Source organism: Pseudophryne corroboree, chromosome 6, assembly GCF_028390025.1.
Source record: "Pseudophryne corroboree isolate aPseCor3 chromosome 6, aPseCor3.hap2, whole genome shotgun sequence".
In the NCBI taxonomy this organism is placed as follows: Eukaryota; Metazoa; Chordata; class Amphibia; order Anura; family Myobatrachidae; genus Pseudophryne; species Pseudophryne corroboree.
Window position 1 is genome coordinate 121905122 of NC_086449.1, and position 144179 is coordinate 122049300.

The window sequence follows — 144179 nt, forward strand, 5'->3', positions numbered from 1 at the left end:
ATTGCTGGGTTAGTGACGTCAATGCCGAGCCGTCCAGCGGAAGTGCATGGAGATGAGATAATCTCCAAGTGCCGCCTCCTCCTATTCAGTGAACTGGTTACGGGTCGCATCAACCCAGGTTACCTGTTCACACTACACCGCGAGCCGGGTAGAACACGTGTTCCACCCTGCTCACTACCAGAGGTGAAATACTGAGTCTCTGGACCAGGTTTATTTCAAACTTGCAAATTAAACTGTAATTATATATATATATATATATATATATATATATATATAGTGCGCTCTCTTGGTATTCACTTATTCTAATACTGTATGGTCTTATTTCAACTGGCCCCTTTCAGCCTCCGCCGCAACCCCAGGTTGCTGTGCGTTCACATGCAATAACCCGGGTTATTTCTGGCGGTCTGAAAGGGGTATTAGTACATGTAGTCTTTAATCTGGTTGGATTCATTCCAGACATCCCCTTGTTACTAGAAAGATGAATATCAGGATTTTGGTACTTACCGATAAATCCCTTTCTCCGATTCCACAGGGGCCACTGGAGCGTAGTTACAATGGGAAATAGTAGGCAGTAATTGGGAGCTGGCACTTTAAAATTCTCACACTGTGGCTAGCTCCTCCCCTACTATCTCCCCTCCAAGCCAGTCTACGTAAAACTGTGCCCGAGGAGAGCTGGAATAAACAAACCTTAAGGTAGAGGAGGTTAATGACGCCCTGTAAACCAGGATAACCCAAACCAAACCTGGAACAGAACCTGACGAAAAACAGGCTAGCCCGAACATAACAAGCAGTCACATGGTGATCTGCAAACCGTTAAGCAAAAAACAAGGAGGAACAGCGTTGGGCGGGCGTCCAGTGGCCCCTGTGGAATCGGAGAAAGGGATTTATCGGTAAGTACCAAAATCCTGATTTCTCCTTCATCCACTAGGGGCCACTGGAGCGTAGTTACAATGGGGACGTCCCAGAGCTCCCAAAACGGGTGGGAGAGCGCTGAGAGTCCTGGAAAACCGCTTGGCCAAACTGTGATGCAGAGGCCGCGAAAGTGTCAGACGTGTAGAATTTGACAAAACGAATGTCGGTCCGACCAAGTAGCCGCCCGACAAAGTATTCATGGCGACCCCACGGGCAGCCGCCCACGAAGGTCCCACAACGCGCGTAAAGAGCGCTGAAATGGAAAACGGAGGCTCCCGAGCAACCGCCAAGAAGACTATCTGATGGTCAGATGTATCCAACGGCCCAGCGTATGCTGGGACCCCGGCTATTTAGTACGGGAGCATCGTACAGAACAAAGAAGAAAACACGTCGTCGAATAGCCTAAGCCCTCTGTAGAGAGAGTCGGCGAGCCCTGACAACATTCAAAGAGGACTGAAAAACACTAGTGTCAGATTTATATGAAAAACGGACATCCCCTCTGGAAGAAACGACCGCTGAGGCCGAAACTCAGCCGGGGGAGTTGCCAATAGAGTACTCCTTGAAAGAGAGTCCGAAGCGCAGCCGAGCAAAACCTCTTAGAGAAACCAAAGATGACGGCTGAATGGTAACTGAAAGAAGGGGAAAACCCCTTTTATCCTCACTATTCCAAAAGTGGCAAAAGCGAGAAGAGGTAACAGACTTCTGAAATCGGGGCCCAGTAGGCATAACCGAACTAGGAAACTCCTCCCTTCTGAGGTCTCGTGAACAGTCACACGGTTAAACGAAACCAGTTTAAGATGAACAAAGAAAAGGACCCTGTTGAAGTAGACAGTCTAGTCGAGGTAGGAGCCAAGGCTCCTGTACTGACAACAGGTGTAGATGTATCCTCAAGCCATGCGCGGCCCAACCGGAGCCACCGAGAGGACTAGCGCGCATATTCCCGTCCTGTGTTACCGAAAGTGAGGTAGGAATAAAAAAGGAGGCAGTATAGAAAAACCCAAAACTCCCAGGAGCCCTTAGGGCCTCCTCGGCTACTGCCGCCAGAGCTCACGTCCGAGAGTAGTAAAGGGTTAAAGAGTCAGACAGAACGCCCTCAGGTCGATCCAAAATCTCCGCCAACAGCGGACCAGCTGACAAAACTCCGGGAAATGTCCCCTCACCCGGGAGTCTGACCTGGCAGCTTGACCTGGAAAGAAGATTGTTGTCCTTCGCTCAGAGGGGAATGTAGGCGACCATTCATTGCATCACAACCTGACTTAAGAAATAAAGTACCTGGTGCCGAGGAAGGAAAAATCCTCTGATGGACCGTGTTGAGAAAAGACTACGAGGAACATAAATTGGATCCGTGTCGAACCAGAAGCTCCTGGATCCTCCGGATATTCAGAAGCCACCTAATGTACAGAGTGGGATTGTAGCAGTAGATTGTCCCATTAGGGAACAAACGTTACTTCCTGCCCTTGAAAAAGAGTTATTCTGTGATCTTCCTGAACCCTGTGGGAGCGGAAGAGAGATGTAATGCGAAACTGAGAAAAGCCCGATGAGGAAATACCAAACGGAAATGAGTAAACAGACATCCCTGAAGACAAGGGACGCGTAAAACCCCCTTTTTTGTTTAAAACTAGCAATCACAGACTGAAAGGATTCTAAGGCCAATAATAGGCCTGGCCGAGCCAACTGCTTCGGAACGAAAAGAAAAACAAAGGCCTGATAACTGTCCCGATTCAAATGATATGTGAAAAACCGGGATCAACGCCCTTTGCGGTTAGAAGCATATGGAGCGCCGCCTGCATTATGACTCTCTTGTCATTGTACTCGGCCGACCCATGCCGAAGGACTCCTGAGACGGCTGTACTCCAAAATCTAGTCTGTAACCGCCCAAGCCTTCTCCGTTCTCCCCGTAGGACCACCGACCTGCGCCTAGCCTGGGACCCTCCAGGTTGTAGGAAGGTCTAACCTGTAGTGGGTGTATAGGATGACCTAAAATCAGACTGGACCGAGGATGCTGAACCTCTGCTTCAGCCTGTTACCCTGAGATCCCCTGGCGACGGAGATATCGCCCGTCTGGAGTCGGAAACCTGAAAGGGCACGGAAAGATGTAAAGGAAAGACCGGTAAAGGTCCGTCTTGGAGCTGGGGCAGTAGTAGGAGAAAGAAAAGTGGACTTACCTCCAATGGTTCAAGAAATCCCGCAGAAAGATCCTTCCCCTGAACCATCTGCCCCGTAGGATTTCATGTTCACCTGTCACTGTCGCAGCCCCAGAGGTCGTCTGGTTAAGACAGCCCCAGCGAAAATGCCGGTTCCAAGTCTGCAGACGTGGAGACTTCAAAAGAACATAAAAGCAGAATCCTGATTCTGATCTGTCCCAAAGCATCAATTGATCCTGATGCGAAATATTCTGTAACCTAGAGGACAATTGTTCCACAACCTACCTGCTCCGGACAAGGTAGAACCCCGCTGCCGTAAATATGTTTCGATGGATACCTGAGCAATGTTGCCTCAGGAAAACAGCAGCCTGTTGGACCGGTGATACATTGAGGGGTATACCTGGAGAGGTTCTGATGCCATTTTCTTCCGTCTGCGGGGAAAGGCTAGGAAAACCAACATTGTTTGATACCTGAAATTGTGTATTCGGGTGTCTGCAAGCCGCCTACCGGAGCCTGCTCAGCCCATCCGAAACTGGACCATTTTGTCATCGGCGTCGAACCTGATGGACCTGACGTGTCCGCCTTCCTTATTTGCAGTATCAGACGAACTGCTGTATAATGCACCTGGATATTCTGAGACACAGGTTCAGACTACACCGAAACCAGACATCCTCCGTATCCTGGACATTTCTCGCCTCCTCCCCGAGAGGCCTTTCCACCGCCGAGTCGTGTAACATGGAAGATTATCAAGGTTCATTTAGAAACCTAGAGAGGGGAAATGACGTACAAGGTCTCTGGTTAACAGTGACATTACCTGTATAATCTGAGCCGTTCAAACAGGAGTGTCCTGCAGGTGCGTGGAGGGCTAAGCAGATGGCTCCACAGCATACTTCGCACCTAAGAGGGAATTCTTTTTGACTATCCCAGGTGAGACAAACGAAAGGAGAAAAGGTTGGTTAAATAAACCGAGCCCTATGTAAGGTCTGCAATATAATGTGTAGTGACCGACACGATTCAAATAAACTTTCTGGAGCAGCGGAGACTTGAATCAGTAGCGCTGCGCTGTGGGACAGGAGCCTTAGCCACTAGGCTATAGGAGCTACCTTTAAAGTTGTTTTTTTTCTTTTTGAATTCCAACCCTGGTCCCCCTGTTCAGATACCCGCTACTAGCGTACTGAGCCGCAGCGCTATTTGTCTGATGCCTTAAAGTATCTGTGGAGGTACTTGGACCCAGGCCTCTGTGGTTGGGTGTTTTGGGGATTAGTGTGCTGAGCCACACTGTCTGATATATACACATTCCCCGAATAACCAATATCATTAGTACCCAGTGACACCAAGGAATAATAAAGGGAAGGTAACACCCCGCCTGTATATAGTGCACCGCTATTTTAGGTGCACCAGATGTTTTCGGTATTTTGTTATTATAAAACATTGCGGAAGATGGTTTTACCCCTACATATGGTATTGTATGCATACATACATATATATATATATATATATATATATATATATTAGATACACACACACATATAGATATATGTATACATACATATATATATACACATATATCCACACCCTCACACAGTGAACCCAACAGGGTAGATAAATACTGTCTATGTGAAATACTGTAGGGTAAATAAATATTGCATACTAGATTTTAATCATTAATGTCCGTTATAGAGCAGGTTTCCTGATCTACAGCCTTTATGAAATGTCTGGCAGAGGACTCCCCCGCCGGGAGGAATGTAGCCAAGGTGAGACAAAATAAACATGTCAGCACTGAACAGAAAAAAACTAAAATCCCCCTGAGACAGGCTCTGCTGTCTGACAATGAGCGCTGGGAGCCGCCGCCGGGAGCCCGCTGAGCAAAGCGGGAACAAGCTTCACCCCCACCGTTACCTTCATTGCAGCGGCCAGGGAGCGGAGGCCCGTAATCTGCGCTGTAGCGGCTGGGGTACTGCTAGAGCGGGCCGGAGAGCGTAGGTGCTGGGAGGACCTGGAAGCGCTGCTGTAGCGGCTGGGGAGCGGAGGATGTAAGCGCTGCTGTAGCGGCCGTGCTGGAGCGGCCGGAGAGCGGAGGATTGAGCCCGCCGTACAGCACGGGAGTTAGCTCCGCCCCCCCGCTTCGGCGCCAAATTTAAACTGAAAAAACCCGCTATGATCACTAAGCGGGAAGCGCCCTGTATCTCCCCGGCCGCCTGTATGCTGCGGCCGGGGAGCGAAGAGCGCCTAGCCCGCCGTACGGAGCGGGAGTTAGCTCCGCCCCCTTTTCAATTTTTGTGTGAAAAATAAGCGGGATGTATCACCCGGCTGCCTGTCTGCTGCAGCCGGGGAGTAGAGAGCGCTGAGCCCGCTTACAGAGCGGGGTGAAGCTCTGTAAAAATACCAAGTGCACATCTGATACCCTCCAGCCTGTCTATGACTGGGGAGTACAGGGGAGCCAACCAACCACCACATAATGTCACTAAAAACTGACAGTATAAAATAATAAATCAGTCTGGAGGAGGGGGGAGATTGTACTCACCGCTGTCCTGTAGTTCCGTCAGGCGTCGTTATACTGCTCGACAGAACGGCCCGACACGCGCCGCACGCAGCGGTGTCCGGCCCCTTTTTAGACTTACCGCTCTGGTGGAGCGGCCCCGACACGCGCCGCACGCAGCGGTGTCCTCACTTATACTCACCGCTGCCATGCTGCCGGAATCTTCTGCTGGAGGAGTGGCCCCGACACGCGCCGCACGCAGCGGTGTCCGGCCAACTCAGGAGAGCTCAGTGTCTCCCTCAGCCGGGGCCCATCCCGAGCCGCACGCAGCTGCGATGGGACCCTCGCCGGCAGCTCCCGCGGTGCAGACTGGCAGTGGCAGAGCTGCCAGTCTGTGTGTGGAAGAAAGAAAAATAAAATAATAAAGAAAAAAGAAAAATTTCTTCAGCTAAACCCAAGTGAACCAGCTCACCTCGGGCACTAAACTAAGACTGGCTTGGAGGGGAGATAGTAGGGGAGGAGCTAGCCTCAGTGTTAGAATTTTAAAGTGCCAGCTCCCAATTACTGCCTACTATTTCCCCATTGTAACTACGCTCCAGTGGCCCCTAGTGGATGAAGGATAAAATCTGTAATTAAATCTGCGGGTGAACATACCATGTGTAACATGCCACAGTACCTGCACATACATACATACATACATACATACATACACACACACACACACACACACAATCCCAGGCAATATCACACTGTAACAGGCCACACACAGACAGTGCCACGGTACCTACACACACACACAATCCGAGGCTACATCACAGTGTAACATGCCACACACAGACAGTGCCACAGTACCCACACACACAATCCCAGGCTATAAGACACTGTAACATGTAACGCACAGACAGTGCCACAGTACCTGCACACACACATACAATCCCACACTGTAATACATGCCACAGTACCTGCACATACATACACACACACACACACACACAATCCCAGGCTATAACACACTGTAACATGTAACGCACAGATAGTGCCACAGTACCTGCACACACACATACAATCCCACACTAACACATGCCACAGTACCTGTACATACATACACACACACACACACACACACACACACACACACACACACTGTCCCAGGCTATAACACACTGTAACATGCCACGCACAGACAGTACCTGCACATACATACACACAATCCCAGGCTATAACACAATGTAGCATGCCACGCACAAACAGTGCCACACTACCTGTACATACATACTTACACACACAATCTCCCAGTCTATAGCACACTGTAACATGCCACGCACACACAATCTCCCAGTCTATAGCACACTGTAACATGCCACGCACACACAATCTCCCAGTCTATAGCACACTGTAACATGCCACGCACACACAATCTCCCAGTCTATAGCACACTGTAACATGCCACGCACACACAATCTCCCAGTCTATAGCACACTGTAACATGCCACGCACACACAATCTCCCAGTCTATAGCACACTGTAACATGCCACGCACACACAATCTCCCAGTCTATAGCACACTGTAACATGCCACGCACACACAATCTCCCAGTCTATAGCACACTGTAACATGCCACGCACACACAATCTCCCAGTCTATAGCACACTGTAACATGCCACGCACACACAATCTCCCAGTCTATAGCACACTGTAACATGCCACGCACACACAATCTCCCAGTCTATAGCACACTGTAACATGCCACGCACACACAATCTCCCAGTCTATAGCACACTGTAACATGCCACGCACACACAATCTCCCAGTCTATAGCACACTGTAACATGCCACGCACACACAATCTCCCAGTCTATAGCACACTGTAACATGCCACGCACACACAATCTCCCAGTCTATAGCACACTGTAACATGCCACGCACACACAATCTCCCAGTCTATAGCACACTGTAACATGCCACGCACACACAATCCCGGGCGCTCACAGCCGGCAGTAACAAAAAACCTCACACCTTAGTTATCTATTTTGAAGTTTAATCTGAACAATTTTTTTCCTCCCAATTTCTTGTGAAAAAAATCAGCATGTACTTTTAAAAACACTTTCCTCCTTTTTTTTTTTTTTTAATACAAGACAACTCAGCAAATAATAAAGTTAATGAAGAAAAGAATGAAGTGGGAGAGAGAGAGAAAGCGGCACATCTCCGCACTCCCCCGATGCTGCCATCAAAAGAACTCTTCAACATGGATGCAGAGGAAGGGTCGTTCCTTGTGCTACTTCTCACAGGAGAGGCACCACAGAAGATGGGAACCCCACTTCTTGGTGAGGTTCCCTGGTGTCTTTGCAGGAGATTTATGGATGAGATTTTCTGAAGGTAATCCAGCTCCTGGGTGCCTTATTGCCATGGCAGTACTAGTCCCTGGTCTTTACAGGATGGGTAACTCAGTATCTAAGTGCCATAATAAAGTTTTTGTCACCTCCAGCCCTTGTACAAAGGTTTCCTGTGTAGATAGCCCTAAACGCACTCCCCTAGTACAAGGGATATGCCCTGCCGTAGAGATGGAGAAGCGATTAGGAGTGTGGGCAGCATTACCCCTCCAGAAAGAAAATGTCAATGGGATCTCTCTCCGTTATAACATTAGTGCTTGAGAGGGACCAGTAATGAGCCTGCAGAGCCACCCCTCACAGTCCATTCTGTGCATGCAGTGCCGTTCATCAGAGGAATTGGCATGTCGCAGGGCGCTCAGTGCAGAACCAGCCGGTGGCAGTATTATCACTTGTGCAGTACAATGTGTGTGCACACCGCAGCGGCATCGTGTGCTGTGTTCATGCCAGGGATGCCTTTGTATGTGTAAATTGTCTGTAGAAAGCCGAGGATCGGCTGCTGGGATTCATTTACAGAACTGGGACAAAAATCAGTTTCCACGTCTCAGAGAAAGGCCACAGAACCTTGTGAGATCCTTACAGCATGCAGAAGTGCAGTCCATATGCCCTCAATGCTTCTGTGATACACACTCAGCCTTGCTTAGCACCAGAATACTGAAGTAGACCCCACGGGTTGGGCATTATTGATGGCATTTATTGTGCAGGGAAGTGGTGCAGGTGGCTCTGCAGGAGTGGGAGTGCAGGGGGAGGGGGAGCTGCGGGCTGGGACCTGACCCTGATAATATTATACAAGACTGCAGCTGCCGCCGCTTAACAAATCCTACATTAAAAAACAGGGTATTTATATTACACATGTATAAATATATATATATTTAGAACGCAAATGACATTTACAAAGAGAATACAAACTGCAGGACAGACCAGCTCAGTGTGTGCTCACAACTCGTGTTTTACAAACTGTGTGTGTGTGTGTGTGTGTGTGTGTGTGTGTGTGTGTGTGTGTGTGTGTGTGTGTGTGTGTGTGTGTGTGTCTGTCAATGTGTACATCCATGGTCCCCACTTCTGTAAGTCCATGTCTGGATTTGTGTGCAGACCCCTGTTGAGTCATGTGATTTCTTGTTGGACTCTACAGTCATACACACACCGGTTTAAGGGGTGTGTGTGTGTGTGTGTGTGTGTGTGTGTGTAGAGCAGCGGGGTAGCATGTGTTGTAAGGTTGGGATGTCAGCCTGGTTTGAGAGTCCTGCCCTCGAGCACGGATTGTTGCTGGATGTGATGGGAGTGTGGTGTACAGGCAGGAGTAGCGGCAGTGTCACTGTTGGCTCTTGTTGGTACTGTTCTTGTCAGTGGAGTTGAGGTTGGGGTCTTGGGGTGAAGAAGAGCGGCGCGGAGGCATGCGCTCATTGATTCGGTCTAACCCTCGGGCTTCTTCAAAACTGCGAATCTTGTGCTGCGGAGAGAAACCTCGTACAGCTGTGGGGAGAAGACACGCGGTTACAGACGGCGCTGCCAGGTGGAAGAAAATGGAACTTGAGTAATGCTGGGTACACACAGATAGGTATATGGATCGTCATATCGATCAGCGAGTGTGTACACCCGACATAGCAGTGAACGACATACAGTAGTTTAAAGATGCATCTGACCGGCCCTGTGGCACAGCGGAATCAGACATTCCTGTATATGTGCATGAGTTTATGGGCGACCCGACGAGCGCTTGAACACTACTGGCTGTAGGGACCACAGACACTGACATCACACCCGCCCACTTGTAACGTCTGTCCCAACACACTGAAGGTGTGTACACACGGTGAGATTTCTAGTCAAAATCGCAAGGAAAGTTAGTGGAAATCACAAGGTGTTAGGCAGCTTGCGATACAGATTAGATCCCGATGCGCGCTCCCGTGGGGTTGGTATCGCAAGGCTAGATAGACTGTAAATCTTGGCTATGTAGTGTACTATCTAGTACATAGTGTAGTCAAAATTGGCACTTAGTCAAAATCGTAGAGAGACAAAATCTCAAGTACAGATAGTCCAAATCTGTGCTATCTGGGCTCTGGGGGAGTTCAAGGGAAGTCGCATAGTCAAAATCGGGCATAGCAAGGATCTCGCCGTGTATACACACATTGAGCTTACCTAATCGCCCGCTATGTGGCACGGCAGTGGGCCGGCGGACAAGTCGGCCAAGTGTGTAACCAGCCTAAGAGGCAAAGCTGGCAAATAGCTGAATTAATGAAAATCACAAGATTCAACTATTACTCTTAAATGGATAGAGGACTAATAAATGAATAAATGAGGACACAAATTTAGTGTCAGGCTCGGGGTCCATAATGTGATTTTTGGAGTAATGTTTTTTTCTTTGAATATATTATTGACATCATGAAAAATATAGTTTCATGCACAGTTATTAGCTTATTAGTTTTTAATACACATAACAAGATACTGTGACCCACTATTACCATTCCGAACTGTGCCCTGATCCATAAGTCAAGAGCACCCATCATACACCTTGTGTGTTGCCAATACTAACACATCGCCCCCAAGTGTCCGTTCTGCTAACTGTTAGCAAAGCAGCCAATACAATGTGTGTAACCAAACATATTGCTGTGGACAAACGTTTCTCTCTTACCTTCCTGAGCCTCAACTGCTTCTACTGTGGCTGTATGGGAAACACAATGAGACAGCGCGTCACTGGGACATCTGACTGTCCTTACAATGCACATTACAATAATAATTCAGACTAGTTATTCACGTCTTTAATGCAGAAAGTCCCAACACAATCAGCTCACACAAGGCTCTCGCCAGAGTTATAGGAGGATAAAGGAGAATGGAAAACCATCACTGGCTTCCACAGACATAATCATAGATTTAATGGTAGACACTGTAGAGTAACCTTTCCTGTATTCCTAATCCCCACTACGCTGTACACACATCCACACACATTATATATATATATATATATATATATATATATATATATATAAATCTTTAATGTCACTAACCAGTAACTGGAATAAAGTACATGAATGCAGTAAGCCAGAGGTTCTCAAGCTTTTTTGACCCCTAGGCCAACTGTCTCTTATTGAGAAATGTAGAAGGGGTGGTATTCAGTATGCCGGCTGTTGGGATTCCGACGCTCAGTATACCCGCACAGGAATCCCGACACACCGACAACTATTCTCCATCTTGGGGGTCCACGATCCCCCTGGAGGGAGAATAAATAGCGTGGCGCTCATTTGCGCTCGCCCAGCTGCCGGCGGTCGGGATCCCGGCCGCCTGCATAACATACTACACCCATTTAGAAGAAATATTAAATTAAGTACATTGTATTCATGTCATCCTTAGGTTCAACTGTGTGTGGTGAGGGACAAGATTTTCTTGAATTTCTCCACATATTTTATGACTCAGAGCCACCAGCACTGGTAGTGCCTATTACATTGACCATAAGTTATTTGAATTGGTCCTGCACCACCACCATGAGGCACCCCTGCACACAGTGTAAGAACCACTGCAGTAAGCAATGATGTTAATGTTCATATTGAATATTGAGGTTATATAACAGTTCACTGATTAGCTTTACCCCAACACCGTACTCTCCCTGAGTGTACAAAGAATCACTATACTGCCATAACCTGACAATGCAGGAGCCCACTATGAAAGCATGGTGATCTCCATCACTCGTTGTCCTGACTCTCGCTACGTCACTCCTGTATATGTATAGAGATATAGCGCTATGAAGCTGGAGGACAGCAGCACTCGCACCCCCACAGTATGTCTTACCGCTCTCCAGAGTTTGTCTCCCACCGGACAGGACACCCTGGGGCAGTGTTCCTGTGGGTGTCAGGCCCTTCAGTGTCAGCACACTCTCACTCTCCTCCCTGTGGCAGAGACAGCAAGAGGTCAGGCTACAGGATTACATAGTGCTGCAGTGTTACATGAGAAAGTCCTGCTGAACAGCCTGTGTTCTACGTTATAAGTGAGGGACATCAGGCATAGTGTGACAGCACACAGGATGCCCCTACCATCGAGGCTGCACTGGTCGCGTGTGGTAGCTCAGCACCCTAATGTGACTTCTACTGGTGTCTCCCTACACATTTATACTCCCTATAGAAACACAAATGGATATTTACTGGTAGAGCCATCTACCTCCATTGGTGCAGCCATTGTGTGGCTGAGACAATATTCTTGTGGACGCCACCTATGAATTCACTAGTGACATTACTGCTGTATAAAGGGCCTCACCAATGTCACAGGTTTCTAATGAATGGATAGGCTGCATTGTCCACCAACAAGCACAACTGTAACATTGTATTCCAATTTATTGTCAAAATGTTCATGACCGACGGCTATGTCAGGTTCCTCATTACATGTCTTGCTGTTACATAACCAGTATAAGTAAAGTTAGTAGGTATTCCTCCGGGGCCGAAGCACTCATCCAGGGTGAGCTGTGAATTGGCAGCTGTGTCTCCTTTCATGGTGATGAATTACGTTAGCTGGGTTTATGTGAGTTTACTCTGGTGTATGTAGTAAGAAATAGGGCCTGACTCAGAGGAGTACACAATGCTGATGTACTCTGGGGTGTGTAGTAAGACACTGGGTTTGACTCAGAGGAGTACACAATGCTGATGTACTCTGGGGTGTGTAGTAAGAAATAGGGCCTGACTCAGAGGAGTACACAATGCTGATGTACTATGGGGTGTGTAGTAAGAAATAGGGCCTGACTCAGAGGAGTACACAATGCTGATGTACTCTGGGGTGTGTAGTAAGAAATAGGGCCTGACTCAGAGGAGTACACAATGCTGATGTACTCTGGGGTGTGTAGTAAGACACTGGGCCTGACTCAGAGGAGTACACAATGCTGATGTACTCTGGGGTGTGTAGTAAGAAATAGGGCCTGACTCAGAGGAGTACACAATGCTGATGCACTCTGGGGTGTGTAGTAAGAAATAGGGCCTGACTCAGAGGAGTACACAATGCTGATGTACTCTGGGGTGTGTAGTAATACATAGGACCTGACTCAGAGGAGTACACAATGCTGATGTACTCTGGGGTGTGTAGTAAGACACTGGGCCTGACTCAGAGGAGTACACAATGCTGATGTACTCTGGAGTGTGTAGTAAGACATAGGACCTGACTCAGAGGAGTACACAATGCTGATGTACTCTGGGGTGTGTAGTAAGACACTGGGCCTGACTCAGAGGAGTACACAATGCTGATGTACTCTGGGGTGTGTAGTAAGACACTGGGTCTGACTCAGAGGTGTACACAATGCTGATGTACTCTGGGGTGTGTAGTAAGACACTGGGCCTGACTCAGAGGAGTACACAATGCTGATGTACTCTGGGGTGTGTAGTAAGACACTGGGCCTGACTCAGAGGAGTACACAATGCTGATGTACTCTGGGGTGTGTAGTAAGACACTGGGCCTGACTCAGAGGAGTACACAATGCTGCTGTACTCTGGGGTGTGTAGTAAGACATAGGACCTGACTCAGAGGAGTACACAATGCTGATGTACTCTGGGGTGTGTAGTAAGACACTGGGCCTGACTCAGAGGAGTACACAATGCTGATGTACTCTGGGGTGTGTAGTAAGACATAGGACCTGACTCAGAGGAGTACACAATTCTGATGTAATGTGGGGTGTGTAGTAAGACACTGGGTCTGACTCAGAGGTGTACACAATGCTGATGTACTCTGGGGTGTGTAGTAAGACATAGGACCTGACTCAGAGGAGTACACAATTCTGATGTAATGTGGGGTGTGTAGTAAGACACTGGGTCTGACTCAGAGGTGTACACAATGCTGATGTACTCTGGGGTGTGTAGTAAGACATAGGACCTGACTCAGAGGAGTACACAATGCTGATGTACTCTGGGGTGTGTAGTAAAACACTGGGCCTGACTCAGATGTGTACACAATGCTGATGTACTCTGGGGTGTGTAGTAAGACACTGGGCCTGACTCAGAGGAGTACACAATGCTGATGTACTCTGGGGTGTGTAGTAAGACACTGGGTCTGACTCAGAGGTGTACACAATGCTGATGTACTCTGGGGTGTGTAGTAAGACACTGGGTCTGACTCAGAGGAGTACACAATGCTGATGTACTCTGGGGTGTGTAGTAAGACACTGGGCCTGACTCAGAGGAGTACAAAATGCTGATGTACTCTGGGGTGTGTAGTAAGACACTGGGCCTGACTCAGAGGAGTACACAATGCTGATGTAATGTGGGGTGTGTAGTAAGTCATAGGACCTGACTCAGAGGAGTACACAATGCTGCTGTACTCTGGGGTGTGTAGTAAGACATAGGACCTGACTCAGAGGAGTACACAATGCTGATGTACTCTGGGGTGTGTAGTAAGACATAGGACCTGACTCAGAGGAGTACACAATGCTGATGTACTCTGGGGTGTGTAGTAAGACATAGGACCTGACTCAGAAGAGTACACAATTCTGATGTAATGTGGGGTGTGTAGTAAGACACTGGGTCTGACTCAGAGGTGTACACAATGCTGATGTACTCTGGGGTGTGTAGTAAGACATAGGACCTGACTCAGAGGAGTACACAATTCTGATGTAATGTGGGGTGTGTAGTAAGACACTGGGTCTGACTCAGAGGTGTACACAATGCTGATGTACTCTGGGGTGTGTAGTAAGACATAGGACCTGACTCAGAGGAGTACACAATGCTGATGTACTCTGGGGTGTGTAGTAAAACACTGGGCCTGACTCAGAGGAGTACACAATGCTGATGTACTCTGGGGTGTGTAGTAAGACACTGGGTCTGACTCAGAGGTGTACACAATGCTGATGTACTCTGGGGTGTGTAGTAAGACATAGGACCTGACTCAGAGGAGTACACAATGCTGATGTACTCTGGGGTGTGTAGTAAAACACTGGGTCTGACTCAGAGGTGTACACAATGCTGATGTACTCTGGGGTGTGTAGTAAGACATAGGACCTGACTCAGAGGAGTACACAATTCTGATGTAATGTGGGGTGTGTAGTAAGACACTGGGTCTGACTCAGAGGTGTACACAATGCTGATGTACTCTGGGGTGTGTAGTAAGACATAGGACCTGACTCAGAGGAGTACACAATGCTGATGTACTCTGGGGTGTGTAGTAAAACACTGGGCCTGACTCAGAGGAGTACACAATGCTGATGTACTCTGGGGTGTGTAGTAAGACACTGGGTCTGACTCAGAGGTGTACACAATGCTGATGTACTCTGGGGTGTGTAGTAAGACACTGGGCCTGACTCAGAGGAGTACACAATGCTGATGTACTCTGGGGTGTGTAGTAAGACACTGGGTCTGACTCAGAGGTGTACACAATGCTGCTGTACTCTGGGGTGTGTAGTAAGACATAGGACCTGACTCAGAGGAGTACACAATGCTGATGTACTCTGGGGTGTGTAGTAAGACACTGGGTCTGACTCAGAGGTGTACACAATGCTGATGTACTCTGGGGTGTGTAGTAAGACACTGGGTCTGACTCAGAGGAGTACACAATGCTGATGTAATGTGGGGTGTGTAGTAAGTCATAGGACCTGACTCAGAGGAGTACACAATGCTGCTGTACTCTGGGGTGTGTAGTAAGACATAGGACCTGACTCAGAGGAGTACACAATGCTGATGTACTCTGGGGTGTGTAGTAAGACACTGGGCCTGACTCAGAGGAGTACACAATGCTGATGTACTCTGGGGTGTGTAGTAAGACATAGGACCTGACTCAGAGGAGTACACAATGCTGATGTACTCTGGGGTGTGTAGTAAGACACTGGGCCTGACTCAGAGGAGTACACAATGCTGATGTACTCTGGGGTGTGTAGTAAGACACTGGGCCTGACTCAGAGGAGTACACAATGCTGATGTACTCTGGGGTGTGTAGTAAGACACTGGGCCTGACTCAGAGGAGTACACAATGCTGATGTAATGTGGGGTGTGTAGTAAGTCATAGGACCTGACTCAGAGGAGTACACAATGCTGCTGTACTCTGGGGTGTGTAGTAAGACACTGGGCCTGACTCAGAGGAGTACACAATGCTGATGTACTCTGGGGTGTGTAGTAAGACACTGGGCCTGACTCAGAGGAGTACACAATGCTGATGTACTCTGGGGTGTGTAGTAAGACACTGGGTCTGACTCAGAGGAGTACACAATGCTGATGTACTCTGGGGTGTGTAGTAAGTCATAGGACCTGACTCAGAGGAGTACACAATGCTGCTGTACTCTGGGGTGTGTAGTAAGACATAGGACCTGACTCAGAGGAGTACACAATGCTGATGTACTCTGGGGTGTGTAGTAAGACATAGGACCTGACTCAGAGGAGTACACAATGCTGATGTACTCTGGGGTGTGTAGTAAGACATAGGACCTGACTCAGAGGAGTACACAATGCTGATGTACTCTGGGGTGTGTAGTAAGACATAGGACCTGACTCAGAGGAGTACACAATGCTGATGTACTCTGGGGTGTGTAGTAAGACATAGGACCTGACTCAGAGGAGTACACAATGCTGATGTACTCTGGGGTGTGTAGTAAGACATAGGACCTGACTCAGAGGAGTACACAATGCTGATGTACTCTGGGGTGTGTAGTAAGACACTGGGCCTGACTCAGAGGAGTACACAATGCTGATGTACTCTGGGGTGTGTAGTAAGACACTGGGTCTGACTCTGCGGTGTACGAATAGTTCCGACAGTCATTGACCGATGTTGCTGATGATGCGTCTTTTGTACATAAGCGGTAGATTAGAGACGCCGTCTGGCACAGACTCCGTACCAGCCTATTTTCACAGAACTGCTACGTACGGAATTGCGTTCACAACAGAATTTGCGACAGTTTTGAATCAAGCGCACTGTGTGTAAGAAGCCGATGTACTATGTTTTGCAACATCACCTGAGTACGGAGAAGACTCGGGCCATCTTCCCGATCGCTCGGATCTTGTTCCGAATAATCTCTTTGCGCACAGTAGCGCCACCTTAAAGGGAACAGAAGGCGATGTTACCAATTACATGAAGAAAGAAAGAAAACGGACAGGCGATACAGAAAGTGCAACTTAACTACAAAAACAGGATGCGCAGCACATACATGTGTGTCTAACGCAGGTATGTGACCGCCTTGTGCTTCATAGCTGGACATGCATAGTAATCAGGAGCAACCATTCACAGGATTACACGCACAGCCGGGTGCACATGCTGGAATCATACAAATGATGGTACTAATAATCACTGCAGGACCCAGCCCTCCATATAACACATGTAACTCTGACAGGGAAGGTGGGCTCCTCTCAGCTCTGGGCCCCATAGCAGCTGCACTGCCTGCACTTATGGTAGCTACACCCTTGTATATAACACATGTAACTGTGACAGGGAAGGTGGCTCCTCTCAGCTCTGGGCCCCAGAGCAGCTGCACTGCCTGCACTTATGGTAGCTACACCCTTGTATATAACACATGTAACTGTGACAGGGAAGGTGGCTCCTCTCAGCTCTGGGCCCCAGAGCAGCTGCACTGCCTGCACTTATGGTAGCTACACCCTTGTATATAACACATGTAACTGTGACAGGGAAGGTGGCTCCTCTCAGCTCTGGGCCCCAGAGCAGCTGCACTGCCTGCACTTATGGTAGCTACACCCTTGTATATAACACATGTAACTGTGACAGGGAAGGTGGCTCCTCTCGGCTCTGGGCCCCATAGAAGCTGCTCTGCCTGCACCTCTGGCTGCTACGCCCTTGCTCCATTACATTTGTTTCCTTAATATATTGCTTGTGTGAATCTTGAAGGCTAACGCCACTCTATAATAATAATGTATGTAACTGGGGAAACACAAGTGGCAGCAGCAGGCCATTTCTCTATTGTCAGACATTTGCCAATATTAAGTACTTTGTACAGTAGGTGGTTGTTCTAACATAAAGATTCTAAACAGGCAAAACTCACTTTTCAGTACCTCTACCCTTTAGATAGAACACTGGGCTGTTGGTAGGATTGTGTCTATAAATCTGTGTTTCCACATAAATGCTCCTGGATGTGTCCACGGTTTGCCACAGAAAGTATAAGGTGATGCCTGATAGCACCTCCAAGAACGTGTTTCAATTATTCAATTTTCATTCTTGAACCTAATCTGTATTTATCAACAGATGCCAGAATCATACCACCACCTCCTATCAGAATGAGAGTACCCCTGTATGCCACCTTCGTGTGCTACCCCATGCTCTTACAGCATAAATGGGCTCTGACATTTGTCCTGCTGTCAGCACTCTGCAGCAGAACAAGGTTTATGACCCCTGTAGAGGATAAGGGGAACCCAGACTGGTGAATCTGTGTTACTTATCACCATGAGGCTGAGAAACTCTTGTCTTTGATTCTTTTGGCAGATACAGGTGGCCAATTTCCAACCACAATAATAAAGACAGCTTATAGGAAGGTTCTGTACAGTCTTAATTATAAGATGTCAAAATGGGAAAAGGATAACTCACTTTCCAGTGTGTCCTCTCCATCTGTGATCAGCTCATCATCCGAGCATATACTGAGAATATTAACCAGCATCTCTGTAACTGGAGAGAGAGACGGCAAGGTCACACATACATACATACATACATACATACATACATACATACATACACACACACACACACACACATAGGTGTATCTATAATAATTTAAAATTATCATAATATTCAGGAAAACTGGTACAATCTATATATTAGGGAGAGATGGATAGATTAACATGATATTTAAGGTCTGTCCACTAGAAGCAGTTAGCCTGCGTCCTTGTACGTTAATGTACAAGTTACTGCTACGAGACTTCTAATATAGCTATTACATGTCTGAATCACACACGCTCGGGGTATCCTTGTAATGTAATGAGCTAGTGATGGTCATGTGACCCACTTCAGCAGAAGCGCCATAGTTTAGACCTTAGTGAGCACACAGCACAATATACAGTACGTAGCAGGCCAGTTTATGATTTCACTGTACTCGCTTTGTTACATCATCATCCGGTCACAGTGTTGTAACAGGTTAGGAAGGAATTGGGTGGTGATGTCACACTGAGCACCATACAGTCACAGTGTCCATGTAGCAGGTAAGATTCACTGGTGATGTCACAGACATGGCACAGTGCAGACGCAGTAATTGGGTGGTGATGTCACAGTGAGCACAGTGCAGTCACAGGATCTAATTCAGAGATGGACACAGATCCCTGCATACGCAGCCCGATCTGCCGCCATCTCCTCACATGCTGGGGGCCACCCAGCACAGAGCAAGGCCACCCAGCATGCGTGACAGGCTGCCTCCCGATGCGCATCGAATTAAGGTTGACCCCGGCGCACTGTCAGGTGGTCCGCCCCCATTTTTGGTGTGTGCCACGCAGCCGCCTCGAAAACACTCCCGGTATTCCCCCGTTCGGCCCGCTACGCCCCTCCAGCACTGTGTCTCCGCCCCGTGAACACTCCGCTGTGTCAATCACATAGCAGCCGCATCCTTCCGGGATGCAGCCGCAACATGTAAGGTCATGCACGCGCACTGCAGCAAGTGCACAGACCACCCAAATCTCTGAATGAATCCTACAGTGTCTATGTCACAGGTTAGGAAGTAATTGGGTGGTGATGTCACAGTGAGCACAGTGCAGACACAGTGTCTATGTCACAGGTTAGGAGGTAATAGGGTGGTGATGTCACAGTGAGCACAGTGCAGACACAGTGTCTATGTCACAAGTTAGGAAGTAATTGGGTGGTGATGTCACAGACTTAGCACAGTGCAGTCACAGTGTCTATGTCACAGGTTAGGAAGTAATTGGGTGGTGATGTCACAGTGAGCACAGTGCAGACACAGTGTCTATGTCACAGGTTAGGAGGTAATTGGGTGGTGATGTCACAGACTTAGCACAGTGCAGTCACATTGTCTATGTCACAGGTTAGGAGGTAATTGGGTGGTGATATCACAGTGAGCACAGTGCAGACACAGTGTCTATGTCACAGGTTAGGAAGTAATTGGGTGGTGATGTCACAGTGAGCACAGTGCAGTCATAGTGTCTATGTCACAGGTTAGGAGGTAATTGGGTGGTGATGTCACAGTGAGCACAGTGCAGACACAGTGTCTATGTCACAGGTTAGGAAGTAATTGGGTGGTGATGTCACAGTGAGCACAGTGCAGTCACAGTGTCTATGTCACAGGTTAGGAAGTAATTGGGTGGTGATGTCACAGTGAGCACAGTGCAGTCACAGTGTCTATGTCACAGGTTAGGAAGTAATTGGGTGGTGATGTCACAGTGAGCACAGTGCAGTCACAGTGTATGTCACAGGTTAGGAGGTAATTGGGTGGTGATGTCACAGACTTAGCACAGTGCAGTCACATTGTCTATGTCACAGGTTAGGAGGTAATTGGGTGGTGATGTCACAGTGAGCACAGTGCAGACACAGTGTCTATGTCACAGGTTAGGAAGTAATTGGGTGGTGATGTCACAGTGAGCACAGTGCAGTCACAGTGTCTATGTCACAGGTTAGGAAGTAATTGGGTGGTGATGTCACAGTGAGCACAGTGCAGTCACAGTGTATGTCACAGGTTAGGAGGTAATTGGGTGGTGATGTCACAGACTTAGCACAGTGCAGTCACAGTGTCTATGTCACAGGTTAGGAGGTCATTGGGTGGTGATGTCACAGACTTAGCACAGTGCAGTCACATTGTCTATGTCACAGGTTAGGAGGTAATTGGGTGGTGATGTCACAGTGAGCACAGTGCAGACACAGTGTCTATGTCACAGGTTAGGAAGTAATTGGGTGGTGATGTCACAGTGAGCACAGTGCAGTCACAGTGTCTATGTCACAGGTTAGGAAGTAATTGGGTGGTGATGTCACAGTGAGCACAGTGCAGTCACAGTGTATGTCACAGGTTAGGAGGTAATTGGGTGGTGATGTCACAGACTTAGCACAGTGCAGTCACAGTGTCTATGTCACAGGTTAGGAGGTCATTGGGTGGTGATGTCACAGACTTCGCACAGTGCAGTCACAGTGTCTATGTCACAGGTTAGGAAGTAATTGGGTGGTGATGTCACAGTGAGCACAGTGCAGTCACAGTGTCTATGTCACAGGTTAGGAAGTAATTGGGTGGTGATGTCACAGTGAGCACAGTGCAGTCACAGTGTCTATGTCACAGGTTAGGAAGTAATTGGGTGGTGATGTCACAGTGAGCACAGTGCAGTCACAGTGTCTATGTCACAGGTTAGGAAGTAATTGGGTGGTGATGTCACAGTGAGCACAGTGCAGTCACAGTGTCTATGTCACAGGTTAGGAAGTAATTGGGTGGTGATGTCACAGTGAGCACAGTGCAGTCACAGTGTCTATGTCACAGGTTAGGAAGTAATTGGGTGGTGATGTCACAGTGAGCACAGTGCAGTCACAGTGTCTATGTCACAGGTTAGGAAGTAATTGGGTGGTGATATCACAGTGAACACAGTGCAGTCACAGTGTCTATGTCACAGGTTAGGAGGTAATTGGGTGGTGAGGTCACAAACTTAGCACAGTGCAGTCACAGTGTCTATGTCACAGGTTAGAAGGTAATTGGGTGGTGATGTCACAGTGAGCACAGTGCAGTCACAGTGTCTATGTCACAGGTTAGGAAGTAATTGGGTGGTGATGTCACAGACTTAGCACAGTGCAGTCACAGTGTCTATGTCACAGGTTAGGAGGTAATTGGGTGGTGATGTCACAATGAGCACAGTGCAGTCACAGTGTCTATGTCACAGGTTAGGAGGTAATTGGGTGGTGATATCACAGTGAACACAGTGCAGTCACAGTGTCTATGTCACAGGTTAGGAGGTAATTGGGTGGTGAGGTCACAAACTTAGCACAGAGCAGTCACAGTGTCTATGTCACAGGTTAGGAGGTAATTGGGTGGTGATGTCACAGTGAGCACAGTGCAGTCACAGTGTCTATGTCACAGGTTAGGAGGTAATTGGGTGGTGATGTCACAGACTTAGCACAGTGCAGTCACAGTGTCTATGTCACAGGTTAGGAGGTAATTGGGTGGTGATATCACAGTGAGCACAGTGCAGTCACAGTGTCTATGTCACAGGTTAGGAGGTAATTGGGTGGTGATGTCACAGTGAGCACAGTGCAGTCACAGTGTCTATGTCACAGGTTAGGAAGTAATTGGGTGGTGATGTCATAGACTTAGCACAGTGCAGTCACAGTGTCTATGTCACAGGTTAGGAAGTAATTGGGTGGTGATGTCACAGTGAGCACAGTGCAGTCACAGTGTCTATGTCACAGGTTAGGAGGTAATTGGGTGGTGATGTCACAGTGAGCACAGTGCAGTCACAGTGTCTATGTCACAGGTTAGGAAGTAATTGGGTGGTGATGTCATAGACTTAGCACAGTGCAGTCACAGTGTCTATGTCACAGGTTAGGAAGTAATTGGGTGGTGATGTCACAGTGAGCACAGTGCAGTCACAGTGTCTATGTCACAGGTTAGGAGGTAATTGGGTGGTGATGTCTGCACTGTGGTCACTGTGAACGTTTCTTTGGAGTGCCCGGAAAAAAGCAGGCGTGCCCAGCCATTTGGAGGGAGGATTCCTGACGTCAGCTCCAGGCCGGATCATCGCAGCGGCTGAGTAAGTCCTGAGCTGTGCAGCTCTCTACACAAGCGATCGCACCCCTGCACAACAACTACCCCCTTCTCCTGTAAGAAGCAACTACCTGATCGCAGCACTGCAAAAAAAACGCCTGCGTGCGAACAGGTCTGAATCACCCCCTTTGTCTGTTTGTTAGTACCCAGTCTTGCTTTGTCACATGTACCCAAAAGTTATTTATAAGTATACTGAAAACATGTTGCTCATCACTGTAACGTGGTGATAATACATACATAACATTTTATTACCAAGCTCATTTGATGTTTGTTACTTACTATTTTCTAGGAATAAAGACCAACATATATTTTTTGAGACACTATTATAGTTTTCGGTCTTCTACAATTGTATATGTATACCTAGAGCATCCTGCACAATGGAGCGTTATGGACCAAGTTACATACACTGTATCATACACATACACATACCTTTCTCCCCTACAAAGGGCAGGGACCAGGTGAATACATCCATGAAGTTTGGCAGCCAGTAAGGGTGAGGAGAGCAATTAAACTGACGAATGTTCATCACATTATTTTCATACTTCAGCACTGCGGCTGTAAGGAGAATAGAGGAAGCAATAAGTACGGTAGTTTCACATACAGAGCAGAAGTCTGCAGTACTGACTGCCACACACACAGCACTAGGAGCTGCTCCCACATACTGTAGATATATAGAGGCAGAACCAGACACACACGCAACACACAGGACAAGCTTAATACATGCACACACAGAGTACCATCTTCATAGACAGACAGTACTGAGTATGTACACACACACACACACACACACACACACACACACACACACACACACACACCCCAGTCTTCAGGCAGAGGCAGTACAGTCTCCTATCTTCACTATAAAGGTAGAGGTAGCAAAGTCTCATGTACAGTATACACATAATCTGCAATATGTACACACTACAGCCAGAGACAATCTCCTTTACACACAGTACATGCAGAGGCAGCCCAGTCTCCTATATACACAGTACAGGCAGAGGCAGCCCAGTCTCCTATATACACAGTACAGGCAGAGGCAGCCCAGTCTCCTATATACACAGTACAGGCAGAGGCAGCCCAGTCTCCTGTATACACAGTACAGGCAGAGGCAGCCCAGTCTCCTATATACACAGTACAGGCAGAGGCAGCCCAGTCTCCTATATACACAGTACAGGCAGAGGCAGCCCAGCCTCCTATATATAAAAGTACAGGCAGAAGAGTCTCCTTTATACACAGTCCTGGTAGAGGCAGCCCAATATCCTATACACACAGTACCATGCAGAGGCAGTATAGTCTCCTATATACACAGTACAGGCAGAGGCAGTATAGTCTCCTATATACACAGTACAGGCAGAGGCAGTCCAGTCTCCTCTATACACAGTACAGGCAGAGGCAGTCCAGTCTCCTCTATACACAGTACAGGCAGAGGCAGTCCAGTCTCCTATATACACAGTACAGGCAGAGGCAGTCCAGTCTCCTATATACACAGTACAGGCAGAGGCAGCCCAGTCTCCTATATACACAGTACAGGCAGAGGCAGCCCAGTCTCCTATATACACAGTACAGGCAGAGGCAGCCCAGTCTCCTATATACACAGTACAGGCAGTGGTAGCCCAGTCTCCTATATACACAGTACAGGCAGTGGCAGCCCAGTCTCCTATATACACAGTACAGGCAGTGGCAGCCCAGTCTCCTATATACACAGTACAGGCAGAGGCAGCCCAGTCTCCTATATACACAGTACAGGCAGAGGCTGCCCAGTCTCCTATATACACAGTACAGGGGCAGAGGCAGCCCAGTCTCCTATATACACAGTACAGGCAGAGGCAGCCCAGTCTCCTATATACACAGTACAGGCAGAGGCAGCCCAGTCTCCTATATACACAGTACAGGCAGAGGCAGCCCAGTCTCCTGTATACAAAGTACAGGCAGAGGCAGCCCAGTCTCCTATATACACAGTACAGGCAGAGGCAGCCCAGTCTCCTATATACACAGTACAGGCAGAGGCAGCCCAGTCTCCTATATACACAGTACAGGCAGAGGCAGCCCAGTCTCCTATATACACAGTACAGGCAGAGGCAGCCCAGTCTCCTATATACACAGTACAGGCAGAGGCAGCCCAGTCTCCTATATACACAGTACAGGCAGAGGCAGCCCAGTCTCCTGTATACACAGTACAGGCAGAGGCAGCCCAGTCTCCTGTATACAAAGTACAGGCAGAGGCAGCCCAGTCTCCTATATACACAGTACAGGCAGAGGCAGCCCAGTCTCCTGTATATAAAGTACAGGCAGAGGCAGCCCAGTCTCCTATATACACAGTACAGGCAGAGGCAGCCCAGTCTCCTGTATACAAAGTACAGGCAGAGGCAGCCCAGTCTCCTATATACACAGTACAGGCAGTGGCAGCCCAGTCTCCTATATACACAGTACAGGCAGAGGCAGCCCAGTCTCCTATATACACAGTACAGGCAGTGGCAGCCCAGTCTCCTATATACACAGTACAGGCAGTGGCAGCCCAGTCTCCTATATACACAGTACAGGCAGAGGCAGCCCAGTCTCCTATATACACAGTACAGGCAGAGGCAGCCCAGTCTCCTATATACACAGTACAGGCAGAGGCAGCCCAGTCTTTTATATACACAGTACAGGCAGAGGCAGCCCAGTCTCCTATATACACAGTACAGGCAGAGGCAGCCCAGTCTCCTATATACACAGTACAGGCAGAGGCAGCCGAGTCTCCTATATACACAGTACAGGCAGAGGCAGCCCAGTCTCCTATATACACAGTACAGGCAGAGGCAGCCCAGTCTCCTATATACACAGTACAGGCAGAGGCAGCCCAGTCTCCTATATACACAGTCCAGGTAGAGGCAGCCCAATATCCTATACACACAGTACCATGCAGAGGCAGTATAGTCTCCTATATACACAGTACAGGCAGAGGCAGCCCAGTCTCCTATATACACAGTACAGGCAGAGGCAGCCCAGTCTCCTATATACACAGTACAGGCAGAGGCAGCCCAGTCTCCTATATACACAGTACAGGCAGAGGCAGCCCAGTCTCCTGTATACAAAGTACAGGCAGAGGCAGCCCAGTCTCCTATATACACAGTACAAGCAGAGGCAGCCCAGTCTCCTATATACACAGTACAGGCAGAGGCAGCCCAGTCTCCTATATACACAGTACAGGCAGTGGCAGTCCAGTCTCCTATATACACAGTACAGGCAGAGGTAGTCCAGTCTCCTATATACACAGTACAGGCAGAAGAGTCTCCTATATAGACAGTCCAGGTAGAGGCAGCCCAATATCCTATACACACAGTACAGGCAGAGGCAGCCCAGTCTCCTATATACACAGTACAGGCAGAGGCAGCCCAGTCTCCTATATACACAGTACAGGCAGAGGCAGCCCAGTCTCCTATATACACAGTACAGGCAGAGGCAGCCCAGTCTCCTGTATACAAAGTACAGGCAGAGGCAGCCCAGTCTCCTATATAGACAGTACAGGCAGAGGCAGCCCAGTCTCCTATATACACAGTACAGGCAGAGGCAGCCCAGTCTCCTATATACACAGTACAGGCAGTGGCAGTCCAGTCTCCTATATACACAGTACAGGCAGAGGCAGTATAGTCTCCTATAAACACAGTACAGGCAGAGGCAGCCGTCTCCTCTATAAACATACAAAGAAGGGCAGACACAATGTAGTAATGCTGAAATAGCCCCCTAACCTTTGTTATTGTATACATCAAGGTAATTTGGTGCAGAAAAAATGGTGATGAGGGAGGGGAAACCAGTTGTCTGACTTTTCCGGTACATTCGGTATCTGGAGGTTGAAAATGAAACATTAAAAAGCAAAGAATAACAAATGAGCATTATCCAGTTACTCCACATGGCCCTTTACCTCTACATATTAACTGCATAATGAGTGTTAAAATTACACAAAAACCAAAGGCTATACAGCTGAATAATTATCTTCCTAGAGATCGTTTCCCTGAGTAATTGCTCATCTTAATGTCCATCCCATCCCTATGTACTCAGAATCATCCAGAAATAAATGGGACATTTTCCTCTACAATGGCCAGGGGAAACATATTACCCAGCATCCTGTGCTTCATGGGCTCGGATCACAGACAGGAGGTTATTACTCTGCAGGAACTCGCAGACAGCAGGGTAACTGGAATACATAGACAATGTACTAGTAACGTACAATGAAGCACACAGCACTCAGTACGTGGAGTAGCAGGATTGTTACCTGTAGAAATAGGAGCATCCTCGCACTGTGTTGTGAGTGAAGTGTTCTAATGTCTTTTCATTACCGTAGTCCTCAGCAGGGTCAGACCAGAGCAGATCACACATAGGACCGAATGCCGGAGGTTCCTTGAATCTATCTAACTGATGAAGCAGGGAGAAAGGGGAGAAAGTGAATTTGCATATAAGTGAGACCAATGAGAAAGGGATAAAAAGCAGAAGCCACCGGGGGTGGTCAGAAACCTGTCCAAATGATTATGTGAAAAGGAGAAAAGACGGTGAAATGCGTGTACCTAAGGGGCTGTATGAATCTTCCCGAGGAAACGGAGAGAATGGAAAGCAGGAACCATGAGGGTTCTAAGAATCCATCTAAATGATGATATGAAAAGTGGTGGAGATAGCGAAATGAGTGTACCTCAGGAGTTCTATGAATCTGTCTGAGGAGGCAAGGCGAGAATAAATGCAGAGACTATCTCAATGACGATGTGGAAAGTAGAGGAGACAGTGAAATGCATGTACCCCAGGGGCTGTATGAGTCTTCCTGAGGAGGTGAGGCGAGAATTAAATGTAGGAACTAAAGGATGATGTGGAAAGTGGAGGAGTCAGTACAATGAATATAACTCAGGGCCTCTAAGAATACATATAACTTAGGATTTGGAGAGAATGAAAAGTGGGAACCACAAGGCTTGTAGGAAACTAACTGATGATGTGGAAAGTGGAGAAAACAGTGAAATGCGTTTATCCCAGGGCTCTAAGAAGTCAAGAATCATGTGAGGCTCTCCCTACAAGCCTAATAATGTGAATACAGTGATAATAGCTTACCACATGGAGACTGATCAGCTAAGTGAGAGGGCACTATGATTATCCTCATACATTACTTTCAATCTTGTTATTTATGACATTATAGCTTTATATAAAAATCTTAATACTGAATATAACTGATCTATTAAACCAATACATATCTAAAAATGTAAATCTCTGTCATGTTACGGAAGAGAGGACTGGAAATCACCTTTCTGATGTCATCCAGGCAAGTGATTTCAGGGGAGAGACCCCCGTGCACACACAGGAACTGCTGGTTAAGCAGAGCTGCTAGCGGGAGGCAGTCAAAGGCATCCATACAGGAGTCATATACTCGCTCTGAATACTTAATTTTACCTGTGGGCGCAGGGCAGGACATAGATTAGAACACAGGGAGGGTAAGGAAACCCCAAAGCATAAACAGAGAAAAGCATCATTAGGTTTCTAGCTTACGTCACTATTTTGTGATAACACAATTGTACAAAAAGATATCAACAAACGTTTATACCTTCTCAACATCATAGTCTATGCAGGGTTTCTCCTGCCCTACCTTCTAAACAGACCAAGCTTTCTGACACTTCCTGCCTCTTACAGTAATATCGGAGCCAAAGGGCTTCTATCAATAGAAAAGGTAATATGACATTAACAAGAGGGTAGCACAAGTTCATTAAAAGTTGTTCTTCATACTCTATGGATACACAAAGCTTGAAAATGAAGATCGGAACAAAAAAGGATGAAACTGAATACAGAAGAGCACTACATGAGGTGAAGACAGGGGGCTGTGTGTGGGCTGGGGAAGGGGGGATATGATGGGAAGGTATGACATGATAACAGACACAGTGTTCATGAGGTGGGTCAGATACAGTGGCCATAAGATGAAAATGAATGCTGGAGGCACGAGGTAAAAATGGAGAGTAGGACGGCAACAGGGGGTTAAGACAAAGACAGGCTTGTGTGTGTGTGTGGGTGATGGGTTTGTCATGTAGTAAAATTCAGGCACGAGGCGGGGGGGGGGGGGGTGGAAGGGGTGTTGGGCATGAGGTGAAGGTCAGGTAGTGGTGGGGCCACGAGATCAAGGTCAGGCACATGAGGGGGGGGATGAGGTCAAGGTCAGGCACACGAGGGGGGGGATGAGGTCAAGGTCAGGCACACGAGGGGGGGATGAGGTCAAGGTCAGGCACACGAGGGGGGGATGAGGTCAAGGTCAGGCACACGAGGGGGGATGAGGTCAAGGTCAGGCACACGAGGGGGGGATGAGGTCAAGGTCAGGCACACGAGGGGGGGGATGAGGTCAAGGTCAGGCACACGAGGGGGGGGATGAGGTCAAGGTCAGGCACACAAGGGGGGGATGAGGTCAAGGTCAGGCACACGAGGGGGGGATGAGGCCATGAGGTGAAGCGCAGGCACGGGGAGGCCATGAGGTGAAGCGCAGGCACGGGGAGGCCATGAGGTGAAGCGCAGGCACGTGGAGGCCATGAGGTGAAGCGCAGGCACGTGGAGGCCATGAGGTGAAGCGCAGGCACGGGGAGGCCATGAGGTGAAGCGCAGGCACGGGGAGGCCATGGGGTGAAGCGCAGGCACGGGGAGGCCATGGGGTGAAGCGCAGGCACGGGGAGGCCAAGAGGTGAAGCGCAGGCACGGGGAGGCCATGAGGTGAAGCGCAGGCACGGGGAGGCCATGAGGTGAAGCTCAGGCACGGGGAGGCCATGAGGTGAAGCGCAGGCACGGGGAGGCCATGAGGTGAAGCTCAGGCACGGGGAGGCCATGAGGTGAAGCTCAGGCACGGGGAGGCCATAATGGTGAAGATTAAGAGGTCAAATATGAGTGGCAATAAGGTTAGGATCAGAATGAGGGCCATAAGATGAAGGTCAGACACAGGGGAGATGGGTACTGAGATAATTATGATTCTGGAAACATGTGGTGAAGAGTATGAGGTGAAGAAAAACAAAGGTGGTCATTCAAAAATTCACAATATGCTGTGGTAAAATGCATTGATATATGTAAAAATATACTAAATTCTCCATTCAAATAACTATACCCATAGGAAGCCTTCAGTCTAGGTTTTGGAACTGCCCAATCATTACTGTATCAGGCAGAAGTGAATGGTGGAAAAGGTAAATAAAAAAATAAAAAAAGACGCTCTAAAGCCCACCGACCGTCCCCTCCTTCCATTACTGCTACTGAGCCTTATTTATGCCTTACATGGAGCATGTGCGTGAGGGGACACCAGCAATGTCTTTATGTCACTTTGTGTGTTGGACAGTCTGTGGATGGAATATGCTCAGAAATGTATATTCCTGTATAAAGTGGATATTAAAGGTCCTAGCGTTATCGGTGTATAGGCTGTAAGGGGTCTGTTCTCCAAGAATACCCAAGGATTGCTCCTCCCAAGAATACCCAGGGATTGCTCCTCCCAAATCCTAATTCCTCACTCCTTGAATAAAGAGACATATCCCACACAATGACATCTCAGATTTACCAGCCCTGCAGATTCTTCCAAAATAGGAGGTGCAGATGGAGCCATCACGGTTACTGAACGGTGCAGTACAATGATAATGACTTGCTATGCAATGTCAAACATTTATACAAAAGGTGCAGAGACCACGGACACTATTTAATGGTAAGACTCATCTGCTTTGAAACAGAGCCAGATGGCAAACTACATACAAAGTCTCAGAAATAGGATGTACTGTAGTGTGCAGAGGAACTGCCTGGATGGGGAACGTAGCAGGACGGATGCAGCAGAACAGATGGACACACTGATGTGTGTACAGTACTGAAGGCAGCTGGATGTCACGATTACAGATTGACACAGTGTTGCCAGACAGGATTCATGGAGCAGCAGTAAGTACACAGCAAGCAGCAGAGCTTACATATATGCTGGCCTTACATGGAATGGTCTTGCCACAAGACACCTGGAGCAGGAGGATATGAAGTAGAGGGGTAAAGTGTTCCATAAGATATCAGAAGCAGCAGCAGAGGAAGAAGAATGCATAAGAACAGGACACTGTGTAGTGGTGCACAGGCGCAGCAGGATGCAGCATGGCAGAGTGTACAGAGGCACAGGACACTGTGTAGTTGTGCACAGGCGCAGAAGGATGCAGCATGGCAAAGTGTACAGAGGATCAGGACACAGCAAGGTCCAGTGTACGGAGGAACAGGGCACAGCATGGTCTAGTCTAGTGTATAGAGTAACTTGACATTGTGTAGTAGTGCGCTAAGGCAGCAGGACACAGCATGGCAGAGTGTATACATGAATAGGACGCAACATGGCAGAGTGTATACATGAATAGGACGCAGCATGGCAGAGTGTATAGAGGAACTTGATATTGTATAGTAGTGTGCCGAGGCAGCAGGATGCAGCATGGCAGAGTGTATACATGAATAGGACGCAGCATGGCAGAGTGTATACATGAATAGGACGCTGCAAGGCAGAGTGTATAGAGGAACTTGATATTGTGTAGTAGTGTGCCGAGGCAGCAGGATGCAGCATGGCAGAGTGTATACATGAATAGGACGCAGCATGGCAGAGTGTATACATGAATAGGACGCTGCATGGCAGAGTGTATAGAGGAACTTGATATTGTGTAGTAGTGCGCAAGGGACACTGTAGTAGTTTGCAGGTGCTGCAGGACACCATATGGTACAGTGTAGAGAGGAACAGGACACAGTAGTTGTGCAGGGGCAGCAGGACACAGCATGGCAGAGTGTATACATGAATAGGACACAACATGGCAGAGTGTAGAGAGGAATAGGACACAGAATGGCAGAGTGTAGAGAGGAACAGAATACAGCATGGCAGAGTGTATACATGAATAGGACACAGCATGGCAGAGTGTAGAGAGGAATAGGACACAGCATGGCAGGGTGTAGAGAGGAATAGGACGCAGCATGGCAGAGTGTAGAGAGGAACAGAATACAGCATGGCAGAGTGTATAAATGAATAGGACACAGCATGGCAGAGTGTAGAGAGGAATAGGACACAGCATGGCAGTGTATACATGAATAGGACACAGCAAGGCAGAGTGTAGAGAGGAACAGAATACAGCATGGCAGAGTGTATACATGAATAGGACACAGCATGGCAGAGTATAGAGAGGAATAGGACACAGTATGGCAGAGTGTATACATGAATAGGACACAGCATGGCAGAGTATAGAGAGGAATAGGACACAGTATGGCAGAGTGTATACATGAATAGGACACAGCATGGCAGAGTGTAGAGAGGAATAGGACACAGCATGGCAGAGTGTATACATGAATAGGACACAGCAAGGCAGAGTGTAGAGAGGAACAGAATACAGCATGGCAGAGTGTATACATGAATAGGACACAGCATGGCAGAGTATAGAGAGGAATAGGACACAGTATGGCAGAGTGTATACATGAATAGGACACAGCATGGCAGAGTGTAGAGAGGAATAGGACACAGCATGGCAGAGTGTAGAGAGGAACAGAATACAGCATGGCAGAGTGTATACATGAATAGGACACAGCAAGGCAGAGTGTAGAGAGGAATAGGACACAGCATGGCAGAGTGTATACATGAATAGGACACAGCAAGGCAGAGTGTAGAGAGGAACAGAATACAGCATGGCAGAGTGTATACATGAATAGGACACAGCATGGCAGAGTATAGAGAGGAATAGGACACAGTATGGCAGAGTGTATACATGAATAGGACACAGCATGGCAGAGTATAGAGAGGAATAGGACACAGTATGGCAGAGTGTATACATGAATAGGACACAGCAAGGCAGAGTGTAGAGAGGAACAGCATACAGCATGGCAGAGTGCAGGACACTGTAGTAGTTAGCAGGTGCTGCAGGACACCATATGGTACAGTGTAGAGAGGAACATGACACTGTAGTATTGTGCAGGGGCAGCAGGACACAGCATAAACAGAACAGAACAGTGTATAAAAGAACAGGACACAGCAGGACAGAGCAGAAGGGTAGTAGTAGTATACACATACCAGCGTTTACAATGTAGATAACCTTCAAAAATATAGGATAGCATCAACACTAAATGAAAGCATGTATACATTATTTGACTACTATTTCCATACAGTAGTATTTTCTAGCATTAATGCCAATTCAAAGTTTTTGTATTTACAGTATACACCATGCATATTAAATACAATCACAAACAAAAGCACAGTATAGTTATCTTGCCATTAAGTGCTTAGAACATGCTACAAGATTCAAGTAAGTACATAATGGTTAAATGGTTGGGGTATGTAACTCCCTGTTGGCCACAAGTGGCACTGCAGGACCTTAACTGCCAAAACTGGATTTTAGTTATTACATTTACATTATTTTCTTGGAATCCATGGGGGACACTGGAAACTGTGGGTATAGGTAGAGATGGTGGAGCCAAATTGTTAATGTCTAAAACAGCACAGGTTCCTCGTCTCCTATACCCAAACCTCTGCCTGCACAGCCAGTTAATACTAAGTAAGACCAAGTACAGGGAGATGGAGAAGAGGAGCAAAAGCACAGACAAATGGCACACACTAAAACGAGGAAGAAAAACCTGCAGTGCTGTGTGTCTAGGAAAGAAAACCCCTACTAAGCTAGGGACCAAAGGACGTGCATCCCAAAACGGTCCCCTTAAGGTAGGAAACGCTCCTGTACCGAGAGGAAGATCAGTCATCCAAAACTAGCATCACTAGAGGCGAAGGTGTCAAATCTGTTGAACTTGATGACAGTACGCACAAAAGACCATGTTGCAGCCTGGCATGAGTTGCCCGGCTGTCCAGGAAGTGCCCACCGTCCGGGTCGAGTGGGTTCTAACCAATGTAAGAATAGGTTTGTTTGACAAAGAGTAAGCTTGCTGGATAAACAACTTAATCCAACTGAATGGGCCAAAGTCTGTTTGGTAGCCAGCCATCACAGAGGACAAAAGAGAATCTGACCTCCGGAAATCCTTGGCCATGTCGACATAAATTTGAATCTAAAGACCCAGATTCTGAAGGAGATGGAACCACAATCTCCTCGCTGAAATGAAATTTAGGGATCACCTTAGGGAGATAATAACTGGCACAGAGGGCTGCTTGGTCTTGGTAATAAATGACAAATGGGAATTTGTGAGATAACTGAAATCCGACACTCTCCAAGCAGAGAAAATAGTAAAGGGCCCTACACATTGGCCGATCCGCCGCCGAGCTGCCCGACGGCGGATACGGCCGAAGGGCGACCTGGCGGCGGAGGGCCAGTGACGGGGAAGTGAAGTTTCTTCACTCCCCCCGTCACCCGGCTGCACTGAAGTGCAGGCAAATGTGGACGAGATCATCCATATTGGCCTGCATGTACAGCCGACGGGGGACCAGCTATGAAGGAGCGCGGGGCCGCGCATCATTCATCACTGAAGCCTCCACACTCAAAGATATGAACGGTATCTCGTTCATTTATGAACGAGATCATTCATATCTTTGACTGATGTCGGCCAGTGTGTAGGGCCTATTAGGAGGAAAACGGTTTTCCAGGTGAAGCGGCTGGATGCGACTGAAGATCCCTCAACACCAAAACCAAATCCCACGGAGCCACCGGGGAAAAAAGGTGCTTAATATGAAGCAGCCCTAAAAAGAAAATAATAACGAACTGCCGGCAGCGGTGCAATCTTACATTGGACCAGAACATAAAGGCACACAAATTCAAACCAGCCTCAACAAAAGATAAGACTACAGACAGTTGGAAGACTATGGGATCCATTCTCCGTACCGAACACGAGTCAAAAAACATGCCTTCCACACTCGATAATAAACTCTAATGTACACTGATTTTCTGTTGCAAAGCATAATGCGTACCAGTATCCAAACAAATCCCTAGCTTTCAAGAGGGCTGTTGCAACAGCCACCCCATCAAAGCTAGCTGATTGAGATCTGGGTGTAAGCTAGGGCCCTGGGACAGGAGGTCCAGTCTGAGAGGAAGACGCCAAGGCGAGGCTACAGATAGACACTGAAGATCTTGTACCAAGCCCTGCAGGGCCAGTCTTTAGCAACAAGAATGGCTAAGACGCCCTCCAGCTTAGCTTGTGGAGCATGCAAGGAAGCGTAGAAATGGGAGGAAACAGGTAAATGAGAAGAAATGTTAATGGGGTCGACAAGGCAGCCACCAGAAAGGCTCCTGGGTCCGAGTGGCAAGGTTGTTACTGTTGCGGGAGGCTATTACGTCTACAGCTGGATGACCCCATTGGGCCACTAACATCCTGAACACGTCAGGGGAGAAAGAAATGGCTTTGTCTTGCAAATAGCTCAGTAGACTGCCAGCAGCTCCAGAATGTTGATTGGCAGTTGGAACTCCCACGCTGTTAAACGACCTTGGGAGGAGTGTTGAGAAGTTATAAAGCCCAATCTCCTGAGGCTCACAACCGTTGTGAGTAGGATCCAATCCGGGACCCGTCCAGATGGGAGGGCTGTAGCCACTACAGGAGGATGGAAGTGTAATCAAGCAGTCCCCCTACATGAAGCATCCACTATGGTTGTGACAGACTCGACTTGCGCCAATTTATGAGCCAGCCATAGGTCTCAAGAACCTGTATCGTCGTGAGGAGATGATACTGAAGGATGGTTGGGGACTGAGCCGCCAGGAGTAGATTTTCCAGGTAAGTGTATGATCCTCATCCCTTGGAGCAGTAGATCAGCTGCCATTATCAACATAACGTTTGTGAAAACGTGGGGGGAGCCGTTGATAAACCAAACAGCAAGCCCTGAAACTGGAAATCTGTGAAAACGCGGATGGCCATTGCAACTGGGGCTATGCAAGTAGGTGTCCTTGATATCCAGAAATGCCAGGAAATCCCCTAGTTCTACTGGTATCTGCATGATAGGTTGACATATGGTCGACGTGCATTAGGTCGACAGGTAAACAGTATTTAAGGGCAATATGTTCAACAGTTCGACACACATATGGTCAACACAAGTTTTTTTGGGGATTTCACATCTATTTCAACTTTTGCTTGATTTACCATCCATGTGGACTACGATTGCAAAGAGTAACCTCTACAGAGTGCAGTCAGGCACCTTGCACGAAGCCAGGCCATGAGGTTATACGTTTGCACTACTTATGGTCACATTTGATAAAACATTATATATACTATGGGACCCATAGTACAGTACAGAGTATCCCACAATAAGGGAAAGAGCACTCTCCAGGCTTTTTAAGCCATAGAAGAAAAACTGTATTCCAAAAAAATGCAATTATTGCACATACCAGTTCCACAGAAATACCAACGTTTCTGCCCCCATCTGGGACCTCTCTCGGTAGATGGCTGAGACACTAAGACAAAATGAGGAAAGAACAGCAACAGGGAGTGGGAACATGGATCAGTATCCATATTCCCGCTCCCTGTTTCTGTTCTTTCCTCATGTTATATACTTACATTAATAAAAACATACAAAATTGTGTGGTGGCATTATTGGTACATGTAGCATAGACAACAACATGCCATTAAAAAGTTCTAATATTCAATGCAGTTCAAAAAGTCAATTAAGAAACAACATATGCCAGGATAATTCAGCAGAAAAAATAATGGGTATCATATAGAAGACAATACAATAGTGAAGTGAGTACAGCAGGGGTAGTCTTAAGCATCTAAAGGTAAGGAGTACCAATTGGTCAGCCTGTCAGCCAGCGGCGCATTAAGCAGCATGAGGAAAGTCCAGCCACTTATCCAAAATTACATGAAACGTTTTTTTCCCTATTCTAGCTGCACAGACCTATTTCTTGTGGGCTATGTTTCATTGACTGGGCCTGTAGATGCCATCCAGGATCTTGCTATGCAGACTATAGTTGTGTCGACCATTTTATGTTGACCTTTTGACCCTGTGTACCTGTCGACCTTTTCTACTGTCACCTTTACCAACTGAATTTGCTGCGCTATATAAGAAACTGTTAATAAATATACATTTATATTCCATATCGACCTTTCAAGCCTGTTGATCTAATGCATGTCGACCATGTGGAGTCGACCTATTGATTGGCTATATAATTACTGCAGATCTTCTATACCACACCCAGTTCTAGCACCTGAATGACAGAACAATGGCCCTCATTCCGAGTTGTTCGCTCGCTGCTAATTTTAGCAGAATTGCTAATAGGCTAAAATCCGGCAGTTCTGCGCATGCGTATGCATCTCAGGGCGCACGCGCTAAGCAAATTTACACAAAACTATGCTATTTTACTCACAGGCGAACTAAGCTTTTCAATCGCTCTGCTGATTGACAGAAAGTGGGAGTTTCTGGGCGGAAACTGGCCGTTTTCAGGGAGTGTGCTAAAAAACGCAGGCGTGCCAGGTAAAAACGCAGGAGTGTCTGGAGAAACGGAGGAGTGGCTGTTCGGACGCTGGGCGTGTTTGTGACGTCAAACCAGGAGCTAAACGGACTGAGGTGATCGCAATCTAGGAGTAGGTCTGGAGCTACTCAGAAACTGCAAGGAAATTGCTTTCGTTAGCAATTCTGCTAATATTAGCAGAATTGCTAATCTTTCGTTAGCAATTGCTAATCTTTCGTTAGCAATTCTGCTATGCTAAAATACACTCCCAGAGGGCGGCGGCTTTGTGTTTGCATTTCTGCTAAAAGTAGCTAACGAGCGAACAACTCGGAATGACCACCAAATTGACTCCATCTGAAACCTGGAAACTCTGAGAAAGACTTTAAGGATGGGACGGAAAGAGCTTTCATGGTTTTCAAACAACAAAAAAGGTTGGTGTAAAAACCAGACCCTCTTTGAGGTGGTGGGACAGGGAAGATGACCCCGGAGGACAGAAGATCTCTCATAGACTTTCCTACTTTTTGCATTGAAAGACAGTAGCATCCCGAGGAGGTGTATGGTCTGAATCTTTGATAAGTAAGGTGGACTTGATGGCCTCTATTAAACCTTCAACGTTTCAGAATTAGGATCATCATCAACCTGGACAGAGGACAACTCTAAATATGAGCCCTGTCTTCATCTGCTAAGGATGAAACCTAAGAACCTGATTAATAGCCTGACTCTAGATATTGATTAGAAGGTCGCAGCATGGTCCCCGGCTGCAGCATCTGTTGCAAAGAGAAGACCTGCACTGACTGAGATAACCTCTGAAGCCATGGAGGTTTCACTAGAGGTGGTTGAGTAGGTACTAGCAGTGAGGGGCCTGAAGCAGGACCTACAACCAGGGAAGACCAAGAGCTAGCTAACTGCTTTGCTATCTTTAGCTTGGGACAAGTTGGAGGCCCACACTGGTTCCAGCAGGGTATTTGCAAAGATCAGTCAGCCAAGCGCCCTACTTCCTGCGCTGAAGGAGACAATGTTTGCAGGAAGAGTTCCTCAGAACAGAGTGCCCCCTTCTCCTGGGAATTCCCCTTGGACACAAAAATCTACCAAATAGCAGGGAGGCGTGTGAACAATCGTAAACTGTGTGCAGGGGGAGAGCACTAAATAAATGGAAAACCACAGATAATAGATAAAAGTATTTATCCTAAGAAGAAATGCTGCTACAAACTGTACAACTATCTGAGTAAATTATCTATTGAACCAAAACTAGAGAGAAACCTTGAGTACAATATCATAAATAAACTAAAATGAATAGGCAATATTATGGGGACACACACACACACCTACAGTAGCTGCATACACGCAGCTCTAAAAAAATACATAAGTGCCCAGGTCCATGGACACTAAAGAGAAACTGGCTGTGCAGCCAGGGGGTGGGGTATAGAGGAGGAGGAAACTGTGCTGTGTGGTACCCAGGCACCCCTAACTCCATCTGTACCCACGGTTTCCAGCGTCCCCCAGGAATGAATGAGAAAACAATATATGCCTTTGGTCAAATTGTTCAAGCAATTCTCCTCCTGTGACATATACACCAATATTCATCCTACCACCTCTCCATGACTACTGTGACAGCATGGCAGATCAGAATTAACTCCAAGAGCCTATCTGCAGCCCTATGTAACTGTCTAGAACAGGCAGAGCACAGGAGACACTCACATTCTTGCTTGAAGGTGAAATACTCCGTTAGGTGTCGGCACTCATGGTTCCCTCTCAGTAGGAACAGGGTTTTGGGGTGGATTATTTTCAGGCTCCAAAGGTAAAGGACACACTGCAGGAAAGGAATGATGACAGATAAAATATATCAGACGTGTCATGAGTGTCCACAACCGGAATATGTACATCGCTACATATGTACATTTCACAAAACAGTATTGCTGAATGGTGACACCCTGGGGGGGAAGGAGGGGAGATGCTGGGGCTAGTCACGTAGGGGGGAGGTGCAGGGGCCAGTCACGTAGGGGGGAGCTGCTGGGGTTAGTCACGTGTGTCTGGAAAGGGGGGGGCAGGGAGAGAGTTGCTGGGGATTGTCAGGTAGAGGGAAGCTGCTGGGGCTTGTCAGGTAGAGGGGAGCTGCTGGGGCTAGTCAGGTAGAGGGGAGCTGCTGGGGCTAGTCAGGTAGAGGGGAGCTGCTGGGGCTAGTCAGGTAGAGGGGAGCTGCTGGGGCTAGTCAGGTAGAGGGGAGCTGCTGGGGCTAGTCAGGTAGAGGGGAGCTGCTGGGGCTAGTCAGGTAGAGGGGAGCTGCTGGGGCTAGTCAGGTAGAGGGGAGCTGCTGGGGCTAGTCAGGTAGAGGGGAGCTGCTGGGGCTAGTCAGGTAGAGGGGAGCTGCTGGGGCTAGTCAGGTAGAGGGAAGCTGCTGGGGCTTGTCAGGTAGAGGGGAGCTGCTGGGGCTTGTCAGGTAGAGGGGAGCTGCTGGGGCTAGTCAGGTAGAGGGGAGCTGCTGGGGCTAGTCAGGTAGAGGGGAGCTGCTGGGGCTAGTCAGGTAGAGGGGAGCTGCTGGGGCTAGTGGGAGCTGCTGGGGCTAGTCAGGTAGAGGGGGAGAAAGTTTCTCCTTCTGACCTAGCGCACAAAAACGAAAAGAAAAAATACAAGTATTCATAAATAAGAAACAAAGACAGAGCCCCGATGCCGCCTTAATCACAGTGTGTCCCAACCAGCATTTCTTCTGCATCATTATAAAATGCGACTTCATCCAGAGCTGAGTGACTCCAATCATCAGAGGTCAAATGTATTTCTGTAGGTCTCCTTCACATGTAATGTGTACATTATTCTCTGCAGGGAAATTCCAGAACTGTTTATCCAGCAGTCACACCAGGGATGGAAACGCTACGTCTCATGTGCTTCATAGCCACTAGATGAACAGGGCAGGCTCAGATCCCTGCCACCTGTCACACACTGTACATTATATATACATATATCATCCTCCATGTTTTTGACACCAAACAAATAAGTATTCAAAGTATTGTTTGCATATGTTTAACTTTTTAAAGGAAACCTATTTATCCAGGTCTAATGTGTCTGGTGAGGTGAAGTACTGTGACCTTGGTTTCCCTGTAGGTGGCTAACCTCTATACTGAAGTATCCCCGATCCACGTAGTCCCCCAAAAAGAGGTATCGTGTGGTGTGAGGAGAACCTCCAACCTCAAACAGCTTCATGAGGTCAAAGAACTGTCCGTGGATGTCCCCACACACTGCAATGAGAGAAGAGGGAACCAAGGTTAAACCAGAGAGTCCAGGACAACCAATGATTGAGCAAGAACTCCTCATTCTGAACATTCGTCTAACATTTTATATGTAGCCATTAACAAAGGCTTGCTATTAGTCTGTTAATGTGGAATCAGCCATCAGACATAAAGGAGCCTCTCGGCGCTGAAGGAACGATCTGAACTACAGCAACGAATACTTTGACATCATAGAACTTTTTCTTTACAAACGTTTTTCCTAAGCACACTCAACATTAGAGTGGTGAGTGCAGATAAACATAATGGCGGCTCACCTGTGATGGGAGCTTCCACCTCCAACATAGTTTTCTCATTTCGCAAAACGGCAGCTCCTTCTCGGATAATGCGCAACGCGACCTCTTCCTCCAATCGGCCCTCCTTGGTCAGGTGATTCTTCAGTGTTTCCAGCTGAGGGCGGCCCTCCACAAACACCTCATTCATTGACAGGCGCCGGGTAGGAGGGAAAGGGACAGCTGCAAGGTAGACACAAGAGAGGGGGAAGGGAAAGGATGAAATTCAAATAAAGAGACAAAAATAAGCAATGTGTCCGCCCCTGCCATCACCAAATAAAAACTGGCGGGCCTGGGCGATGGGGCGGGGTATAGGGGACAGGAGGACTGAGGGCTGCTGGGTACAAAAAAGTTCCTCTTTGGTGAACAAACTAGGGCCCGATTCAGACCTGATGGCTGCTGTGCATTTTTGCAGCAGTCTATGATCAGATAGCCACCGCCCATAGAGAGTGAAAACTCGGCCTGTGCAAGTGTGCAAATGCATGTTTACAGCGTGCGAAAATTCCGCCAGACAGCGGACAGCTGCAAATCCGTTCGCAACTCACTCACTACCGAATGATTTTTCCTGTCTGTACAGTCTGTGCGTAGCCCAGGACTTACTCCTACAGTGCGATACAAACAGGCAGATCGGAGCCGGAGCTGACGTCACACACCCGCCCTGAAAAAGCTTGGGCACGCCTGCGTTTTTCCTGACATTCCCTGAAAATGGTCAGTTACCACCCACAAACGTTCTCTTCCTGTCAATCACCTTGCGAACGCCCATGAGATCAAGATTTTCGCAACAACCTGTCGCGGTTTGCTGACGCGCCTGTGCATTGCGGTGCATACGCATTCATTCGATAATTGCCCGCTGTGCCATTTCGCACAACAGCAATCAGGCCCTTAGTCCCATCCAGTCCATACCTAGAGTAATGCTCCTGTGCCCCCTAGTGGACGAGAAAGAAATAAGCATTATACTATAAGTCAGGAGTGCTCAACATGTGGAACTACACATCCCAGCATGTGCTACCAAACATTTTGCTACTGAGAAATGCTAAAACTTTGGAATGGCATGCTGGGATGTCTAGTACCACAACAGCTGGAGGGCCAAATGTGCTGTAAGTGATAATTGTATCTCTAACAGAAAAAAATAAGAATTTACTTACCGATAATTCTATTTCTCATAGTCCGTAGTGGATGCTGGGGACTCCGAAAGGACCATGGGGAATAGCGGCTCCGCAGGAGACTGGGCACAAAAGTAAAAGCTTTAAGACTACCTGGTGTGCACTGGCTCCTCCCCCTATGACCCTCCTCCAAGCCTCAGTTAGGATACTGTGCCCGGACGAGCGTACACAATAAGGAAGGATTTTGAATCCCGGGTAAGACTCATACCAGCCACACCAATCACACCGTACAACTTGTGATCTGAACCCAGTTAACAGCATGATAACAGAGGAGCCTCTGAAAAGATGGCTCACAACAATAATAACCCGATTTTTTGTAACAATAACTATGTACAAGTATTGCAGACAATCCGCACTTGGGATGGGCGCCCAGCATCTACTACGGACTATGAGAAATAGAATTATCGGTAAGTAAATTCTTATTTTCTCTGACGTCCTAGTGGATGCTGGGGACTCCGAAAGGACCATGGGGATTATACCAAAGCTCCCAAACGGGCGGGAGAGTGCGGATGACTCTGCAGCACCGAATGAGAGAACTCCAGGTCCTCCTCAGCCAGGGTATCAAATTTGTAGAATTTAGCAAACGTGTTTGCCCCTGACCAAGTAGCTGCTCGGCAAAGTTGTAAAGCCGAGACCCCTCGGGCAGCCGCCCAAGATGAGCCCACTTTCCGTGTGGAATGGGCTTTTACAGATTTTGGCTGTGGCAGGCCTGCCACAGAATGTGCAAGCTGAATTGTACTACAAATCCAACGAGCAATAGTCTGCTTAGAAGCAGGAGCACCCAGCTTGTTGGGTGCATACAGGATAAACAGCGAGTCAGATTTTCTGACTCCAGCCGTCCTGGAAACATATATTTTCAGGGCCCTGACTACGTCCAGCAACTTGGAATCCTCCAAGTCCCTAGTAGCCGCAGGCACCACAATAGGCTGGTTTAAGTGAAATGCTGAAACCACCTTAGGGAGAAATTGAGGACGAGTCCTCAATTCTGCCCTGTCCGTATGAAAAATTAGGTAAGGGCTTTTATAGGATAAAGCCGCCAATTCTGAGACACGCCTGGCTGAGGCCAGGGCTAACAGCATTACCACTTTTCATGTGAGATATTTTAAGTCCACAGTGGTGAGTGGTTCAAACCAATGTGATTTTAGGAACCCCAAAACTACATTGAGATCCCAAGGTGCCACTGGAGGCACAAAAGGAGGCTGTATATGCAGTACCCCCTTGACAAACGTCTGGACTTCAGGAACTGAAGCTAGTTCTTTTTGGAAGAATATTGACAGGGCCGAAATTTGAACCTTAATGGACCCTAATTTTAGGCCCATAGACAGTCCTGTTTGCAGGAAATGCAGGAAACGACCCAGTTGAAATTCCTCTGTAGGGGCCTTCCTGGCCTCACACCACGCAACATATTTACGCCAAATACGGTGATAATGTTGCACAGTTACATCCTTCCTGGCTTTGATCAGGGTAGGGATGACTTCATCCGGAATGCCTTTTTCCTTCAGGATCCGGCGTTCAACCGCCATGCCGTCAAACGCAGCTGCGGTAAGTCTTGGAACAGACATGGTCCCTGCTGGAGCAGGTCCTTTCTTAGAGGTAGAGGCCACGGGTCTTCCGTGAGCATCTCTTGAAGTTCCGGGTACCAAGTCCTTCTTGGCCAATCCGGAGCCACGAGTATAGTCCTTACTCCTCTCCTTCTTATGATTCTCAGTACCTTGGGTATGAGAGGCAGAGGAGGGAACACATACACTGACTGGTACACCCACGGTGTTACCAGAGCGTCCACAGCTATTGCCTGAGGGTCCCTTGACCTGGCGCAATATCTGTCCAGTTTTTTGTTGAGGCGGGACGCCATCATGTCCACCTTTGGTTTTTCCCAACGGTTCACAATCATGTGGAAGACTTCTGGGTGAAGTCCCCACTCCCCCGGGTGGAGATCGTGTCTGCTGAGGAAGTCTGCTTCCCAGTTGTCCACTCCCGGAATGAACACTGCTGACAGTGCTATCACATGATTTTCCGCCCAGCGAAGAATCCTTGCAACTTCCGTCATTGCCCTCCTGCTTCTTGTGCCGCCCTGTCTGTTTACGTGGGCGACTGCCGTGATGTTGTCCGACTGGATCAGCACCGGCTGACCCTGAATTAGGGCATTGTAAATGGCCCTTAGTTCCAGGATATTTATGTGAAGTGACGTTTCCATGCTTGACCACAAGCCCTGGAAATTTCTTCCCTGTGTGACTGCTCCCCAGCCTCTCAGGCTGGCATCCGTGGTCACCAGGACCCAGTCCTGAATGCCGAATCTGCGGCCCTCTAGAAGATGAGCACTCTGCAACCACCACAGGAGAGACACCCTTGTCCTTGGAGACAGGGTTATCCGCTGATGCATTTGAAGATGCGATCCGGACCATTTGTCCAGCAGATCCCACTGAAAAGTTCTTGCGTGGAATCTGCCGAATGGAATCGCTTCGTAAGAAGCCACCATTTTTCCCAGGACCCTTGTGCATTGATGCACTGACACTTGGCCTGGTTTTAGGAGGTTCCTGACTAGGTCGGATAACTCCCTGGCTTTCTCCTCCGGGAGAAACACCTTTTTCTGTACTGTGTCCAGAATCATCCCTAGGAACAGCAGACGTGTCGTCGGAATCAGCTGCGATTTTGGAATATTTAGAATCCATCCGTGCTGTTGTAGTACTACTTGAGATAGTGCTACTCCGACCTCTAACTGTTCTCTGGACCTTGCCCTTATCAGGAGATCGTCCAAGTAAGGGATAATTAAGACGCCTTTTCTTCGAAGAAGAATCATCATTTCGGCCATTACCTTGGTAAAGACCCGGGGTGCCGTGGACAATCCAAACAGCAGCGTCTGAAACTGAAAGTGACAGTTCTGTACCACAAACCTGAGGTACCCTTGGTGAGAAGGGCAAATTGGGACATGGAGGTAAGCATCCTTGATGTCCAGAGACACCATATAGTCCCCTTCTTCCAGGTTCGCTATCACTGCTCTGAGTGATTCCATCTTGAATTTGAACCTTTGTATGTAAGTGTTCAAGGATTTCCGATTTAAAATAGGTCTCACCGAGCCGTCCGGCTTCGGTACCACAAACAGCGTGGAATAATACCCCTTTCCCTGTTGTAGGAGGGGTACCTTGATTATCACCTGCTGGGAATACAGCTTGTGAATGGCTTCCAATACCGCCTCCCTGTCGGGGGGAGACGTTGGTAAAGCAGACTTCAGGAACCGGCGAGGGGGAGACGTCTCGAATTCCAATTTGTACCCCTGAGATACTACCTGCAGGATCCAGGGGTCCACTTGCGAGTGAGCCCACTGCGCGCTGAAATTCTTGAGACGGGCCCCCACCGTGCCTGAGTCCGCTTGTAAGGCCCCAGCGTCATGCTGAGGACTTGGCAGAAGCGGGGGAGGGCTTCTGTTCCTGGGAAGAGGCTGTCTGCTGCAGTCTTTTTCCCCTTCCTCTGCCCCGGGGCAGATACGAGTGGCCTTTTGCCCGCTTGCCCTTATGGGGACGAAAGGACTGAGCCTGAAAAGACGGTGTCTTTTTCTGCTGAGAGGTGACCTGGGGTAAAAAGGTGGATTTCCCAGCCGTTGCCGTGGCCACCAGGTCCGATAGACCGACCCCAAATAACTCCTCCCCTTTATACGGCAATACTTCCATATGCCGTTTGGAATCCGCATCACCTGACCACTGTCGCGTCCATAACCCTCTTCTGGCAGAAATGGACAGCGCACTTACTCTTGATGCCAGAGTGCAAATATCCCTCTGTGCATCTCTCATATATAGAAATGCATCCTTTAAATGCTCTATAGTCAATAATATATTGTCCCTGTCCAGGGTATCAATATTTTCAGTCAGGGAATCCGACCAAGCCACCCCAGCACTGCACATCCAGGCTGAGGCGATTGCTGGTCGCAGTATAATACCAGTATGTGTGTATATACTTTTTAGGATATTTCCCAGCTTCCTATCAGCTGGTTCCTTGAGGGCGGCCGTATCAGGAGACGGTAACGCCACTTGTTTTGATAAGCGTGTGAGCGCCTTATCCACCCTAGGGGGTGTTTCCCAACGCGCCCTAACCTCTGGCGGGAAAGGGTATAATGCCAATAATTTTTTAGAAATTAGCAGTTTTTTATCGGGGGAAACCCACGCTTCATCACACACCTCATTTAATTCATCTGATTCAGGAAAAACTACGGGTAGTTTTTTCACACCCCACATAATACCCTTTTTTGTGGTACTTGTAGTATCAGAAATGTTCAAAACCTCCTTCATTGCCGTGATCACGTAACGTGTGGCCCTACTGGAAAATACGTTTGTTTCCTCACCGTCGACACTGGAGTCAGTGTCCGTGTCTGTGTCGACCACCTGAGGTAACGGGCGCTTTAGAGCCCCTGACGGTGTTTGAGACGCCTGTACAGGTATTAACTGATTTGCCGGCTGTCTCATGTCGTCAACAGTCTTTTGTAAAGTGCTGACACTATCACGTAATTCCTTCCATAAGACCATCCAGTCAGGTGTCGACTCCCTAGGGGGTGACATCACTAATACAGACAATTGCTCCGCCTCCATACCATTTTCCTCCTCATACATGTCGACACAACGTACCGACACACAGCACACACACAGGGAATGCTCTGATAGAGGACAGGACCCCACTAGCCCTTTGGGGAGACAGAGGGAGAGTTTGCCAGCACACACCAGAGCGCTATATATATACAGGGATAACCTTATATAAGTGTTTTTCCCTTATATAGCTGCTGTATAGATTTATCTGCCAATTTAGTGCCCCCCCCTCTCTTGTTTTACCCTGTTTCTGTAGTGCAGGACTGCAGGGGAGAGTCAGGGAGCTTCCCTCCAACGGAGCTGTGAGGAAAAATGGCGCCAGTGTGCTGAGGAGATAGGCTCCGCCCCCTTCTCCCGCTTTTTTATGGAAAAACAGGCATGAGTTAAATGCATCCATATAGCCCAGGAGCTATATGTGATGCATTTTTTGCCCCCTAAGGTGTTTATATTGCGTCTCAGGGCGTCCCCACCCAGCGCCCTGCACCCTCAGTGACCGGAGTGTGAAGTGTGCTGAGAGCAATGGCGCACAGCTGCGGTGCTGTGCGCTACCTTATTAAAGACAGGACGTCTTCTGCCGCCGATTTTTCCGGACCTCTTCTGCTCTTCTGGCTCTGTAAGGGGGTTGGCGGCGCGGCTCTGGGACCCATCCATGGCTGGGCCTGTGATCGTCCCTCTGGAGCTAATGTCCAGTAGCCTAAGAAGCCCAATCCACTCTGCACGCAGGTGAGTTCGCTTCTTCTCCCCTTAGTCCCTCGATGCAGTGAGCCTGTTGCCAGCAGGTCTCACTGAAAATAAAAAACCTAAAACTAAACTTTTTTCTAAGCAGCTCAGGAGAGCCACCTAGACTGCACCCTTCTCGTTCGGGCACAAAAATCTAACTGAGGCTTGGAGGAGGGTCATAGGGGGAGGAGCCAGTGCACACCAGGTAGTCTTAAAGCTTTTACTTTTGTGCCCAGTCTCCTGCGGAGCCGCTATTCCCCATGGTCCTTTCGGAGTCCCCAGCATTCACTAGGACGTCAGAGAAAACAGCATCGCTGTTATATGATACTGACAAAGCTTCAGAGCTGCAGGGAAATGCATCAGGTGACTGGTCAGTGGTCCTATTTATATGACTGCTGTCATCACTTTGGGTTCTCCAGCATAACAGTAGAACGAGGGACATCCATTCTCTGCGTTGAACAATCACTAACTGGACCCCCGAAGAACTGCCACCGATACACCCACAGGGCTAATACCCACTTGACTCTCAACTGGCCCAACTAACTTGTATTGGGACCATTCACTTTTTATCCAGAGACTAACTATATATCCACTGACCATACACTACGTTCATGGCCTTTAAGCTTATCCTATATGTCATATTTTTGTGAATAATAAATGTGCTTATTCCCTTTTTCCTCACCTAACAGACATGTTTGCACTCTTAATTAATTGTTCAGTGCTGTGATATCGTTGCTTTTATGATCCTGAATAAGCTCACATTATCAGTATATACACCAAAGAAAGAGATACAGACCATAGAAACTTACTACTGTATAAATGTAATATCCACTCAGTGGGCATTTATTGGGCACATCTGCTTGTTAATGCAAATACGATCAGATAATACTGTAACAGCAACTTAATACATAAAAGCATGCAGACATGGTGCAGAGGTTCAGTTATTCTTCAATATCATTTCTTCCCAATTCTGGTGTTTGGTCTGAAGTGACATTAGCCGTGGAGAGATTGTTGGTGCCAGACAGGGTGGTTTGGGGATCTCAGGAACTGTGGATCTCCTAAAATATTTCCGAACAGTCTCTACTGTGTAGGTCGAAAAACAATTCATTGCAAGAGAACTATGCAGAAGACCACACCTGGTTCCACATGGAGATGTTAGGCCAGGTGCACACTAGTGTGATCTCTGCCCGATACGCTGTTTCTGAATGAATATAAACAACATATTGGCCAGATCATTCAGTGTTTACGGCCAATCTCTGCGCTACCACAGTCGTTATCTATATCACAAGTGGCGCCGTGCAGTGTAACGATAGATGGAACTATTTCCGTGCTTCATTACATCGTTCTGATGTGTACCGCGAATACGATGCGACAGCCTGTTGGCCGGCATATTGTCCGGGTACACAACGTTTTAGTGTGTACCCGGCCATTGGGTCAGGATTTGGCAACATAAACCCATCTTGCCTTGTTTTCAATGGTTCATGCTGGTGGTGGTAAAACAACGCTCTAGGCGCCTTACTACAAGTTGAGCATCATTTCAATCTCACAGTCTACCCATATATTATTGTTACATGTCAAAAAGCAGACATCACCTCAGGCTAGGTCCATACAGGACATGACACGGAGACAGTCTGTAGCTGATTGGTTGGTACTTTATCTCTCTCCAAGGCTTAGTACATAGACCACTTAGTCCTATACAATAAGATACAGGCCAGAGAAACATTGTATGCTATAAATTAGATATAGACACTGGGGACTGCATCCTATATACTGAGATACAGACCAGAGAAACGCACTATTGTATAAATGACATACTGTATATACACAGGAGACTGCGTCCTATATACTGAGATACTAGTGTTCCCTCTAGGAATCCGAGGGGCGCGCACAAAAATGGTTATCTGCGTCAGCAAGCTGAGTGGCCTCAGCTTCCTCAGGCTTGCAGTCGCAGGCCGGCTTATGAGGCAAGGAAACTGCGTCTCGCAACACAATCCTTGGCCCTCCAGGAAAACGGGGGCAACGCCTGCCGCCCCTCCCCCTGAACGCCCCTGCCTGTCAATCAGGCAGAGGTGTTCGCATTGTGAAAAGCGACTGAAATCATATACTTGGTATATTTTTCTACATTTTACACAGAGGTGTTTACATCCCGGGGATGTGATCACAGGACCTGTTGGGCACATGAGCAGTTTCCTGATAATTCATTTGTGCAATCCAATCTGAACTACGCCCTATATACGAGAGATACAGACCAGAGATACATCCTATTGTATAAATGATATATGTACACAGGGGACTGCGTCTTATATACTGAGATACAGACCAGAGATATCTCATTTATACAATAGGATGTATATCTGGTCTGTATCTCAGTATATAGGACGCAGTCTCCAGTGTACAGATCTCATTTATACAATAGGATGTATGTACACAGGAGACTGCGTCTTATATACTGAGATACAGACCATAGATGCATCCTATTGTATAAATGAAATATATACACTGGGGACTGCGTCCTGTATACTGATATACTGACCAGAGATGCATCCTATTGTATAAATGAGATATATACACTGGAGACTGCGTCCTATATACTGACATAAAGACCAGAGATACATCCTATTGTATGAGATATATATACTGGGGACTGCGTCCTATATACTGAGATACAGACTAGAGAAAGATTGTACAATATAAATGACATGGTATAAATGAGCTATATACAATGGAGACTGTCTCCTATATACCGAGATACAGACCAGAGCAATGTCTTAATATATAAATGGGATATATACAATGGAGAATGTGACCTATATACTGATAGAGAAAAGGCCTGCTCTATATATATATATATATATATATATATATATATATATACACACACACACACACACACACACACACAGTGGAAACGGTAAAACTTTAAATTACAGTTACTATTTTAGGACGTTAATGAAACGTATTTATTGATTGGTCATGAGGGTGCATTAGTAGCATGTAAATGTCTTTATGAAGTGATATAATCTATGGCTGTTTATGTAAGGGATTACCAATAACACAGGATATATGGCTTCAGCTGAACATTTTTATTTAATATCATTGGGAAAGAATCCAATACATAGACACAAAGGAACAATAAATCACAGCTCCATAGACAGAAAGTTGTGCACATAACTCAGAGCGTGTGCCCCTGGTGCAGAGGAACAGAGTATTCCCAAATATAGGGTCTGTCTGTGCAGTTTCTGTGGCAATGCCAAGGGGCTGTCAGTGTGTGAGGAGCAGGGTGCTAATTACATGGCAGGGAGAGAATCAGCCCCCACAAGACATGGCTGCCCGCACTGCACCAGTGTATGTGTGTGGGAAAGAGAAGTGTACATCCCAGATAAACACAAGAACATGCAGAGTAACCCTTTCACTGCACAACGCTGCAGACACAGCTTATACAGACTTCCAGCCCATCACACAAGCACTGCATACCAAGGTCATATTACAGCTGTCTACTGTGCAGTCTGGCAGTGTATATCAGTAAAGGTCCCTGTGCTGCATGCCGGTCAGGATTTCTCTTACTAAGGTCAGGGTATGGCTATTAACAGAAGAATGTGCTGTGAGGTACAGCATGTAATTCAGTGCAGGCTGTCACATAACAGGTCAGTGAAATGCATGGTTACATCTCATGCAAAAGGGGCCCAGTATGCATTGCAGTACAACATCAAGGCAAAACACTGCCAGACCCTAACACTAGAGGTGGGCATGGAAACTCAATGCGGTAACTGGACCTTCACCATCACCTGTGTAAAGCAGTGGCAGTCATGTGCCAAAGGTTGGACTCATTTCATGAGACTGCAGCTGTTCAGTCCACCAGGAACCAGTGATGTCACTAAGGCACTTTGTGATGTCACTAGTTCCTGGTAACCTTTTGCCACTAGTTTCCTGTAAGCTTTGTGCCTCAGGGATATCCCTAATTTTCCAGTAAGATTTGCACCTCAGTGATGTCACTAATGACTCAGGCTTTGTGCCTCAATTATGTCACTACTTCTCAGTAAGCTTTGTGCCTCAGTGATGTCAATAGCTCCCAGCAAGCTTTGTCCCATGGTGATGCCACTATTTTACGATTCAAATGCTTTTTGGCGCCCTGTGCTCAGAGCAATTACATTGTTACTCCAATTGAGCTCACATGAGGCGGGCGCCCATTATTTTGACAGAGCGAGCAGAAATGTGTGGAATGTCCGGCTTTTTACATATTTTTCATGTTGCGCACAATACTTTAGCCTGGTTTAGTTGCTTTGTGTGCAACAAGCATGAAAAACACTGGCCATCTGAACAAACATTTGCATATTGCCCCGTATCGCTATACGCAAATACGGACACCCACAAAAATATAAGTTACCCCCAGTATACAATGGCGACGCTTCCCAGTGAGCTTTGTGCCACAATGCTGTCACTAAAGCCCCCCATACATTAATGTGATTTGTCTGAGGCACAAGTCAGATCCGATTTTCCTTGAACTCCCCCAGCAGCTCCCCGGGAGAGCTTGCATCCAATTTGGTACTTGGTGTGCCATTTTTTACATGCGATATATCGCATGCTGCTGCCGCTGTGTGTGTGTGGGGGGGGGGGGGGGGGGGAGATTTATCGCAGGTGCTAAAAAAAAAAACGGCCGCGATATGCACCTGATGGCTGCAAATCCGATTTATCCTATGTGCAGCATGTCTGACCACTGACTCAGCCCCGATGTGCACAGGATTGCGCATCGGATCGGTTGTCAAACACCTGGGATTTGGCCAGTATTCATCCGATTTCTCGGCCCGATGCATCTGAATCGGATGAAAAGAGGCCAAATTGCACTAGTGTATGGCCAGCTTAAGTCCCGGAATGATTTGTCCCATGATGATGCAACTACTGTACTTCCCAGTAAGCACTGTGTCTCACTGATGTCACTACTTCCCAGTAAGCTCTGTGTCTCACTGATGTCACTGCTTCCCAGTAAGCTCTGTCTCACTGATGTCACTACTTCCCAGTAAGCGCTGCATCTCACTGATGTCACTACTTCCCAGGAAGCTCTGCGTCTCACTGATGTCACTACTTCCCAGTAAGCACTGCGTCTCACTGATGTCACTACTTCCCAGTAAGCACTGCGTCTCACTGATGTCACTACTTTCCAGTAAGCTGTGTCTCACTGATGTCACTACTTCCCAGTAAGCTCCGTGTCTCACTGATGTCACTACTTCCCAGTAAGCTCTGTGCCTCATTTAGGTCACTGCTCCCTGTAAGCACTATGTCTCACTGATGTCACTACTTCCCAGTAAGCTCTGTGTCTCACTGATGTCACTACGTCCCAGTAAGCTCTGTGTCTCACTGATGTCACTACTTCCCAGTAAGCTCTGTGTCTCACTGATGTCACTACTTCCCAGTAAGCACTGTGTCTCACTGATGTCACTGCTTCCCAGTAAGCACTGTGTCTCACTGATGTCACTGCTTCCCAGTAAGCACTGTGTCTCACAGATGTCACTACTTCCCAGTAAGCACTGTGTCTCACTGATGTCACTACTTCACAGTAAGCACCGAGTCTCACTGATGTCACAACTTCCCAGTAAGCAGTGTCTCACTGATGTCACTACTTCACAGTAAGCACCGAGTCTCACTGATGTCACTACTTCCCAGTAAGCACTGTGTCTCACTGATGTCACTACTTCCCAGTAAGCACTGTGTCTCACTGATGTCACTACTTCCCAGTAAGCACTGCGTCTCACTGATGTCACTCCTTCCCAGTAAACACTGTCTCACTGATGTCACTACTTCCCAGTAAGCTCTGTACCTCACTTAGGTCACTGCTCCCTGTAAGCACTATGTCTCACTGATGTCACTACTTCCCAGTAAGCTCTGTGTCTCACTGATGTCACTACTTCCCAGCAAGCGTCTCACTGATGTCACTGCTTCCCAGTAAGCACTGTGTCTCACTGATGTCACTACTTCCCAGTAAGCTCTGTCTCACTGATGTCACTACTTCCCAGTAAGCTCTGCATCTCACTGATGTCACTACTTCCCAGTAAGCTCTGCATCTCACTGATGTCACTACTTCCCAGTAAGCACTGCGTCTCACTGATGTCACTACTTTCCAGTAAGCTGTGTCTCACTGATGTCACTACTTCCCAGTAAGCTCTGTGTCTCACTGATGTCACTACTTCCCAGTAAGCTCTGTGCCTCATTTAGGTCACTGCTCCCTGTAAGCACTGTGTATCACTGATGTCACTACTTCCCAGTAAGCACTGTGTCTCACTGATGTCACTGCTTCCCAGGAAGCACTGTGTCTCACTGATGTCACTGCTTCCCAGTAAGCACTGTGTCTCACTGATGTCACTGCTTCCCAGTAAGCACTGTGTCTCACTGATGTCACTACTTCCCAGTAAGCTCTGTGCCTCATTTAGGTCACCGCTCCCTGTAAGCACTGTGTCTCACTGATATCACTACTTCCCAGTAAGCACTGTGTCTCACTGATGTCACTACTTCCCAGTAAACACTGTGTCTCACTGATGTCACTACTTCCCAGTAAGCACTGTGTCTCATTTAGGTCACTGCTCCCTGTAAGCACTGTGTCTCACTGATGTCACTGCTTCCCAGTAAGCACTGTGTCTCACTGATGTCACTACTTCCCATTAAGCTCTGTGTTTCACTGATGTCACTACTTCCCAGTAAGCACTGTGTCTCACTGATGTCACTACTTCCCAGTAAGCACTGTGTCTCATTTAGGTCACTGCTCCCTGTAAGCACTATGTCTCACTGATGTCACTACTTCCCAGTAAGCTCTGTGTCACTACTTCCCAGTAAGCACCGAGTCTCACTGATGTCACTACTTCCCAGTAAGCACTGTGTCTCACTGATGTCACTACTTCCCAGTAAGCACTGTGTCTCACTGATGTCACTACTTCCCAGTAAGCACTGCGTCTCACTGATGTCACTACTTCCCAGTAAACACTGTCTCACTGATGTCACTACTTCCCAGTAAGCTCTGTGCCTCATTTAGGTCACTGCTCCCTGTAAGCACTATGTCTCACTGATGTCACTACTTCCCAGTAAGCTCTGTCTCTCACTGATGTCACTACTTCCCAGTAAGCACTGTGTCTCACTGATGTCACTACTTCCCAGTAAGCTCTGTGTCTCACTGATGTCACTACTTCCCAGTAAGCTCTGTGCCTCATTTAGTTCACTGCTCCCTGTAAGCACTGTGTCTCACTGATGTCACTACTTCCCAGTAAGCACTGTGTCTCACTGATGTCACTACTTCCCAGTAAGCACTGTGTCTCACTGATGTCACTGCTTCCCAGTAAGCACTGTGTCTCACGGATGTCACTGCTTCCCAGGAAGCACTGTGTCTCACAGATGTCACTACTTCACAGTAAGCACCGAGTCTCACTGATGTCACTACTTCCCAGTAAGCACTGTGTCTCACTGACGTCACTACTTCCTAGTAAGCACCGAGTCTCACTGATGTCACTGCTTCCCAGTAAGCACTGTGTCTCACTGATGTCACTACTTCCCAGTAAGCACTGTGTCTCACTGATGTCACTACTTCCCAGTAAGTACTGTGTCTCACTGATGTCACTACTTCCCAGTAAGTACTGTGTCTCACTGATGTCACTACTTCCCAGTAAGCACTGTGTCTCACTGATGTCACTACTTCCCAGTAAGCACTGTGTCTCACTGATGTCACTACTTCCCAGTAAGCACTGTGTCTCACTGATGTCACTACTTCCCAGTAAGCACTGTGTCTCACTGATGTCACTACTTCCCAGTAAGCACTGTGTCTCATTTAGGTCACTGCTCCCTGTAAGCACTGTGTCTCACTGATGTCACTGCTTCCCAGTAAGCACTGTGTCTCACTGATGTCACTACTTCCCAGTAAGCTCTGTGTCTCACTGATGTCACTACTTCCCAGTAAGCACTGCATCTCACTGATGTCACTACTTCCCAGTAAGCTCTGCGTCTCACTGATGTCACTACTTCCCAGTAAGCACTGCGTCTCACTGATGTCACTACTTTCCAATAAGCTGTGTCTCACTGATGTCACTACTTTCCAGTAAGCTGTGTCTCACTGATGTCACTACTTCCCAGTAAGCTCCGTGTCTCACTGATGTCACTACTTCCCAGTAAGCTCTGTGCCTCATTTAGGTCACTGCTCCCTGTAAGCACTATGTCTCACTGATGTCACTACTTCCCAGTAAGCTCTGTGTCTCACTGATGTCACTACTTCCCATTAAGCTCTGTGTCTCACTGATGTCACTACTTCCCAGTAAGCTCTGTGTCTCACTGATGTCACTACTTCCCATTAAGCTCTGTGTCTCACTGATGTCACTACTTCCCAGTAAGCACTGTGTCTCACTGATGTCACTACTTCCCAGTAAGCACTGTGTCTCATTTAGGTCACTGCTCCCTGTAAGCACTATGTCTCACTGATGTCACTACTTCCCAGTAAGCTCTGTGTCACTACTTCCCAGTAAGCACCGAGTCTCACTGATGTCACTACTTCCCAGTAAGCACTGTGTCTCACTGATGTCACTACTTCCCAGTAAGCACTGTGTCTCACTGATGTCACTACTTCCCAGTAAGCACTGCGTCTCACTGATGTCACTACTTCCCAGTAAACACTGTCTCACTGATGTCACTACTTCCCAGTAAGCTCTGTGCCTCATTTAGGTCACTGCTCCCTGTAAGCACTATGTCTCACTGATGTCACTACTTCCCAGTAAGCTCTGTCTCTCACTGATGTCACTACTTCCCAGTAAGCACTGTGTCTCACTGATGTCACTACTTCCCAGTAAGCTCTGTGTCTCACTGATGTCACTACTTCCCAGTAAGCTCTGTGCCTCATTTAGTTCACTGCTCCCTGTAAGCACTGTGTCTCACTGATGTCACTACTTCCCAGTAAGCACTGTGTCTCACTGATGTCACTACTTCCCAGTAAGCACTGTGTCTCACTGATGTCACTGCTTCCCAGTAAGCACTGTGTCTCACTGATGTCACTGCTTCCCAGGAAGCACTGTGTCTCACAGATGTCACTACTTCACAGTAAGCACCGAGTCTCACTGATGTCACTACTTCCCAGTAAGCACTGTGTCTCACTGACGTCACTACTTCCTAGTAAGCACCGAGTCTCACTGATGTCACTGCTTCCCAGTAAGCACTGTGTCTCACTGATGTCACTACTTCCCAGTAAGCACTGTGTCTCACTGATGTCACTACTTCCCAGTAAGTACTGTGTCTCACTGATGTCACTACTTCCCAGTAAGTACTGTGTCTCACTGATGTCACTACTTCCCAGTAAGCACTGTGTCTCACTGATGTCACTACTTCCCAGTAAGCAGTGTCTCACTGATGTCACTACTTCCCAGTAAGCACTGTGTCTCACTGATGTCACTACTTCCCAGTAAGCACTGTGTCTCACTGATGTCACTACTTCCCAGTAAGCACTGTGTCTCATTTAGGTCACTGCTCCCTGTAAGCACTGTGTCTCACTGATGTCACTGCTTCCCAGTAAGCACTGTGTCTCACTGATGTCACGACTTCCCAGTAAGCTCTGTGTCTCACTGATGTCACTACTTCCCAGTAAGCACTGCATCTCACTGATGTCACTACTTCCCAGTAAGCTCTGCGTCTCACTGATGTCACTACTTCCCAGTAAGCACTGCGTCTCACTGATGTCACTACTTTCCAATAAGCTGTGTCTCACTGATGTCACTACTTTCCAGTAAGCTGTGTCTCACTGATGTCACTACTTCCAAGTAAGCTCCGTGTCTCACTGATGTCACTACTTCCCAGTAAGCTCTGTGCCTCATTTAGGTCACTGCTCCCTGTAAGCACTATGTCTCACTGATGTCACTACTTCCCAGTAAGCTCTGTGTCTCACTGATGTCACTACTTCCCAGTAAGCACTGTGTCTCACTGATGTCACTGCTTCCCAGGAAGCACTGTGTCTCACTGATGTCACTGCTTCCCAGGAAGCACTGTGTCTCACTGATGTCACTATTTCCCAGTAAGCACTGTGTCTCATTTAGGTCACTGCTCCCTGTAAGTACTGTGTCTCACTGATGTCACTACTTCCGAGTAAGCACTGTGTCTCATTTAGGTCACTGCTCCCTGTAAGTACTGTGTCTCACTGATGTCACTACTTCCCAGTAAGCACTGTGTCTCATTTAGGTCACTGCTCCCTGTAAGTACTGTGTCTCACTGATGTCACTACTCCCCAGTAAGCACTGTGTCTCATTTAGGTCACTGCTCCCTGTAAGTACTGTGTCTCACTGATGTCACTACTTCCCAGTAAGCACTGTGTCTCATTTAGGTCACTGCTCCCTGTAAGTACTGTGTCTCACTGATGTCACTACTCCCCAGTAAGCACTGTGTCTCATTTAGGTCACTGCTCCCTGTAAGTACTGTGTCTCACTGATGTCACTACTTCCCAGTAAGCACTGTGTCTCATTTAGGTCACTGCTCCCTGTAAGTACTGTGTCTCACTGATGTCACTACTCCCCAGTAAGCACTGTGTCTCATTTAGGTCACTGCTCCCTGTAAGTACTGTGTCTCACTGATGTCACTACTTCCCAGTAAGCACTGTGTCTCATTTAGGTCACTGCTCCCTGTAAGTACTGTGTCTCACTGATGTCACTACTTCCCAGTAAGCACTGTGTCTCATTTAGGTCACTGCTCCCTGTAAGTACTGTGTCTCACTGATGTCACTACTTCCCAGTAAGCACTGTGTCTCATTTAGGTCACTGCTCCCTGTAAGTACTGTGTCTCACTGATGTCACTACTTCCCAGTAAGCACTGTGCCTCATTTAGGTCACTGCTCCCTGTAAGTACTGTGTCTCACTGATGTCACTACTTCCCAGTAAGCACTGTGCCTCATTTAGGTCACTGCTCCCTGTAAGTACTGTGTCTCACTGATGTCACTACTTCCCAGTAAGCACTGTGCCTCATTTAGGTCACTGCTCCCTGTAAGTACTGTGTCTCACTGATGTCACTATTTCCCAGTAAGCACTGTGTCTCATTTAGGTCACTGCTCCCTGTAAGTACTGTGTCTCACTGATGTCACTACTTCCCAGTAAGCACTGTGTCTCATTTAGGTCACTGCTCCCTGTAAGTACTGTGTCTCACTGATGTCACTACTTCCCAGTAAGCACTGTGTCTCATTTAGGTCACTGCTACCTGTAAGCACTGTGTCTCACTGATGTCACTACTCCCCAGTAAGCACTGTGTCTCACTGATGTCACGACTTCCCAGTAAGCTCTGTGTCTCACTGATGTCACTACTTCCCAGTAAGCACTGTGCCTCATTTAGGTCACTGCTACCTGTAAGTACTGTGTCTCACTGATGTCACTACTTCCCAGTAAGCACTGTGTCTCATTTAGGTCACTGCTCCCTGTAAGTACTGTGTCTCACTGATGTCACTACTTCCCAGTAAGCACTGTGCCTCATTTAGGTCACTGCTACCTGTAAGCTACTCACACGTGTAATAGACGTGATATCATATTTTTGAAAACAAACTTTTCATTGACTGATTTGTACACACATAATGGTCTATGATAAAGGTGGTAAATGATCACAGGAAGAGGAACCACAGAACAATGATTGCTCAATGTTCCCACACACAGTCATACGACTATAGTTCTGTAAGATCAATGAGTTTCACTGGGAATGATCCGTTGTGTGGCAAGCACACCACTGCACCCCTGTGTGGGCACCTTATCCCTATACCAACTCTGAATGATTCTGATAGTCCTACTAGGTCGGGCTCCCGGCGCCGGTATGCTGGTCGCCGGGAGCTCGGCCGCCGGCATACTACACCCTACTACAGCTGTGCCTGAATCACTGTGACCCTGGGTCCCTTAGAAAAAAAAAGGAAATCAGACTGAAAACAAATGCGTCATTTGCTCTGCCACTCTTGGTAAAGAAATGTGTAGCTGTAACTATATCTGTAGAACATACTGACTGTAGAGGGTAGATACCTGCATTTATGAAGCAGTGGCGTATTAGGATCTGCTGACTAGAAGGATCACAGGCCAGAAAACACACCACCTGTTCCTCAAGGTTATAAGTTGGTAAGTGTAGATAGAGCTGCTCCGTGAGTATATTTATCAGCATCTAAGTTCAGCTGTACAGTGATGCAGCAGCCACCCCCCATCCCTCCCTCCACGGGACAATGGTGATCCAGATACAGTAATTAGGGCAAGTCTCTTCTGAGCACTAGGAGGATTCCAGGCTTGGCTGAAGGTGCCATAATCTTCACCAGCAACCTGTGTGACTGTATTGGAAGGTACAGAATGTCTGTGTCCTGCTACTAATAACTGCACATAGCCTTACACCTATACCAGATGTATATACGGGGCATGATGTTGGGGTTCTGTAAGCAAAGCTATTGCCTCATTTCCGTACACAACCAGTCACTGGACAGCGATAATAACATACTGCTAATAAAGATAACAATCGCACAACAAAGATAGCAACGCTGATTGCTTTCTCTTGATCTTTAATGTGTACTTATATGTAAGGCATGTACATGGGGAAGGAACCTACTGGCTTTAGAGTCCACACACCGCCCATTTTGAAAAATGAGAAATGCGCCCTACTCTTATTTGCAATGCCATGCCGAACCCCGGGGGGCTGAGCCAGCATTGGAGTGTGTGACATGAATTGTGGACACTGCTGCAAGGCATATTCTGAATTGGAGGCACTATAGTGTGTGACATTATGAACGCTTGACACTGCTGTGAGGCATATTCTGAATTGGAGGCACTATAGTGTGTGACTTTCTGAACTCTGGACACGGCTGTGAGGCATATTCTGAATTGGAGGCACTATAGTGTGTGACATTATGAACGCTGGACACTGCTGTGAGGCATATTCTGAATTGGAGGCACTATAGTGTGTGACATTATGAACGCTTGACACTGCTGTGAGGCATATTCTGAATTGGAGGTACTATAGTGTGTGACTTTCTGAACTCTGGACACGGCTGTGAGGCATATTCTGAATTGGAGGCACTATAGTGTGTGACATTATGAACGCTGGACACTGCTGTGAGGCATATTCTGAATTGGAGGCACTATAGTGTGTGACATTATGAACGCTGGACACTGCTGTGAGGCATATTCTGAATTGGAGGCACTGTAGTGTGTGACATTATGAATTGTGGACACTGCTGCGAGGCATATTCTGAATTGGAGGTACTATAGTGTGTGACTTTCTGGACACGGCTGTGAGGCATATTTTGAATTGGAGGCACTATAGCATGTGACTTTATGAACTGTGGACACTGCTGTGAGGCATATTCTGAATTGGAGGCACTATAGTGTGTGGCATTATGAATTCTGGACACTGCTGTGAGGCATATTTGTATTGGAGGCACTATAGTGTGTGACTTTATAAATGATGGACACTGATGTGAGGCATATTCTAAATTGGAGAAACTACAGTGTGTGGCATTATGAATTCTGGACACTGCTGCGAGGCATCATCGTGTCACACATTTTGCCCTCCTCGGTGGTCAGCACCCTAGCGTAAGCAGTACAGTTATTGTTCACTGCACACACTGGGGGTCACTGGAGAATCCTACCGACTACCCCCAAATGTGAGTGATGGTTCCCACTGCATGTCAAATATGATTGCGATTGAGATGCAGCGTCACTGGCATTTTCCTGACACCATCGGGTGACCAGCCTCATGCATGGAAATATGGAATAATTAGGAAGGTATTATTTGTATTAGCCTCTCTCCCCTCCTCCCAGTAACCTCTTTATCTGCCGAACTCACACTAGCAGATTTCTGTGGGAGTCTGCAGGAAATCTGGGGGAAGGGTTCCTTGCAATGTTTTGGCTGCTACTTCAGCTAAGTAGGAATAAGGTAATGGGATTTACACATGACAGTCGTATGTATCCCTGTGGAAATGTCCATTTTCCAAGCAGTTACTCACAGGAAGGAATCACATCAGAATGGAACGTATGAGCAAAACTGACCTTCACGTCTTCACGACTAAATCCAACTTCCTCAAATGCTGCCAAATTCATGTGTTTCCACAATTCACATCTCCCCTCTCTTACTACTGCACAATTCACCATGCATCACAGCAACAGAATACTCCCCAACTCCATGTGACCCTGCAGAATCCTGAATAAACCTGTGACAATAAGTAATGTCCGTCTAGTGAGGAGCAGCAGGCGATGTCAGTGATCTTACCAGTGTACTGAGGGCCTAATTCACACCTGATCACTGGGCAGCGATTTTTGCAGCCCTGCGATCAGATAGTCGCCGCCTACAGGGGGAGGGTATTTGAGCTGTGCAAGTGTGCGAACGCATGTGTAGCATAGCTGCACAAACTGATTTTGTGCAGTCTCTGTGCAGCCCAGGACTTACTCAGCAGCTGCGACCAAATCAGCCTGTCCGGGACCGGAACTGACGTCAGACACCCGGCCCTTCCAACGCTTAGACACGTCTGCATTTTTCTAGACACTCCCTGAAAACGGTCAGTTGCCACTCTCAAACACCCTCTTCCTGTCAGTCACCTTGCGATCGCCCATGCACCTGCGCATTGCGGTGCATACGCATGCACAGTTTAGACCTGATCGCAGGTTGTGAGAAGACGCAGCCTAGCGATCAGGTATGAATTACCCCCTGAATGAGTATAATATATAAAACTCTGCTAGAGCTGGACACATCAGCGCAGAGGTTCTCAAACGCGGTCCTCATGGCCCCCCCAACGGTCCAGGTTTTAGGTATATCCATGCTTGGCCACAGGTGACTTAATTAGCACCTCAGTCAATTTGATTTAAACATCTGTGCCGAGCCATAGCTATACCTAAAACATGGACTGCTGGGGTGCATTGAGGACCGCCTTTGAGAACCTCTGCATTAGCGCATGAAACGTATGTAGGAAAACCGCACAGAAGTATCACGTGTGTCTCTTGAGTTGGAATGCATTTCCAGATGGATTCAGTTCCTTTGCACCACACGTACAACATCCGTTCCCTGGTAAAGTAATGCTAAAGCACAGTACCCTATGTGTACACAATACAATAATACAATGAAGCATCACTCATACAGTTAGCAATGAATGCGAGTCATTTTCATTATAAAATATACACAATCAGCCAATCAGAAGTGACTATATAATCATCATTATTATTTGGTATGGATGCACCGACCTTCCTGCACCTGAAAGACACGCCCCCTAAAATGGGTATCTGGGGGATGTGACCAAGGTAGATGCTAGAATCAAGTGGGCTAAGGGACCTTTTCCGTAAGGGGGAGGAGCTAGGCCAGCGGGATAGTTCCTCTACTATCCACGCCACCAACTATTACCTTTAGTAATTAGGTGGTGAGCGAAGCGAAGCGGAGAGAGCCACCGTGCCCGAAGCGTGGCGAGCGAAGCGAGCCCGCGAGGGTACTTTTCGGGTACCCTGTTCGCCCGTAGCTCCTCCCCTCAATACGTCACAAGGTCCCTTCAGCCCCTCCGATATAGAAGCAACCATGTGACCACACGTACTTGTGTCACAATTACAGTGCTATGCCCTTACTTTAGTCAGCCTAGGCTTCCCTTTCACTGTTTCAGTGCTCCTGGGGTAAGGGGCTGCACAATACACAGAAGTCTACTGTATATATAATGACATGTTTATCTTATGCAGAGAGAAACTGGCATATCCTAAACTCTGCAAGCGCCGCTTTGTCCTTTCAGCGCTTACCTATTGCGCCACACACCGCTATATAAATAGATGGCTGTTGGCTAACTCATTGTGACCAGGGTGCATGCACTGGTTCATTATAGGGTAATGCCTTTATACCAGCCCTATGCACCAAGCCAGGCCTGGCCATCCTGTGGCTCTCCAACAGTTGTGAAACTACACATCCCAGCATGTCTTGCCATAATCTTAGCATTCCCCAATAGCAAACATGTGGCAGTGCATGCTGGGAGTTGTAGTTCCACAGCAGCTGGGAAGCCACAGGTCGGCTAGGCCTTGCACCAAGCAGTCTGTGATGACAAATATTACAGCTAATTGCTACCTCCAGATTTACATTCTATTCTTTATCCAATGTCCCCAATAAATGATTAATTCTGTCCACAAGTCACCTCCACATAAAACCTAATGTATTCCATGTAAGCACAACCAACCCACTAGCCCTCCAGTGTACCTCTTACAGCTAGTTCCAGCACTGCATCCACCATACAATGCACACTGTATGCCAGGATGCAGGGGCAGAAATACTCCAGCCTCATGCAACAAAGGAGAATCACTGCAGGAAGCAGAACAATCGCAATATGGCCAGCGAGATAAAGGTCTCATGTGTGACCTACGGTGACAAGGTGCAGCTTTGGATAACAAAAACCTAAACGGATATATTAAGATTTACGCTCTTTTTCCAATTTTGTGCATTACAGCAAACGCCTACATAATTAAGTATACTAAAGGTGGCGCCAGGAATACCAGTGACCCACCATTACAGGCAATCTATAGGAAACGGGAAGTGAGGTCTCCTAGCAGTATTACATCATAAATCAACTCATCACCGAGTCTGCATTGTGTGAGCTGCCACTACACAGGTAGTTCCTCACAGACTTAATTCTAAGTGTAACTGATGACAATGCCATGTCCTACCACAATATAACCATTGCCATTTACAAGGAGAGCGTTTTGGAAGAGCAGCGATGAGATACCATCCCCGCTTCCTACTGTACACCCCTCTACTACACCCTAAATTTACCCCATACCGATTGCTGCCCTTGCACCTTCTGGGGCCACCGGAGGCGTAGTGACAAGGATCCTGTCCTCTCCCTCAGCCTTTTTCCCTGTGGTGCCACCATCATAGGTTGGCTGGCTTTTAACTGTTCCCATGCTGCATCCGTCCCTCCAGGTGGAGGATTATAAAGGGACAGAGACACTCTAAAGCCGCGCCACACACCTCCGAGCAAAGCTGGTGTGTGGGGGAGGAGGGCAGGAAATCCTATTAGTGTGTCAGGAGGGGGAGGGAGATCCACGATTACCCTGCACAGAACTGTCTTTTAGAACAGCCACCCTACATACAAAGTACATTACCTGTGCGCCCTTCCTAGGTTTATGGGGGCCGCACACTATGCACAATCATTAAAGTATTTACCATATACTATGGGCACCTATTACAGGTTGAGTCTCCCTTATCCAAAATGCTTGGGACCAGAGGTATTTTGGATATCGGATTTTTCCGTATTTTGGAATAATAACATACTATAATGAGATATCATGGCGATGGGACCCAAGTCTAAGCACAGAATGCATTTATGTTACATATACACCTTATACACACAGCCTGAAGGTCATTTTAGCCAATATTTTTTATAACTTTGTGCATTAAACAAAGTGTATCTACATTCACACAATTCATTTATGTTTCATATACACCTTATACACACAGCCTGAAGGTCATTTAATATAATATTTTTAATAACTGTGTATATTAAACAAAGTTTGTGTACATTGAGCCATCAAAAAACAAAGGTTTCACTATCTCACTCTCACTCAAAAAAGTCCGTATTTCGGAATATTCCGTATTTCGGATATTTGGATATGGGATACTCAACCTGTACTTACAGAACACTGCACTCTTCTTCTAGATGAAGAAAACGTATAAGCGCCCTGAATGTACCAGACTCTCCTGAGATACAAAACCTGTAGCGCACTTCAGCTGAAGGACTAGGGCCGAAACCAGCCCTAAGTGGACTAGATCTTGTTTCTAACATGTGCTCAGGATAAGGGAAGCATGTCAGTAAGGTCTCAGGGTGACAGATATAGCACCCCACATTTACACATACTGTACATATGTGACTATCAATAACCCATAGTCCATGACTGACCCCAGTGAGCTGATCCCTAATGGGACTTGGATGTATGGGACAGCTATAGAGGTGAGCATAATGACACTCAGCGTATGAGCGCCATGTATATGTGGTTCCCAGTCTGGTTTTTAAGCTGTACACAATGTAAGATTTGTGCAAACATAGAACTAGTATTGAGGTGCAACAATCAGCAGCAGCTCTTCCAATCCAAAGCCCCCAATGTCTGTAGGCGCAAACTTCAAGCCCAATCGTTAATGCATTAAAGGGCCCTACACACTGGAGAACCTTTTAGAAAGATATGAAAAATATCGTTCAAAAATGAATGCTATATCATTCATATGGTTCAGTGAGGAAGCACCGACGATGCACGTCCCCGCAGTCATTCATCGATGGTCTATCATCGATTATCATTACAAGCCAATTTGGCCGATATCTATGTTTGCAATGTTAAAATCGTTCATACACATCATTCAGTGTGTATGCAAAATATCGTTACTGAAAAATCGTTCATTGTTCATATCGTTCAAATCGCCCAGTGTGTAGGGCCCTTTAGGCAACGCATTTGAAAGGAGCATGTGTAACTTGGCACTTGTCCTTTCACACCCCTGATCAGCCTCCCAAGAAACAAGTGGCCACAAGTTCACTACATGTGCAACTCTAATGGGAGAATTAAATTAATACGGCTTTCACATCTCCAATGCCGGATCCCACCCTGGGAATTGGAAACGGGTCCTTCCGGGGTGGGATCCGGCATTGCAGGCTGCTTGCTGGCTTCCCAACCCGGCAATATGCAGGTACGGTTGCCATAGCGGCGGGAGGCGAAGCCGGCAATGGGGACTGCACTGGGATATAAGCTCATCTCCGCGCTGCCTCTCCCTATGCTATGAATGGGTACCAGGTCGCATCGACCCGGCAACCCATTCACACTGCGCCTGACCCGGTATTCAACCCGGGAATAACCCTTATTACCAGGGTTGAATTACCGGGTCAGGTGACCCGGGAATTCGGACATGGCCCTTTCACACTGCACACTGACCCGTGTCGATCCAGCAATATGCCGGGTTGATACCGGGTTATTTGTGCGATGTGAAAGGGGTATAAGATGGAACCTCACACTATTGGGTAGATTCAATTAGCCAAGGGTTGTGTCTCGCGGTCACATCTCCCGTGTAAAGTGCCTGGAACTATTCAATTAGAGACCCGCAATCACACTCCCACGCAGCCCAAAGCGGAAGTGATTTCTGCGTGTACCCTCTGGCCTAGCTCCCAGGACTTTACCCGGGAGAAGAGACAAAACTATACACCCGGCAGGTAAGTGAATCTGTCCGTGAGTGCGGCTGAGCACATAGTAGCTTATTAGGAGAAGAACGCTCGGCTTGTGTTTTTGCTCTCTCCTCTATGGATAACTCGCAGTGTATCTGCAATTAAGATTCCTGTGGAATCCCACACATAATTAAATCTGTACACAAAATACAGCGGAAATAATCTGCCCCACTGTAAGGGATCATAAGGTGCAGCTAACTTTACTTCATCCACCTGCAACGCTCTATAAGGACCATTGTCTTCAAAGACCATGGAGAACAACAAAAACAATGGTGCACGTCCGTTGTGGAGCAGGCAAATGTAGCCAATGTTTCTAGCTGGTATAGACTGTACACCTCGAATCACAAAACTAAAATCCCACATCTCCATATGTGCAACCAATTTTCCTTCTAAAGCTGCCTGCAGTTGCCCTAAGGCTACATGGATACTGGTGTTTGCAATGCGGTTTATTGCATGTAAAAACCCACATAACTTGAACCGCATTTACAGGCACATTCCATTTAGGTTTTCTAAACATGTGTCATAGCAACGTAGGAAGCTCCTGTATCTTGTTTAATCCAAAAGCAAGTGGAAACATAACATCAAACGCTTCTTAGTCTCATGTCAATGCTCCCATTGAGAGGAATAGTTTTATGTGCGCACATCAGACTCACTGAACTGCAACAAGAAGGGTTTAAAGAAAATGTTTTCCCTCACTGAGAAATGCCCAATATAATGCAGACTATTAATGCCAGTGGCTCCTGTCGCAATTTCACAATATGAACCATAAATGTTTTCCCCCAAAGTATAAGATTATCTCGATTGAGATGGGGGTGGATCATTTGTAGTTACGTCACCATCTAGGATAGGTCGCAAAGTACGGTCACTGGTTACAGCTCTGAGATGTACTAAGGCCTCATATATGTCGAATGTGGAAACTTTCCGTGTGGCATTTAAAAAAAATGCTTTAATGTCCATAGCTGAGAAAGTCTGAAGGCTGTAGCAATAGATGGGGTAAGTGATATAGATAGCCTTACAGCTGATGGGTTTCCTGTAGTAGTATTAGTGGCTAGACAACATGTATAGGAGGAAATCCAGGCCTGCCCAACCTAAGGCTCTCCAGCTGTTGTGAAACTACCAGTCCCAGCATGCCCTGCCACAGTTTTGCTGTTAGAAAATGCTAATAAGGTGGGATGGCATACTGGGATGCGTAGTTTCACAACATCTGGAGAGTGACGGGTTGGCCATGTCTGGCTTTCATCTATCAAAGCTTGGAGATAAAGGGACTAATACAGACCTGATCGCTGCTGTGCGTTTCAGCCCTGCGATCGCCTCTGCCTGATTGACAGGCAGAGGCGGTCGCTGGGCGGTACTGGCGGAGTTTCACTGCCGTTTAGGGGGCGTGGTCTGGGCAATACAGGCGTGCTCATACCGTTTGGGGGCCGGGCCGTGGCGGCTGCGTGACGTCACACGCAGCCGCTACGACCCTCACAGCAATGAATAGCTCCTACCAGCACGCAGGAGCTGCACTGGCAGGGAACTACTCTTCCAGTACAAAAGCATCGCCGCTGTGCAATACTTTTGTACTTGTGCAGGGAGGGTCGGGCCTGACATGCGGAGCAGACTAGCCCTGTGCTAGGCATCTCCCCGCATGTCAGGGAAGCTGATCGGAGATGTGCTAAACTTAGCACATCTACAATCAGGTCTGAATTAGGCCCAAAGTAGCAGCCAATCAGCTCCTAACTGCTATGCTACAGGCTGTGGTTGAAAAATAGGAGGAGCTCATTTGTTGGTACTTTCTCTTTATCTCTCTTCTTCAAGCTTTGATTAATCTCCCCCACAGTATCATCTACATATATAAGGGTTTGAATATAAATGTCCAAACACAAATTTCAAAAACCAGTAAAGAAAGTAATGCCATTTAGGGCATGGGTCAGCATCTAAGAGCTGTGTGACAATTTCACTCTGAACGCCAGTGCTGGGCACCTCTTGCAGGCATGAAAAGATGGTGGCCAGGAATGGTTAGCATCATCAGTGGTCTACAGTGGCTGTGAAAGGTTTGGCGCACTGGCCAATTTTAGTGTCTACATTGATTGGGAAAAGTTGGTGGTGCGGATCATCTCCGGTAGTCTGGAAAAGTTGATGGCACTGTGTGTCTGTGGTTGTTGGGAATAGCAGGTAATGGTGGCTGTATGTAGAGGCTGGGAATAGGTAGGTGGTCGGGGTATTTCTGTTGTCAGGAATGGTTGGTGTCTTTGATAGGCTGGTAAAGCTAGGTGTAACGGGTTATCACGAAAAGTTTGTAATGCTGGGTGACTGAAGTGGCTGGAAAGGTTGCAATGCTCTGTGTATAAAGTCAGTCAGGAATGGTTGTGGCTGGGAAAGGTGGGTGGAACTAGACTGATTCGGTTGGTGGTTGCAAGTAAGTGTCTGAGGGAACAGCTGGTGTTGCTAGTGTCTGCAGTGACAGTGAAAACTTGGTGGACCTAATATCTGCAGTGACTGGGAAAGGTTGGTAGCGCTGGGTGTCTGCAGTGAATGGGAAAGATTGGTGGCGCTGGGTGACTGCAGTGAATGGGAAAGGTTAGTGGCTCTGGGTGTCTGCAGTGACTGGGAAAGGTTGGTGACGCTGAGTGACTTGGAAAGGTTGGTGGCTCTGGGTGTCTGCAGTGACTGGGAAAGGTTGGTGACGCTGAGTGACTTGGAAAGGTTGGTGGCTCTGGGTGTCTGCAGTGACTGGGAAAGGTTGGTGGTGCTGGGTGTCTTCAGTGACTGGGAAAGGTTAGTGGCTCTGGGTGTCTGCAGTGACTGGGAAAAGTTGGTGGCTCTGGGTGTCTGCAGTGACTGGGAAAGGTTAGTGGCGCTGGGTGACTGCAGTGACTGGGAAAGGTTAGTGGCGCTGGGTGACTGCAGTGACTGGGAAAGGTTGGTGGCTCTGGGTGTCTGCAGTGACTGGGAAAGGTTGGTGGCTCTGGGTGTCTGCAGTGACTGGGAAAGGTTGGTGGCTCTGGGTGTCTGCAGTGACTAGGAAAGGTTGGTGGCTCTGGGTGTCTGCAGTGACTGGGAAAGGTTGGTGGCTCTGCGTGTCTGCAGTAAATGGGAAAAGGTTAGTGGTGCAGAGATTGGTGAAGGTTGATGATGTTGGGTGTCTGTATTTAGAATGGCTGGCTGTTGGTGCTAGGTATATTAGTCAGGAATGGTCGATAGCTGGCAATATTGGTGAAGTTGGGCATCATTAGTGATCTGGAAAAATTGCTGGTATTTACTGAGTATAGAAGAGGTTCAAATGCGGTCCTCAAGGCACCCCAACAGTCCAGGATTTAGGTATATCCATGGCTCAGCACAGATGGTTAAATCAAATTGACTGAGGTGCTAATTAAGTCACCTGTAGCCAAGCATGGATACATTTAAAACCTGGACCGTTGGGGTGCCTTGAGGACCGCGTTTGGGAAACTCTGGACTATAGTGACTGTAAAGGTTGGTGGCGCTGGATGTCAGGAAAGAATTATGATGCTGGTCCGTCTGTAGTGGCTGCAAACAGATTATGGCACTGCCCATGGATGTTGAAAATGCTTGGTGGCGTTGGGCTCGGTGTTTGTGGTTGTTGGGAACAGTCGCCGGGGCCTAGTAACAATGCAATTATTCAGAACAATTTGGGCAGGCATCTAAGAAGAGTCAGGCACAAAGGGATCAGGAGGGCATGATGCCGAGGGGGGGTCCACGACAAACCATGTGGGTCAGGAAGGCATGTTGCATTGGGGTGAGGAGGGCAAACCATGTGGGTCAGGTGGGCACGCCGCAGTGGGGTCAGGAGGGTTACACCGCGGCAGGGGGGTGAGGAGGGTCACACCACCGGGGAAGGGGGGGGTCAGGAGGGTCACACCACTGTGGGGGCAGGGGGTTGGGGAGTCAGGAGGGTCATGCCGCGGGGGGGGGGATCATACCGCAGGGATGGGGGTCAGGGGGGGGGTCATGCTGCAGGGGGTGGGTCAGGAGGGTCATGCCACAGGGGGAGGGGTCAGGATCCATGTCACAATACCTCTGACAGCTCGCTCTGTGCTGGACAGCTTGTTCGTACCACGGGTTCCTGACATGATGCCTCCTGGCCACGGATGTCTCTCTTGGTGGCCTGGTAATTGGATGCCTGTAGTGAGCTGTCACTTCCTAGCCATGTCCTGCTCTCCCCAGCACCTGTCTATGGAGATGGCAGCAGTCACTGGGCTGTCTCACTAGCTGCTGGGTGTGCTATTCCCCGGCTGTCACTGCTTCCTATCAATGCCCTCACATAGCTGTCACACGGCTCTCCCTTCCCCGGCCGTCTCTCTAGGTCATCTCCTCTCCCCGGCACTCTTTGTTCTTCTGATCTGTAATGCCGTCTAATCTGCACGCTGGCTCGGTGTGACAATGCCGCCCCCTGCGCTGCCCGGCTGTCGCCTCCTGACTGCACGCACTCTCCTATCCCTCGGTCCGGCTGTCTCTCTCACTGCCCGGCCGTCTCTCTCTCCCCCGCGGGCGCGTGCTTCCGCCCACCTGCCGGCCTCCGGAGCGCGCACGTTGGGCACGCCCGCGGCCCGAGTCCTGCGTCACCCTGAGACTACCACCCCCAGCATGCACCGGGCGGTTACAGTCTCTAGGAGGACTGAGCGGGCGCAATGCGTGATGGGAAATGTAGTTCCCCCTTATACCCAGCTCGCTGCAGCACTGTAGTGACACAGAACATTACGGTTACTATTACACACACAGCTACACCTGCAACCAGCTCCCACCCTCTATGTGTGTGCTGCCACATCCACTGCCCAGCCCCATACTTCTGCCTGTACTGTGTCTGAATCCCCCCCCCCATCATTATTGCACAACGTGAGCTTCTATGTATAACACACATAGACTATATATATATATATATATATATATATATTTTTTTTTTTAATTCTAATAGCTTTACATATGTAATTTGCATTCAGTGTAGGATCACTATGACATTTGAAGCCATAAAGCTGAGACATGCTAGCACCTGCACCAGAGGCATAACCAATGGTGTCCATACTATGATCTCAGATAAACTCCATGATAACTCACTCAGAGTATTGCAATGGAAACTAGATGTGACATGACTGGCATGGATATGCAGAATATGAGGGTGAACCTTTGTCTAGGAATTGTTTAACAATCCTAAAATATTAATAACCTGTTCTATACCAGTTGCTTGGAGAAATGTGTAAGTAAATACAGTTGTAAACCTCACAATAGACTTTCTCGACCCATAAAACAGACACAGATGCTGTGCTCTAAGGTAGTATTGCAGTTATTATTCTAATATGGAATGTTATGCCAGGCAACTACTGTACTTATTAAGAATAAAATTCAGGTGTTGGAAAGATTGCTAGGGCTATGTTATGCACACCAGTGCCAGCAGGAATGTACTGGTGTCTGAACGGTGAGGGATGCAAAACAAATGAACTCACAGACAGACTGGGGAATATGACATTACATACACAGAAGGTGATAGGGTAACAAAATAAACACAAAGTGAACAGAGAAGCCCAAAGGCTAAGAAACTGGGTATCTCCCTAGTATTAGGAATGCTCAGATGGAAAGAAGCGAGATGTAGTGATTTAATACGTAGAGAACCCGAAATGCTGTTGCTAAGGGCAACAGCAAAACCCTAAAGGGTTACCAACGGGTGTGGCAGTAAACTCCTTGGTCAGAGATGGAATAATAGACACAAGGAGAGTCTCCACAATCCTAGTCCTCACTTGCAGTGCACTGGTTCAGCTTACTGCCACTAAACTGACACCTGAACACCTTGCACAGTGAGAAAGGATTTTGGCAGGCAAGTCTGAGAATACAGCCGCAAACCTGCTAGGTTCACAGAGTAGCAAAAGAACCCCAGCAGGTTAAACGACTGACTCCAGTCTTACTGCTAGGTCTGGATTGGCAGAGTGTAATACCAAATCCCAAGGCCTATTTGCAGTAAGCAACAAACAAATACAAAGTTTACACAGTACTAGCTAGCTTTCAGGAACTGACTAACCAACAAAGATTCAGCAGCATCTGCCTAACCTGAGAAGAGGGTTTATATAGTAGGTGCTGTCCACGCCCCACTCAGACCTCACAGACTGTGAGCACAAAAACCAGCACCGGATCCCCTGCCGTGCACAGAGCCTGTAACCACCGCACAGCAAAAGACCCGAACCGGAGTATCAGCTACGCTCAGGTTATTCCGCTAGCACTTGTCTCCCGGTTGCCATGACGACGTGGCAGCACAGAGCAGGAGACCCTAACAGTACCCCCCCCTCTGACGAGGGGTCAAAGAACCCCTACCACCGGGTTTATCGTGGAACTGCGAGAAGAAAGAGCGTAACAGTCTGGGGGCATGAAGATCACAACTGCGCACCCACGACCGCTCCTCCGGGCCATACCCCTTCCAATGCACCAAAAATGACAGCCGACCCCGAACCATCTTGGAGTCAAGAATCCTTTCAACAACAAACTCCCTCTGGCCACGTATCAGAAGAGGGGAAGGTCTTCCACTGGAAGAAGGATTACTAATCGCCCGTTTTAAAAGGGAACAATGAAATGTTTTATTGATACCCAAAGAACGGGGTAGATCTAACTGAAATGCCACCGGATTGATAACCCTAGTGATCTTATAAGGACCGATGAACCGGGGGCCTAACTTATGAGATGGCTGTCTCAACTTCAAATTCTTGGTAGACAACCAGACGAAGTCTCCTAATTTGAAGCTGCAGGGTCTTTTCCGCTTATCAAAAACCCTTTTGGTCACTAATGACACAGACACAAGGGCTTTCTTCACTTTCCTCCAAATACCTCTAAGGACCGAAACCACAGAGGAACCACCAGGCGTGGAGTCCAGGGGGTCAAAAGAATTGGCCTTAGGATGATGCCCATACACACAAAGGAAGGGAGAGATCCCTGTAGCAGAGTGAGCCGCGTTGTTATAGGCAAACTCCGCCATGGACAGATGAGCAACCCAGTCAGTCTGACACTTGGAGACATAACACCAGAGGAACTGCTCCAAGGACTGGTTCACCCTTTCAGTCTGCCCATTAGACTGCGGATGGTAGCCTGACGACAAGCTGACAGAAATCTGGAGATCGGAACAAAATGCCCTCCAGAATTTGGCCACAAACTGGGATCCGCGGTCAGAGACCACATCAAGTGGCAACCCGTGGAGGCGCACAACATGCAGCATAAATAATTCAGACAGGCGTCTGGCCGATGGCAGCCCAACCAATGAAACGAAGTGCGCCATCTTCGAAAACCTGTCTATGACAACCCAGATGGCTGTCATCCCTGAGGATTTGGGCAAGTCCACCACAAAATCCATTGAAATGTGGGTCCATGGCTTAGATGGAATAGAGAGTGGATGTAATGGGCCAACAGGAACCCCTCTAGGAGTCTTATTTCGGGCACAGATGTCACATGCCCGAACCCACTGATCCACATCCCTAGCCACCGAGGGCCACCACACCGCCCTAGATAGCAACTCCCGGGTTCTGGCAATACCCGGGTGACCTGCCGACTTCTTGGCATGGAATTCCAGGAACACTCGCTGTCTTAACCTAGGAGGCACAAACAAAAGACCTACCGGAAGGTCTGGAGGAGCCTGCTCCTGTGCTCTAAGGACTAATGACAAGAGGTCCTGGGTAATGCCCACTTTAATACATGATGGGGACACAATGGGCAATGGCTCCTCGGTGGTCTCCTGGATTGGAGCAAAACTCAGCGAGAGCGCATCAGCCTTGATGTTTTTTGACCCAGGGCGATATGTTATCAAAAAATTAAAGCAAGCAAAAAACAAAGCCCATCGTGCCTGCCTGGCATTGAGGCGCTTCGCTGACTCTAAATATGCCAAATTCTTATGGTCGGTGAGAATTGAGACCACAAACTTAGCCCCCTCAAGCCAGTGTCTCCACTCCTCGAGTGCATCCTTAATAGCCAACAATTCCCGGTTACCCACGTCATAATTCATCTCGGCAGGCGAAAATTTACGGGAAAAGTAAGCACAGGGATGAAGGCGATTATCAGACACCCCCATCTGAGAGAGCACTGCCCCAATACCCATCTCAGAGGCATCCACCTCCACCACAAAAGGACGCTCTGGATCTGGGTGTCGCAGCACCTTGGCCGAGACAAATGCCCTTTTGAGACGGGCAAAAGCCGCTTTGGCCTCACAAGACCAGTGAGCAACATCCGCCCCTTTCTTAGTGAGTGCCACCAAGGGCGCCACTATAGACGAAAATCCAGCGATAAATCGTCTATAAAAATTCGCAAAGCCCAGAAAACGCTGAAGCGCCTTCAAACTAGTGGGCTGCACCCAATCCAGGACTGCCTGTACCTTGGAACCCTCCATTTGGAAACCTTCTGGGGAGATAATATATCCTAGAAATGCGATTTGCTGAACTTCAAATTCGCACTTCTCCAGCTTCGCCCCAAGCCGGTGGTCTCTGAGTTTCTGGAGGACTAAGCGTACATGCTTCCGATGTTCCTCCAGGGAATGGGAGAAGATTAGGATGTCATCTAAGTATACAACTAAGAATCTATCCAAATATTCCCTGAGCACATCGTTCATGAAGTCCTGGAAGACTGCCGGGGCATTACAGAGCCCAAAAGGCATCACCAAATATTCATAATGCCCTAAGTGGGTATTAAAGGCAGTCTTCCATTCATCCCCCTCTCTTATTCGGATTAGATTGTACGCACCGCGTAGGTCAATCTTAGAAAAAATGGTGGCAGTACGAAGCTGGTCAAACAAGACCGAAATGAGAGGCAGTGGGTATGAGTTTTTAATCGTGATACGGTTCAATTCCCTGAAGTCGATGCAGGGTCACAACGAACCGTCCTTTTTACCCACGAAGAAGAACCCCGACCCAACTGGAGACTGTGAAGGTCTGATAAATCCCTTAGCCAAGTTCTCCTGAATGTACTCTGCCATAGCCTGAGTCTCAGGACGTGACAGGGAGTACAACCTGCTCTTGGGAAGCTTAGCATTCGGCAACAAATCAATGGCACAGTCATAGGGGCGATGGGGAGGTAGTACCTCTGCAACTCTTTTGGAGAATACGTCCGCAAAATCTGCATAACATCCTGGCAATCCTGGCAAACTTAGCTGCGAAAGCCTGACTGGAAGGCTCAAACAACTCCTGAAACAATCAGTACCCCAACTAAGAATCTCCCCAGAGACCCAGTCAAATTGAGGATTGTGGGCCCTTAACCAGGGTAACCCCAACACCAATGGGGCAAAAGTACAGACAGTCACATAAAAGGACAATTTTTCAGAGTGTGTGGCTCCAATAAACAAAGAAATCTGGCTAGTGCAAGAGGTAATTTTACCCTGGGATAATGGTTCCCCGTTTAACCCACAAATCTCAATTTCCGATGCCAAGGGTACTAAGGGAACAGAGTGTTTCAGGGCGAATTGGCGGTCCATAAAAACCCCGTCGGACCCACTGTCCACAAAGGCCTCAGTCTTGACAGTTTGACCGAGGATCTTCAAGGTCACCGGAATGATAAAAGTCTTCTTGGGAAATTCTGACTTCTGGCCTGACAGGATATTTCCCATCACCCTCAGGCCCTGAAGTTTTCCGGCTTTTCTGGGCATGATACTACCACATGACCTTTATTCCCACAGTACAAACATAACCCCTGCTGTCTCCTCCGCGTCTTCTCACGCGAGGAGAGGCGGGTAGCCCCAATCTGCATAGGCTCCTCGGAAAATTCCTCAGAGTCTGAGGTTCCCTTGGGAAAGAAGGAAACCTCGGTCTCCCTTTCAAGCCTGCGCTCTCTCAGCCGTCTATCCACCCGAATGGATAACTGCATGAGCTGATCCAAGCTATCAGGCAAGGGATATTGTACCAGTTGGTCTTTTAACTGGTTAGAAAGACCTCTTCGGTACTGGTGTCTCAGGGCTGGGTCATTCCACTGGGTATCATGGGCCAACCTCCGAAACTCCGTAGAATAAACCTCAACTGGCCTTCACCCTTGCTTAAGGATCGAAATCTGAGCCTCGGCTGAGGCCGTCTTGTCAGGGTCATCATACAACATGCCCAGTGCCGTAAAAAAAGCATCAACACTTTTAAGCGACGGACAGTCAGGCAGCAACCCATATGCCCAGACCTGTGGGTCTCCTTGTAGCAAGGAAATCACTATGCCCACCCGCTGAATCTCCGACCCAGAAGACTGAGGCCTAAGCTGGAAATATAGCTTGCAGCTCTCCTTGAAACAAAAGAACTGCGAGCGATCTCCAGAAAAACGATCCGGGAGATTTACTTTCGGATCCTTAACCCCTGAAGGTACTGCTGCTGCGGGAGCTCCGCCAGCGGCCTGCGAGGTGTGCATTTTAATGGACAAATCATTAAATTGTCGAGTCAGGACCTGCACCTGATTGACCACCTGTTGCAAAGTATTTTGAGGGGTATGCTCCATATTCCCACAAAATTTCAACAGGAGTATTAGGCTGCTGAATATGTTATGCACACCAGTGCCAGCAGGAATGTACTGGTGTCTGAATGGTGAGGGATGCAAAACAAATGAACTCACAGACAGACTGGGGAATATGACATTACATACACAGAAGGTGATAGGGTAACAAAATAAACACAAAGTGAACAGAGAAGCCCAAAGGCTAAGAAACTGGGTATCTCCCTAGTATTAGGAATGCTCAGATGGAAAGAAGCGAGATGTAGTGATTTAATACGTAGAGAACCCGAAATGCTGTTGCTAAGGGCAACAGCAAAACCCTAAAGGGTTACCAACGGGTGTGGCAGTAAACTCCTTGGTCAGAGATGGAATAATAGACACAAGGAGAGTCTCCACAATCCTAGTCCTCACTTGCAGTGCACTGGTTCAGCTTACTGCCACTAAACTGACACCTGAACACCTTGCACAGTGAGAAAGGATTTTGGCAGGCAAGCCTGAGAATACAGCCGCAAACCTGCTAGGTTCACAGAGTAGCAAAAGAACCCCAGCAGGTTAAACGACTGACTCCAGTCTTACTGCTAGGTCTGGATTGGCAGAGTGTAATACCAAATCCCAAGGCCTATTTGCAGTAAGCAACAAACAAATACAAAGTTTACACAGTACTAGCTAGCTTTCAGGAACTGACTAACCAACAAAGATTCAGCAGCATCTGCCTAACCTGAGAAGAGGGTTTATATAGCAGGTGCTGTCCACGCCCCACTCAGACCTCACAGACTGTGCACAAAAACCTGCACCGGATCCCCTGCTGTGCACAGAGCCTGTAACCACCGCACAGCAAAAGACCCGAACCGGAGTATCAGCTATGCTCAGGTTATTCCGCTAGCACTTGTCTCCCAGTTGCCATGACGACGTGGCAGCACAGAGCAGGAGACCCTAACAGGCTATAAGCAATGTCTTGTTTTATCGGGTTGATATTCAACTTCTTATGAAAGTTACACACATACTGGAGAGAGATTAAATTATAGCATAGGTTTAAACTCTGTCCTCAGGACCCCAAACAAGGCATGCTTTCCAGGTAGGGATGGCCATTGGTATGGTGACCATCGATGGTTTCACCAACCAACAGACATCCCTGTCGTTTGACTAACTGGCCCATGAGCCAATCAGAACATGCGGGTAGGGCTTCGTGGGTGTCAAGGGGTGGAGCCAACCACCATGTCCCTGCACCCTGTAAAAAAAAACAATTGGTGATGTTGTGCTATCGATAGAGGGAAACCACCTGTTTCTTCCCCATCGAAGTTAAGAGCATTAGAAATCAGCCATAAACCACTGATGATTATGAATAGTCATCCCTATTTCTAGGACTTCTCACAGATTTATAAGTGAAATAATTAGCTGCACCTGTGGATAAAATGTGTCAGTGAGTAATGAATGCACCTGCTGGGTATTGTGGACAAGGTGAGCTGTCTTTAGTCCTGAAGACAGTGTTTAGAACCCCTGGATTATAGCCATAGAGCGGATATGCATGTAAGTAGTGGGCTGGGCTGCTTAACAGAACTTATTAGGAAAGACATTGTACAGCTCAGTGTAAAGTAGGGACTGAGGGGATAGGACAATATGAACAGTATTAATAGAGGTAATGTTAAATGCAGAATATTTCTACAAGGGGTCACACATTGGTATTGATGGGCTGAATACTTGAAGATGACATAAGCAAGAACTCTTAGAGATGGCAGCAGCTCCAAGGAATAGTCTCCCAGTAGAAGTGCTGGGACTCCCCCAGTAAGATAATACATATAAACACATTGCTAATGCTAAGACTTACAGCAGTTAAAGCAACCCAACATATGGCAGGGGCCACACTGGGTGACACTCTGAATTCAAGAGGACTACACGTAAAAAAAAAAGTTATTATTAAATACAACTATTATTACCATCAGTTAATTATATAGCACACACATATCCCGCAGCGCTTACAGAGAATATTTGGCCATTCACATCAGTCCCACTCCCTTGTACATTTATACGCACACAGTCATACTAGGGTTAATTTGGTCAGACGCCAATTAACCTACCAGTATATTTTCGGATTGTGGGAGTACCCGGAGGAAACCCACGCAAGTACGGGGAGAATATACAAACTTCACACAGTTCGGACCATGCTGGGAATTGAACCTATGACCTTAGTGCTGTGAGGCAGTAATGCTAACCATTACACCATCCGTACTACTAAAAGTAAATGAAAGAAAAACCCCATCTATGATAAACATGTCAGTGGGCATTTTTAACAAAGGTTAAAAAGGTATAGCAAAGAAATGTGATATAAAATGAAAAGCAGAAGGGAGCTGGCTGCTACGGTGAGGGCTTGTGGGAGCGTATGACACACTGGGACCACCTGTCAATAACATCAGCGCTTCAAACTGTAGAAACAATAACAATTTTCATCACTGCGTGGTACATAGGGGCCCTTACAAGTTTTTGCCTTGCAGCCTGAAATATATCTAGTTGGGTATGGGACTCTAGGTCGACACCCATTGGACAACAGTGGCTAGGTTGACACTAGAAGTAGGTCAACATGGCCATTAGGTCGACATGAGGTTTTCATTGTTTTTATGTCGTTTTCTTCGTAGAGTGACCGGGAACCCCAATTAATGCACAGTGTTCGCACGCCATGCTTTGGGCAAGGCGATTTGCTGTGCTCGGCCCAGATTACCATTCCCAATCATAGTCCACGTGGATCATAAAGTATGAAAAAGTTCAAAAAAAGAAAGAAAAAAAAGTGTGAACAACATGTCAACCTTTTTGCATGTCGACCTATTCACTGTCGACCTAAGGGGTGTCGACCCAGAGTCCAGATACCATCTAGTTATGCCCCTGGACCTGCTCATTGTAATGTGGTATTACATTAACTGGAGGGCATTATAAAGGTTACATAATATGAACTGGGGCATTGTAATGTGGTACAACATGAAGTAGAGGCACTATAGTGTGGCATAATATGAACTGGGCTACTGTAATGTTGTATAATATGAACTGGGGACACTGTCATAATGTGAATGGAGAGTACAGCGTGTCACAATGTGTGCTGGCAGCCCTGCGATGTGAAAATAAGATTTTAAACCTACCGGTAAATCTATTTCTCCTAGTCCGTAGAGGATGCTGGGGACTCCGTAAGGACCATGGGGTATAGACGGGCTCCGCAGGAGATAGGGCACCTAAAAAGAACTTTGACTATGGGTGTGCACTGGCTCCTCCCTCTATGCCCCTCCTCCAAACCTCAGTTAGAGAACTGTGCCCAGAGGAGATGGACAATACAAGGCAGGATTTAGAAATCCAAGGTCAAGATTTATACAAACCCACACCAATCATACCATGTAACCTGGATCATACATAACCAGTTAACAGTATGAACAACAACAGTAACGGTCCAAGACCGATTTCAACTGTAACATAACCCTTATGTAAGCAACAACTATATACAAGTCTTGCAGAGTTTCCGCACTGGGACGGGCGCCCAGCATCCTCTACGGACTAGGAGAAATAGATTTACCGGTAGGTTTAAAATCTTATTTCTCTGACGTCCTAAGTGGATGCTGGGACTCCGTAAGGACCATAGGGAATAGCGGCTCCGCAGGAGACTGGGCACAACTAAAGAAAGCTTTAGGACTACCTGGTGTGCACTGGCTCCTCCCACTATGACCCTCCTCCAGACCTCAGTTAGATTCTTGTGCCCGGCTGAGCTGGATGCACACTAGGGGCTCTCCTGAGCTCCTAGAAAGAAAGTATATTTTAGGTTTTTTATTTTACAGTGAGATCTGCTGGCAACAGACTCACTGCAGCGAGGGACTAAGGGGAGAAGAAGCAAACCTACCTAACTGGTGGTAGCTTGGGCTTCTTAGGCTACTGGACACCATTAGCTCCAGAGGGATCGAACACAGGACCCGACCTCGATCGTTCGGTCCCGGAGCCGCGCCGCCGGCCCCCTTACAGAGCCAGAAGCAAAAAGTGTTCCGGAAAATCGGCGGCAGAAGACTTCTGTCTTCAACAAGGTAGCGCACAGCACTGCAGCTGTGCGCCATTGCTCCTCATGCACACCTCACACTCCGGTCACTGATGGGTGCAGGGCGCTGGGGGGGGGGCGCCCTGAGGTCAATATAATACACCTTGGCTGGCAAATCTACACCATATATAGTCAGGAAGGCTATATAGGTGTAAAAATACCCCTGCCAGAATTCCAGAAAAAGCGGGAGAAGTCCGCCGGAAAAGGGGCGGGACCATCTCCCTCAGCACACTGGCGCCATTTTTCCCTCACAGCTCCGCTGGAGGGACGCTCCCTGGCTCTCCCCTGCAGTGTCAAGCTACATAAGGGTAAAAAAGAGAGGGGGGGCACTAAATTTAGGCGCAGTATATATATATATGTATATTATAAGCAGCTATAAGGGAAAAAACACTCATTTATAGTGGGATCCCTGTGTTATATAGCGCTCTGGTGTGTGCTGGCATACTCTCTCTCTCTGTCTCCCCAAAGGGCTTTGTGGGGTCCTGTCCTCTGTCAGAGCATTCCCTGTGTGTATGCGGTGTGTCGGTACGGCTGTGTCGACAAGTTTGATGAGGAGGCTTACGTGGAGGCGGCGCAGAGGCCGATAAATGGGATGTCGCCCCCTGTGGGGCCGACATCAGAGTGGATGGATAGGTGGAAGGTATTAACCAACAATGTCAACTCCTTACATAAAAGGCTGGATGACGTAACAGCTGTGGGACAGCCGGCTTCTCAACCCGCGCCTGCCCAGGCGTCTAAAAAAAAAAAAACCGCCCGTTACCTCAGATGGCAGACACAGATGTCGACACAGAGTCTGACTCCAGTGTCGACGAGATTGAGACATATACACAACCCACTAGGAACATCCGTTGCATGATCTTGGCAATGAAAAATGTGTTACGCATTTCTGACATGAACCCAAGTACCACATAAAAGGGTTTTTTTGTTTGGGGAGAAAAAGCAGCCAGTGTTTTGTTCCCCCATCAGATGAGTGAATGAAGTGTGTAAAGAAGCGTGGGTTCCCCCGATAAGAAACTGGTAATTTCTAAAAAGTTACTGATGGCGTACCCTTTCCCGCCAGAGCATAGGTCACGTTGGGAGATATCCCCTAGGGTGGATAAGGCGCTCACACGTTTGTCAAAAAAGGTGGCACTGCCGTCTTAGGATACGGCCACTTTGAAGGAGCCTGCTGATAAAAAGCAGGAGGCTATCCTGAAGTCTGTATATACACACTCAGGTACTATACTGAGACCTGCAATTGCCTCAGCATGAATAGTGCTGCTGCAGCGTGGTCTGATACCCTGTCAATATTAATACCCTAGACAGAGATAATATTTTGCTAACATAGAGCATATTAAAGACGTCGTCTTATATATGAGGGATGCACAGAGGGATATTTGCCGGCTGGCATCCAGAATTAAGGCAATGTCCATTCTGCCAGGAGGGTATTAGAGACCCGGCAGTGGACAGGTGATGCTGACTTTAAAAGGCACATGGAGATTCTGCCTTATAAGGGTGAGGAATTGTTTGGGGATGGTCTCTGGGACCTCGTATCCACAGCAACAGCTGGGAAGAAAATTTTTTACCTCAGGTTTCCTCACAGCCTAAGAAAGCACCGTATTTTCAGGTACAGTCCTTTCGGCTTCAGAAAAGCAAGCGGGTCAAAGGCGCTTCCTTTCTGCACAGAGACAAGGGAAGAAGGAAAAAGCTGCACCAGACAGCCAGTTCCCAGGATCAAAAATCTTCCCCCGCTTCCTCTGAGTCCACCACATGACGCTGGGGCTCCACAGGTGGAGACAGGTGCGGGGGGGCGCGTCTCGGGAACTTCAGGGACCAGTGGGCTTGCCCACAGGTGGATCCCTAGGTTCTGCAAGTAGTATCACAGGGATACAAGCTGGAGTTCGAGGCGACTCCCCCTTTGCCGTTACCTCAGCCTTGCCTGCTGCCCTCGGAGAAAGGGAGGTAGTACTGGCGGCAATTCACAAGCTGTACTTCCAGCAGGTGAAATCAAGGTACCCCTCCTTCAACAAGGCCGGGGTTACTATTCCAAAATGTTTGTGGTACCGAAACCAGACGGTTCGGTGAGACCCATTCTAAAATTGAAATCCTTGAACACTTATATACGAAGGTTCAAGTTCAAAATGGAATCGCTCAGGGCGATTATTGCAAGCCTGGAGAATTTCATGGTATCACTGGACATCAAGGATGCTTACCTGCATGTCCCTATTTACCCTCCTCACCAGGAGTACCTCAAAATTGTGGTACAGGTTTGTCATTACCAATTCCAGACGTTGCCGTTGGTCTGTCCCCGGCACCGAGGGTATTTACCAAGTAATGGCCGAAATAATTATCCCGTACTTGGACGATCTCCTTATAAAGGCGAGGTCCAGGGAGCAGTTGTTCGTCTGAGTAGCACTATCTCGGGAAGTGCTACAACAGCACGGCTGGATTCTGAATATTCCAAAGTCGCAGCTGGTTCCTACGAGGCGTCTACTGTTCCTGGGTATGGTTCTGGACACAGAACAAGAAAAATGGGTTTCTCCCGGAGGAGAAGTCCAAGGAGTTGTCATCTCTAGACAGAGACCTCCTAATACAAATACAGGTGTCGGTGCATCAATGCACGCGAGCCCTGGGAAAGATGGTAGCTTCTTACGAAGAAATTCCATTCGGCAGGTTCCATGCAAGGATCTTCCAGTGGGATCTGTTGGACAAGTGGTCCGGGTCGCATCTTCAGATGCATCGGCGGATAACCCTGTCTCCAAGGGCCAGGGTGTCGCTGTTGTGGTGGCTGCAGAGTGCTCATCTTCTAGAAGGCCGCAGATTCGGCATACAGGACTGGGTCCTGGTGACCACGGATGTCAGCCTTCGAGGCTGGGGGGCAGTCACACAGGGAAGAAACTTCCAAGGGCTATGGACAAGTCAGGAGACTTCCCTACACATAATTATTCTCGAACTAAGGGCCATTTACAATGCCCTAAGTCAGGCTAGACCCCTGCTTCAACACCGGCCGGTGCTGATCCAGTCAGACAACATCACGGCGGTCGCTCATGTAAACCGACAGGGCGGCACAAGAAGCAGGATGGCGATGGCAGAAGCCACAAGGATTCTCCGATGGGCGGAAAATCATGTGTTAGCACTGTCAGCAGTGTTCATTCCGGGAGTGGACAACTGGGAAGCAGACTTTCTCAGCAGACACGACCTCCACCCGGGAGAGTGGGGACTTCATCCAGAAGTCTTCCAAATGATTGTACACCGTTGGGAAAGGCCACAGGTGGACATGATGGCGTCCCGCCTCAACAAAAAGCTAAAAAGATATTGCGCCAGGTCAAGGGACCCTCAGGCGATAGCTGTGGACGCTCTGGTAACACCGTGGGTGTACCAGTCGGTGTATGTGTTCCCTTCTCTGCCTCTCATACCCAGGGTAATGAGAATAATAAGAAGGAGAAGAGTAAGAACTATACTCATTGTTCCGGATTGGCCAAGAAGAGCTTGGTACCCAGAACTCCAAGAAATGATTTCAGAGGACCCATGGCCTCTGCCGCTCAGACAGGACCTGCTGCAGCAGGGGGCCTGTCTGTTCCAAGACGTACCGCGGCTGCGTTTGACCGCATGGCGGTTGAACGCCGGATCCTGAAGGAAAAGGGCATTCCGGAGGAAGTTATCCCTACGCTAATTAAAGCTAGGAAAGAAGTGAGCGCAAACCATTATCACCGCATATGGCGGAAATATGTTGCGTGCTGTGAGGCCAGGAAGGCCCCAACGGAGGAATTTCAGCTAGGTCGATTTCTGCACTTCCTACAGTCAGGGGTGACTATGGGCCTAAAATTGGGTTCCATTAAGGTCCAGATTTCGGCTCTATCGATTTTCTTCCAAAATAGAACTGGCTTCACTGCCTGAAGTTCAGACTTTTGTTAAGGGAGTGCTGCAGAGTCAGCCCCCGTTTGTGCCTCCAGTAGCACCGTGGGATCTCAACGTGGTGTTGGATTTCCTGAAGTCGCATTGGGTTGAGCCACTTAAATCCGTGGAGCTAAAATACCTCACATGGAAAGTGGTCATGCTGTTGGCCTTGGCGTCGGCCAGGCGTGTATCAGAATTGGCGGCTTTATCATGCAAAAGCCCTTATCTGATTTTTTTATATGGATAGGGCGGAATTGAGGACTCGTTCCCAATTCTTTCCTAAGGTGGTATCAGTGTTTCATGTGAACCAACCTATGGTGGTGCCTGCGGCTACTTGGGACTTGGAGGATTCCAAGTTACTGGACGTAGTCATGGCCCTGAAAAATATATGTTTTCAGGACGGCTGGAGTCAGGAAAACTGACTCGCTATTTATCCTATATGCACCCAACACGCTGGATCTGTAGCACGATTCAACTTGCACATTCTGCGGCTGGACTGCCGCACTCTAAATCTGTAAAAGCCCATTCCACGAGGAAAGGGGCTCTTCTTGGGCGGCTGCCCGAGGGGTCTCGGCTTTACAATTTTGCCGAGCTGTTACTTGGTCGGGTTCAAACACTTTTGCAAGAGTCTACAAGTTTGATACCCTGACTGAGGAGGACCTAGAGTTTGCTCATTCGGTGCTGCAGAGTCATCCGCACTCTCCCGCCCGTTTGGGAGTTTTGGTATAATCCCCATGGTCCTTACGGAGTCCCAGCATCCACTTAGGACGTCAGAGAAAATAAGATTTTACTCACCGGTAAATCTATTTCTCGTAGTCCGTAGTGGATGCTGGGCGCCCATCCCAAGTGCGGATTGTCTGCAATACTTGTATATAGTTATTGCCTAACTAAAGGGTTATTGTTGAGCCATCTGTTGAGAGGCTCAGTTATATTTCATACTGTTAACTGGGTATAGTATCACGAGTTATACGGGGTGATTGGTGTGGCTGGTATGAGTCTTACCCGGGATTCAAAAATCCTTCCTTATTGTGTCAGCTCTTCCGGGCACAGTATCCTAACTGAGGTCTGGAGGAGGGTCATAGTGGGAGGAGCCAGTGCACACCAGGTAGTCCTAAAGCTTTCTTTAGTTGTGCCCAGTCTCCTGCGGAGCCGCTATTCCCCATGGTCCTTACGGAGTCCCAGCATCCACTACGGACTACGAGAAATAGATTTACCGGTGAGTAAAATCTTATTTTTCTCTTACGTCCTAGAGGATGCTGGGGACTCCGTAAGGACCATGGGGTTTATACCAAAGCATCCAATCGAGCGGAAGAGTGCGTATGACTCTGCAGCACCGACTGAGCAAACACTAGGTCCTCATCAGCCAGGGTATCAAACTTGTAGAATTTAGCAAAAGTGTTTGACCCCGACCAAGTCGCCGCTCGGCAAAGTTGTAATGCCGAGACGCGTCGGGCAGCCGCCCAAGAAGAGCCCACCTTCCTAGTGGAATGGGCCTTAACCGAATTTGGTACCGGCAATCCAGCCGTAGAGTGAGCCTGCTGAATCGTATTACAGATCCAGCGAGCAATAGTCTGCTTCAAAGCAGGTGCGCCAATCTTATTGGCCGCATACAGGACAAACAGAGCCTCTGTTTTCCTAATTCTAGCCGTCCTGGCTACATATCTTTAAGGCCCTGACTACGTCCAGGGATCTGGAATCCTCCAGGTCACTTGTAGCCACAGGCACCACAATAGGTTGATTCACATGGAATGAAAAAACCACCTTAGGCAAAAATTGCGGACGTGTCCTCAATTCAGCTCGATCCACATGAAAAATCAAGTAGGGGCTTTTGTGTGACAAAGCCACCAATTCTGATACTCGCCTTGCTGACGCCAAGGCCAACAACATGACCACCTTCCAAGTAAGAAATTTCAACTCAACCTTGTTAAGCGGTTCAAACCAGTGTGATTTTAGGAACTGCAACACCACGTTGAGGTCCCACGGTGCCACTGGACGCACAAAAGGAGGCTGGATGTGTAGCACTCCCTTTACAAACGTCTGGACTTCTGGAAGAGAAGCCAATTCCTTCTGAAAGAAAATCGAGAGGCCCGAAATCTGAACCTTAACAGAGCCTAATTTCAGGCCCATATCCACTCCTGTCTGTAGGAAGTGGAGAAAACGACCCAGATGAAAATCTTCCGTAGGTGCATTCTTGGTCTCACACCAAGACACATACTTTCGCCAGATACGGTGATAATGCTTAGCAGTCACCTCCATCCTAGCCTTTATTAAAGTAGGGATGACCTCTTCCGGAATCCCCTTTTTCGCTAAGATTCGGCGTTCAACCGCCATGCCGTCAAACGTAACCGCGGTAAGTCCTGAAATACACAGGGCCCCTGTTGCAACAGGTCTTCCCTCAGGAAGAGGCCAGGGATCTCCTGCGAGCATCTCTTGTAGATCTGAGTACCAGGCCCTTCGAGGCCAGTCTGGGACAACGAGTATCGTCTGTACTCTTCTTTGCCTTATGATCCTCAACACTTTTGTGATGAGAGGAAGAGGAGGAAACGCGTAGACCGATTTGAACACCCACGGTGTTATCAGAGCGTCTACTGCCACTGCCTGAGGGTCCCGAGACCTGGCACAATACCTCCGAAGCTTTTTGTTGAGGCGTGACGCCATCATGTCTATTTGAGGAGTTCCCCAAAGACGTGTTATGTCTGCAAAGACTTCTTGATGAAGTCCCCACTCTCCTGGATGGAGATCGTGTCTGCTGAGGAAGTCTGCTTCCCAGTTGTCCACTCCCGGAATGAAGACAGCCGACAGAGCGCTTACATGATTTTCCGCCCAGCGAAGAATCCTGGTGGCTTCCGCCATCGTGACTCTGCTTCTTGTCCCGCCTTGGTGGTTCACATGAGCCACTGCTGTGACATTGTCTGATTGAATCAGAACCGGTAGGTTTCGAAGAAGACTCTCCGCTTGTCGAAGGCCGTTGTAAATGGCCCTGAGTTCCAACACATTGATGTGTAGACAGGACTCCTGGTCTGACCAAAGACCCTGAAAATTTTTTCCCTGTGTGACCGCTCCCCATCCTCGGAGGCTCGCGTCCGTGGTAACCAGGATCCAGTCCTGAATTCCGAACCGGCGACCCTCCAGCAGGTGAGCACTTTGCAACCACCACAGGAGGGACACTCTGGTTCCTGGGGACAGAGTTATTTTCCGATGTAAGTGCAGATGGGACCCGGACCACTTGTCCAGAAGGTCCCATTTTAAAGTCCTTGCATGGAACCTTCCGAAGGGAATGGCCTCGTAGGCCGCCACCATTTTTCCCAGAACTCGAGTGCTTTGGTGAACTGACACCCTTTTCGGTTTTAGCAGGTCTCTGACCATGTTCTGGATGTCCTGGGCTTTCTCTATTGGGAGGAAGACCTTCATTTGTTCCGTATCCAGTATCATACCTAGGAACGGTAGTCGAGTTGTCGGAATCTACTGTGACTTCGGTAGATTTAAAATCCAACCGTGTTGCTGGAGCACTCTCAGAGAGAGCGCCACACTGCTCAGCAATTTCTCCCTTGATCTCGCTTTTATCAGGAGATCGTCCAAGTATGGGATAATTGTGACTCCATGCTTGCGCAGGACCACCATCATTTCCGCCATTATCTTAGTGAAAATCCTCGGGGCCGTGGAAAGTCCAAACGGCAACGTCTGAAATTGGTAATGACAATCCTGTACAGCGAATCTCAGGTATTCCTGATGGGGGGCATATATGGGGACATGAAGGTATGCATCCTTTATGTCCAGAGACACCATAAACTCCCCCTCCTCCATGTTGGCTATTATCGCTCTGAGTGATTCCATTTTGAATTTGAATCTTTTTATGTACAGGTTTAGGGATTTCAGATTCAAAATAGGTCTGACCGAACCGTCCGGTTTCGGGACCACAAATAGGGTTGAGTAGTAACTTCTTCCCTGCTGGTGCAGGGGAACCTTATCACTTGCTGTATACACAGCGATTTGAATTGCAGCTAACACTACATCCCTTTCCGATGTGGAAGCTGGTAGGGCCGATTTGAAAAATCGGCGCGGGGGCACCTCCTCGAATTCCAGTTTGTACCCCTGGGAAACTATTTCCAACACCCAGGGATTCAGGTCTGATCTGACCCAGGTCTGACTGAAAAGTCGAAGACGTGCCCCCACCGGTGCGGACTCCCTCAGCGGAGCCCCAGCGTCATGCTGTGGGTTTTGTAGCAGCCGGGGAGGACTTTTGGTCCCGGGCACCTGCCGAAGCAGGTGCTCTTTTGCCTCTGCCCTTACCTCTGGCGAGGAAAGAGGATCCCCGACCTCTTCTGGACTTGTGCGACCGAAAGGACTGCATCTGATAGGGTGTTACTTTCTTTTGGTGTTGGGGAATATATGGTAAAAAATTTGATTTACCTGCTGTAGCTGTGGAAACCAGGTTCGTCAGCCCATCCCCAAACAATACCTCACCCTTATAGGGTAGTGCTTCCATATGTTTTTTGGAATCCGCATCACCGTCCATTGGCGAGTCCATAAGGATCTTCTCGCCGAGATAGATATGGCATTGGCCCTAGAAGCTAGCAGTCCAATGTCCCTTTGAGCATCCCTCATAAATAAGACTGCATCTTTAATATGGGCTAGAGTTAATATAGTATCCTTATCCATATTATCAAATTGATCTGTCAGCTCATCTGTCCAAGCTGCAATTGCGCTACACACCCATGCCGACGCAATTGTCGGTCTTAGCACAGCCCCCGTATGAGAATAAATACACTTTAAGGTAGTTTCTTGCCTGCGATCTGCAGGGTCCTTAAGGGCCGCTGTGTCAGGAGACGGTAGCGCCACTTTCTTGGACAAGCGCGTCAGGGCCTTGACCACAGTGGGGGATGATTCCCAAATCTCCCTGTCCTGCTTAGGGAAGGGGTATGCCATATAAATTCTTTTGGGGATCTGCGGTCTCTTTTCCGGAGTCTCCCAAGCTTTTCCAAAGAAATCATTTAATTCATGAGATGTGGGAAAATTAATAATCTGTTTCTTTTCCTTAAACATGTGTACCCTTGTGTCGGGGACCGAGGGTTCATCCTCAATATGCAACACATCCCTTATTGCCACAATCATACACTGAATGGTTTTAGTCACCCTAGGGTGCAATTTTACTTCGTCATAGTCGACACTGGAATCAGAATCCGTGTCGGTAGTAGTGTCTTGTGTTAAGGGACGCTTTTGAGACCCCGACGGGCCCTGTGAGTCGGTCCAATCCGAGGATTGACCCCCTGATGTCCCCCCTAATTCAGCTTTATCAAGCCTTTTATGTAAAGATGCCACACTTGCATTCAACATATGCCACATGTCCATCCATTCCGGAGTCGGCACAACCGACGGGGACACACCACTCATTTGCTCCACCTCCTCCTTGGAGAAGCCTTCCGCTTCAGACATGTCGACACCACGTACCGACACCCCACACACACAGGGATTAACCTACAAGGGGACAAAACCCCAACCAGGCCCTTAGGGGAGAGAGAGAATGCCAGCACACACCCAGCGCTTAATAACACTGTGGAAAAATATGACCAGATAGCGCTTTTTTATATAATAATATTCCAATTCCCACTCACTGCGTCGCCAATGTGCCCCCCTCCTCTTTTTTCCAGCCTGTGAAGTTCAGCAGGGGAGAGACCAGGGAGCCAGCGTTCAGCATGCAGCTTCTGTGGAGAAAATGGCGCTGGTTAGTGCTGAGGATCAAGCCCCGCCCACCCGACGGCGGGCTTCGGTCCCAGTGCTTTTTTTTTTTTATTAAAATGGCGGGGGATTCTTGGATTTACTGCCTCCGCCGCCTAATCCATCTTAACATGCCCAGAAGTGAGGAATATTGCTGCCCAGGGCGCCCCCCCCAGCGCCCTGCACCCTTCAGTGCTGCTCTGTGTGTGTATAGTGGGAGCAATGGCGCGCAGCTTACCGCTGCGCGCCTTACCTCATGATCTGATGTCTTCTGCCGCCTGATGTCTTCTGCCTTCTCATACTCACCCGGCTTCTATCTTCGGCATCTGTGAGGAGGAGGACGGCGGCGCGGCTCCGGGACGAACCCCAGGTGAGACCTGTGTTCCGACACTCTCTGGAGCTAATGGTGTCCAGTAGCCTAGAAACAGAGCCCAACCCGTAAAGCCAGCACTGCTTCTCTCTCCTCAGTCCCACGATGCAGGGAGCCTGTTGCAACAGGACTCCCTGAAAATAAAAAACCTGACTCCCTGAAAATAAAAAACCTAACAAAATTCTTTTAAAACAGAAAACTCTGGAGAGCTCTCTGCAGTGTACCCGTTGTCCTCTGAGCACAGAATCTGAGGTCTGGGAGGAGGGGCATAGAGGGAGGAGCCAGTGCACACCCATAGTCAAAGTTCTTTTTAGGTGCCCTATCTCCTGCTGAGCCCGTCTATACCCCATGGTCCTTACGGAGTCCCCAGCATCCTCTAGGACGTAAGAGAAATAATGCAAACTAGGGCACAACTATGGTTTGTAAAATACATTAGGACACTACTATGGGGCATAACATTAACTACGGCATCACTATGGATCAGAAACTGAATTAGGGCACTATAAAGGGACATAAAATTAACAACTGATGCAGAGATGAGTATCTATAGAAACACTGAGACAGGGGTCCCTTCAAACAGTTGCTATGGGGCCCACAAAGTTCTGGCTACGCCCAGCGTGAGGAGAATCCTCCCACTGTGGGCCAGCCAGTACCTGCAGATACTTCCAGTCGCAGACACTCCCATCTTCATGCGACCATGGGCAATAAATCACACAAAGGCTCTGCATTTAAATGTTTATTGTCAGAACCTGAGATGGGACGTTCAGAAAAAGAAGAAAACACTGGCTACAATGTGCGTCCTGGTTATGCTGCCAGCTTGGAACAAGGGACGATAACATTATTGTATGCTATTAAAAGACTCAATAAATATCATAAGGTAGATTTTGTTCCATTCTAGCATGAATTGTTTTTTTTTTTTTTTAAAGGAACCACAACATATTAGTCCACTGTGTTGTTCTTCCATATGCTGTTCTAACATCCTCAGCCACACTAGCACAGCATGATCATATTACAGTGCTGGATAGTATACAAAGCATATGGTCTCTCAATATTATACGTGTGCTATTGTATTCTAGGCGCTACTACATTGCAGTCATTGTGTCGTATCACGCAGTGTCCGCTCTTCTAACGTCACACACACACACATGCGTAAACACCAGTTCTCCTTCCACGCTTACTTCAAGTTATAAGGAACACTGTTTGGCTGTCACAAGCACACCAGCTGGGAGGAGATCAACTCTGTACAAGACAGATGTCCCCCACCGGCTCCAGGTGCCTCTTGATCAGTTTATCAATGAGAAACAGAGAGTGACACTGGCAGATACCATAACGGAAGAGCCCACAAAAGAGTATGGGAGACGTAATGTTCAGCATGGCTCCGGCAGGACAGGGGTTGCCTGCTCCGCTGTAGTGTTACAGGGAAATCTCCACTTTTATTAAGTCAGTTTGGTCCATTGTTCTGGTGGAATATAAGCCATTTATCAATATGATAAGATAAATTTTCTAAAAACAAAAAGTCATCAAAATACAGGATTTCTCTCCATTACAGAGACTCTATAAAAAAAGAAGAGCAAATGATTATTACTGGCGCTCGCTGGGTTGCTAGGGGCTCTGTAAACAATTCGAGAAGAGCCAGCAGCCACCAAGTCTGATGTCCAAGATCACAGAACAGGCTGGCATTTCTTAAACAACAAAACGTCTACGTCATGGCTGTGTGCTTAGCCGTAAGGGTCGCTTTGGGTTACAGGGTAGAATGTCTTTAGGTGTTGTAGTGCGCTTGTTTGTAGGATGGAAACAGCAGCAATCCCATACACATATGTGCTAAGCTTCCTCCAATGAATATTATTGGAAATGTTCTTCCTTCCTTGGTTGGATTTCCATCATCTCTCATCTCTCTTTAAAGCAAGATTGAGAACTTCTATGGAGGAGTCCGCTGCCGCTCTGCTTTGCCTATCCCAGCTTGATCTGACCAGAGAATGTGGTCAGTAGCAGCATGATGGTGAAGCCGGTGAGAAGACCAGCGTTCTGTATGAAAAAGGCAGTCAGGGGTCGGCCACCTTCCTCATCCTCCTTGCTGACTTCATTCATCTCTGGGAACTTGCAGAAAGGAAAAAAAAAAAAAAAAAACACCCCATTAAACAGAAACCCGAGAAAGGAAATGCTCAATGTTCTAAGATTAGCTTCTCCCTGTGGCGTCTACAAGATGTGTGGTCTTTACAAAGTTTCTGCTGGGAGACAAATGTTCAGAGACTTAGCACAAGAGCAATACCGCTGATGAATTTCAGGAGATGGAGACACAGAACACTGTAACTGCTGTCACATCATGGTTTTCCATCTGCCACTACATCTATAACCCCCCACTTCTTATACCATTACTCTCAGCAGAGAGAGGCTATACTTCCCAGTCATAAGTTTAGGCTTGTGAAATGGATGGGAAAATACAGCTTTTAGAAGACCGTTCTTAGCTAAATAGAGAGTTCTTTAGAGGAGAAGGGTTCCTCGATATAACCAATTAAGAATTTCACAGTCCTTCAGACAGCTTGGTCACTAGAGACATTGTATTCGTGAAATATATGCAGTGCACTTAGTTTGTCTACGCAAGTAGCAGCTCATTCAAGTTAGATATAAATAACATCAGACACTGCTTCTTCTACCCATCAGTGGCTATACCTGGCCATCAGTACTGAACCAGATACAGTTCATTCATCTACAGAGGCCTGAAGGATCTCACACACATTTACATTTCTTCCTTAATCTCCAGGAACTCCGCCTGCCCTAGGTCTGGAATACTCCTCATGTCAGACGTTCATGGTCTCCAAGCTTTTAACACACTCACTCAAAATGCATGCCTATATAACTAGCACACACTGGTCACTGACCCTACAACGTGCTGCACTCACCTGAACCATCAAAACTCACTCCACAATATTCTTTATAATACACTGTCCATGTTCCCTCACCTCTTGTGCCCATTACTTGTGCCTCTGGATTGTGAACTCTTAATCCTATTGTCTCACGTTTCTGTAAATCCTAAAATCCTGTCATTGGTATAATGCCCTGTATGCATCACATTCTCTGTACAGTGATATAGAACATGCTGGATAATAACAACATTTATAATAGCTCAAGATTTCAGACGGGACACAGGAGGGACGAAACCAGAGGGGTGCTCTAGAGTAGCATAAAAGGGGAGCACCCATGGACCCCAGACCGTCAAATGATTTTGAAGGATTTTTTAAGAATACTTCTTACATACTCCATGCAGTGGACATACCCGATTCTGTTAATGGCACCGTGGGGGAGGAGGCAGGTGGTGTCTGGGTATACCGCCAAGACCCAGCGGTGGGGCAGGCATTGGCAAGTGTATACACACTTACAGATGCCGCCAGCGGCGACCAAGAGGGGAAGGGGGGGGGGGTTGAGTGGGGGCCATGCTGCATTCGGCATCCTCAGACTGACCTGCATGTATGGACGTATGTCGTGGACGACCTGCTGGAGCATGCATCGTTCATCGCATAGTGCATACACACTGGTTTGTGATATTACAAACTATATCGCTCAGGAGGGTGAAAATGAGAGAGAGTATAGCTTTCTAAGTTTGTTTTCATGATAAGCTTAAGGGCTCCAAAGGAAAGGAGAAAGAACTTGGGAGACTTATAGTAATTTGGAGGATTGATGATAATTTTGGACATGACTACAGGCAGCTCCACCAAATGTTAAACAAAAAGTGCCCTCCAGTGAGCGGCTGCATGAGTGACCCTGACCACTGACTCCCCAATTGAGCCTCTGACCCCACCCCTCTCCATATGCTCCTCTGCCTCAGCCACCATCCCTACTGTGAATTACCCCCTCCCCAAGACTGGTGGTTGGTGATCAGCAGTAGCATGGACAAAAGGACAAGTTCATGTATAGAGCCACATAATGAACATAAAGATGGCAGGTAAGGACAAATTTTCTTTTTAATGATGATTAAAGGGATTATGGGGGTCATTCAGAGTTGTTCGCTCTTTATTTTTTTCTCGCAACGGAGCGATTAGTCGCTAATGCGCATGCGCAATGTCCGCAGTGCGACTGCGCCAAGTAAATTTGCTATGCAGTTAGGTTTTTTACTCACGGCATTACGAGGTTTTTTCTTCGTTCTGGTGATCGTAATGTGATTGACAGGAAGTGGGTGTTTCTGGGCGGAAACTGGCCGTTTTATGGGAGTGTGCGAAAAAACGCTACCGTTTCTGGGAAAAACGCGGGAGTGGCTGGAGAAACGGAGGAGTGTCTGGGCGAACGCTGGGTGTGTTTGTGACGTCAAACCAGGAACGAAACTGACTGAACTGATCGCAGTTGCCGAGTAAGTCTGGAGCTACTCAGAAACGGCTAAGAAGTGTCTATTCGCAATTCTGCTAATCTTTCGTTCGCAATTTTGATAAGCTAAGATTCACTCCCAGTAGGCGGCGGCTTAGCGTGTGCAAAGCTGCTAAAAGCAGCTTGCGAGCGAACAACTCGGAATGACCCCCTAAGTACACATTTATTGAGGACGGTTTGGCCATATGAAACATTCATCTTTGACAAAAGCTAGCTGAGCAGCGACTATTGTAGTGAAGCACGTCAGCTCCAGTGCTCAGCTGGGGCAGGTCGCTAGTCCCCTATAAAACATTTTTAGAGAATGAGTTGAATGTGATCAGAGTATTTAAATGCCCCCTTGCCAGCACAATAGATATAAAAGATCCATCATCAGAAGATACAGCAACAGGCCTAATAATAATCCATCCCACCATTTAATTTCCCCTAGTCTGTCTGGACAGGCTGTATAATGTCAAACTACCCAACCGTGAGTCTTGCATACCATGCTTCATAGCTCATCTCCAATAAAGATCATAAGGGTCTATTTATTAAGCCTTGGATGGAGATAAAGTGGACAGAGATAAATGACCAGCCAATCAGCTCCTAACTGCCATGTCACAGGCTGGGTTTGAAAAATGACAGTTAGGAGCTGATTGGCTGGTACTTTATCTCCATCCGAGGCTTAGTAAATAGACCCAATAGTCTTCCTCCAGCACCATTTACCCTATATTGCTAGGTGCCAGCCTGGACAGAAGATGGGTTTATGGAAAGCTATTCCTTGTTTGTACTCACCATGTCAGCTAGCGCAATGTACAGGAACATTCCCCCTGCTAAGCCGAAGATCCAATTAGAGCTGAAGTGACTGGCAGCAAGGATCCCAAATGCCAGGCCAAGGTAGCAGCAGCAAGCAGACAAGAAGTTAAAGAAAAGAGCCTGAGGAATGCTCATTCCGGCATTTAGCAGAATGACAAAGTCTCCTGCAACATAACATGGGAAAAGGTTAATACCTGGAGACACTACAGAGTGCTAGGGAGGAAACAACTGCAGAAAGTGTACCAGATACAGTGCAACCGGAAAGTATTCACAGCGCTTCACTTTTTCCACATTTTGTTATGTTACAGCCTTATTCCAAAATGGAATAAATTCATTTTTTCCCCTCAAAATTCTACACACAATACCCCATAATGACATGTAAAGTTTTTTTTTTTAGGTTTTTGCAAATGTATTAAAAATAAAAAAAACTAAGAAATCACATGTAATCACATGTATTCACAGCCTTTGCTCAATACTTTGTTGATGCACCTTTGGCAGCAATTACAGCCTCAAGTCTTTTTGAATATATGATGCCACAAGCTTGGCACACCTATCTTTGGGCAGTTTTGCCCATTCCTCTTTGCAGCACCTCTGAAGCTCCATCAGGTTGGATGGGAAGCGTCGGTGCACAGCCATTTTCAGATCTCTCCAAAGATGTTCAATCGAATTCAAGTCTGGCCTCTGGCTGGGCAACTCAAGGACATTTAGAGGTGTCCTGAAACCACTCCTTTGATATCTTGGCTGTGTGCTTAGGGTCGTTGTCCTGCTGAAGGATGAACAGTGGCCCCAGTCTGAGGTCAAGAGCGCTCTGGAGCAGGTTTTCATCCAGGATGTCTGTACATTGCTGCATTCATCTTTCCCTCTATCCTGACTAGTCTACCAGTTCCTTCCGTTGAAAAACATCCCCACAGCATGATGATGCCACCACCACCACCATGCTTCACTGTAGGATGGTATTGGCCTTGTGATAAGCAGTGCCTGGTTTCCTCCAAACATGATGCCTGGCGTTCACGCTAGAGAGTTCAATCTTTGTCTCATCAGACCAGAGAATTTTGTTCTCATGGTCTGGGAGTCCTTCAAGTGCATTTTGGAAAACTTCAGAGGGGCTTTCATGTGCTTTTTACTAAGGAGTGGCTTCCGTCTGTCCACTCTACCATACAGGCCTGATTGGTGGATTGCTGCAGAGATGGTTGTCCTTCTGGAAGGTTCTCCTCTCTCCACAGAGGAATGCTGTAGCTCTGACAAAGTGACCACCGGGTTCTTAGTCACCTCTTTGACTAGGGCCCTTCTGCCCCAATTGCTCAGTTTAGACGGCCGGCCAGCTCTAGGAAGAGTCCTGGTGGTTCCGAACTTTTATTCCATTTACGGACGATGGAGTCCACTGTGCTCATTGGGACCTTCAAAGCAGCAGATATTTTTCTGTACCCTTCCCCAGATTTGTGCCTCGAGACAGTCCTGACTCGGAGGTCTACAGACAATACTTTGACTTTATGCTTGGTTCGTGCTCAGACATGCACTGTCAAGTGTGGGACCTTATATAGACCAGGTGTGTGCCTTTCCAAATCATGTACAATCAACTGAATTTACCACAGATGGACTCCAATCAAGCTGTAGAAACATCTCAAGGATGATCAGTAGAAACAGGATGGACCCAAGCTTAATTATGCGTTTCATGGCAAAGGCTGTGAATACTTATGTACATGTGATTAAGTTTTTTATTTTTTTAGAAGTTTGCAAAAAACTAAAAAAAAAAAAAAAAAAAAACAACCCACCTTTTTTCACGTTATCATTATGGGGTATTGTGTATAGAATTTTAAGGACAAAAATGAATTTATTCCATTTTGGAGTAAGGCTGTAACATAACCAAATGTGTAAAAAGTGAAGAGCTGTGAATACTTTCCGGATGCACTGTATGTGATCAGCTGACATACATGCTTGTACATTGTATATCAAGACTGATGTACACCGAAGAAATAACATGGGATCAAAAGGCTGGTAACTTTCATAGATGCCTGACTGTGCGACAACTGTGCTCACCACAACAGCTATAAATACCAATCTTTCTCCTATACCATCATTGGAAAATTGTTTGTATATTGCTATGGATACAGTTATCACCATAAAATTACCCCCTCATCCCCTCTGTACCCCTTCATCTGATTACTGGACCTGTGGCCGGATTCAGAGGTAGATGCAAAGCCCATGACTATGCAGTCAGCCAGTGTGTTTGTTACTGTGCATGCGTCAGTGGCACTGTACGTGTTCCGCGCAGTCTAGTGACGATGCGTGTAGTGTGGATGACTGGCAGTTCCTGACAGTTTGCGGGAGTGGTGCCTCAAACGCAGGTGTCGCAGCCAGCAAACTGCGTCCTCTTATGCAGAGGTTCTGGGCCCAGCAAATTACTTTCAACGGACATCCTGATCAGCCATAGGGTCACTTAGAAGTAGTATGGAGTGCCTGATGTGGGTCTTTGTATACAAGCGGCAGAGAAGAGAAGCCAGCAGTGGATATCTCTGTACAAAAGACAGCAACTGCAACAGTTTCATATCTTCTCAGGTCCACTGCATACGAAAACGCGATTAGCGTCCACCTCTCAATCACGCCCGTGTCATCTAAATCAGTATTTCCCAACTCCAGTTCTCTGGCACCCCTAACAGTGCATGTTTTCCAGATATCCTAGTGGGTGCACAGGTGTATTCATTACTGGCAGACACATTCTAAAAATACACAGGTGGTGCCAATTATTTCACTTGTGATACCGAGACCAGGAAAACCTGCAGTGTTAGAGGTCCCTGATGACTGGAATCGGGAAACGCGGTCTTCTCTCTTTACAGGCAGTAGAAGTTCTATCTTTATAGTACAATTAAGAGTATATCTTGATAAAAAAGGAGCAGAACCTTTGCGATGTATTGTTTTTTTCTTTAGTTAGCCATGGCTTAGCAGGCTACTACATATAGGCCATAGTGACCAGTATGCTTATGGCTCCTGATTCTGGCAGTGCCCCCTTGTGTCCAGCAGAGGAATAGCAAGTGCCGCATGAATAATTTTTTTATGTGCATTGGGCCAATGAATAATGCAATGTTATTTAGTTAAATGAAAGGGTCAGAAGGACTCATCCATACCGAGCTCATGTGGAAACTCTTCACACAAGATGGCAATGGACGTGCTGACCCCTTGGAAGACAGAGACTGTGAAGGAGGCGCCAATGGCCAGCCCATCTATGAAATTATGGAGCCCGTCGCTAAGCGTGATCATCCAGGCTAGAGTGCCGATGTCAGAGTAACGGATCCCCTTCAGCCAATAACAGGAGCTCTGCTGCCCAGGGAGATCCTGTGTTAGGGAAAAGGAGAAGGGGTTAAATGACATCAGTAATACAGAAGGAAACATTCCAGATTTCTCTAGTGTTTTAAGAAGCAGCGATGGGGCACGTGGAACTAACCTGCACAGCCAGTGAGCTCACAACCACCTTCTCATCACTCAGGTGTTGGCGTAGGTCAGACTCACTGCTACCTGGTGGAGGAATCATGTGATCCAGGTCTCCGTTCTGTAGCTTTTCTGTCACCCCCTCTTCAGCATCACGTTTACTGGCACCCGCTGCGTAGTGACTGTGACCATGCTGGGGGGGAGGAAATGACAAATTAAGAATTGCCAACACTAAAGGTTACATATAAGGCAGAGCATATGGCTCTTAGGTGGAACAGTCACTACAATAAGACATTCCAGATATGTGCTAGTGCATGGGACAAATGCAAATAGTTCATAATTTGTGCAATACATCCCAGCTTTTAATACCTTAAAAATGCACAACTATTTCATAGCCATTGTAATAATAATATATATTCATTTTTTCCTCATTAAACATTAACATTTAAATTTCCACAGTTTGCTCAAACTAAGTTAATCACTGGATGCTGCCATAATTCCATGAAAGTCCATCCTATGTTATTGATTGCAAACATTTTTGTTACCAATAACTAAACACAGCCGACTTCGGAGAGATTACCTCATGTTTCTGCTTGAGAAGCATCTTCAGGATCTTCTCAGTGAAAAAGAAAAGATAAAAACCTCCAAAGACCACAGCAGATGTAGATACGTAGGAGTCCTCCAGTGGGTTAAAGCCAAAGGCCTGCGGTACGGGGAGAAGTGAGGGTCAGTAACCTGGAGTGGAGTGAGGGCTCCAGAAACTAAGAGTTATTTACTATGTGGTCTATTTAAATATGGGGAACATATTATGATCTATAACAAATGTAGGCCAGCTGTGACACCACAAGTCCCAAGAAGCTCTGCAAGCAGGCAGAAGAGCTGCGGAACCACAGGTTGCTAAACTCTGTTCTAAAATTGGTTACTATGGGGGTCATTCCGACCCGATCGCTTGCTGCAGTTTGTCGCAGTGCAGCGATCGGGTCGGAACTGCGCATGCGCCGGTGCATGGCAGTCGTCGCTGCCTAGCGATCGCCTTTGAGACAGAGGCGGTAGCTGGGCGGGAGGGGGCTGAACGGCGGCATGAAGCCGCCGTTTAGTAGGTGCGGTCCGACCAACGCAGGCGTGGCCGGACCGTTAGGGGGACGGGCCACGGCGGTTGCGTGACGTCTCGTGGCCAGCGGCACACAACTCCTGGCCAGCCGCAGGAGCTGCGGTGGCCGGGAGTTACTCCACAAATACAAGAGCATCGCCGCTATGCTTTAGTATGTGTGCAGGGGCGGCGGCACTGACATGCGGGGTGGACTAGCCCTGTGCTGGGCGTCCCCCCGCATGTCAGGGAAGATGATCGTGGCTGTGCTAAATTTAGCACAGCTACGATCAACTCGGAACGACCCCCTATGTGCGAAGGGACTTAGCCCTCTTACAATACATACATGCACGCACACACTGCTGCAATCCAATCACTACTATATTGTACAACATACACACAGCCTCAGATATGTAAATGGTCCCCCCATACCTCGGGGATGAGCTGAAAGAGAGCGTTGGAATAGAGGGTCCCAATGGCGAGAGCAATGAAGAAGAGGAGAAGACGCTTGTAACAGGCTTTCTTCATGAAGGGTACCACACCGGCACCCAGGAGGGAGCAGAGAGATATGACGGTGACACAGAGGAAGCCGTAACCCCAAACTGAGAAACAAATTATGAAGGGGGAAGAGAAAACAGGAGAAAGGGGGAGGGACATTACAAAGAGACACAGGACAAACAGAAACATTGGACAATTAATACGTGAGAAACAGAATGGTACATACAGGGGAAACCAAACCAGAGGGAGGGGAGAGAGAAAAAATTATGATTAACAATTCCATTTCACCAATAAAAGTCCGATCAAGTCAACACAGTAATGTCAAGCACATATAAACTGAGCAATATAGGTTACAGTACCATGTAACTATTTACCAAAGACTCTGTAGAGATCCTTGCCTATACAACCCAGCCCCCCCCCCCCCCTCCAAAAGAAAAATGATAATTCCACTGGACTTCGTGACCATCACAGCTGAATTCAGCTTTGTATAGTTTTTAAGATCCAGAACTAAGGTATACAAGGGGTCTATTTACTAAGCTTTGTACCAGCCAATCAACTCCTAACTGGCATGCTACCGGGTGGGATTGGGGGAAAAAAAAAAAAAAAAAAAAAAAAGACGGTTAGGAGCAGATTGGTTGCTACTTTATCTCTCTCACGTTTTCTCTGTACAAGTCTTAGCAAATAGACCCCACTGTCAGTTACAAAATGGCTGCCCTCACTGACTGTAAGTCTATGAAATCACTAGAACCTAATGACATCACTGAGGCCCGCGGGACATACCTCCATGATGTTACACGTTCCCAGTGAAGTGATAGACTGCAGGATGGATTCAGTGCTCAGTGTAAATGCGCAGAGTTGTAGATTTCCCAAAATATATCCACTGTATACAGTACAATGTATAGGAACATCAATCACAGGAGAGCAAGATGAGGATTTCAGCATTACAGAAGAATACTACAAATCGGGGGAACCTATGCCTCAGCAACATGGCACCCAAACTGCTGTGTACTATGCTGCGACCTCACAGTAAGACCAAAGGGGCCATTGGTCACAGCAGAAAACACAGAAATTACACCCTGTAAAATGAGAAAAAAGTTGAATTGACATAATTAATCTGTTACCACAAGAACACATTCCTGTACATGTTACAGACATGTAATGAAGGATTGTCACTGCAGCAAGTTTATTTTGATTGAGATGGAGAAGAACACATTAAAGTACCTAACACGCAATGAAGGCAGCCATTTTAAGTCTGAACAAATAACCAATTAGCTCGGCAGGAACAAGTGACCGCACTGCATCAGGTGTTGTCATAGCAAATGGACAGGCAATGGTTCATCATGCAAAATGGCTTCTTCCACTGGGTGCTGGTATCAAGTATATTGGATTAAAGAAAGATCTGTCAGCTCATCAAGGACATGGGGGAAAGTAGGAAACCCTTTTTGAAGAACGTCTGAGCATGCAATATGTTTTTTCATACTAGCCTCATTAAATCCTAATTAAGTCATTTTTCACAATAGTTACATGATTGAGTCATTAAGTGTATTACTGCTAGTGTATTACATATGCAGGGTGAGAAATGTATATCAGCCACATGCAGTCAGTAGGCTACAATACAGAGGAAACTATAAGCCTTATTGTACATTTTAAAAATGTGTGAGTGAGGGGAGTTGTGTGTCCATAAGACTTTATTGAACTGATTAATATTTCATTATAAATTCTGCGTGTTCAGCAAGTCTATGGTGTAGGTGGATGTTCTGTAGAGCGGGAGCTCCCTCTGTGGTGTGAGCTGGTACTGCACCTCTGGGATCAACTGCAGAAGAGCATTGGACAGCAGCGTGCCGATGGACAGGGCGATGAAATAGATAAGCATTCGTCGGAAGATGCGACTCTCTACGCATGGGGCAAAGAAGACACCCAGCAGAGAGGACAGGCTGATCACGGTGACTGCCAGGAACCCAAAACCCCAGACTGCGGGACAAGAGCACACAGTGAGGGAAGCATACAGGCACAAAGCCAGACAAATCAAGGGGGAAAAAAATAATAAATTAAATATAAATGACATTATAAAAAACATAAGGTGATAACAAATAAAATTGAAGTCTGTCAGCCCCAACCTAAAAGAACTTTAGAATAAAATGTAAAAAAAAAGTTTCATAAATGTTACTCCATTCTGTCCTGTAAAAGACAGCGTACGAGAGTGTGTTGGGGCATGGAAAGGGATCAGAACCTGTTTTGCCATTTCAGAGGTGGATTCTAATTTCAGTGAATTTAACTGGTCTATTAGAAGTCAAACTCAACTCTGGATACATGCAGTGAGAATCTGCTGTTCACTACAACCCTGCACAATGTGCTTTTCCAGTTGTAAACAAATACATAAAGTAATAGATTGCGATAAGAAAAAGCATTGCAGGATAGGCAACCAGCACCTCAACTATTCCTCTAGCTCAGGTGTGGGGAACCTTTGGCCCTCCAGCTGTTGTTGAACTACACATACTAGCATGCCCTTGCTACAGATTTATTTATTTATTTATTTATTAAGTTTCTTTTATAGTGCAGCAAATTCTGTTGCGCTTTACAATTGGACACAATAATAAAACCAAACTGGGTAATAAACAAACAGTCAGAGGTAGGAAGGCCCTGCTCACAATCTATAGGGAAATAGGCATTGATACACAAGGAAAGGCTCTATTGCATATTTGTCCACTGTATTGCAAAGGTTCTAGGTGGGTTGCAGGATATCACATCACAGCAATGATGAACCATGGTCAGAAAGAAGGGAAAGTGAAGCAAGAATATGCGGAGGATATGTGCGGACTGTACAGTGGGGATATAATTGAACTGGAAAGCTTATGAAGGTTTTGCTATTTGGCCATGCTAAAAACTGTTGCAGGGCATGCTGGGATGTGTAGTTCAACAGCTGGGGGGGGGCCAAATGTTCCCCATCCCTTCTATAGCTAGAAGTGAACTTTAGAAGAAAAAATAATTAGCTTAAGTTTAGACTATCTAAACCGTATTAAATGCATTAGATTAAATAATCGACTTCACTACAGTCCTCTATACTTCATAAGGTGTGTATGAACCAATAACACATTCTGTGTTTAGACTTGGGTCCCATCCCAAAGATCTCTCATTATGCTATGCAAATATTTCAAAACATGGAATAATCAGATATCCAAAATAAACCTGATCCCAAGCATTTTGGAATGGGAGATGCAGCCTGTACTTTGGCTTCAGGTTGTTAAGAGTCTAATACAATTACAAGTGTTTCTGAACCACTGAACACGCAACGAACAAGCAGAACGCATGTAACTTCAGAGCAAACGTGCAGTAATCAGGGTTGCAGACATTTGGTTTCATTGTACAACTTGCTCTGGATCAATGAAAGCCAATTTCCCAGTTAGTTGCTATAGTTACTGCATATCTGACTTCGTTCTAGAACGCAAGGGGAGATCTATGCTCAGTGTTTATTTAGGGGAAACTTGCAGCTACATCTGGAGACTGAATTCTTCCTTGAAAACATGGCATGTGGCTGAAACACTTGTTCAGTTTGCGGTACACCTTTGTACCTTGTTTTCTGATTTTCCTGCTTCTTTAAGTAATTATTTTCTGTAACAGTCTTACATATGCCTGTGTTATATGTAACTTATTGTTTATATGGACTTAACCTTTAGTGAAATCATAGACTACAGGGCCCAAATTCCAGAACCTGCATAATCATCCTATGCAATATATACACCCCATGGGTTTCATTTGTGGGATGCTGATCTCAGCTCTTTAACATGACCCATATGTCCAGAATGGAATTCCAGTTTCCAGCCACTCAAGTGTTAATATACAGTAAAATATGACTGCTCAGGTGACCAGTCCAGAAAACGACATGCTGCACACCACTGCCGGCTGATGAGACAGTATAACGTGTGGTGCCGAAGCCTTCGGCTTAATCACACAGCAGATCTTAAGCCCACCATAATTCCTGTTCTCAGGCGCGGATTGGACAGAGGCCAAGTTGCTGCAACACCTATTCCTGCATACAACAGTTTGCATTGGGAATGCAGGATTATGGCAGTGCTGGTAATAAACAAAGGATTTGGGTTGTAGAGAAGCTCAGTAATTACAGGAAAAGAATTCTGGAGACTGACAGGATTTAATTAGGGTATTTACCATGTGCGTGAAATCAGCAAGGGGGTTCATGAGAGGAGATCTAATGTGTAGGTGGATATTTTTGAGTACTTCCTATGATATCCCCAGGTTATTATGCTTGTAGAACGACACAGACTATGGGCAAACTCTCCCTCTCCAAAAAGCAGGGCAGTGGAAGAAAAGCAGACCCTGCTCTCCCAATAGGCCTTCTGTCCAATCCTGCTCCTGGCCAGCTCACCAGCACTGGTACAGATGGTCAGGCTGCCAGTCGGGAGGATGCATGGCCCCAGTACGTTTGTCCAGAAGCAATTTACCTTTATGCGCCGCAGATCTGCACCAGAACCAACTGTTTTATTCTCTTTGGTTACTGATGCGATTATTTTGGTATTTCCAGTTCAGTACACTAAGAACCTTCACAGAGAAAAAGACTGACAGGACTTCCTCAGGACATCTTGTTAGTCATCCAATATTTTATCCAAAGGAAGCTATAAGCCACAGATGCATTAGTGCAGTCCCTCGCCGCCAGTTTCACTCAATCCAAGTAAGAAGAGTCGCATAGATATTAAAGAATCTGCAAGAGGTCTGTCCCAGGCATACCACCCTGCAAACTCTCTAAGATCACCTTCCACCATGAAGGCCATTCTAAGAACAAACTATATAAAAACATTTTTGGGGGGTTTTCTCTAGAAGATCCTCCGTTCTCATTATACCCGTCCTTAGGGGATGCTGTATGGAAATGAGCAATTATAGTCCTTTAGAGAGAAGATATACTTGAAGTTCTCCAAATAGCTCCTCGGAGGAGGAGCTGCTGAAGCTGGACAACAATTCGTACCCTTTCCTTACTGTACCAGGAGATGGACAGTGGTGGGTAGACTTCATCCCTATACAGCATCAAGGCCTGTTCAGCCTGCCATTTACTCCAAACACAGTCACTAGGATGTTCAGGATGGAGAAACCAGAAGCTGCAGAGTATAGATGATAGCTTTCCCCTCGTCTTTCTAAGTGGCAGTGGGTCCACTTTGCGAGGAGTAGGCCCATGGATGATGTGCACAGTGCGGTCCCTTAGTCTGGGCACAGGAGAAGAAAGTTTCAGATAATAAAATGACCAAGGACACAAAGGCTTGTGCCCAAATGTTATGCCTAATACCTGCAAGGAGCATGAGAGGAAGCTATTAGGGAGAAGAGGCGTAACTTTTCTTCCAGTGTCTGGAGCTTAAATTGGAAAACAAGCGGCAACAACGATAAAAGTAATAAGTATATTTAAGTGTTGAAATCGGTAAAATAAAAATGCATGTTTCAGTAGACTTTGGGCATTGAGTGCTAAATGATCTGACAAGACTCAGACCCCAGCAACAGATGCCATACAGACAATTGTTTTCCCCTGTGTGAAATGAGGGCATGGATCATTATATCCACACTAAAAAGTACTACAGTCAATAGGTCGGCATGCATTAGGTCGTCAGGGCCAAAAAGGCAGACAATTTTATTTATTAATTTTTTTTTTCGGGAGGGGGGGGGGGATATTTTTGCACTTTCCGGTCACAAAAAAAGCCCCATTAGTGTACCGCTTCGCTCGCCATGCTTTGGGCAAGGTGCCTTGCACCGCTACATCATAGTCCAGATGGAAAAGTTTCACAAAAAAATAAATAAATAAAAAACAAAAAACAGGGACAACCAACAAAAAAAGCTGTGTCGACCATTGTCATGTCAACTTTTTGACCCTGTCGACCTAATGCATGTCGAACATGGGTATGGGTCATTAGTTCGACAAGATTTAGGTCGACAGTCATTAGGTTGACCACTATTGGTCGACATGGTCATTAGGGAGACATGAGTTGTTGTTTTTTTACTTTTTTTGACCTAATGACCATGTCGACCAATAGTGGTCGACCTAATGACCGACAAGCTAATGACCGTAAGTCGTTGGACATTAGTACAAACAGAGGTTACCAAGGATGTTTGGGGCGCTCAGATTATTGATGGTGTTCTCTGAATGGGAAATTTTCTATGTATCTCCCTTGAAAAGAAAAGAATATATGCACATAGTGTGATACTGTAATGTTGGTATTCAATGGTGTACACAAAGTGTGACTGGACTCGTACCCCAAACGTAGATAGAATAGTGCTCTGAGTTTAAAGCGAGTCTCAGTTACATCAGGTTCCTCTTAGTAGCTCAAACTTCACAAGACGATCCCGAATACTCCCAATCCACTCAGTATAGATATATGTGAAAAGAGAGGCTTCAAATAGTGTGATAACGTACAGCAATCTTTTTAAAGGATAGATATTGTAAAGACTCTCACCCTCTCATGGAATATAACAAGCATGGCAATGGATCTTTCAAAAAAGGACTGGTAGTCACTGTCAATTATAACAGTTCCTCATCTTCCTCAAGGTAAAAGATCTCCCCGATATAATTCCAAGAGATATATGGAGAAAAGAAAGTGCTCCAAATAGTATAACACCTTTTATTTAAAACAATTAAAATATTTAAAATATGGCTAGGTAATGGACTCTCACCATACAAAAGATGTTTCAAGGCAAGTAAACAGAAGAAGACCGGGCGTCCCCAGAGATCGTCGTCAAACATGCAGGTAAGTCGTTCCAATCACCACCCAGTACCTCCACCAACGCGTTTCGATAACTGGCTGTTATCTTTCTCAAGGTGTAGGAGGTAACTGCCAAGTGGGTGGTATTTATACCAAACAATCCTCATAAATTTAATACAAACATAAACCCTAATACCAGACATAGATTCACTAATAATCTAAATCCCCTATTGTTAACAATGGAAAAATACTGGGCATCCATTCCCCCTTATCCATTTTGTGGTTTTGCGTGTGTTTCAAGCTTCTACCGCAGATGTTAAGGCATCTGCGGTAGAAGCTTGAAACACATGCAAAACCACAAAATGGATAAGGGGGAATGGATGCCCAGTATTTTTATGTTTTATGTTTGTATTAAATTTATGAGGATTGTTTGGTATAAATACCACTCACTTGGCAGTGAGTCCATTACCTAGCCATATTTTAAATATTTTAATTGTTTTCAATAAAAGGTGTTATACTATTTGGAGCACTTTCTTTTCTCCATATATCTCTTGGAATTATATCGGGGAGATCTTTTACCTTGAGGAAGATGAGGAACGGTTATAATTGACAGTGACTACCAGTCCTTTTTTGAAAGATCCATTGCCATGCTTGTTATATTCCATGAGAGGGTGAGAGTCTTTACAACAGGGATGGGGAACCTTCGGCCCTCCAGCTGCTGTTGAACTACACATCCCAGCATGCCTTGCAACAGTTTTAGCATGGCCAAATAGCAAAACTGTAGCAAGGCATGCTGGTATGTGTAGTTCAACAACAGCTGGAGGACCGAAGGTTCCCCATCCCTGCTTTACAATATCTATCCTTTAAAAAGATTGCTGTACGTTATCACACTATTTGAAGCCTCTCTTTTCACATATATCTATACTTAGTGGATTGGGAGTATTTGGGATCGTCTTGTGAAGTTTGAGCTACTAAGAGGAACCTAATGTAACTGAGACTCGCTTTAAACTCAGAGCACTATTCTATCTACGTTTGGGGTACGAGTCCAGTCACACTTTGTGTACACCATTGAATACCAACATTACAGTATCACACTATGTGCATATATTCTTTTCTTTTCAAGGGAGATACATAGAAAATTTCCCATTCAGATAACACCATCAATAATCTGAGCGCCCCAAACATCCTTGGTAACCTCTGTTTGTTCTGTATGTGCAAAGTGTTGGTGACACTTTTTTACCTCGGGGTTAAGGGCAGCTTATAGGCGCACGTTGTTAACCACCAATCTTTTGCTACGTTGGACATTAGTGGTCGACTTATTGACTGTAGACCTTTTTAGTGTGGTTCTAGGTTCTATAGACTGCATTCTGTGAAATGCACAGACTCTAGAATAGACATAATGTATTATTAAAAACATACAGTACTGCAAGGCATGAATGTTTGCAAGACATGTTGGAGAGTTGGATCGTGGGGAATACGACCACTCCTAAGTTGTGGTTTACGGTCCAAGGAACTTGCCGACTTCAATGACCTTGGCAAGTACTCAAATATCTTATTGCCAGGATAAGGCTAATCACCATAGATAAACACGTCAAGTGAAAATACATTATAATAAACTGGGCAGAGAAGTCAAAACATACTAATACTACGTACAGAAACTAGATGCCCTCGGCATCTCCCCTCCATTAGCTGCCTACGTCAGTGCTGTCTTCTCTCTTACCTTCACCACTGCTGGGTCTTCCCTCAGTACTGGTGTCATTATGTAAGACGGGGACCTCTAGACACGTCTGTGTTTCCAAGTGCTGGAGGATGGATGGGCAGAGATTCTGCAGACCCTCAGCACCCACCGTGGAGTCTGCAGTCAGGTTGTTAGCAGCAAAGACAGCAGAAGCGCTGATGCACTGGAAAGAGAAGGAGACAGAAGGGACAGACATCTGTGCTGGTTAATATGCCTACACAGATACAGACATCGCTCCCTATACACCAAGCAACCAGGAAAGAAGGACACTGGGGCTCAGGGTATGTCATGTAGGCACAATGCTACAGTCAGAAGATTTGGGAAAAGATTCCTGTGTTGTGCATCTACACACAGGAGGACGAGAGGGGCCAGCAGCAGCAGGTGTGATCAAACAAAAAAATGGCAAGTGCACATAGATGCTGCTTGAATAGGTTCTGGCCCATGCAGCAAACAATGTCCTGCCGGCCTCACATTAAGCAAGAGATAGCAAGCAATATTGCTGCCCAAAAAATAAATAAAAAAAAGAGGACGAACTTTAATGTCTGACGAGTCAATGAATCAGCTACAGACACGTTGTATAGTGTGATCTTTGTCTGCTGCACTAACAGGCAGCAGTGATACAGAAGATACCTGGCAACTAGTCCAGAGCAAGATACAGGCACATCTCACCCAGTTCGGTCACACTTCTGTGTGGTCCCCTTGAACAGTGATGCTCAATGAGCAAGAGCGGCCCTCATTAGCCTCTTAATGTCTACAGTGACACGCATATGGGAGTATGGAACCAGGAGAGTCCCTAAAACAGAGATTACTAACCTTTAAGAGTTTGTACCTACAGTTTTCATCTATTTTTTTTCTACATGCACCTTGTCAACTATCATAATATATCAGATTTTTTAGTAGAAAACTAAACAGGTCCTTAGGACTCAAGCCTCATGGTAGACTACATCCAACAACCGAAATACCAATATCAGAAAACTGAAAAAGAGCAAAAAATAATCCAACCACTCCAATCTCTCTCCGGCTTAACCAGCATCCAAAACATTAGCAAAGTTAAAATAAGAATTTACTTACCGATAATTCTATTTCTCGTAGTCCGTAGTGGATGCTGGGGACTCCGTCAGGACCATGGGAATAGCGGGCTCCGCAGGAGACAGGGCACATCTAAAAAGCTTTTTAGGTCACATGGTGTGTACTGGCTCCTCCCCCTATGACCCTCCTCCAAGCCTCAGTTAGGTACTGTGCCCGGACGAGCGTACACAATAAGGAAGGATCTTGAATCCCGGGTAAGACTCATACCAGCCACACCAATCACACCGTACAACTTGTGATCTGAACCGAGTTAACAGTATGATAACAAAACGAAGTAGCCTCCGAAAAGATGGCTCACAACAATAGTAATAACCCGATTTTTGTAACAATAACTATGTACAAGCATTGCAGACAATCCGCACTTGGGATGGGCGCCCAGCATCCACTACGGACTACGAGAAATAGAATTATCGGTAAGTAAATTCTTATTTTCCCTAACGTCCTAGTGGATGCTGGGGACTCCGTCAGGACCATGGGGATTATACCAAAGCTCCCAAACGGGCGGGAGAGTGCGGATGACTCTGCAGCACCGAATGAGAGAACTCCAGGTCCTCCTTAGCCAGAGTATCAAAATTTGTAAAATTTTACAAACGTGTTCTCCCCTGACCACGTAGCTGCTCGGCAAAGTTGTAATGCCGAGACTCCTCGGGCAGCCGCCCAGGATGAGCCCACCTTCCTTGTGGAATGGGCATCTACATATTTCGTCTGTGGCAGGCCTGCCACAGAATGTGCAAGCTGAATTGTACTACAAATCCAGCGTGCAATAGACTGCTTAGAAGCATGAGCACCCAGCTTGTTGGGTGTATACAGTATAAACAGCAAGTCAGACTTTCTGACTCCAGCCGTCCTAACTATATTATATATATATATATATATATATATATATATATATATATATATATATATATATATATATATATATATATATATATATATATATATATATATATATATATATATATATATTTTTAGGGCCCTGACCACGTCTAGTAACTTGGAGTCCTCCAAGTCCCTAGTAGCCGCAGGCACCACAAGAGGTTGTTTCAGGTGAAAACGCTGACACCCCTTCATGAAGAAACTGGAGACGAGTCCCAGTTCTGTCCTGTTCAAATGGAAAATTTTAATATGGGCTTTTGTAAGACAAAGCCGCCCATTCTGACAATCGCCTGGCCGAGGCCAGGGCTAACAACATGGTCACTTCCCATGTGAGATATTTGTCAACAGCATGGTCACTTTCCATGTGAGATATTTCAAATCCACAGATTTGAGCGGTTCAAACCAATATGATTTTAAGAAATCCCAACACTATGTTGAGATCTCACGGTGCCCCTAGGGGCACAAAAAAGCTGTATATGCAATACATCCTTTACAATCTGGACTTCAGGAACAGAAGTCAATTCTTTCTGGAAGAAAATCTACAGGGCCGAAATTTAAATGTTAATGAACCCCAATTTGAGGTCCAAAACACTCCTGTTTTCAGGAAGTGTAGAAATCGACCTAGTTGAATTTCCGTCGTGGAGCCTTCCTGGCCTCACCCACGCAACATATTTTCACCACATGTGGTGATGACGTTGTGCGGTCACCTCCTTCCTGGCTTTGACCAGGGTAGGTATGACCTCTTATGGAATGCCTTTTCCCCTCAGGATCCGGCATTCAACCGCCATGCCGTCAAACGCAGCCGCGGTAAGTCTTGGAATAGACATGGTACTTGCTGAATCAAGTCCCTTCTTAGCTCCCCAGGCCCTTAGTCCTCTGTGAGCATTTCTTGAAGTTCCGGGTACCAAGTCCCTCTTGGCCAATCCGGAGCCACTAGTATAGTTCATACTCCTCTATGTCTTATAATTCTCAATACCCTGGTTATGAGAAACAGAGGAGGGAACACATACACAGACTGGTACACCCACGGTGTTACCAGAACATCCACAGCTATCGCCTGAAGGTCTCATGACCTGGCGGAATACCTGTCCCGTTTTTGTTCGGGCGGGACGCCATCATGTCCACCTTTGGTCTTTGCCAACGGTCCACAATCATGTTGAAAAACTTCCCTATGAAGTTTCCACTCTCCCGGGTGGAGGTCATGCCTGCTGAGGAAGTCTGCTTCCCAGTCGTCCACTCCCGGAAAGAACACTGCTGACAGTGCTATCACATGATTTTCCGCCTAGCGAAAAATCCTTGCAGTTTTCACTGCCCTCCTGCTTCTTGTGCCGCCCTTCTGTTTACGTGGGCGACTGCCGTGATGTTATCCCACTGGATCAATACCGGCTGACCTTGAAGCAGAGGTCTAGCTAAGTTTAGAGCATTATAAATTTGCTCTAAGCTTATTTATGCGGAGAGAATTCTCCAGACTTAATCACACTTCCCTGGAAATTTTTTCCCTGTGTGACTGTTCCCCAGCCTCTCAGGCTGGCCTCCGTGGTCACCGGCATCCAATCCTGAATGCCGAATCTGCGGCCCTCTAGAAGATGAGCACTCTGTAATCACCACAGGAGAGACACCCTTTTCCTTGGATATAGGGTTATCCGCTGATGTATCTGAGGATGCGATCCGGACCATTTGTCCAGCAGATCCCACTGAAGAGTTCTTGCGGGAAATCTGCCGAATGGAATTGCTTCGTAATAAGCCACCATTTTTACCAGGACTCTTGTGCAATGATGCACTGACACTTTTCCTGGTTTTAGGAGGATCCCGATTAGCTCGGATAACTCCCTGGTTTTCTCCACTGGGAGAAACACGTTTTTCTGGACTGTGTCCAGAATCTTCCCTAGGAACAGTAGACGTGTCGTCGGAAAAAGCTGCGATTTTGGAATATTTAGAATCCACTCGTGCTGTCGTAGAACTACTTAAGATAGTGCTACTCCGACCTCCAACTGTTCTCTGGACCTTGCCCTTATCAGGAAAGCGTCCATGTTTCTTTTAAGAAAAATCATCATTCCGGCCATTACCTTGGTAAAGACCCGGGGCGCCGTGGACCATCCAAACGGCAGCGTCTGAACTGATAGTGACAGTTCTGTACCAGGAACCTGAAGTACCCTTGGTGAGAAGGGCAAATTTGGACCTGTAGGTAAACGTCCCTGATATCCAGTGACATCATATCGTCCCCTTCTTCCTGGTTCGCTATCACTGCTCCGAGTGACTCCATCTTGATTTGAACGCTTGTATGTAAGTGTTCAAATATTTCAGATCTCACCGAGCCGGTTGGCTTCAGTACCACAATATAGTGTGGAATACTACCCCCTTCCTTGTTGTAAGAAGGGTACTTTGATTATCACCTGCTGGGAATACAGCCTGTGAATTGTGTGAGGGGGAGACGTCTCGAATTTCCAATGTACACCTGGGATATTACATGTAGGATCCCGGAGTTCCCTTGCGAGTGTTGCTGAAACTCTTGAGATGACCCCCTACCGCACCTGAGTCCGCTTGTACGGCCCCAGCGTTATGCTGCGGACTTGGCAGAAGCCGTGAGGAGCTTCTGTTCCTGGGAATGAGCTGCTTGCTGCAGTCTTCTTCCCTTTCCTCTCCCCCTGGGCAGATATGACTGGCCTTCGCCCGCCTGCCCGTATGGGGACGAAAGGACTGAGACTGAAAAGACTGTGTCCTTTTCTGCCAATATGTGACTCGGGGTAACAAAAGGTGGATTTTTCAGCTGTTGCCATGGCCACCAGGTCCAATGGACCGCCCCTTTATACGGCAATACTTCCATATGCCGTCTGGAATCTGCCTCACCTGACCACTGTCGTGTCTTCGTCTGGCAGATATGTACATCACATTTACTCTTGATGCCAGAATGCAAATATGCCTCTGCGCATCACACATATATAGAAATGCATCCTTAAAATGCTCTATAGACAATAAAATCCTGTCCCTGTCAAGGGTATCAAAATTTTCAGTCAGGAAATCCGACCAAGCCCCCTCAGCGCTGCACATCCAGGCTGAGGCGATTGCTGGTCGTAGTATAACACCAGTATGTGTGTATATACTGTTATGATATTTTCCAGCTTCCTATCAGCTGGCTCCTTGAGGGCGGCCGTATCTGGAAACGGTAACGCCATGTTTTTTATAAGCGTGAGCGCCTTGTCCACCCTAAGGTGTGTTTTCCAACTCGCCCTTACTACTGGCGGGAAAAAGGGTATACCGCCCATAACTTTCTGTCGGAGGAACCCCACGTATCATCACACACTTCATTTAATTTATCTGATTTAGGCAAAACTACAAGTAGTTTTTTCCCACCCTACAAAATACCCTTATTTGTGGTACTTGTGGTATCAGAAATACGTAACACCTCCTTCATTGCCCTTAACATGTAACTTGTGGCCCTAAAGGAAAAATACGTTTGTTTCTTCACCGTCGACACTGGGGTCAGTGTCCGTGTCAGTGTCTGTCGACCGACTGAGGTAAATGGGCGTTTTTACAAGCCCTTGACGGTGTCTGAGACGCCTGGACCGATACTAATTTGTCCGCCGGCTGTCTCATGTCGTCAACCGGCTTGCAGCGTGTTGACATTATCACGTAATTCCATAAGTAAGCCATCCATTCTGGTGTCGACTCCCTAGAGAGTGACATCACCATTACAGGCAATTTTCTCCGTCTCCTCACCAACATTTTCCTCATACATGTCGACACACACGTACCGACCTACAGCACACACATACAGGGAATGCTCTGATAGAGGACAGGACCCACTAGCCCTTTGGGGAGACAGAGGGAGAGTTTGCCAGCACACACCAAAAGCGCCATAATGTATATAACAACCCTAGAAGGTGTTGTTTCTATATATGGGCTCTTAATATATAATTATATCGCCAATTTATGCCCCCCTTCTCTTTAACCCTGTTTCTGTAGTGCAGGGGAGAGTGGGAGCCTTCCTCACCAGCGGAGCTGGTCAGGAAAATGGCGCTGAGTGCTGAGGAGAATAAGCTCCGCCCCTTTCACGGCGGGCTTTTCTCCCGGTTATTAGGAAAACTGGCCTGGGTTAAATACATACATATAGCCTTAATGGCTATATGTGATGTATTTATTTGCCAAATAGGTATTTATATTGCTGCCCAGGGCGCCCCCAGCAGCGCCCTGCACCCTCCGTGACCGTGTCAGTGAGCCGTGTAGCAACAATGGCGCACAGCTGCAGTGCTGTGCGCTACCTCTCTGAAGACTGTGAAGTCTTCTGCCGCCTGTTTCCGGACCTCCGTTCCGCCGTCTTTCTTCAGCGTCTGTAAGGGGGATCGGCGGCGCGGCTCCGGGACGAACCCCAGGCTGACCTGTGTTCCGACTCCCTCTGGAGCTCAGTGTCCAGTAGCCTAAAACTTCAATCCTCCTGCACGCAGGTGAGTTGCAAGTCTCTCCCCTAAGTCCCTCGTTGCAGTGATCCTGTCGCCAGCAGGAATCACTGATTAGAAACCTAAAAAAAAACTTTACTAAACAGCTCCTTAAGAGAGCCATCCAGTTTGCACCCTTCTCGGACGGGCACAAAAACCTAACTGAGGCTTGGAGGAGGGTCATAGGGGGAGGAGCCAGTACACACCATGTGACCTAAAAAGCTTTTTAGATGTGCCCTGTCTCCTGCGGAGCCCGCTATTCCCATGGTCCTGACGGAGTCCCCAGCATCCACTAGGACGTTAGAGAAAATTCTTGTGACGCAACAATGGTGCCTGTACTGGAATGGAACACGCACTGGACACATTTAAGCCGCTCACCCCCGCTGACATCGCTGGGCAGGGGGGAAAAGCGCTCAATGTGTATGCACTGAGTGCTTTTCAGCCCAGCGATGTCAGCGATCTTTGCTATGCATACACGCTGGGCAAAAACGCCGCCCAGTGTGTATGCACCTTTACAGCAACTTTATAAATCTTCCTAAATCATACAGGCTTCATTAAATGCCGTAACATCAATCCCACTATTGCATACTGTATTCATGATCTTACCCATCAGCCCCAAACAAACGTCAGCTAAAGTATATAACACAGTGAACATTAACTAATCACAAAGCCAACATGTCCTTTATTTCCCAGAGTTGTTTAATAATTAATAGTGGAACACAAACAAGTACACAACAGCGATATGAGATAAGTTATTCAATACGTGGATGAACCAAAGGACTGCACTATATAGAGCTTAGAATGATTTTACGTTGAAGACATAGGGGCGCAGGGAACATAAAATAGCCGTGCACATCTAAGGGAATACATATGACTTACTGGCAGACAGGAGGCCAGCTGTCAGTACACAGACAGCGTCATCCCGTGTGTCGGAATACTGGCAGCGAATCCCCTCGCTTCAGGCTCGGTGGCACAGTTCTCTCGCCACAGATTATATTCCCAATTGGTTGGTAACGTGGACCTACTAACTGAGTGGGAATAACCTGTGGTGGTTGGGATTCAGTCATCAGTATCTTACTGGCTGTCAGGATTCCGGCGTCGGCTTCCTGATTGCAAGGATTCCAACAGCCAGTATTTTAACTGCATCACCACCAAAGCACTGGCACTATTACAGGTATGAATATACAGTGTGCGGTCAGCAGCCAAGGTAGCAAATGGGACAAAACCAGGATATACGTTATGTATATAGGAGTAAAGACCCCTGTGATAGTGGGGACATTGTGTTACTGGCAGAGAAGCTAGCCATCAGAAATCACTTCAATTTATTGTCATAAGTGGGGACATACATCACTTCTGCAACTGGGAAAGTCACAAAGAAACAAGAGGCACTATACTTAGCAGCCTGTATCCCGCAGCCTGAAGTCTGTAAGCAAGTGTCCCTGGATAGGACCCTCGTATAGCAGATATATTGCATCACTCCAACAATGGCCAATTGTTTTCTATTCAGCAATTATTCTTATCACATTTTACTCTGTCTTGCTTTTTTCTTCCAATTTTAATTGTGCTTTCATTTGTGTACAGCTGACAAAGTGACATCTTTCACGGTATAGCTGCAGCACTCACCTGTGATATGTTGTGGGGCTCACTACCCCCTCTTCCTGCTTCCAGCCGCTCCAACAGGGACTGCAGCTGCTGTAATGACAGGGTCTCGTTTTCTCCATACTTATTCAGGATATCACGCAGGAAGAATGCAGCACTCAGCTCACTGCCAGCAGCGGGGACGGCTAGTAGTAAAACGCCAAACAGAGAGGAGACAACGAGAGACCACAGAGGAGTCATAATGCTTCCTAAAAAGAGAGAACAAACATTAGAGGGCAGCAGGCAAAAAAAAAAGAACAGAAAACCAAAGGGGCCCACATAAGGTGAGATATTAACTACCGATATGGACTTCATAGTCCTTATCAGTAGAAAACATCGTACATATCGCACTGTGTGGAAACACCTTACGATACCAAAGTGCGATCCCGCGGGATCAGCATCACACGGAATAATAGACTGTGAAGGCAGGCCAATACTGACTATATCGGAGGCTCATGCCTCTGGGCAGTTAAAGGGAAATCGTATAGTCAACATTAGCTGTAGCCTGAATCGCACCTTGTGTACCCGGCATAAGGTGACAACAGGATGGTGACAGAGCAATGTAACACTGTTCAAAGATGAGTGACAGGAAGGTGACTGACTAGTTTGGGGGGGGGGGGGGGCACAGCACTGGACAGAGGGTGACTTCAGGGGGGGGGGGGGACACACAACCCACAGGACAGTGGGAGATTGGGCAAGGCGGAGGGCAACGCAAACCACAGGATGGGGGGAGACTGACCAGGGCAGGAAGGAAGGGGGTACAACTCACAGAACAGAGTGCGGCTGACCGGGGAGGGGGGGGGGGGGACGACGACAGCCCACAACAGGACGTAAAGTGAATGACCACAGGACGTAAGGTGAATGACCAAGGCAGGGGGGACAACTCACAGAACATTACAGAGGGTGACTTGACGACAACAACCCACAGAACTGAGTGTGACTGACCAGGGGGGGGAATACCCACAAAGTGGAGGGTGTCTGACCAGGGCATGGGGGGACAAGCCACAGAACGGAGTGTGGCTGACCAGGGCGGGGGATACCCACAAAACGGAGGGTGACTGGCCAGGGCAGGGGGAATGGGGGTAAAGAGTAAAGACGACCCGCAGGACGGAGGGTGACTGACCAGGGCAGGGGGGGAGAATACCCACGGGACGGAGGGCGACCTGGAGAATGAAAGAGCGGGTGGGGACATACTGGAGAATGACAGCGCGGGGGAAGGAGGGGGGGGGGGTAGAAAGGTAACCGGGCTCCGGGCAGCCAGTGCAGGAGGTGACAGGTGCCGGGACTTACTCTCCGTACAGCCGCCCTGACTCTCCGGTGTCTGTCAGGCTTCCCGCAGCATCGCAGCCTCTGTCAGCAACGTGGACCTTGAGAGCTGGCTGTGGCTCTTTAAACCTTGACGTCACATCAGATTAGGCAGCGCCTCTTTCCGTGGCGTAAACCGAAAGGGCTGGGCTGACACAGCACCTGTAGTGTGACACACAGACAGTCTGTCCTGAGGGGCAGATACACTCACTGTGAGACATGTCTGCGCTAACTCTGCGGCGGCGCCATGTTACCTGAGACCACATCAGCTTAATGTAAGACACCGGGCTTCGAAAATGGCTCCGATGAATGGAGTCAGTGAGATGAAGCCCTCCTGGCCCTCTAGCGGTCAGACATCGGTGACAGATACCGCGCTGCACTGAATGAATAACTTTGAACTTGACAGCCCCGCCCAGCTATCTGATTGGCCAGTGTGGAACATGTGACACATCGTAATGTGGACAGAGAGCGTTAAGCAGCATAGAGGCTTATTATCAGTCAGACTGACACTGATAGGTATGTGGCTGGGGTCGTCACGTGCACCCTGGGTTGCAGAACTACAAATGTCAGCATTTGGGGGGCGTGCTGCGTATAGTAACAGCACAACTTTATGGATGTAACTAAGGTTGAAAAAAGACAATTGTCCATATATGTACAGTTTAACATTACAGCAGCGACAATCCCTAGGGGCAGTGCGAGTGCACTATGAGAAGTGTGAGTCCTGTAGTGTACTGTACACTCGCCCATTATCCTGTGACTATAGATGTCTACATACCTAGAATTCCATGTTTCTGTAGCCCAGCGATTCCTTTCATATGCCAGCAGAGTACAGTGTGCATGTTTTGGCTATGATCATGATGTGATGCACAGTCCCGCGGGTCCAACGTCGTATCGTCTGATCATACGTGCAAAATCATGCACATCATACCATGTTTTATGCACATACAATGCATCGTTAGATGGATCGTTCGATTAGCATCATTTGAGTGTAAGCTGTTTGTGAGGCATACGATGGATCGTGAGATGATCCATCGTATGAGGGCGCACGATGGGTCGTATGATCATATGCACATCGTGTATCCAATAACCCCAAGTCGTGTGTCCAGGAGCTCCTGGGGAGTTCAAGTGAGACGACTCGCATCGGTTGCTGGTCGCCCTAATGTATGGCCAGCAATATAATAAGTCGATATCGCGTACAAATACACGATTCCAACGCCTCATACGCTGCATCGTGTGCACATCATATGTTTTAGGTACGATGCAATGCGCGGTCCCGCAGGTCGGACGTCGCATCCTCAGATCATACGTGCAGCCCATATTATCCGTCATAATTATATGCACATCATGCTATGTTTTATGCACATACAATGCATCGTTCAATAAGCTTTTAGTGATGCAAGCAATGGATCATGAGACAATCCATTGTATGGGGGAGCACGATGTATGGTCCGGCAAGGCCATGCATGTGTGGTCAGTAGACTGCACAGGAGTCCTGATAGAGGAGGGAAGGGACTGTGGATGCGGACACTGCACACTCCTTTTGGGGTCCTTGTCCTTGCAGGGTTTTTTTATATACATTAGGGACATACTGTTTTTAATTTTCTATTGCCACGAATAGCAGTAATTCAGAAAGTACAATTGTCAGGCCTAAAACCCATTCATTGATAACTATGCACCTAAATGTTTACAGGTCTTTCTCAGTGGATTCTCGTGTACGGGGAGTGGGGCAGTGATACATATATTACATTAATAAAGAAATATTCCAATGTGATATTTGTGTCACATAGTCTCAGTATGCTTCCAGGGCATGCTGGGTTTTATAGTTCCAAACAATTAGGGTCACAGATTCTGAATCTGATACCCAAATAAAGTGTAACGTAGACACTGTCAGTACACCCCACTTTCCTCCTACAGTAGTTGTGTGTTTGTGTAATAACAGTGCACAACTCTGTGGAGTGGAACATTACAGATCGCTCACTGGTCTCAGCCTTATAATTACCATGATCATTAGGGAAATGTGAATGCACAATGCTGAGTGTGTGTCTAGTACAATCACCCATTAGTCTGTGAGTATAGACGTCCACGTACCTAACATTCTATGTTTCTATACTCCAGCGATTCCTTTCATACGTCAGAAGAATGTGTCACCGTAACGGGCTGCATGTGTCCCATGGAGCTAGGAATTAGGAGAGAAATATCCTAAATCAAAGTTTAAGTGATAACATTTATGGTTGTGTGGAAAATAAGTGGCGTGGAGACGGGGGGCAGGTACAAATTAACCTGGCTGCTGCGGGGGGGCTAGTGAGTCCACTAACACCAATCCCCTTCCTCCAAGTATGCCTGTGCAGCTCTGTGGCCGGCCGATGGTGGCGCCATCTTCCCGAAATCTTCAAGAAGATGGCACCGCACATAGCGACGAGCAGAGTCTTTGCTCTCTAGTGACCAGCGTCATCTTCCCAAAATATCACTGGGAAGATGACGCTGGCCGGGGAGGAGGTACCCGCTTTCAGATCAAGTAAGATAGGAGGCAAGTGCCCTCCCCCCCCCCCGCCTCCATCCCATGTAAAAACGGCGCCTCTCGTGGAGCATTAAGCAGCCTGCAATTATTTTATTTTCTAAATAATTTAATATTAAAGGGCATAGTAACGCCCATTATACCGATAGATAGATAGATAGATAGATAGATAGATAGATAGATAGATAGATAGATAGACAGATAGATATATGTATGGCTCTTGACGGCCCTGCACGCATGTACAGAAACACTGTGACCGGCCGGCAATGTGATAAATCTACTTACTACTGACAGCCAGTATTTCTGAAAGTATAGACATGGCGCAGATGTATCGGCAATTTTAGTCTTGTGAATTGTTGAGAAAAAATTCTATCACTGCCATGAGAGGAGACAGATAATATGTTATTTTGGGTTTTATAAATAGCCACCTTTATCTTTATTATATCAAGTAACATTTCAGTTTGTACACACGCCCACCCAGTTCAGCTGTCAATCACCGCCGTCCGCCACAGCATGTGTACGGGCGGCCGGATGGTCGCCCGTACACACACAGCGATGCACCAATATATCGGTAGATATATTGGCCGTCGGCTGTGCTGTGGGGCCGACGTGATATGTCTGTGAACGACTGAGTTCACAGACATATCGCCCGTACACACTGGCCGACGGACCCGCAATATATCGGCCAGTGTGTACCCACATTTAGTCGCTGTTTTCTTGTTTTTCTCATTTGTTTATTTACTTTGTAAGACGCTGTGGAACCTTTGGTTCCATATACATAAACAATAATAATGATAGTATGTTCCCAGCTTCAGTTTTCTTGATAAGTATCTGGAGGTCGTCTTCCTTCCCGTGGACCCGTGCACAACACTTGTGACATTGGATACAGTGATGTGGAACAGTGGCTGCGCTGACTAGAAAAACAAGTAATATAACCATATAGCAGAGGCAGAACTCTGGGAGGCAACGGAGTCAACTGCCGCCGGGCTCCTGCTTTGAAGGGGAGCACTTCTCCTCCGGTTCTGTGTGTTCAGCGACATTAATCAATTAAGTTAATTGACAGCAGCCGGTATCTCTTCCGTAGCAGACTTCCCCACTAGTCACTACACCTTACAAGTCACACCCTCTTTATTATAGATATACTGGAAGCAGACACCTTACTGATGAAGCTATTTGCTCCTGTATAGGAAGCATGAGAATTCTAACTATATGAAGTTATTACTCTGACAATTACAAGTAACTTCATATAGTTAGAATTCTCATACTTCCTATACAAGAGCAAATATCTCCATCAGTAAGATGCATGCTTTCTGTGTAATAGGTTGTGTGTTCTAATCCTGGATATGACACTTACAAATTAATTGTCAGAGAAATAATCAACATTGTGACTGACTGAGCAGATCTATGTAGTATGTGGCTGGACCCCTACAAAGATCTGCCTGTTTTGAAGTAGCTTCATATAGTTAGAATCTGCAGGCTTGCTATGCAGGAATATATATATATATATATATATATGAGGGGGGTCACCAATATTTTTCTTGCCTCCGGGCAACTGGGACAAACTTACGCCACTGCCATATAGGGTATGCTGCTTATGGAATTGGGGAAATCCTCAGCCCCTGAGGAAGTAGTTATATGTAGAAAGTGTGTATTCCAGCGCAAAAATCTTCTATGGTAACAGTGTTTAAAAATTAAGAATACAGATTGTATAAACTAATAGTAGATAAAAATAGTTTTATAGTTCATACGTATGTTTTCACTAACATTTTTTTGATGGACAGTTTTTGTTAAGCATCCAAGAGGATCCTCAATTTTTATAAATTATTATCAATTTTTATTAAATTCTTTCACAAACAAAGACAAATATATATATTTTTTAAAATATTTGTAAGAATTTTTTTTTTATTATTTTCTCCTCCTTCTCTCTTTCTATCCTCTTCCCTCTCCCCCTATCTGTCCCTTCACTTTTTTCTTCTTTCCATGTCAATGCACTATGTAACAATTTGATGATAGCCATCAATTGGATACAGTGCCTAGGGGATTGGATACTAGGATACAAGTGCCTAATGGATTAATAGGCTGAATAATTAGCTTACAATCTACTTCCAACTTTTATGATTGTCATATACAATATGGTATCTGGATGTGTGGCCTTCTCCAGCTATGTACGAGTAAATTATCTTTCTGCAGCCGGGTACACTGTGTTCCACAGGGAATACATCAGGGTGCAGAGATGGATCTTGATCCAGAGGCATCAACAGGCTAAAGCTTTAGACTGTCCCAGAATGCATTGCGGGGCCTCCTCTATAACCCCACCTCCAGGCACTGTGAGCTTAGTTTTAGAGTCGGTGCCTGCATGAAGCAGATCACTTAACAGGGGGGCTACGCTAGGCAGCCCTGTAAAAGCTTTTTAGAAGACTTCAAGGGCTGCAGCACTTCATATGTCAGTGTGACATACTGTGCTACGGATCCATCACCTCCCCAGCGGCGTTGCATACTCCCGCTGTCTCTGTTCCCGGTTACTTGCGGCGGAGGCGCTCCGGTTCCTAGGCACACCACTGCAGACGCTCTCCTGGTTCGCATGGCTGCTACTAAGGGAGGAGGCAACAGTGTACCCAAGGCGGGATCCGCCATTAAATCGTGTTGGCATGGACACTGTGACAGAGCAGGGACCCCACTATATACACCAGCGCATGGGAGTACAGGTCGGATAGTAAAATATCCACTTTAATAAAACTCCATAGTACCAGGTGGTGAGGACCAGCATAGGGGATAAGGCGCTTGACCTGTAGCCCTTCCCTCAGCTCCGGGCGCCATCTACTGCTGGTGTTCCCGCACTGGAGCTGCCTCACACTCTCCCTCACTCCTTGACTGAGACGCTGGCTGCCATTTTCTAAAATAGATGCGACTGGTCTCCGGGACTGCAGGGCAAGGTCTCCTTTGTAAACCCGCCTATACATCAGCGCCGTGGTTTTACAAACACTTAAGTATTGTACATGTCGATAATAAGACAGCATTAGTTAAGAACAAGTGTACCTGTGCCAGAATATATTGTACGAGTATTTTGATATACAGTATACATCCGGTTCAGACCGCGCATTATTATATATACACATAATAATCCAGTGCAATTTTATTGTCATGAAAATAATTATCTGCATTGCAAACGTGACTGTGTGCTTGTATCTGCTATGTGATTTCACTGCGGTGTATTCCAGATATATCTATCACTGTAAACTGCACCCTTGGGACTAGGTGCATCTGGGTCCATATATAGTGCGTCACAGTATTTACCTATTACGTGTATTCTACTGTATACTCAGTCACATAATATCAGATTTATTCACAGGTGTTGTGTACTGAGTACTCAGTCACATGCTAACGGATTTATTCGCAGGTATTGTACTCTGTCTGGCTTCATCGTACTAAACCGCTCTCTGTTGCATTTATGTATAATGTTTAACATGTAGGACAGGAAATCTGGGGACGCTCCTGCAGAAGGAGTGAAATAAGGGCAACTTATTTGTTATAAAAAAAACCAAAGTGGATAGCCTAGTGTGGGCATGTATCTATCAGAGCGGTTTTTCTGGAAGAACATGGCTTATGGGAGAGGTTGGCCTACTGTGCGCATAGTTTTGTTGGAGTGGTTGCTCTGGTGTAGGCATGATTTTATGGGAGTAGTTGGCCTGGTAGGTGTGGTTGTATGGAAGTACTTGGCCTGATGTGGGCGTAGTTGTATGAGAGTAGCTGCCTTGGTGTGGGCGTGGTCTTATAGTAGCTGTCATGGTGTGGGCGTGGTTGTATGGGAAAAGGCGTTCTGGAATTGGAGAGTTTAAGATTTTGGGTTTCAGTTACAGTTGGAACAAAATGCGCCTGTATTTGGAGTTGAAGACTAGCAGCCCTTGGAGAGGCGGACCATGGGTGGGCAAGTGTAAGCTGAGATAGTAAGGGTATGTTTGTGTAAGTGTTGCACGCCCCTGGAGCTGAAGTTTACTTCAATTTGGCTGTATTTTCAGATAGGTCTCTTAGGAGGGTATTTCTTGCTGGTACCCATGGTCTAGTGCACCTGGTGGTGATGATGATGATAAGGTCACCAGGAACATTCTCTAGCCACCTCTGATTGGCTGTTTGCATATTGAGCCCTCCGGCTGATAATAATCCATTGATTTATGTCATAGCTATAATATCTTAAGCTTTGCGATTTAGGGCCTAATTCAGCATGGAACGCTGCTGCGGCAGCATTCACATGCTGAAGCCCTGTGAAGTGCGCGCACGCACAGCATCTCACTTGTGCGAACGCTTCTGCCGGACAGGCAGAGGCATTTGCAGGGCGGGAGGGGGTGCCAACTCGGCGTTTAAGGGGCGTCGCGGTGACATTAGGGGGGCATGGTCCAGACAACTCAGGCGTGTCCGGACCGTTTGCAGGGTGGGCCACGGCAGCTGCGTGGTGTCACATGCAGCTGATGCGATCCAAAACATGGCGGGTAGCTGTCTGCCTTCGCAGCTAGGCTGCGTAGGCTACTCTATCGCGGTGCAATGCTCTCACATGTGTGAGTGGGGGACAGAGCCAGTATGTGGGGCGGACCTGTGCTGGGCGCCCCCACATGTCAGAGTAATGGATCGTAGATGTGTGATTTTTCACACATCTACGATCCATGCTGAATTAGGCCCCTAGTTGGGCGAATTATTACATCATTTTCCGACTCATAATCCGGCTCAATAAATGTATTTAAAGGTCATCTACAATTTATGAAAGACAAGACCCCATAAGGAAGCCACAACTGACAGTTACTTTTATGTTGTAAACTGTATTAGAGGAATCACAGAATGCATTTGGTTGTGACAGAACCGTTTTAATAAATGTCCCCAATGAAATAGACCATAGAGTGAGGCTGGCAGATATAGTATGGCGGTCTGCACAATGATCAGATGCAGCAGAACATTACTGCAGTGCAGAATAATACAGGACTGGTATAGATAAATGCTACTTCTGGAGCAGCGTCGGAATGTGAGGAGCTAATTATAGGCTCAGCGGGAATCTTATCAAAACTATGTTCCTTATTACAGTCAGCGAGGTCACTGGGCACAGTTCCCCTCACATTACCTTGTAGCAAAACAAATGATAATGAGTACTCATATATTATATAAGGATGAGAGATGGTGTAATATAATTATATGAAGCTGGCAGATGATGCAATACTATGTATACAATTATTGAAGTAATACAACAAGATCATTATTGCAGAGTTTCATAAAGAAGCAACTCGGCACTTCCATGTCTCGTGTTAATTTGTGGATCATTGGGGAGAATACTGGGAACACTTAAGGCTGCCCTTATTGAAGTACCCCATCCTGCAAGGACAGGGCATAACGTCATCCAAGTCACACAGAGGCAAGCTGGAGGTTGTATTTCTTCACACAGAAGCAACATAGCAAGTCCTATGTTGAAGATCAGTATCTCCCAGCCCATAGTGTTACATAATGGAATTGGCAGGAGAAAAACCAACTATTTACTTTTTAATAAAAAAAGCTGGAAGCAATAGCGCTGAGATGTACTAACATCTCAGCCGCCGGAGTGGAGGAGAGAGAACTCCCCGCTCCAGTTATCCCTGCAAGTCCCTGATGCGCTGCGTCTTGCTTCCTGGCTAGCCCCGTTGTGGGGATGTAGTCATGTGACACCCATAGAGTGGGAATAGAACCTGCAAGGGGCTTGTGGCGCTCATGGGGCAGCGACAGTGCCTTCCCGGAGGCCCTGTGTGACAGCAGCTCTCGCACACCAGTTGTTACGGCCCTGGTATGGGTTGGGTATGTGTGACTGGCGGTCAGAAGACAGCGGGTCACAATACCGACAGCGGATTCCCGGCATTTAGTTGCCCGGCGGGAAGGGGGGGCTTGAGCGCAAAGATGCAGCCCTTCAAGTGGACCCCCAACCCGGCTCAGTTATCCCTTGACATTCAGTATTGGAACTGAACTATTGCAACAAAGTAACTCTATTAAGAATGGAATTTTAACTGTTTCTAATTTGTTTATTTTTATAATATTCACTAGTTGCCAGACCGTCAAAATGACAGAACAACATAACAGTAATGTCAGCACCGACGACTGTGCGTGCCAGATGAGGTAACAATTGAATTGCTCTGTTGGGAACCATCTAGTGCCCGCTGATGCGCAAAACACTTTAATTCTGCCAATAGAGGTGAGGAGCAGCGTTAGCTTTTTATTATATAGGATTGTTTATGCATGTTTTATTAAATTGCTTTTAATGAGAAACATCGGAGCCATCGGTTTATTGTGAATCAATAGTGCTGTTTATTATCTTTTCAGTGTCTAGAGAAGTGAGCAAATCCGCAGTATGGTTAAAAAAAATTCCTTTAAAGTGGGTATGCGCAGGAGCTGCCATGTGCATGCCCAGTGATGGTGCTGCATCTCTGGTCAAAGTGCCCTGAATGCAGCAGCTTGATTGACAGGCTGTGGCCATTTTGGGGTGGGGCAGGGACGGGTAGCCGTGTCAAGGCCAGTGTCTGTGTCTTCCAACACAGATTTGCTGGCCTCTGCAGCGGAGTGCTGGCGGACATTCTGAGTAAACTTATAGTTACTCAGATTGCCAGTGTCTACCCGATGGTGATCTGATGCTGCATCTTCAGACACGGCAGCAGATTGTAGAAGCTAGAAGTGTGCGTCTTTTTAATTAAGATGTCCCCTACAGTTTTAACATAGTATTGTGCAGCCAATGCGTACAAAGCCGCAGTGTGATTACTGACCACCTCTGAATCAGGCACATGGTCTACTATTGTATCCGAATCGAGTTCCTCAATACACCTGAAGGTCAGGGTAGCAAACCCTACGGTTTGGGTCATATCTCCAGTCCTCTCTCTGATATTTGCTATGCAGTGCCGGCTCCCAAGTTGAGTCCCCATCTGACTCTACACCACTTGCAGGAACACACGCCCTCAGTGGTAAAAGGGATAAGCCATCTGCCACGTTTATTAGGAATACAGCAAGATTGGCTTGAGACCTGGCTATTGGCTTGAAACCTGATAGTGATAAGGAGCTGGTTATTATACCACACAGCTTACTCTGAACAACAGTTACATAATAGGTGCAGAGTACTGTAACCACAGGATGATTAGTGGAAGATATTAGTACAATGTAAACACTTGAAGAATTACACTGGTTGAATGAAGCAGCACAATGTCAATATCAAAATAAACTATGAGATGACAACAGAGCACAGCTGCCAATATCATGCACAATGCAAAGTAATGATAGTGTAACAGCAATACTAAGACAAATGCAGCAATATGAAGACAGGTCCACACCCATTGGTCGACAGTGAATAGGCTGGCATGACCATTAGGTCGACATGAACAAGGTCGACATGCAAAAAGGTCTACATGTCTTCATATTGCTGCATTTGTCTTAGTATTGCTGTTACACGATCATTACTCTGCATTGTGCACTATTTCTAGTGTCGACCTAGCCACTGTCGACCAATAGGTGTCGACCTAGACACTGTCGACCCTGAGTCCCATACCCAATGCACACAGCTCGGGAATGACATGATGATGGTGTAGCAATAGCAAGTCACAGATCCATAGTAGTAGCTGACAATCTTGCAGCTCTGTTTGATGGACTGGCAACTTTTGTGACTAGATGTGCAGCCTTATCTGTAAGTGTTTTGCTGCAAGTACCATAAAAAGAGATGTAACATAATAGATTCCACACTGGCTGCCCCAAACCAAACCAAAGGCATTGTGACAGACTTACCTTCCTTCACCACAAACAATAAAGAGCCTATACACAGCTGCTGCAATAAAAGAAGGGAATACATACCTTTTACCGGCGGATCCCAGCCACCAGTATGCCGGAAGCAGGGCGAGTGCTAGAAAGCCCCTTGCAGGCGGTCGCCGCAGGATCTATTCTCCCTCTAAAGGTGTTGTGGACACTCACAGAGTGGGAATAGCGCGTGGTATCGGTATTCCGGCGGAAGCATTTCACCACCTGTCAGTATTCCGGTGTCGGCAGTGTGACCACCGGGATCCTGACAGGCGGTCTCGTGATCGCCTAGCAAAAGAACATCCCCTATTGGGATATTTGGTAAAGCTAATTTCCCATTATAAGTGACTCATACAACTATGGAAGAGTCTCAGTATGTAGATCAGCAGCTTCAGGAACTTAATACACAGGTCTCTGATTTAGTCAGTGTCCTACCCAAAATCACAGCCACAGAAGACACCAGCGTAAGAGGGAACATAAATATTAGATACAACACAATATTGTTGGATTGTGATGAAGAACCCTGCAATCCCAATCATTACACTGAAAGTAGCAGGACAAAAAGATATAGCACTTGGTTACTGTCTTAAAGCCCCAAACAGAGATTTTATACATGTATATACATTTTATACATGTATAAACTGGGTGTGGATCATCAAATCAACAGTATCTAGGCCGACAATGTTTGGGTCGACCACTATAGGTCGACAGTCACTAGGTTGACAGGGTTGGAAGGTCGACAGGGTTTCCAGGTCGACATGTGCTAGGTCGACAGGTCAAAATGTCGACATGAGTTTGTTTGCTTTGTGTCGTTTTCTTCGTAGAGTGACCGGGAACCCCAATTAGTGCACCATGTCCCCTTGCCATGCTTCAGGCAAGTTGCCTCGCTCCGCTAGGCACAGATTACCGTTCCAATCGTAGTCCACGTGATCGTTAAGTATGAAAAAGTTCAAAAAAATAATTTTTTTAAAAAAAACCTCATGTTGACCTTTTGACCTGTCGACCTAGCACGTCGACCTAGCACATGTCAACCTAGAACCCCTGTCGACCTAGTAACTGTCGACCTATAGTGTTCGACCTAAACAATGTCGACCTTCAGACCGGATCCCGTATAAACTAATCTAGTGCTTCTAACAGATAGGTTTACCTCCCTTCCACCTATTCTCTCTATGAGGCAAATTTATCACTACATATTTCCTGCACCAGTTTTTAGGGGTATAGCCGCAAATATTTAGTATCGCCCCAATGTGTGAAGGATGGCCCTCCTTTTCCAACAACAACTGCAACCCCCATAGATTTCTATGGGGGAATCAATGTTGTCAGATTTACCAAGCTCCAGAATGCGAAGCATTCCCAAGCTTGACCCCCACAGCTAACGCCATCTGAATATTGTATGGCATTAGCCAATTGCAGCATATCGGCTATACTTCACAAACCTAACCAGCAGAGGTTACTCAGCTCCTGACACAGTGTAGCAGACAGACAGTCTCCGGGAAGCAGCCCAGCATCTAAACACAGCTACAGTGTGTTTATAGGTTAGGAATGAAGCAGGTTACAAATGAATCTCATAAGTGAGGTGCATGCCCTTACTGTAGTTCACCCACAGGGTAATGACACATAACTGCCCTCCAAAAGACAGGGACTGCAAGTGCAAGATATGGGTTGGTATCGTTATACCGGCGCCTGTCATCCCGGCGGTCAGAATCCTAACCATGGGATGCCGGCAGTTGGGGCAAGCGCAAAAGAGCACCTTGCGGTCTTGCTGCGCTCGCAACGCTGTGGGCACGGTAGCGCACTATTTATTCACCCTCCAGGGGTGTCATGGACAACCCAAGTGGTAGAATAGGTGTCGGGATCCCAGTGCTGGTATGCAGAGCACCGGGATATTAAATACAACCCACAAGATACGTGCGACTCCTGTGATGGCCGCTTATTGGGGGTGATTCAGACCTGATCGCTGCTGTGCGTTTTCGCACAGCGGGCGATCAGCAATAAACTGTGCATGCACCACAATGCGCACGCACGTTGGACAACGGGCATCGCCGGTCAGCGACGGGATGGTGCGGAAATGTCATTCGCACGGGCGTTGGCAAGGTGACTGACATGAAGAGGCCGTGTGTGGCTGGTAACTGACTGTTTACTGGGAGTATCCGGAAAAATGCAGGCGTGCCCAAGCATTTTCCGGGAGGGTGTCTGACGTCCGCTCCGGCCCCGGTCAGCCTCTTTTCATCGCACTGGAGGAGTAAGTCCTGGGCTGCGCAGAGACTGCACACAGTGGATTTTTGCAGCTCAGTGTTCACATGGGATCGCACACTTGCACGGCAAATTTACACTCCCCCTGGGGGCGGCAACTATCTGAACGCAGGACAGCAAAGTTAGCAGCCCAGCGATCAGGTCTGAATCACCCCCATTGTGCACATATGCAGTACATCAATTGTACACCAAGAGCCATCTTTACATTAAGCAAATGCTACACACATCAGCATGAATTGATAATGCGCAGGTCTAGCAGCAGATAACAGAACAAGGGAGAATTGAGGACTGCGCTTTTACTGCTTGACTAAATGACTTCAAGCTGCTATGGAGAATGGGGAGGATTCCACTATCTTCCCAATAATAAAACACATAAAAAAGAAGAAATATCTCCCAGCGCTAAAAATTATAGAGAATAAATTAAAAATAATATTCAAGCATCAAACATCACACAGGGTTGATAATTGGCAAATAAGATTCTTTTATTAAGAATATTGTTTAAAAAATGTATATCATTTCTTATTCATAAAATTATCCTAAAAATAATTCTAGTGTGTCCTAATACCGGTATACTGAAAATTAAATAAGACAAAACAAAACACACATATAACATATAGATCTATGATACGCTCTCCTCAGCGTTTTACTCACAGAGCTGTGGCACAATAATTTCAGATGTCTCTATTGCAGGGTGTGTGGTCATATATCTCCCAGACTGGAGTAATGGCCAAGTGAATAAACAGATTCTGACCAAAGTGCAAACAGTGAGCAGTAATCTTAATAATAGTCAGTTCAGGTTCATATCCTCAGAATCCAATGGGTATAGCAATCCCTTGTATAGTATTTGAAGGGTCACTTACTTCAAATTACACGGAGTCCATAAACCACGGGTGTCTGCCGGCAGACAATGAAACTGGACGTCTCTGTGATCAACTAGTTTCGCCTTCAACAGGCTTCCTCAGGATGGTCGAGTACGTCTCTTCCCCGCTGTTTTAAGTCCGTGCATGGCGTCTTGTTGCTATGGTGACCCGCTTCTCTTCGGCCACCGCAGCGTCTGACGTCATGGCGCTTCCTCTTTCTCTCGATCCTCCGAGTCCTATTTCCATGGTGATCCGTGCCTGACGTAATTGTATTTCCTCTCATTCAGGTTCTTGTGCGTCTAGTCACCATGGTAACCCGCCGTCATGCCCGGCGTCTGGCCGCTTCTCCTCCTTCCTGTCACTGTTCAGTTATTCCTTTATACAAATATGATCACGCTGGTGTTCATGCTTTTTGGTTCAAAGCATACGTTGTGATCAAATTAATTTATAACAAGTGTCACATAGAGTTAGCTCTGCAACTCGTAATTTTTATATGTTTATTCGAACTTTTTTAACCCAGCCTTATCTGGAACATATCCATATAAAAGTTATTCAATATCATCACTGTTCCACGTAGTAGATTCCTTTCTAAGGTCTGGGTCCATACTCTATTAACATATACCAACACCAAAAAACACCCGACATAAAACAACACAGTGCCTTATCTATCCTACTAATTTTATTTTACATAAATATTAAAAACTTTTTCAACCTTTAAGGGTTTATTTCTTCATCTATAGACTATTTCTTAAGGAATGGATGTAATTCCCAATCTATATTTAGTCCTTTTGGGACTAGGGTATCTAACTCAAATATAGTTTTTGCTTCTTCCTTTAGTATTGCACTATCCCAGTCCCCTCCTCTCCACGGTTTATGTATCAGTTTGATTCCCACAAATTCTAATAACGCTGGATCACTGTTGTGAACTTTAGCAAAATGAACCGGAATATTGTGGTTATCCTTTTTTGTTCTAATATTGTTCAGATGTTCATTTATTCTCAATTGAAGACAACGAAAAGTCTTCCCTACATATTGGAGTCCACATGGACATGTCATTAAATATATTACTCCCTTTGAGTTGCATGTGATTTTATCTTTTATTTTATACTCTTTCCCTGTACTGTTTGACTTATATGTCTTGATTGGTTTTGTAGATACATTCCTTGTTTTTCGACATACTGTACAGTTATTACATCTATAAAATGCTGGTTCTATGTCTTTTAACCATGTTAATCCCTCTTTCCTCTCATCTTTATTAAAACTCCTTACTAAACTAGTTTTCAAAGTAGGTGCCCTCCTATAAATAATCCTAGGTTTATTTGGTACAATATTTTTAAGTTCCTCATCAGTAGTTAGAATGTGCCAATGTTTGTAGATGCTTTCTTCTAAAAATCTTCTCTGGCTGGAGAATTTTGTCAGGAATAGCACTTCATTTTTTCTTTTTTCTTTATTATTTTCCTTATATTTGAGGAGAGTCATTCTTTCTAATCCATCTACCTCATTTTTATTTGCTACTAAAATGCTTTCCATGTAATTTTTCTCTCCAAACTGTTCCATAAGTTCCATAACTTGTGTATCATAGTCAGCTTTCTTGGAACAGTTCCTCCGGATTCGTTTCATCTGACCTTTAGGAATATTGGCTAGCCATTTTGGATGATGATTGCTCTCAAAGTTCAAGTAGCTGTTACAGTCTACTTCCTTCTTAAAAGACTTTGTTTCGATCTGATCATTTTCAATGAAGACCGTTAGATCTAGGAAATTAATACTCCTATTACTGATCTCTCTTGTAAATTCCAAATTGTAGTTGTTCACATTTATCTTCGTGATGAATTTTTCCAGATCTTCTTTGCTTCCATTCCAGATAATGATCACATCATCTATGAATCTTGCCCATAGGACAAGATTAGGGAGGTATTCATTGTTAGCCCATATATACTCATTTTCCCACTGTGACAAAAACAGATTAGCATATGAAGGTGCAAAATTTGTACCCATAGCTGTCCCTTGAGTTTGCTTGTAGTATTTACCACCAAACCAAAAGAAATTGTGCTCTAATGTAAATTGTATACTTCTCAAAATAAAATCTATCTGATCCTCCTTCAAATTCGATTCATTCTTCATAATTTTCTGAATGTTTACCATTCCTTGATTATGTCGAATTGACGTGTACAGTGATTTAATATCACATGTGCAAAGAAGAAAGCCTTTTCTCCACTCTATTTTTCCCAGTGTGTCCAGAATTTGCATTGTGTCTTTAATATAACTTCTCTGTGTTACCACTAGTTTTTTCAAATAGACATCAATATAGCATGATAAGTGGGATGTTAATGATTGTATTCCAGCGACAATTGGTCTTCCTGGGGGGGTAATTGGGTCCTTATGGATTTTCGGCAAGTGATAAAACACTGCTACTTCAGGATGTTCAGGGTATAGATATTTAAATTCATTTTTCGTAAGTATTCCTTTCTTCAATGCTGCCTTAAGAATGATTTCTAGCTCCTTTTTATACTCTTCCATAGGATTTTTTTGTAATTTTACATATGTACTCGTATCCTCTATTAATCTCATACACTCCTTGTTATAGTTACCCTTATCCATGACTACAATACCCCCTCCCTTATCTGCTTGTTTAATCACAATTTCTTTATTCTGTTTTAAATTTTTTAGAGCAATTTTCTCTTTCACACTCAGATTACATTTCTTGGATCTCTCCATCATTTCAGGGATCTTCTTTATGTCTTCTTCTACTAGTTTCTGAAATGTACTCAATAGATGACCTTTCAAATGTGAGGGATAAAATGTAGATTTTTCTTTTAAGTCGCAATGTACATATACTTCTGATTCTGTTTTTTCCTTTGTTCCATTCTCCCGTTCTTTTCTTCTGAAGAATTTTTTTAATGTGATTGTTCTAATAAATTTTTGGAGGTCCACTATAGTTTCAAATTTATTTAACGTGTTTGTTGGGGCGAATTTTAGTCCTTTTCCTAGAACTTTTATTTCAAATGGGGTCAATTCATAACTACTCAAGTTGAATATCCCCTGCGCGTGTTTTTTTTGTAGTTGTTCTTCCTTTGTTTTTTCTTTTGTCCTGTTTTTTGCTCCTCCCCGCTTTCCCCGTTTGTAGACACTGAACTTCTTTTCCGTCTTCTTCTTCTTTTTGTTGCTGAGTCCGGAGTTTTCTTTGGGATTGCTCCTAGACTTTGTGTCGAGCTGTTTTTTTGTGCTAGTTCTAAAAAAGCATCTAAATACGCCTCTGTATCATCTATCTCTTCTTCTATTTCTTCATCTTCCTCCTGGTAATGTGGTTCTCCCGACCTAGGGTCTTTCTTTCCCCTGTTGTTGATTCTTTCCATAAGTGCTCTAGCCGAGAGATCAAGAGTTTCTTGGTGGTCCTCCCTCCCATTGTTGAAACTTCTAACAAGTATCTCAGTTGTAGGGTATTTATCTTTTGTAGGTCTTTTTTCCTTTTTCTTCTCTTCTGGGGCCTCCCGTTGGTCTCCTCTATCTTTCGTCCATCTGTAGTTTTCCCTTTCTCTCGTTTCCATATGCGTCCGTATGGCTCTACCTTCTTTCCCCATTCTTCTCTGATATCTCTCATCACCCTTCAGCATTTCCTTTTTCTTATACCCGGATTCTCCACCTCTTGTTTCTCGCAGATTGTGTACATCATCACTTATTCTCTGTCGTTCGAAACGATTTTGTGGTAGTTGATAGTAGTCTCTCTCTCTTCTATAGAATCTGTCATATTGTCTCGGCTCCTCGGGATATGGTCTCTTTCTCCCATCAGTTCCCATCTGGGGTCTTCGTTCTATCTTCCAATTCCTAATATCCCCCTTATAATCCTCATGATCTCTTCCAAACTTCTTCTTTTTCTGTTCTATTATTCCTTGTTCAATTTTTTGTAATTTTAAATTAGTAAGATTTTCTAGATTCTTAAAATCAGTTAAATGTTCTATAGGTTTCAACTTCTTTCTTATATCTTTAATCTCCTTCTCTAGGTCTTTAATATTCTCTTCTCTGTCTGCCACGATTAGCTTCATTAAATTTATTGAGCAAACATCCAGAGTATCATTCCATCTACGTAAAAATTCCTCATTTTTCGATATAAATGATGGAACTTTTATTAATCTCAAACCCCTTGGGATCATTTGTTTTTCAATGTATTTTGCTAGTGTGGTACTTTCCCACCACTGTTTTATCTCTTGTATTTCTAATTTCTCTAATCTAGTGTACAGGCCACAGAAAGTGTCCTCTGTAACTTCTGTTGCATTAGGTCTATATATTCCTACTATAGGTATGAATTCATTTAAAACTTTAATCCGTTCTTCTCTATTAAGTGTCATTTTGCTGCAGTATAGCTGCTGTCCTCCTTTTGTGGATACTAGATACTATGAAACAAGGGAGAATTGAGGACTGCGCTTTTACTGCTTGACTAAATGACTTCAAGCTGCTATGGAGAATGGGGAGGATTCCACTATCTTCCCAATAATAAAACACATAAAAAAGAAGAAATATCTCCCAGCGCTAAAAATTATAGAGAATAAATTAAAAATAATATTCAAGCATCAAACATCACACAGGGTTGATAATTGGCAAATAAGATTCTTTTATTAAGAATATTGTTTAAAAAATGTATATCATTTCTTATTCATAAAATTATCCTAAAAATAATTCTAGTGTGTCCTAATACCGGTATACTGAAAATTAAATAAGACAAAACAAAACACACATATAACATATAGATCTATGATACGCTCTCCTCAGCGTTTTACTCACAGAGCTGTGGCACAATAATTTCAGATGTCTCTATTGCAGGGTGTGTGGTCATATATCTCCCAGACTGGAGTAATGGCCAAGTGAATAAACAGATTCTGACCAAAGTGCAAACAGTGAGCAGTAATCTTAATAATAGTCAGTTCAGGTTCATATCCTCAGAATCCAATGGGTATAGCAATCCCTTGTATAGTATTTGAAGGGTCACTTACTTCAAATTACACGGAGTCCATAAACCACGGGTGTCTGCCGGCAGACAATGAAACTGGACGTCTCTGTGATCAACTAGTTTCGCCTTCAACATAATATATTTAATGACATGTCCATGTGGACTCCAATATGTAGGGAAGACTTTTCGTTGTCTTCAATTGAGAATAAATGAACATCTGAACAATATTAGAACAAAAAAGGATAACCACAATATTCCGGTTCATTTTGCTAAAGTTCACAACAGTGATCCAGCGTTATTAGAATTTGTGGGAATCAAACTGATACATAAACCGTGGAGAGGAGGGGACTGGGATAGTGCAATACTAAAGGAAGAAGCAAAAACTATATTTGAGTTAGATACCCTAGTCCCAAAAGGACTAAATATAGATTGGGAATTACATCCATTCCTTAAGAAATAGTCTATAGATGAAGAAATAAACCCTTAAAGGTTGAAAAAGTTTTTAATATTTATGTAAAATAAAATTAGTAGGATAGATAAGGCACTGTGTTGTTTTATGTCGGGTGTTTTTTGGTGTTGGTATATGTTAATAGAGTATGGACCCAGACCTTAGAAAGGAATCTACTACGTGGAACAGTGATGATATTGAATAACCTTTATATGGATATGTTCCAGATAAGGCTGGGTTAAAAAAGTTCGAATAAACATATAAAAATTACGAGTTGCAGAGCTAACTCTATGTGACACTTGTTATAAATTAATTTGATCACAACGTATGCTTTGAACCAAAAAGCATGAACACCAGCGTGATCATATTTGTATAAAGGAATAACTGAACAGTGACAGGAAGGAGGAGAAGCGGCCAGACGCCGGGCATGACGGCGGGTTACCATGGTGACTAGACGCACAAGAACCTGAATGAGAGGAAATACAATTACGTCAGGCACGGATCACCATGGAAATAGGACTCGGAGGATCGAGAGAAAGAGGAAGCGCCATGACGTCAGACGCTGCGGTGGCCGAAGAGAAGCGGGTCACCATAGCAACAAGACGCCATGCACGGACTTAAAACAGCGGGGAAGAGACGTACTCGACCATCCTGAGGAAGCCTGTTGAAGGCGAAACTAGTTGATCACAGAGACGTCCAGTTTCATTGTCTGCCGGCAGACACCCGTGGTTTATGGACTCCGTGTAATTTGAAGTAAGTGACCCTTCAAATACTATACAAGGGATTGCTATACCCATTGGATTCTGAGGATATGAACCTGAACTGACTATTATTAAGATTACTGCTCACTGTTTGCACTTTGGTCAGAATCTGTTTATTCACTTGGCCATTACTCCAGTCTGGGAGATATATGACCACACACCCTGCAATAGAGACATCTGAAATTATTGTGCCACAGCTCTGTGAGTAAAACGCTGAGGAGAGCGTATCATAGATCTATATGTTATATGTGTGTTTTGTTTTGTCTTATTTAATTTTCAGTATACCGGTATTAGGACACACTAGAATTATTTTTAGGATAATTTTATGAATAAGAAATGATATACATTTTTTAAACAATATTCTTAATAAAAGAATCTTATTTGCCAATTATCAACCCTGTGTGATGTTTGATGCTTGAATATTATTTTTAATTTATTCTCTATAATTTTTAGCGCTGGGAGATATTTCTTCTTTTTTATGTGAGATAACAGAACAGACTTCAGTTACAAAGCAGATCCTACTTGTATAGACGATAGCACAAAGGTTGGTATGTATAGATTAAAAACTTTCATTTTCTCCTATAATCACTGCCTTATATCAAACATCTTTACTTAAACCTCTTGAGTTTGTCTATAGTGCAGAAAAAGTTCTATAAAGTATACAAGTACAAAGTTCCAATAGGTGTGGTATTGAAGGTCGACCACACTTAGGTCGACAGTGTCTAGGTCGACCACTATTGGTCTATGGTCGACAGTAACTAGGTCATCAGGGATTCTAGGTTGACAGGTCAAAAGGTCGACTTGAGTTTTTAAATCTTTTTTGGTGTCGTTTTCGTCATAGAGTGACCAGGAAAAAGTTTTAAAAAAAAGTTAAAAACTCATGTCGACCTTTTGACCTGTCGACCTAGAACATGTCAACCTAGAGCCCCTTTTGACCTAGAAACCCTGTCGACCTAGTTACTGTCAATCAATAGTGGTCGAACTAGACACTGTCGACCTAAGTCTTGTCGACCTAGAGACCGGATACCAGATCCAGGATGATAATGTCGATTATCTATACAGGAATAAAAGCTATACCTTAAACACACCATCAATACACTTTAAACCTTTAGCCGCTGGGCCGCTATACTTAGTTCACACTCTACACACCTTTTACGCTATTTGCGGTCAGAGTCCCGTACAGTGTACGGACTTTGCGTACACACGCCGCGCTGACGGTACAAAGTACTCTCAGCGCGTACACACCCAGAGATACACTTTAAACCTTCTACAGCAATGCTATGCAATAATAGTACACTTTAAACCTTAGCAGGGCAATGAGGACACACCAATTGTGATTAACCGCTGGGTTCCGACACCACTGTGGATTATTTCTGAAAGGGGGTTTACAATACAAATTATACACTACAATACAAACAATATATATAACAGAATAATGGCTACAGTCAATGTACATACGTGAGAATATTCGCGTGCGCTTCTTGGTCCAGTCCTCCGTAATCAAATAGATAACGTTGTGAGTCTTGTGACTGGCCGCTCTGCAGCAGGCTTTATTTATACAAGTCTTCCAAAAGCAATACAATGGATACTGTAATCCCTTTGTCCATTGGACACAGGGATGCACCTTTACAGTACAGGAGAGGTCATAGGTTGATTTGAAAAGGTAGGCGATGTCTTTCTCAGCTGCTCTTGTGGGTGGTCTCCTCTGGATTCCCGCCGCATACATAATATACAGTAAATACAGTTTATATCTATATTCTGCTTCTGCACATAATTATCCGCAGGAACATGCAATCTTCCGCAGACCAACACCGGAATGTTTCCCTTAAAATACCCTACAGCTGGATACCAAATACCACCTTATAACCTTAGTCTGTCCCCTCTTATCCTGTAAAGGTGAATCCCTTTGTTCTGCAACCATTTAAACAACTATAACTTTCTGATGTGGTGCAAGGAGACTATGTGTACATTGTGCACTATTTGGATTAAGTATGTAATGTGTTCTGATGGCCCTCCATGCGTACACAAACTCTGCCGTAAATACCCATACCACGCGCCGATGCGCAGGACCGCGGGAGCGACCATACGCAAAGTGCGTACATGTGCACGCGCTGCAGAACAAGTGCACGCGCAGTGGGCATGTGTGTGCAGTTTATACGTGCTGTGTGTTCTTCAATATTTTTCGACTTTGACAGTCCACCCTTTGGCAGTCACCAATAACTGCCACTATCTAATCACTAACCAGAAAAATATCAATACAATATCTACAGACGATTGGATGGTCGGAGGAGAGTTGTAGGTGGGAAATGTATGACCTAGTGGGATAGTAAAAAAGCATGTATGTATGAATCCATGTCTGAGGGGCATGTATCATCGTGCCGTATATGTTTTAGATAAGCTTCGAGGTATTGCGAAGTATACATTAAATCCTTCTTATCCCGTATTAAGGGTCTGTAAGTGGGCCGACAAACACTACCGAGCTCCTTTCGGCTTCTTGTTCCAACAAATAGGGTGCACATTTAGTTGATGATACATGGAGGGGGAACATATGTGAGTGCTAGTATATGTGGATATCACCTGTCGACTATGTGTGTCATTAACTGGAGGTTTTAGAGATGAAGATAAGATACATATCTAAAATACATTCACATAACATTGTCATAAACATTCTTGGGTAGGGCTGATGTCTTTTCCGGATGGGTGTATCTGGGCAGAGGGGGAGACAAAGGAAAAACGGGTGAAAGAAACAGGCCATGGAATTCATTTGCAATCCTTATCATAACACTGTCTCTATGGATGGGTCGTAAATTAAATCTGCTGCTATAACAATGCCCTCGCTCCTTAAACTCATCAAATTTGTGCCGTGCTTGCGCCGCGTCAGAATTCGAACACACCTAAATATCAAACCAATAATTATGACGACTCCCAGGATACAAAGGAGAAACTTTCCTACACTCATAATAACATTTTGAGCCCACTCTCCTAATCCTGAGAACCAATTTCGTGGGTTCAACCATGAGACCCAGCCGGTCAGCTCATTACCCACAGCGGTCAGGGTAAGGTTGTGTCTCCTCCGGAACTCCCACTTCAACTGCAATATATCATCCATCTTTTGATCGATAATCTCTGTGGGGTCGTCAGTGCTGTTTGTAATATACGTACAGCACTTCACACCATACTGAGTTGCCAAAGTGACACAGTACCCACCCGTCACGGCTGTGATATAATTAAGGACCATCCTGTGCTGGATCAGTTCCGTCTTGTAAGCTTGTAACTCCCTTCCCGTATACCAGAAGGTGTTGTCATACATCTCAGTGATATTATCTATCAAGTTCGCTAGCGCATGGATATACCTATAATTTATAATTCCTCTGGCAGTATTGGTGATGTCTAATGCGAGAAGGAATTGAATCCCGGTGGATTCGTGGATCAAATCAGAGGCTACGTGCTCTGTCCTCTCTATGAGGTGTCTCTTGACGATGTGTTCATAGTAAGTATGAGTATAAGGAGCCTGAGCACTGCGGTGAACATCTTTCATCTTATCATGGGTTATGGTCATGACCTCTGGCAACACTCTTCCAACATAACACAATCCCTCTGAGTTCGGGGCAAGCCACTTATACGCCTTCCTCCCACATATGAAATAGGCATCATCGGAGAGAACATAGGGGACAGAATATGACATTACCATATTACAAACTGTCCAAGTGAAAAACCCCATCCCTAGTTCTCCCATCTGCTAAGTACAAGTATCAGGCTGGATGATATGAGCACAGTACCCTGGTGATACTTCTCCAACCCACATGGTCTTGCTTCCTCGAGTATACCTATACGGAAAATATCTTCCACTGTTGGCTATTTGGCGTACAAGTTCAGAATCTATGGGTATCCTATCAGCTCTGTGCGAAAAGGCCATTGTCTGGTTATTCCACGTCACTACCCAATTTCCCGGTTTTCGGTAATTGGAAATATTGAAACATAATAAGGATCTATCTACATGATACTGGTGAAGCTTCAAGCTAGGGGGCCTAGAAATATTAAATTTCTTGTCCACCGGTCTCCCACCCCATAATTCGAGTACCTCATCTATTGCTAAAGGGTACGGTACTAATCCTGACTTGCTCTGACCTTGAGGTACTTGTGAGCACACCCAGCATTCTGTCTGGTTTAAGACCTTACCCACTAGTGAGTGGTAATCACTCAATGGATGACGGTCCATGTTGATATTAAGGCTGGACTGACATCTCTGGATGCACCCATCCTCGACTATGTTCTCACAATTCTTACAAATGCAATTTTCCTCAGCCAATAACCCTTCACAGTGCCTCCAAGCTCCCTGACTACCAGATCGCTTTCTGATACTCGCCTTTGCTCGAGTGATGTGTTGCTCTTGAGATTCTACAAATCCATCCGCGCCATCAGAACCCATTCCAGATCCTTTCTCGACCTCTCTGGGACCCTCACCGAAACAGACTGTCCTGGTCAACATCAGGATTAACAGGAAAACCCGGAACGCAGTCTCTTGGGGTAAGTCCATCTTGTTAAGGGAAGAGAAGGGAAACAAGAAGGGGGAGAAAGAGAAGGAGAGAAGGAGGGTAGTGGGGGAAGGAGAAAATAAAAAAAACTGGTGCGACAACCGCCTCTGGTCTTGTTGTTCTCCGCGCTCAGGTGCCGTCTCAACAGTACTGCCTCTCAACCTTCCCGGAACAGACACTCCAGTGATACGATGTTCTCTACACTCTGCTCTTTGTCACGGGTTCTTTCCGGGTCAGCAAACCTTTCTGTAGGGAACATAAATCTTGCATTTCAATGTGTTTAACTGTTGTGTTAAGTGAACCATCTTTGGAAAGTGAAAAGAGAGGGGAAATAATAAAAAGAAAATTTGTCAGATTTGCGTTCACCATCAGGCTGTCACACCATCATGTATATCGGTATCTATGCACAGTCTCCCTTCACCAGTATTCCCATTCTCCAACCTTTGTGCATGGCCAGGCACACTGATACTGGTGTCCCTATGCTGGTGTGATATACTGGGTTTGGGCAGAACTCTGAAAAGACCGAGTAGGCATGTGACGTTTGAACTGTAATCCTGTCAGTGAACGTAAGAAATGAAGAGGAAACTTTGAAGACAAATCACAGGGTTTAGTAACAGGTAAGTTTGTAAAGGCAAAGATTTTACAAAGTTTGACATCTGGATTGGGCACTACGGGGAATGATTCCCTAATCGGTCTGTTCCCCTTAAAAAAAATTCTATGTGTGTTATATCTCTACTGGGACTATCCCAGCCATCAATCCAGTGTCTTCTCCATTCTAAGTTCATAGGGAACCCGGTATCTTTGAGATAATTTCCTCTACCTGTGATGGACATGCATCTAAAACAGTGAAAATGCAACATTAGTCTTCGTGGGTATCTAACATATTTTGTGCTTCCTGGGTGGGAGCGCTCAATATGTTTACCATCTCTAACAAAACTCCTGTTAAGTTATTTAGAGGTCACTTCTGCTAGAGAGAGAAGCAGAAGTTTAGAGGCCTCCTCCTAACCCCAGTAAATTCTGTCAAAAGGGTAAAGTTGCATTTATTCTGTTCTTCCCATTAACCGAATCTGTGTTTTTCTATACTGTATCGTGATTCCTTACTATATGTCCCTTGATCCCGTCTATGTGTTTAATAACGTGGCTTGTTTTCTCTGTCTAGGGGTCTATATTGGCTATGTGTTCTACTACTCCTACAATCCCTGGCAAAATGCTCTTCCTTCCTACAAGTGTAGCATATCCTAGGTCTTTTCTTACTATCCGTGTTTTGGGGTTTAGGTTGATGAGACTTTGGTGTAAGGGCCTGTATTCTTTCAATCCTCAGCCTCTTCTCGTGCAGTTCTCTACGCCTAGCAATATTCTTATGGTATTCAATCGCACATTCTCTAAGACAAGCTACTGTGACCTTTTTCCAACTAGGCAAAGATGTTTGTACTCTGTCCCTCACTGTCTTATTGAGTCCGTCCATTAGCACAGAGACAGCTACCTTCCTGTAATTCGTATCGTTCCCTGTATCTGATACCCCCATGTATCTATCCATTATTTGCAGGGCCCGATGGAAATATTCAGATGTAATTTAATTTTCCCTCTGTTTTATGGAGAAAATTCTTCTCCACTCAGTGGGAAACACAACTCTAGTTGCCTATTAATTCGTTCTATATTTTCCTGATTGTTTCTGTCAGTCAT

At 46.4% G+C, this 144179-nt stretch overlaps 2 protein-coding genes across 4 annotated transcripts; both read right to left on the reverse strand.

The window, feature by feature from the left end:
• Positions 1–7557: 7557 nt before the first annotated feature.
• PPP3CC (protein phosphatase 3 catalytic subunit gamma) lies at positions 7558–70627 on the reverse strand. The gene is made up of 14 exons (XM_063931797.1): positions 70058–70627; positions 40400–40597; positions 39970–40094; positions 38563–38674; positions 27804–27949; positions 26796–26935; positions 26640–26717; positions 26272–26366; positions 22973–23098; positions 18397–18474; positions 16820–16901; positions 11701–11798; positions 10550–10579; positions 7558–9396 (listed from the first exon to the last, which is right to left on the reverse strand). The coding sequence occupies exons 1-14, from the start codon at positions 70110–70112 to the stop codon at positions 9236–9238; spliced, it is 1524 nt and encodes a 507-aa protein (XP_063787867.1). The 5' UTR covers positions 70113–70627; the 3' UTR covers positions 7558–9235.
• A 20573-nt stretch (positions 70628–91200) lies between these two features.
• On the reverse strand, positions 91201–118727 carry SLC39A14 (solute carrier family 39 member 14). 3 transcript variants are annotated; one of them, XM_063931798.1, is made up of 10 exons: positions 118661–118727; positions 118392–118568; positions 117087–117310; positions 109048–109261; positions 100570–100739; positions 99631–99753; positions 99067–99243; positions 98750–98957; positions 95607–95791; positions 91201–92576 (listed from the first exon to the last, which is right to left on the reverse strand). In XM_063931798.1, the coding sequence occupies exons 3-10, from the start codon at positions 117300–117302 to the stop codon at positions 92430–92432; spliced, it is 1440 nt and encodes a 479-aa protein (XP_063787868.1). In that variant the 5' UTR covers positions 117303–117310; positions 118392–118568; positions 118661–118727; the 3' UTR covers positions 91201–92429. The 3 variants fall into 3 exon arrangements, with proteins under 3 accessions (XP_063787868.1, XP_063787869.1, XP_063787870.1); XM_063931799.1 differs by lacking the exons at positions 100570–100739; positions 118661–118727 and adding an exon at positions 102437–102606 and having other exon boundaries at positions 118392–118631; XM_063931800.1 differs by lacking the exon at positions 118661–118727 and having other exon boundaries at positions 109048–109228; positions 118392–118625.
• Between the last annotated feature and the right edge of the window lie 25452 nt (positions 118728–144179).

What these genes read in the sequence shown, in the direction of transcription:
- SLC39A14 (XM_063931798.1), bottom strand. Translation starts at nt 117,302, where the DNA reads ATGACTCCTCTGTGGTCTCTCGTTGTCTCCTCTCTGTTTGGCGTTTTA. An exon ending in AGCCCCACAACATATCACAG is followed by an intron (nt 109,262 to 117,086) that starts GTGAGTGCTGCA and finishes TAACCAGCACAG; the next exon opens with ATGTCTGTCCCTTCTGTCTC. An exon ending in AGAGTTTCCACATGAGCTCG is followed by an intron (nt 95,792 to 98,749) that starts GTATGGATGAGT and finishes GTTATGTTGCAG; the next exon opens with GAGACTTTGTCATTCTGCTA.
- PPP3CC (XM_063931797.1), bottom strand. Translation starts at nt 70,112, where the DNA reads ATGTCAGGAACCCGTGGTACGAACAAGCTGTCCAGCACAGAGCGAGCT. An exon ending in TGATGTATACAATAACAAAG is followed by an intron (nt 23,099 to 26,271) that starts GTTAGGGGGCTA and finishes TTCTCCTTACAG; the next exon opens with CCGCAGTGCTGAAGTATGAA. An exon ending in CGAGTCTTCTCCGTACTCAG is followed by an intron (nt 11,799 to 16,819) that starts GTGATGTTGCAA and finishes TCTCTGCCACAG; the next exon opens with GGAGGAGAGTGAGAGTGTGC.